Source organism: Hypanus sabinus, chromosome 15 (genome assembly GCF_030144855.1).
Source record: "Hypanus sabinus isolate sHypSab1 chromosome 15, sHypSab1.hap1, whole genome shotgun sequence".
Taxonomy (NCBI): domain Eukaryota; kingdom Metazoa; phylum Chordata; class Chondrichthyes; order Myliobatiformes; family Dasyatidae; genus Hypanus; species Hypanus sabinus.
The window spans coordinates 18,231,628-18,369,475 of NC_082720.1; the positions used below are offsets into that span (position 1 = coordinate 18,231,628).

A 137,848-nucleotide genomic window follows, 5' to 3' on the forward strand; every position below is an offset into this window, starting at 1 on the left:
TATGAAGGGCAGAATTAGTTTCTTATCTGTGTCTCTCCTGTTGGTAATTGCTCATTCATGATGCTGTTCATAACAGTACTTTGAAGGCTCACCATATTGAGTGTTTTGATTTTTGTTCAGTTTATGTTCTGACACGTGCAAAGTCAGCTTGTGGATGTATGCAAAAATGGGACCTATATTGTAAAAGGGGTGGCCTATGTATTGTACCCAATTGTGAGACTACATTTATTTTATAAATGAGGTTGTTATTTAACTTACATCAAGCCAAGCATTTTTTTAAGTCCTTCTAACTTCCACTGCCTTAAAGATCTGTAATTGTCTCCATTGAGCACGAGTCACTCAGTGGAGCTCTCAAACACAATACTGAGCTCAGTTGAACTACCAGATTCTTGACAGTAATTCAGTTCAACATCTGTGTCTAAACCCTCATAATCTTTGTAACTTGCTGGCTTGGGACTTTTAGCCGGACACATGTATTAAAAGCTGGTTGTTCAATGGTACGCCTGTTTTGTTTTATTGCGGTCTATAAACTGCAAATCACCCCAAGAGCACTGTTTATCTTATCTCTTTTGTCCTGTCTATCCTGAGTTCACTTCATTGAAGGCCGAAGGTGAATGCCGGTTATTAATGGGCGTGAAAAATAATGGTAAGTATGAAGGAAATGCCGGTTTTGACGGGGGTTGTGGAATGTGTGATTACCAGGAAAAGAAATTTCCAGGGATTTTCCATGTAGGGGCTCAGTTGTAGGGGGGGGTGAGAGGGCTGGGACGGAGGAGTGGGTGGTTAGCAAGGGTCTAGTCAATGTTACTTTAGGCATAAAGTGTGCATTAGATCTGATAGGCCAGCAGGTGGTGGGTGTTGCCGGTAATGCAGAGAGGAACAGAGTTCTGTAGTGGCTAGGAGTTGCAGTGGATTAGGGCACGGGCTTTAGGCATTTGAGAGGTAGATTAGAAGATTGGTGATAACAGTCTCGTAAGGATGGGCCAGATGCCTTCATTCTGTCCCATATGCAATTCTGGGATTCTACATTTTTCTCTCTCCCCCCACCACCCTCCAACCTCACTTGCTCTGTTTCAGACCTCCAATTTTAACCAACAGCCAAACACACTACAAGGCCACTTAAAATACGAGGCTGAAGTGGGAACTCAAATCAGCAAGGTGTCTGTTGTAGGAAGTGGGGATCTCGGTATAAGGGGTAACAATGTTACATTGTTGATGGATTCGCCCCTTTCCCACAAGTAAGCCAAGAAGTAGATGAGATAGTGAGACTGGAGATGGCAGATCATTTCACTGCTCTGTCATCAATTCTGTTGGGAGGAAGAATGGCATGGTGGTGTAATGGTTAGCACATTGATTTATAATACCAGCAACCAGAGTTCAATTCCTGATGCTGCCTGTACGTTCCTCTGAGTCACAGACCTACCGGTTGGTAGGTTAATTGGGCACTGTGATTAGGCTAGGATTAAATCAGGGTATTGTTGGACAATGGGCCTTGAAGGGCCAGAAGGGTGTACTCCACACTGGATTGATAGATAAACTTATCAATTCAGCATGAATATCTCTCTCACATAAGCACAGATACTATCGAAGAACACTACATAGGTAGGGTTGGTGAGAAATGTGCATTTAAGTTTCACTGATTACAGTGGAGTATTCAATCCACTGGTTCCCCTCTCAGAAATGTATTTAATAGAATAGACCAGGAAGCTGGTCCATGATCTTATGGCATGAGGTCTGAGATGCTGCTTGTGCATGTGATTCAGGATCTGTGGTCTGACTGAGCGTCAGGAGACATGCCCTCTGTCCTACCTGCACCACTTTGCAGGCCCCTTCTGTCTGAAGCTATCTCTTCCTGCCTTTGGCCCTGAAAATACTCTGTCTGTGAACCAGATTAAATTGGTAGCTCTGTTTTCAATGAGTTATTACTTTCTAGTCCCTGGAGACCAGGTTGAATATCTAACACCTGTCTAGTGTCCTTCAAACCAAGAAGCAGATGGGCTGGGGTTAGTGCTCAGATTCTAAAACACAATTCTTGTTTTACTCACTCCACATCCAATCATAACTAATTCATTTTTGTTTGTCAAAATCCACCAAGGTCACCACCTCCCCCTCTGCCAGAGTCACAATAAGTTCTGGTTCCTTGTTTTATATTTGCACTTTTTGCACAATCTCCTCATTGGAAACTTGTCTCCAATATTTTCAACTAGCACCTTTGAATTCAACACTTTTATTACTACAAAAAATCTACATTAATCACTTGCATGTTAAGCATTCTAATGGCACAGAATGGTAAATGTCACCTAAGATCTAATGTCTGCACACTGGAAAAACTGGAGCTAGAATTCCAAGCTAGCTGGGATTCTGGGAATGAGGTCTTGCAATGAAGTTCTCCAGCATTAAGAATTGAGAAATTTTAATCACAAGTTGCTTTGTGCAAATTGTGTTGCCGTGATCTTTAGCATTGCTTTAAAAAAAAGGCACGAAATATTATACCTTTCCATAAAGTGGGTCAGTTAATCTCCAGCATGAATTTCCAACAATAGTGGCTCTTTGCAAAGTTCATAAAGTTAATTCTGTAGGGTGTTCAGTCACAAGTGGACATATTACTCTTCAGATGCTCTGTTCCCTTCTTTAAGAAATTTCTGACCAGAGTGCACCAATAGAATGGTGTCACCATTTGTCTGATTTTAAATTAGATTACTGATAAGTATAGGCCTGGCTGCCTTTATTTAAAAAAAAACGTGAGACTCATTTTCAGCTGTGTTGATAAAACTATTCAAAATACTGCTTGAACTACGTCAAGGAATATTTCTTTTAATAGACAAAAGATGAAGGAACAATTTTTATGATGTTGGCTTCAGGAAAACTTTGTGAAATCTTGTTTGGACACTTGTCCAAAGAATTCTGTTGGGAAGCCAAGACAATTTTCCCAGCACTGCTGGTTCCATCTCAGTGTTACATTGGCTGCCCATTTTTTCCTGTCCTCTGTTAATCTATGAACAATGCTCTTTTCTGTTATTCCAGGCTGCAAAGGGGAATCAACAGCTTGAAAGAATTGGCTGAGTAATGCAATTGTATAGTTGTGGAAGTTGTTAGGCTATAATCTAGTTATAGTGAGGGACTCAGAATTAGCAGAGTACTGCTTTGGAGAAAAGTCGATCCATCCATCAAGGTGGCCATTGTTGCTTCCCAATATTAAAATAGAATGACCTGGTATTGATTGAAATGGGCATGTGACAGATGCCGCCACCTCGGTTCTGCACCAAGGCAGAGGTAGACGTCTCGTGTGTGATCGATGGCTGTTCTGTACTTGCACTGTGCCTTGAGGAATGGGATTTGTGAATCTAAATCTCATCGACATTGTAGAAAAGAAGAATGAATCTTGTTCTGGGAGAGCCATGAAGATTTCTCCAGCATGTAACTTGTCAGATTTATTAATGTCAGTTTGATTTTCTTCAGGCATCAGCACCGAATCCTACATTTTACTTTTTAATAACCAGCAACATTTTTTGCTGTAAGGTGTCACTTTGCTGTTCTGCACCAAAGTATTGAATAGTTACATATATCCCAGAAACCAGAGACAGTTTGAACCCAACTACCTGCTTTCTAATAAGCACTTCCTCTGGGCTCTCCTATTGTTCATCACTGCAGCCCCATCCAGAACAGTTCGTATTTATGTTTCCCCAAGTCTGTCATGTGTAACTCACAATAAAAGAAGTGACACCAAACCACAAAGAGATCCTTTGGGAGAGAAATTCAAATCTTATTTGAAAGGAGGTGCTGAGGAGCTTCTTAAAGGTTGGGATGATGTGCAGCAGAGAGTTTGGTGTGCTGATTGGGAGGGCGTGGCACCACAAGTGGAATTTCAGAATGTAGGATTTGGGAAGGTGAAGCATGAAGTGATTAAACTGCAAGTTGATAATTAGAAGATGACAGATAACCATGGTTCAATTTGCTGTCAGAGAATGTAGACAGTATACAGCCTGAAATTCTTACCCTTTGCAGACATCCACAAAACAGAAGGAAAAACCCTAAAGAATAAATGACAGAAAACATACAATCCCCAAAGCCCCCTCCCCCACCCCCCCACACAAGGAGCAGCAAGATCATCAATTCCACCCTTCCCCCTACCCCCCAAGCTTCAGCAAAATCATAAACCCCTCCCCGCCACTGCCCACCAGGCAAGAACTAGTTAAAGCCGCCAAAGAGACCATGATCTAGAATCTAAACATCCTCCCTCTCTCCCCTCTCCCGAGTTATAGGACTGGAGCAGGTTATAGAAGGTGGTGAGGATTACGACTATGGGAGAATTTTAAAAGTGAGGTGTTGTCAGTGCAACAAATAACTTGGGTCAGCAAGCAGAACGACGATGGGTGAACAGCCAGTGTGTGAAGTAAGACTGGGAGTGGGAGGTGAGACCCCGGCCAGGAAAGGACTTTGAATAGAAGCCCACTCCTTCCAATCAATTTAACCTTTTCTCTCCTGCTATAAAAATGTAAGGTGCAGCTTCAACTTTCTCCATACTTGGATCAAATTTTGTAGTCTTATAGCTTTGATCTTGATAATCCAATTATATTAAAATTATATATTAAAGTTATATAAAAGCTAGATACATTCAAAGATTTAATTGTGCATTTGTTTTTGACCCCATAATGAGTTTTGCTTCTACTCGTTTGATGACCAGTGGTAATAAGTATAAAGAAATGGCTTTTGAAAAGGTTCAGACGTATTTTCTCTTTTTGTTTAAATCTCAATGATCTTCCTCCAGGTTTGGCTAACTGGGTGATACGTATCTCACGTTTACCCTGTTCTCTAATCTTTTTGTTCATCCTTCACTGGTCACCATTTTGCATCTGAAAAAGTCCTCTGTGGCGTCAAAGTAAATTTGTATGTTACGTATACTACCTTGAGATTCATTTCCTACAGACATATACAGAAAAAATAGAAATACAAAAAATAGAACTTCTGAAAAACTATAGTTAAACAACAATTGTGCAAAAGAAGACAAACTGCAAATAAATAAAATACTGAGAACTTAAGTAGTAAGAGTTGTTGAAAGTGGGTCATAGAATCAGTTCAGAGTTGAGGTGAGTGAAGTTCTCCACAACGGTTCAAGAGCCTGATGGCCAAAGGATAATAACAGCTTTTGAACCTGGTGGTGTGGGACCTAAAGATTCAGTACTTCTTGTCTGATGGAGGTAGCAAGAAGAGGAGGGCATGGTCTGATGGCAGGGGTGTTTGATGATGAAAGCTGCTTTCTTCTGGCTGCACTCCATGTGAATGTACTCAGTGGTGGGGAGGGCTTAATCTGTGATGGACTAAGCAGTGTCTGTCATTTTCTGTAACCTTTTTCCATTCCTGGACATTGGTGTTTCCATACAAGGCTGTGATGCAACCTGTTAGGATACTCTGTGCTGTGCATGCATACAAGTTTGTCAAAGTTGCTGATATGCTGAACTTCTAAGAAAGAGGAAGTGCTGTCATGCCTTGATTTTATCTAGCATTGTTCCTGTGGAATACTCTAATTGATTTTTCTTTTACCCTTGGCCCTGTCAACAGATATTCCTAAAGAAGGGACTTGGCCTGAAACGCCAGCTGTTTGTTCATTTCCATGGACACTACCCGACTTGCTTGAGTTCCTCTGGTCATTTTTTTTACGTTGCTTTGGATTTACAGCATCTGCAGAATTTTTAATGAATTCCTGTCTATGATCACTAAGGTTCTTCCATGGTTCATTTTAATTTAATGATGGATGTCCATTAACCTGTGAGGAAAGCTGTGGTTCTCCAAACAGATTGAGGAAGGAATCTTCATTACAAAACTGCACTGCAGATAATCTTTACATAGTGGTTAAGCATGTTTCAGTTACACTGTAAAGCTGTAAGAGATATTGTGAAATTCCTCGACTTTCTTTTAAACAGTAAAATAAGATGCATTTTAACCTATATCTATCATAGGTTAATTGGTGCTTACAGCCAGCAGGTGGCACCAAAGGTTAACTGCAGAGGCAAGAGTACCAGGGAGTTGAAGCGGGGTTGTCCAGTTCCTCATGTTGCTCCCTGAATTCATTCAAGGGTACCCCCGTTTTATTTGACATAAAACCAATTCTACACTAGAATGGTTCAAGTGCCTGTCACCGTCTTGTGGTTTAGTACAGAAAGGTTTGGTTTTTGCCAAGTTGAGATCCTTACTGCAGTCTAGCAACTCTATGATCACTTTTATCACTTTGCACTAAAATGGAATTTTTTGTTCTAATAGTTTTTATTTCTTATAAACATTGTGTATAATTTGTATATTTTTGTGAACACTCTTGATATGATGCTATGTTTCTGTGATACTGCTGCAAGTAGGTTTTCACTGTACCTGTGCATACACAATTTGTGCCTATGACAATAAACTCACCACAGAGGACCAGGTATTCTGCCCCTGGACATTGGAAACCCTTCATAAATTTATCTGTCCGGGCTAATGAAGGCACATATTCAATTTTATCTTGCTATGAGTTTCTTTTGAAAGTATCTATCACGAATAGATAGATAGAATCTATAACGAGAGCTTTTGGCAGATTAGCTTTCATAAATCAAAGTATCGAGTACAGGAGTTGAAGTTGGATAAGACGTTCTCGAGGCCTAACTTGAAGTATAGTGTGCGGTTCAGAGCCCATTCTGTGCATAGAGGAAAGTAGTAAATAAGATTGAAAGAGAAGAGAGAAAATCTACAAACATGTTGTCAAGACTTGACCTGAATTGCAGGGAAAGGTTAAATAGGTTAGGACTTTACTCCCTCAAGCAAAGGAGGATGAGAGGGGAGGTATGATTTAAAAATTACAAAGTTATGAGGGGTAGAGATGGGGTAAATGCAAGCAGGCATTTTCCACTGAGGTTGGGTGAGACTAGAAGTAGAGGTCATGGATTAAGGGTGAAAGGGGAGATGTTTAAGGGGAACATGAGAGGGAATTTCTTCACTCGGAGGTGGTGAGAATGTGGAACAAGTTGCCAGTGGAACTGGTAGATGCAAGTTTGATTTCAACATCTAAGAACGTTTTGATAGGTACGTGGGTAGGAGGATAGTATTGGGTAGGAAAGGAATGGAGAGCTATGGGACTCAGCAGAATAATAGTTCAGCACAAACTAGATGGACCAAAGGGTCTGTTCCTGACCTGTAGTGTTTGATGACTGAGTTCCAAGTCTCACTGAACACTGAGTTCTAAGATCTACTGTTGAAAGTTTCCTGGCTGTTTACTGTTGAAAGTTTCCTGTCTCGTATGGCGATCTGAATACACAAGGAGTAGGGAACTCAGCTTAATCCATCATGGGCACATCCCTCCCCTTAATCGGTATCTTCTACCTCAAGAAGACAATAGCTATCTTCTAGGATCCCAAGCATCCAGACCAGACCGTTTTCTCACAGCTAGCATCAAGCATCAAGTATAGAAATCTGAAGTCCCAGAGCACCATGTTCAAAAGCAGCAGCTTCCCTTCAACCAGTCAGTTCCACAACCAACCAGCACAACCCTAATCAAACTTCCTCAATATAACAATGGCATTCGCATGGGCTTCAGCTATGCTGGCCTTTTTGTCAACTACATGGAACAGTCCATGTTCCAAGCCTGCACTGGTGGCATTCCCCAGCACTTTCTGCGTAACACTGGTGCTGTTTCATGCACCCATACCGAGCTCGTCAATTTCACCAACTCTGCCTCCAATTTTCCCTGCCCTCAAATTTACTTCATCCATCTCTGCCACCTCTCTACCCCTTCTCCATCTCTCTGGCTCCATCTCTGGAGACAGACTGGCTGCTGATTTTTTTTATATATAAACCTGATTTTCAGAAGCATCTTGACTATATTTCTTTCCGCTCTATCACTTGTAAAATTCTACTCCCTATTTTCTGTTCCACCATCTCTGCTGCATCTGTTCTCAGGATGTGACATTCCGTTCCAGAACATCTGAGAACATCCTTCCTTAAAGAATGGTGTTTCCCTTCCTCTACCACCAATGCTGCTCTCACCCGCATATCCTCCATGTTCCAGGTATCCCCCCCATATCCTATTTTCCAGCTGCCGTACAGGAATAGAATTCCCCTTGTTCCTACCCCACGAGCCTCCTCATCGAGCACGTCGTTCTCTGCAACTCCTGCCGCCTCAATGCTCCTACCACCAAGCACAGCTTTCAGCCCTCCTCCTCCACTCTCCGCTTTCCACAGGGGTCGCTCTGTCTGTGACTCCCTTGGCCCTGCGTCCCTCCCCGCTGTTCCCTTTCCCGGCACTTATCCCTGCAAGCAGGACAAGGGCTAATCCTGCCCCTCCACCACCATTCAACGGTCCTTCCAGGTGAGGCAACACTTCTCCTGGGAGTTTGTCGGGGTCAGCAACTGTATGCAGTGCCCCCCAGTGTGGCCCCCTCTGTACGGGTGAGACCCGATGTACACTCGGTCCAGTAGCTCTGCTCCGTCTGCCGCAACAAGCGGGATTTCCCAGTGAATACCCATCTTACTTCCGCTCCTACATCTACGACCTGGGTGATGAGTCCACCCTCAAAACGCAGAGGCAACACCTCGTATCCCGTCTGGGTATCCTCCAACCTGACATAATGAACAGTGATTTTTCTAACTTCCAGTGATTTCTCTTTCCTCTCCCTTCTTCTCTCTTTTCTATTCCCCATTCCAGCTCCTCTCTTCTCCTCACCTGCCCATCATCTCCCTCTAATGCCCCTCCTCCTTCCCTTTCTCCCATGATTCTTTATCCTCTCCCTATCAGATTCCTCCTTCTTCAGCCCTTTAACTTTTCCATCTATCTCCTCCCAGCTTCTCTTATCATTTTCCTTCCCCTACCCACCAACTTACCCATCACTTGGCTTCAGCCTGCCAGCTTGTACTCCTTCCTCTTCCGCCCCCCCCCCCCCCCCACTATCTTCTTACTCTGGCTTCTTCCCCCTTCCTTTCCAGTCCTGATGAAGGGTCGCAGACTGAACGTCTGTTGTTTATTCATTTCCAGGGACGCTGCCTGACTTGCTGAGTTCCTCCAGCGCTTTGTGTGTGTTGCCCTGAATTTCCAGCATCTGCAGAATCTCTCGTGTTTATAGCGACACTGTGATCACTCTGCAGTACAAAGGAATTTTTTGCTCTACTTGTGTTTTCTTGTAAAAATTTTCAATGATTTTGGCTTCCATTGTGAATGTTGTTTCTCTGCTGACCGTCAGAGGATCTGACATGCAGAGGGTCAGTAACTTTAAATTCCTTGGTGTCACTATCTTGGAAGACCTGTCCTGGACCCATCATAAAAATATAGACAATAGACAATAGGTGCAGAAGTAGACCATTCGGCCCTTCGAGTCTGCACTGCCATTTTGAGATCATGGCTGATCAACTACTATCAATATCCGGTTCCTGCCTTGTCCCCATATCCCTTGATTCCCCTATCCAAAAAATACCTATCTAGCTCCTTCTTGAAAGCATCCAGAGAATTGGCCTCCACTGTCTTCTGAGGCAGTGCATTCCAGACCCCCACAACACTCTGGGAGAAGAAGTTTTTCCTTAACTGTCCTAAATGACCTACCCCTTATTCTCAAACCATGCCCTCTGGTACTGGACTCTCCCAGCATCTGGAACATATTTCCTGCCTCTATCTTGTCCAATCCCTTAATAATCTTATATGTTTCAATCAGATCCCCTTTCAATCTCCTTAATTCCAACGTGTACAAGCCCAGTCTCTGTAACCTCTCTGCATAAGACAGTCCAGACATCCCAGGAATTAAACTCGTGAATCTACACTGCACATCCTCTACAGCCAGGATGTCCTTCCTTAACCCTGGAGACCAAAACTGTACACAATACTCCGGGTGTGGTCTCACCAGGGCCCTGTACAAATGCAAGAGGATTTCCTTGCTCTTGTACTCAATTTCCTTTGTAATAAAGGACAACATTTATAATTGCAAAGAAAGCATGGCAGTTCCTCTACTTCCTCAGGAGGCTGCAGAGATTCGGCATGTCATCAAAAATCTTGGCAGACTTCTATAGGCGTGTGGTGGAAAGTGTGCGGACTGGCTGCATTACAAACTGGGATAGGAACACCAACGCCTTTGAGCGGAAAATCCTACAAAAGGGAATGGATTTGGCCCAGTACATCATGGGAAAACCCTCCCAACCATTGAGCCATTCTACATGAAATATCACCGTAGGGAAGCAGTGTCATCTTTGAAGATCCTCGCCACCCAGGCCATGCTCTTTTCTCGCTGCTGCCATCAGTTAGAAAGTAGAAGAGCCTCAGCACTCACACCACCAGCTTCAAGAGCAGCTTCTACCCTTCACCCATTGGGCTCTTAAACAAATGGGATAACCACACTCCTTTAAGGACTCTTTTATCTTAACAATTCATGCTCCTTATTTATTGCTATTTACTTATATCTGCATTTGCTCAGTTTGTCCATTGATCCTGTTTACAGGTACCATTCTATAGATTTGCTAAGTACATTTGCAAAAAAAGAATGTCAGGGTTGTTTGTGCTGACATGTATGTACTGTGATAACAAATTTTACTTTGACTTTGATGTGAGTATTATGCTGCTGGAAGTAGGTTTCTCAACACGCCTGTGCATACGTGTACTTGTGTAAAAGCTGAGTTTGTCATTTAACTTGTTTTAATCTCTGAACTGATAGTCACAACATTTGTCCCAATTACAACAAAAATCAAAGCGCTGAGCTAATAGACTGGGCAGGATCATAACAGGTATAACACTCCATTCCGTCAAAAGCAGAACTTCCCGATGGTTAAGCATTATAATTCCAAATCCCATTCCCGTTCTGACATCTTGGTCCATGGCCTTCTCTGGTGCCAAAATGAGGCCACCCTCAGGGTGGAGGAGCAACACCTGAGATTCCATCTGGGTAGCCTCAAACCTGCTGGCATGAATATTGATGTCTTCTGGATAAAAAAATCTCCTCTTCTATTCCTCACTCTGGCCTTTTACCTCTTCTCACCTGCCTATCACTTCCCCTTGGGCTCCTCCTCCTCCTCCTCCCCTTTCTTGTGATGGTCTTGCTGCTCTCTGATCAGATTCCTTCTTCTCCAGACCTTCAGCTTTCCCACCCACGTGGCTCCACCTATCACCTTCGAGCTAGCCTCCTTTCCCTCCCACATTTTTATTCTGTCATCTTCCCCCTTCCTTTGCAGTCCTGAAGAAGGGTCCTGGTTCGAAACATCGAACTTTTATCCATTTTCATAGATGCCACCTGACCTGCTGAGTTCCTTTGTCGTTTTGTGTGTCTCATTGTCTGCCAACCCTAAACCTGCATGAGGTGACAATCATCAACCTGAAAGTACGTTTAGTGGGGAGTATGACCTGTATCAAAGAATGGAAGCAATGGAGGTAAGACTGGGTTCACGCTATTAACCACGGACCTCACAGTCCCCAAATTAAATAACAAAGAAATGGAGCCTATGCAAACAAGTAAGTACCATATGTACATTTCAACGTATAAGAAGCTGGCGTGAAAATGAAGAAAGAAGGAGATGTCATCACTTGGAGCAGATGAAGCAGCTCTCAGTGAATACATCAGTCAACAGGCCATATTGGTTTGGCATTGGCAGGTCTCTGCTCTTTGCTCCATTTACTAGCCCTCATTCATGTTCAGTCTTATTAAGAACTTTCTGTTGCTGCTGGGCCATCCCCCGTTTTCAAAGCAGACATCTGAACAGTGGATCTCCTGGGGGAGAAGGCTTAGTAAAAAGAGAGACAAATTTCCATGAACTTTCAGTGTGGAGAAACGAGAGCTGCATTGCCCCAGTGTGCTACAGACAATGGGATTACTGGGTGAATCTTGACCCAGGGAAGGTTGGAATTTTTAGATGGATGTTCTGTGTGTACCGGAAATGACAGTGTTAGGTGGATGTTGCCCTGCTGTAGTGCCAAGATTGGGGTTTTTAGATGGATGTTGTCTGAGGGAGGACTTCTGCATGGACATTGCATCACAGCATTTGAGATTTTATACCATACTGAATTATTGATCTTTAGATGAATGTTGTTTTGGTTCAGTCCTGAGATTGAGGATCTCTGATGGACATTATCACTGAGCTGAACTAAATTAAGGACAGATGTGAGACTGTAATTTTCAGGGGGTTATAGAAAAAGCACCTTGTATTTTGATTAGCCACTGTGGTGAACTACATATACCTGTCTGGACACGCCCCCCACTGACTGCTCCTATGGCTCCTCCCACAGACCCTGTGTAAAGGTGATTGGAGCCACAGACCCTTCCTCAGTCTCCAGGATGTTGTGTGGTGGTCAATTGCTGCTTGTGCTTTCTTCCAGCCAATAAGAGCCTATATCTCGCCTCACGTCTCAGAGAGTTATTGATGATGCATCAGCCACTTCTGGTTCCAACTTGGAATGTATAAAAGGGCAGCGTGGAGGGAGCTTTACTCCATGCTTAACCACTGCAGAGCCTGCGAGAGTAGTGTAGGAAGAGTTTTACTTTGTACTCACACTGCGCTATGGTAAGGGTTTGATTAGAACCATGGATTAGAACCATGAACTGGTCTCTACGGCTAGACCTCCTCGGAGAGCTTATACATGGGGAGGGCACAATCCAACATGGGCAAAGCTCTCCCCATCATTGAGTACATCTAGATAGAGAGCTGCATGTATCATCAAGGACCCCACAGCCGGGCCATGCCTTCTTCTCACTGCTGCCATCAGGAAGGAGGTACAGGAGCCTTAGGTCACAGACCTCCAGGTTCAGTAACAGTTATTGCCCTTCAACCACCAGGCTACTGAACCAATGTGGATAACTTCACATACCTCAACTCTGAACTGATTCCCCATGGACTCACTTTCAAAGACTCTACAACTCAGGACTCAGTATTATTTATTTGCTTGTTTGTTTATTTATTACAGTTTGTCTACATTTGTAAATTGGTTGCCTATCAATCTTTGTGTGTAGTTTTTCATTGATCCTATTGTATTGCTCTGTTCTATATTCTTGGCCGCAAGAAAATGAATCCCCAGGTAGTATATGGTGACATATGCACACTGATAGAAGAATTACTTTAAACTTTGAACTTAAAGTTGAAATATTAAAAATCTAACCTCAATTTCTAAGTCTATGAATGGACATACACACCCAACCAATAGCCAGTTCTACTCCAGAGTTGTTAATAAATGTATTATATACAGAAACCAGTGTAATTGGTAGTTAATGGAAATTCAATGAGGTCATTACTTGGTTAACTGGAATCAATGCAGCTCTGTTTGGAGCGTACTGGGGGCTTTGGGGGGAAAAATGTTGTGTTGCTTAGCAAGAGCTGCCTCTTATCGAGTATTCAGATAAATCTAATCAGCTGCATAAAGGTTCAAACAAAATAGCCAGCTCCTGTCACTGCCATGTTCTCTGACTGCCTCTGTTGAAAGTCAAACAATGAGCTATAATTGTCTATGTGCGTCCTTTGTTCAAGCACTGAGGTTTATCTGCTAGCAAGTCTGCAGCATGTTTGAGGTTTATTGAACTCCATAATCTACAAAGCCCCAGTTCAGCTGCCAAACTGCAGCTGAGTTTGTTGCTACCTGAACTAGGGCCACAGTGGATTCTTGGTTTGCCTTAATGCTGGAAGTTAAAATCAGTCAGGGTACTTGTTCTGGGATCTTGCCTCAAAAGTGAATAGTTATGACCTGGTTGACCACTGCATGTGTTTCTGGTTCCCTGAAAGGTCAGACTAATTGGGCCATGTTCTGCACGTGCTCAAGCTGTGGAGTCCATCAAAGGGAGAGACTTGGATGAATATTTTTGAGTAATGACTCTCCATGGTGTGACACCTTCTAATCCACTTGCCCAAATACCTCCAATCTTCTGTGTAGAGTTGGCAGGTTTGCCTTGTCATTGTGTGGGCTTCCTCGAGGCACGCTGGTTTCCTCCCGTATCACAGAGGGTTAGGAAGTTAATGAGCACAATAAGTTACCCCAAGTCTATGGGTGAGTGGAACAATCTGAGAGGAACTGATGGGAGTGAGGGAGAACTAACATTGGATTAGTGTAACTGGGTGGGAGATGGTCAGCACAGTTCTGATCCAGCTTCTGTGTGGTATCTCTCTACAGCACAGAAGCTGGTCCTTCCACAGACCCCACTGTTAATGGCAGCAGTCCATGTTGTAAAAACCCCTGCTCTATGAGAGACATAGGAGGCACTGCAGATGCTGGAACGTAGACAATACACGAGAGGAGTTCAGCAGGTCAGGCAGCATCTATGGATGGGAGTAAACAATCAACACATTGGGATCGAACTCCTCATTGGGACTGAAAAGGCAGGGGGAGCAGTCAGAATAAGGTGGGAAGGAGGGGAGGAAGAAGGAGGTGATAGGTGAAACTGGGAGAGGGGGAGGGTTGAAGTAAAGAGCTGGGAAGTTGGTGGGTGGAAGAGGTAAAGGGCTGGAGAAGGGGGAATCTGATAGGAGAGGACAGAAAACCATGGAAGAAATGGAATAGGGAGGAGCACCAGAGTGAGGTGATCAGCAGGTAAGAGGAGAAGGTGTGAGAGGGAAACGAGAATGGGGTAAGTAGAAGGAGAGGAGGAGATAGCAAGAATCCAATGTTCATGCCATCAGATTGGAGGCTACCCAGATGGAATATAAGGTGTTGCTCCTCCACCTGAGTGTGGCCTCATTGCGACAGTGGAAAAGGCCATGCATGGACTGTCATATCAGAATGGGAATGGGAAGTAAAATCAAAATGGGTGGCCACCGTGAAATCTGACTTTTTGTGGTGGATGGAGTGATCTCCCAATCTACGTTGAGTCTCACTGATGTGCAGGAGGCTCACACTTCTGCCCATCACCTCCCCCTGATGCTCCTCCTGCTTCCCTTTCTTCCATGGTCCTCCATCCTCTCCTATCTATTATCTGCTATCCCCTCCTCTCCTTCTACTTACCCCATTCTCGTTTCCCTCGCACACCTTCTCCTCTTACCTGCCCATCACCTCCCCCGATGCTCCTCCTGCTTCCCTTTCTTCCATGGTCCTCTGTCCTCTCCTATCATGTTCCCCCTTCTCCAGCCCTTTATCTCTTCCACCAATCAACTCCTCAGCTCTCTGCCCCACCCCTTCCCCTCTCCCAGTTTCACCTACTTTGTACTTCTTCCTCCCTTGCAGCTTGTTATTCTGACTTTATCCCCCATCCTTTCCAGTCCGGATGAAGGGTCTCAACCCAAAATATCGACAGTTCACTCCCGTCCATAGAATCAGAATCAGGTTTAATATGTTGTGAAATTCGTTAACTTTGCAGCAGCAGTACAATGCGATAGATCTAATATAGAGAAAAAAAAATAACAAGTAAATTAACTACAGTAAGTTCAAAGTTCAAGGTTCAAAGTTTCATTTATTATCAAAGCATATATCCATATGCAACTATGAAACTTGTCTTCTCCAGATAGCCACAAAACACAGTCAGGTCTTCCTGACTGGGAGACCTCAGTCAGTCCAGGTCGGGAGCAGCATCTCCAACACCATCACACTGAGCACGGGGGCCCCCCAAGGCTGTGTGCTCAGTCCACTGCTGTTCACTCTGCTGACCCACGACTGTGCTGCAACACACAGCTCGAACTACATCATCAAGTTCGCCGATGACATCACCGTGGTGGGTCTCATCAGCAAGAACGACAAGTCAGCTTGCAGAGAGGAGGTGCAGCGGCTAACGGACTGGTGCGGAGCCAACAACCTGTCTCTTAATGTGAACAAAACAAAAGAGATGGTTGTTGACTTCAGGAGGGCACGGAGCAACCACTCCCCACTGAACATCGATGGCTCCTCGGTAGAGATCATTAAGAGCACCAAATTTCTTGGTGTTCACGACGGAGAATCTCAGCTGGTCTCTCAACACCAGTTCCATAGCAAAGAAAGCCCAGCAGCGTCTCTACTTTCTGCGAAGGCTGAGGAAAGTCCATCTCCCAACCCCCATCCTCATCACATTCTACAGGGGTTGTACTGAGAGCATCCTGAGCAGCTGCATCACTGCCTGGTTCAGAAATTGCACCATCTCGGATCGCAAGACCCTGCAGCGGATAGTGAGGTCAGCTGAGAAGATCATCGGGGTCTCTATTCCTGCCATCACAAACATTTACAGTACACGCTGCATCCGCAAAGGAAACAGCATTATGAAGGACCCCACACACCCCTCATACAATCTCTTCTCCCTCCTGCCGTCTGGGAAAAGGCTCCAAAGCATTCAGGCTCTCACGACCAGACTATGTAACAGTTTCTTCCCCCAAGCTATCAGACCCCTCAATACCTAAAGCCTGGACTGACACCTTGCCCTACTGTCCTGTTTATTATTTATTGTAATGCCTGCACTGTTTTTGTGCACTTTATGCAGTCCTGTGTCGGTCTGTAGTCTAGTGTAGCTTTCTCTGTGTTGTTTTTTTATTACGTAGTTCAGTCTAGTTTTTGTACTGTGTCATGTAACACCATGGTCCTGAAAAACGTTGTGTCATTTTTACTATGCACTGTACCAGCAGTTATGGTCGAAATGACAATAAAAGTGACTTGAGTTGAACAAAGAAAGAACATGACAGTCATTCAGAGAGAAATGTTAAACCCACCCCCCCAACATACAAAAAAGCACGGCATCCCGATCATCAACAGCTAAAATACCCCTCCCCTGCACCAAAATGGAACAGGAATTTGAACTCCCCCCAAAAAACCAATCCCTCCCCCACACAAAAAAAACTGAAAGAACATTAACCCCCAAGAAAATGGATGTGCAATAAAAGAACGCAGAATATAAAAACCATAAGTCTGAAAAAGTCTACAGTCCAATCCAAAAATCCAGAGCCATGATACCATCCCCCACTATCACCACCATTCATCGAAAGAGAGGGACACCACTCGAGGCAGAGAGGCCTACCCGCCTGCCACAGCAATAGGCCACTCACAGACAGTGATCAAAAGGAAGTCAGTCAGTGCTGAAACTCCCGCTCGCCTTCCGCATGTTCCTCGACACTTTAATTGGCGATTAATAGACACTTCAAACAATGAAATGGAGTTGAACATCGTATCACACCCCTTGTCTAAGTCACATCGAGGCCATCTGAGTACAGACTTGCTTCCTGGAACTTTCTCAGAGCCAGCGAAGTACTGGATCACATAAACGATCTTCAAGTGTACATCGCAGGCTCCAACAATCTCAAAAACACATTTAAACTGAAAAACAGACGTTAAACAAGTCAAAAAGTCATTTTCATTTTCTATCTGGAAGATGTCATCTGAGGGAGTGTTCCAGGCGGGCACCATCTTTATAGTTATATATATGTGTATATCAAATAGTTAAATTAAAAATCGTGCAAAACCCAAAATAATTTTTAAAAGTGAGGTAGTGTTTATGGTTCAATGTCCATTTAGGAATTGGATGGCAGAGGGGAAGAAGCTGTTCCTGAATTGCCGAGTGTGTGCCTTCAGCCTTCTGTACCTCCTCCAGTGGGAAGGGGGCATGCCCTGGGTGATGGGTCCTTTATGATGGATGCTGCCTGGCCTACTGATCTGCTCCAGCTCTGAGATCCTTGACTGCCATTCATTCAGTTTCTAATTTAATTAGTCTCAAACAGTGAGAACAAAGAGTTGTTCTGCATCTGTCTATTTTTCATTACTTGCGGGCCACACTCGGGGATGGTTAATTCAAAGGTGATAAAAGATTCTGTTTCAATATTGTGTCAGTATTGTGGAGCGTGTGAGTAAACATTGGTAGAAAGTGTGGCAGCTGGCAGTGAGTTTTTATTTTTATAGCCATCTGTGCATCCTTGCACGTCCCGCCTTCTACAGGTCATCACCCTCAGCTAGCTTTTGACGCTCAAGGGAGTGAATGGATCAACGTTCCACATGAGAAACTGTACGATTTACAACTCATGGTAAACAAAAATGTAATCACATAGAGAAAAGTTGGAAATAAGTATCAGTTAGGAAGTGCCCACTGCGCAAGACTGTTTCAGATGCGGGTGGATTTGATGTCAGACCATAAGGTATAGGAGCGGAATCAGACCATTTGGCCCATCAAGTCTGCTCTGTCATTTCATCATGTCTGATTCATTTGCTTCTCAACCCAATCTCTTGCTTTCTCCCCGTATCCCTTTGTGCCCGAACTATTCAAGACTCTATCAACCTCTGCCTTTTATATATATACATACATACAGACATGGCCTCCACAGCTGCCTGTGGCAATGAATTCCACAGATTCACCACTCTCTGGCTGAAGAAATTCCTTCTCACCTCCGTTCAAGTTCATGTTGCTGTCTGCACGATTTGTCTTTGTTTGTGCTTGGGAGTGGTTGCTGTTTTTCTGTGATTGGGTTCTTTGTTTTGTGGCTATCTGGAGAAACTGAATCTCAGGGTTGTATACTGCATACATACTTTGATAATAAATGTACTTGAATCTTAACAAAATGGATAAATATAAGGATCATTGAAGTAAATATACATCGGTTTAGGTATAAATTAATGGCTTCAATAAATAGGCTGCCTTCCAAGGGACCCTGGAATATGGCTACAGGGGTTAAGTATTTCACCCACACTACTGATAGGCTGATGTCCACACTTATGATGTGCCAATATTATTTTGTGCCACTTCTGCACCAAGATTATTAAATCTGTTGAAATAAAGAGAAATATTCTTGAAACATTCAGCAGAAAGTAGGAAGAGAGAGAATTTTTGGGTGGAACTACGGATCCGATCAAGTACCTGTACTTGCTCTCTCCACAGGTGCTTCCCGTCTGTCTGAGTAATTGGGTCATAATCGGCACTACATCAAGGCAAATATTTTTCATTAGGGGAACTTTGGCAAACCCTCCCCTCCACCTGCAGTGTTTCATTTTGTAGCTGCTAATAGAACACAGAGAGCAGACAGAGATTCAACCAGAGGCTCATGCCACTTAATAAATATCATCTGCTGTGTTTTGTAACTTCAAAACATTAAACTAATACTGTATAAAGGAAAACACGAGAGTCGGGGAACGCGGGTCTGGCTTTGCAAGGCGTGTACGTATCACATGGTAGCGTGATGACAGATGCAATTAACGTATTTTATATATAACCCGTAATTAATTATTTAAACAAACAAGAATAGTTAATTTAGCAAAATATAAATACTAGATTACTCAGATATAACTAAAATGTTAAATACACAACATCACCAAGTCATTTCACTTCCTTGTTTGATCCGCAGTGGGGCCGAATCATTGATCCTGCGTCTCTTTCTACCTTGCTTTTCAATAGCTCAAACCAGTGACATTGTACTCCATGGGGAAACACTTTCAATCCTGAGAACGCTTTGCAAGTTTGTCACTCTTTAAGTTTCAATCTTTTGCATTATCATGGAGTAATAGAGCATGGAAACAGGCTGTTCTGCCCACCCAATTTGTGCTGGCCCTCAGTACCTATTTAGATTAATCCTCCAATCATCCCATCGTCATGCTCCCACGTACCTGCCTCCTTCCACTTGCCCCACCTCCTACACAAAGAAACGACTAATAGTAAATAATGTGCTTGGGATGTGGGAGGAAGCTTAAGTGCCCAGGAGACACCCCACGTGGCCACAGGCAGAATACTCAGACTCCATGCAGACAGTGCATGTGAATGCCAGGATGTGGTTCATCGACCTCAGGCCAGCTTTATCCCTCGGAGGATGGCAGGTAAACGGTCCTCGTTGGGACTCAATACCCCACTCTGTAACCGGTTCTTGGCCCCAGTCAGTCCAAGCTGGCAGCAATATCTCAAGCCCTGGCGACCTCCAGGGCTGAATGCTCAGCCCGCTGCCGACTCATGGCTGCACAGCCAGAACCAGCTCAAACGGCATCATCAGGTTCGCTGATGATACAACAGTGGCCGGCCTCATCACCGACGATGATGAGCCAGCATACAGCGAGGAGGTAGAGAGGCTCGTCAAATGGGGCAAGAGCAACACCTTGAGTCTCAATGTGGCCAAGATAAAAGAGGTCACTGTCGACTTCAGGAAGGCACAGGTTGACCTCTCTCTATAGCGTTAATGGCTCTGCTGTGAGAGAGTAAATGGCACAATGTTCCTTGGTGTGCACATAAACAATGATTACAGCACCGGACTGTAAGACCCTGCAGAGGACAGTAAAGACCACCAGGGTCTCCCTTCTGTATATTTGTGACAGTTACCAGGACCTTTGCAGACAAAGGACCCGGAGCATTGTTGAGGATCCCTACCACCCACCCCACAATCTCTCTGGCCCACTACCATCAGGAAAGAAGTAAAGGAGCATCACGACTGGGTAACAGCTTCTTCCCTCAGGCTGTGAGATTAATGAATACTGTGCCGTCACTAGGACAGCGAGCTGTTTGTTGTTTACTGTACTGTTTACTGTTTACCTGTGTTGCTACATTAATTTTGAATTATATTTTGTTAACCTATTTATAGTATAAGATTTTGGTTTACTGTATGTGCTGTGTGTGACTTATGTTTTGTTGGTCCACCATGGTCTGGAGGAACGTTATTTCATTTGGTTGTATATACGTACAGTCAGATGACAATAAAACTGAATTTGAAACTCCTACATAATCCTCAAGTTTTCTATTACCTATGTCCCTATTTAAGACTTTCTTAAATGCCTGTAATATTTCCGTCTGTACTGCACTCCTGAGCAGGGTGTTTCACACATCCACTGGGCTCTGGGGAAAGATATCCCGCCGAAACACTCCTCCAATCTCCTTAAAATTATGCCCCCCAGACATTTTTGCAATGGGAAAAAGTCTCTGGCAATGCCCTGCTGAGTGTAGAATGTAAAAGTGGCCCACTTTCTATTCAATGCAATTTATTTCTCCTTCCTTTGTAGCTGGCAACCTGTAATCTGATTAGCAGTTAACAACAAACAAATCCTGCAATCTGGTTCCCTTGGACACGTGCCATTCCCTGGAAACCCACCCTGTTTATGGTTCTATTCACTGCTTATTTGGTCAGCTGTCGATAGATCAATCTGTTAGTTAAAAATTACAGATGGGACAGTGGGGAGAATAAAAAAAGGGATGAATGTAGGATTAGTGTAAAAGTGATAGTGTAAATTAGTGTAATAGTGTAATAAGGACTCTGGGCTGATTGGCCTGGGTTTACATTGTGACCCTCTGTTGCTGGAATCGATGCGTTCTATGTTCTGTGGCTCACTCTAGACACACAGGATTCAGCAATCAGATCCAAGGGCTTCTTGTTTCACGGGATGGACTAGAATGATCTCTGGAAAGCCATCCCACATGTGAAGTTGCAATTCCAGCCCAAATTAGAACCACTAATGGATGTTCGACAGCTATAGCAGGGCTTGAATGCTATTACGTCCTATGCAGTGGAACCAAACAACATGGGTGACAATGGGTCACTACCAGATCAGCTCAACATCTTTCCTGTTTGCTTTGACCATCAAAACATGGGGGCACCTTCACAGACTCGCCCAGCTCCCAATGACCCTGTGATTTCAGTCTCTAAGGCCAACGTGAGAGCATCCTCCGGGAGGGACTCCCAGAAAGCATTCGGCCCAGATGGGGTACCTGGCCGAGTACGAAAGATCTGTACCGATCAACTGGCTGGGAGTGTTAACCAATATCTTTAACCCCTTTCAGCTGTCTGAGATACCCACCTGCTTAAAGCTTTGGTTGTTCTGGTGCCTAAGAAGAGTGTGGTAATCTGCCTCAATGACTACCATCCAGTAGCACTGAAATCAACTGGGATGAAGTACTTTGAGAGGTGAAACTTCTGGGCAGTGAAGATGTGTGTATCTGAATGCTCTTCATCACCTATGGCTTGGCATCCAAAGCTATCATCCCCCCAGAACTAATCAATAAGCTTCAAGACTTCAGCCTCAATACCTCCTTGTGCACCTGGATCTTTGATTTCCTCTCATGCAGACCACAGTCAGATCAGATTAGCGACAACATCCCGTCCACTATCTTCATCAGCGCAGGTACACCACAAGGCTGTCTGCATAGCCCCCTGCTCTACACGCTTTATCATTTCGACTGTGTGGCTAAGCACAGCTCCAATGCCTTATTTAAGTTTATTGATGACACCATTGTCAATGGCCAAATCAAAGGTGGTGATGAATACGAGGGAGATTGAAAATCGGCTGAGTGGTGACACAACAACAATCTCCCACTCAATGTCAGTAAGCTTCAAGGGAAGGAAACTGGATCTCCATGAGCCAGTCCTCATTGGGGTATCAGAGATGGAGGACATCAGCAACTTTCAATTCCTCAATATCATCATTCCAGAGGACCTGTCCTGGGCCCAGAATAAGTCCAAACTACAAAGAAGGCCTGGCAGCACCTCTGCCTCCTTAAAAGCTTGACAAACTTCTATAGATGTGCGATGGAAGGTATATTGACTGTACCTGGAACACAGGTAGACAGCCTGGAAGGGAAACACCAATGCCCTTGAATGGAAAATCCTACAAAAAAAGTGGTCATGGCCCAATCCATCACGGGTAAAACCCTTCCCTCCATTAAGCACATCTACATGGAGCGCTGTCACAGGAAAGCAGCATCCATCATCAAGGACCCCCACCATCCAGGCCATGCTCTCTCCCCACTGCTGCCACCAGGACTCACACCACCATGTCCGGAGGCATTTATTACCCCCCACCCATCAGGCTCTTGAAACAGAGCGGGTAGCTTCACTCAACTTCACTTGCACCATCACTGAAATGTTCCGACAACCTGTGAACTCACTTTCAAGTTACCTTCATCTCATGTTCTCGATATTTGAGTATTTAATATTATTATTATTTCTTAATTTTCTTTCTTTTTGTATTTGCACAGTTTGTTGTCTTTTGCACATTGGTTGTCTGTCTGCCCTGTTGGGTGCAGTCTTTCATTGATTCTATTGTGGTTCTATGGATTTACTGTGAATGCCTGCAATAAAATGAATTTCAGGGTTATATATTATGACATATATTAATTTGATAATAAATTTACTTTGAACTTTATGGGTCCTTCACCTTGAAAGATATTACTGAGCACTAATCTAATGTATCCCTTTCATAACGTTTTCATCGGATTCTTAAGAATGCATACTTTATAAAAGTCATTATTCATTAATATATCATGAAGCTATTGTAAATTAACAGTATTGCCACATTTATATTTTATGAAGGCATTGTACAATTGAACACATACATTACACAGAAGTTTATCAGAATTAGTGACCCCCTTTCAAGACTTTAATTTCAGCAGTCTGCTCTGTGCCTGGTTTGCCAATCACTGGATAGAAGGAGGACCTTCAGTCCTTTCAGTCTGTGCTAGCTCTCTGCAGAAGTTGTGCTGCTAGTACCATTTCTAGCTCCTTCCCTGAGGACCCTGTTGCTGTTCACATTTGTATGGTGTGACGGAGCCAACCCAACCATCCCCATCCCATCATGTGACACGTACTTGGTGTGATCTCCCCCCTCTGCGTGGAGGGAAGATCATTCATGCTACCTTTGATCCTTTTGCAAACCATCCTGATCAATGTCGTCTGGCCCTTGAACTTTCCACCAATGAGAGTAGATTTTCTCATCCCTGTCTGACACTATCAATATTTGGAGCCTCTCTAATATGTCTCCTGCAGGAGCCATGCACACATTCTCTATCTGCATTGTGTTCTATGTTGTGCATTTATTATGGTAACTAGTCACATGATTCGGGGCATGATAACATTGAAGGGAATAAGTCACATATTTGTACTTTGTATGTGGTAGTTGGTGACTGGCAGCGTCATATCTTTAGCTGACTGCTCAGCACACTTGGGCACACTTAAGTTTCATCACTTCAAGATTGCTAATAAAGGACTGAATACATACATATCCTTGATTTTTGAAGTCATCATTATTGGAGTGAAGGCAGGTCATGCAAGTATAGCAAACCCTTAGGGTCGCTGGCAGCGGCAATTGTTTTGGTTTGGTTAGGCCACGACACCTCCTTTCAACTTGCTCTGCATCATGGGGAACAACTCTAGCTCCTCAAGTCTTTTCTTGTAACATCTCATTGGCATCTGTCTATTACAAGGCTGTCACGTTATTATTAAGTGTGGTGATATGAGCTGAGTATCTTACTTCCAGCACCATAACTTCCCTGTGGATTTTAGCCATAGAGATGTGGGAGATAAATCACAGGATCAGGCCCCTTGTTCCATCAAGTCTGTGCTCCCATTTACACTAATTTCACATTCATCAATTTTTATTCCACCCACATTCCCATTACCTCTTCCCAGATTTTACGAGGGGCAATCATGGTGGCATGGTGGCATCAGTGCTGGACTTTGGGGCGAGAGGTCCCGAGTTCGAATCTGGCTGGCTCCCTTTCACACTCTCCATCTGTGCCTGGGTTGAGTGTCAAGCTAGCAACTCGACCTCGTAAAAAAAAACCTGGAGAGGGATAGGCTCTGTCAGGTTTCAGACAAGACACGCCGTACGATGAGCAATCACCAAAAAGATCATTGCCAAAAGCTTGTCATGATGGCACCCCGACGACTCCACCAGGAGTTCAGGGCGCACACACACACACATATACACACACACACACACAGAATCTACAGTTGCCAATTAATCTACTAAACCAAGGAAACAAAGGACTGCTGATGATAGGATCTGGAACAAAGTAAAACTATCTGCTGGACCAACTGCCCATTGACCATGACTTTGTGAGAAGCTGGAGGCCCAGCCGTCTGTCCTGGGGTTGGAGGCCTGACTGTGTGTGTGAGTGAGTGGGTGGGAAGCAGGAAAGGGGCTTGTTCAGCTGTTGTTTTTTGTGTGTTATGCTCTGGGTTCTTCTGCTGAGCATTGTGTGCACACCATTGTATTTATTTATTCGTTTATCTGATACAGTGTGCAGTAGGCCCATCCGGCACTTTGAGCCTCACCACCCAGCAGTCCCCCGATTTAATCTGAGCCTGATCACGGGACAACTTACCACGACCAATTGACCTTACAACTGGAATGCTTTTGGACAGTGGAAGGATGCTGGATCAGCCAGAGGATACCCTGTGTTCATTGGGAGAAGGTACAAACTCCTTACAGACAGCGCTGGGAATTGAACCTCGGTCGCCTGGATTGTAAAGTGTTGTTCCAATCCAAGTAAACAAAATGGCACGGGAATGTGTGGCAATACTCGTGGGCTGCCCCCTGCACATGCCTAAGTTGTGTTAGTTGTTAATGCAAACAAGACATTCCACTGTATGTTTCACTGTATATGTGATAAGTAAACACATCTGAACCTGAACTCAGCCTCCGTGAAGGCGAAATGATAGTTAATGTTTCAGGTTGATATCCTCCCTCAGGACAGGGTTGAAATGGGAGAAGATAAGGCAGGAGCTGCTAAATGGCAGGTGGATCCAAGTGGGGAACCTGTCTTTGAAATGTGTGAAGAAACCGCAGCACCTGTGAGAACCCACATGGTAATGGGAGAACGTGGAAACTCCACACAGACAGCAACTGAGGTTATAATTGAACCGTGGTCTCCAGTGCCATGAGGAACAGCTCTGCTGGCTGTTCTGCCAATTACAAATTTTGCACTCTTCGGCTCTCTTTCTGAAACTTCTATATAAATATATTTTAAAAATGCATTGCTCAGACACTCTTGTGTGTTAAATTTCATCTGCCATGTATATTCCCATGCCAGCATGCCAGATTTGTTTTGGTGTCACACAGCTTGGGAAAAGGCCCTTAGGCCCACTGGGTCAATGCTGGTACTCAACTATCTACTTACACTAATCTAATTGTATTCTGCTCACACTCACATCAGTTCCCCCAGACTCTCCCAGACCACTAGATGGAAATTCACAGTGGGCAATCAACCTGCCAGTCAACACGCCTTTGCATATGGAACGAAACTGGAAACCTAGAGGAAACCCACATGATCACAGTGAGAACATACGGACTCCACAAAGCTATTGCCAGAGGTCTGGATTGAACACAGGTCACTGGAACTGTGACACTCTCTTTTTGAAGAAGACTGCATGCTGGTTATTCTCCTGTCCTTGGTATCTAAGGGTGATTGGTTGGTTAAATAATCATGTTAAAAGAAATTTATGTTTTATACACCTAGTAACTCCTAGTTAAAAGCATTGCAAGATAACCTCACTGTTTTGAGTTTTGCAAAAATCTATTGAGTACTGACCAGCCTGGATAGAGTGAACATGGAGGTGATGTTTCCATTAGTAGGAGAGTCTGGAAGCTGAGGGGTACATCCTCAGAACAAAGGGATGTCCCTTTAGGACTGAGCTGAGGAGGAATTTCTTCTGGTGAGTCTGTGGAATTCTTTGTCACAAGAGGGTGGTGGAGGTCAAGCCATTGGGTGTATTTAAGTCTGAGCTTGATAAATCCTTGTTTGGTAAGGAGGGGGTTAAGAGTTACAGGGAAAATGTGGAAGAATGGGTTAAAAAATCATCCATTATTGAATGACAGAGCAGATTCAGATTTGATGGGCTGAATGGTCTGATTCTGCTTCTATGTCTTATAGTATTATTATGGACTAAATGAGAAAATATTAAGCAAATCCAAAGGTATCCGTTTACGCAATGTGATGCGACTTTGCAGTTCAATTATGATTTATTTCTTCTGCAAATAAGCATTCAAACATAAACAATGAGATAGTGATTCATTTAAATACATTTCTCATCTATTTTTAACGGTAGCTCTTACCTGAGGTTTGCTAGGCACAGGGCAGCCCCTGTTGAGTGAGCTTGTGCAATGCCAGCACAATATTAAACAGTGGAAATGATCCCAGTTGCACTTCTCATGGGATCTACATCGATACCTGACATGTAAGACCATATGCAGTTCAGCAGGACATCCTTATCTAAACAGTCCACCTTGTAAGTTGCTTGATTCTGTTTTCCAGTATTATCATGAATTTTGATTTAGTCTTAAAAATAAATAACTGCTAGCGTTCATTCGTAAAGAAGACAACATTGAAAAGCAGTCAACCCATCAACGTGCAGGAGATTGGGGCTGAGAGGGAAATGGATCAGCCATGATGAAATGGCAGAGCAACTTGATGGGCCAAATGCTCTTCTATCTTATAATCTTATAGTGTAGATGTCCTTCTTAGCTTCAATATGGACCGGTCAATGTCTCCTGTATAAGATTTGCTGTTTTCTGAACCGGCTGAACAGGGGCTAGCAGTCACAGTCCCATCAGAGGAGGTAGATGAAACACAAAGAGGAGAAACTCCTTGTTAGTAAGGAATCCCTCATTATTGTAGGGCTCCCTCGGTGTACCCCAGCTGTTAATGACAAGCAAAAGCCATGTTTGCCACTCCTTCCCAAGCTCCCGCAAAGAGGCAGGCATCACTGTCGTGGCTCTGCCAGTACTCAGCATCATTTTAATCCCTCCTTATATCAGACAAGTGAAAAAGTCACTTGCCTGACAACAAGCAACAATGGTCAAGGTACATAAAACAATCTCGAGCACCTCCACTCCATCCACCACAGGCCGGACTTTCCGGTAGACAACATTTTAATTCTGATTCCCTTCCCATTCTGACATGTGGGTCCATGGCCTCCTCCTGTGCCAAGATTAGGCCCCCCTCAGGGTGCAGGAGCAGCACCTTATATTCCATCTGATGGCATGACCATCGATTTCTCCTTCCCCCCTTCCTCAATTCCCCACTCTGACCTTTTACCTCTTCTCACCTGCCTATTAATTCCCCCTGAGTCCCCTCCTTCTCTTTCTCCTATGGTCCACACTCCTCTCCTATCAGATTCCTTCTCCAGCACTTGAACCTTTCCCACCCACCTGGCTTCACCTATCACCTTCCAGCTAAAAATGTCGACTCTCTATTCATTTTCCACAGATGCTGTCTGACCTGTAGAGTCCCTCCAGCATTTTGTGTATAAAACAATAAAGTCTATGTGTCTCAGTATTCCTGTTTGTTGAGTAACTCACCCATGTGCACATCACTGAGCAACCAGAAACCTTCACCATATTTTGCTTCTATTTCTTTGATCCCTGCCCAGCAGATGAGGTACCACAGAGTGAACTCCCTTGATTGTTGGAAGCTCTGAAGTTCGTCCACAAAGACGTTTCGGCAGTCTGGGCCATCGGGACTTGTGTAGTGTCATTTCCACATCCCCTCCCCCAGGCAGCTAGCTGGACTTCACAGGATTGGAAATACATAGGCAGCCCCTGTAATCTTGATATAACATGGGGAGCTAAAGCAATGTTGCTTGAGATGTCATCTAGAATACATAATGTGACCAGGGCACTGTCAACACATCAGGCAGCCTCTGCTACTGAACTTGGCAAACCCTCCTTCTCTATGATCTCCAGCTACCACATTCAGGTGTGAACTACATAAAGCTGTGCCCCCAATAATACTATCACTCTTTAGTGCGTCACCATGGGAATGTATGATAGTGTATTTTAGTAAAAGGAACAATAGCGCAGACTATTATCTAAACAGGGAGAAGGTTCAAACATCAGAGGTGAAGAGGGACAGGAGTCCTCATGTAAGACTCCCAGAAAGTTAATTTACAGGTTGAGTCTGTGGTAAAGAAGGCAAATGCAATATTGGCGTTTATTTCAAGGGGGATAGAATATAAAAACAAGAAGATAATGCTGAACCTTTATAAGACACGGGTCAGGCTGCACTTGGAGTACTGTCAACAGTTTTGTGCCCACACCTCGGAAGGATGTGTTGTCATCAGAGAGAGTCCAGAGGAGGTTCACAAGGATGATTCCAGGAATGAAGGGGTTAACATACGAGGAGCGTTTGGCAGCTTTGGACCTGTGCTCACTGGAATTTAGAAGAATGCGGGGGAATCTCATTGAAACCTACTAAATGTTGAAAGGACTAGATAGGGTGGATGTGGAGAGGATGCTTCCTTTGGTGGGGGTATCCAGAACTAGAGGGCACAGCCTCAAAATTGAGGGGCGAACTTTTAGAACAGAGGTACGGAGGGATTTTTTTTAGCAAGAGGGTAGTGAATCAGTGAAATGCTCTGCCACAGACTGCAGTGGAGGAAGAGTCCAGGGGTATATTTAAGGTGGAATTTGATCATTTTCTGATTGGTCAGGGCATCAAAGGATAGGACGACAAGGCATGTGTATGGGGCTGAGTGGGATTCAGTATCAGCCATGATGGAATGGCAGAGCAGACTTGATGGGGTGAATGGCCTAAATCTGCTTCTTTGTCTTATGATCTTATGTGAAAACTCGGTCATCTCTTTGTTGTGCATCCCATTGTTTTGTCTCAGAGGCAGTGATCTCCAGCTCTGAAGAAATGTGGTTGTCTTCCTGTCGGACCCCATCCTTGAACCTCTATAACTTGGTAAATTACCATGCCAGGGCCAACTTCCATATCTTCTGTGAAATCCTTGAATGTGCCATCACCTTTCAACTCCTTGCCTGACTTTCCACCAATTCCATATTTGAATCCCTCTATTCATTTTGGTGGCCCTGCCATACTACTACAACAATAGCAGAAGTACAACTGATACTCTCTGGAATCATGACCGTGATACCTGGTGACACCTGGTCAATCTAGGAGACATCTGGGGCGGCACTATAGCACTACAGTACAGGCGAGCTGGGTTCAATTCCCACCACTGCCTGTAAGGAGTTCGTGCATCCTCCCCGTGACCACATGGGTTTCCTCCGAGTGCTCAGGTTTCGTCCCAAAGCCCAAAGGTTAATTGGTCATTGTAAGTTGTCCCCTGATTAGGCTAGTTTGAAATTGAGGGATTGCTAGCCGGCTCGGCTTGACGGGCTGGAAGAACCTATTCCAAACTGTATCTCAATAGATAAATATTGAGATATTTATATAAATGTCCTTTATCCCTTCTGAATTGTAACTTTGACATGATGGATCACAGCATCGTCTTCCAACCCTCTCTGCTGTCCAGTTGCCTGGAATTTCATTACCTGGTTCGATGCTTGATAATAAAGAAATTCATTCAATCGTTTAGTGAGAAGTCCTCCATAATTCAATCCAATCCCTCATAATCAAGAATCCCTGAACTTTGCTTTCTGTCTGCTTCTCTTATGCATGCTAACCCTTGCTGATCTCATCCAAAATCATGTCCAAATAGGAGAAAACCATTCCAGAGAATTTGACGTTGGAAGTGCAGCTATGAAGAATTTAGTTGGATAGTTGGTGCACAGTTAAGCTTTCAGATCGATGTTGCTTGCAAGGCATGATGATAGATCTTGCCTGTGGGCCTTTTGACAACTCTGACAATAATGGAGCTTTCATAACTTTAGGCATCCAGAAGGAATGGTAACCATTACTCTTCCCCTAATGTGTGTGCCCAGCAGATTTACTTCTTAACCCCTTCACTCCCAGATTGTGGACACATTGGCAACTGTCATCCAACAAGAACATCCAGCTCCTGTCGTGTGCATTTTGTTGCATCATAACTAGTCGGTGTACCTCATGAACATGAAGGAAAATCTGAATGGAAAACTGGTTCCTCACCTTCCCACTTCCACCATATCTACCACTCGCCTAAGGCCTACCTACAGCTGATTCGGCCTTACCCCCCACAGTCCATACACAATCCACAGTATCTGCCTGTGTCTCATTCCCTTGTGGGATTCCTCCTAATTTGTTCATTGATTTTTGTCATAAATTCACAGAGTTTGTGAACTAAGGATAAAAAAGGGGAATAGAAACCTTCAATTTCTGATGATGCCTTTCTGTGCACAGTCAGCAATCAATGTCAGCTCTGTGCTTCAGTGTCTGTCTAGCTAACATTGTGTGCCATGCATATGTGTGTATGCGTGTCGGCCTGTACACTTGTGTGGCTCTGGACCAGCTTGTACTCAATTAGGATGTGTGTAAACAGCTCTGTGATAATGCAATGGTGCCTACGTGTCAGCATGCGTACCCTATATCCTGTGTGCATGCCATGGAATGCATTACTGTCACTGCGCCTGAAATAGGCTTTAATTAACCCAGTGGCAATACATTATGCTGGGATTAGCTAATGAACCAGTAATAGAAACCAATAATTTCTGATGATCTCAGAGCTCATAAAGACAGTCACATGAGAAAGTCAGTGTTCACTTGGTGGATTAACTGTGGAGACCTCAGTTCAGGTACATACACCACTTGTCTTATTTCTGTCCCATCCTTATAAGTGCACTGCCTGTAGTGATCAGACCCCAAAAGCCCCAACAATTAGAGTATCCAGGAGATGTGGTAATAAATACAAGCACAACAAAGTAACTTAAACCTAATTTATCTTAGAAACATAGAAAACATACAGCACAATACAGGCCCTTTGGCCCACAAAGCTGTACCGAACAGGTCCCTACCTTAGAACTACCTAGGCTTTACCTATATCCCTCTATCTTTTTAAGCTCCATGTAACCATCCAGGAGTCTATTAAAAGAGCCTATCATTTCCGCCTCCATCACCGCCACCTGCAACCCATTCCACGCACTCACCACTCTCTGTGTAAAAAACTTACCCCTGACATCTCCTCTGTACCTACTTCCAAGCACCTTAACCCTGTGCCCTCTTGTGCTAGCCATTTCAGTCCTAGAGAAAAACCTCTGACTATCCACACAATCAATGCATCTCATTATCTTGTACACCTCTATCAGGTCACCTCTTGTCATCCGTCGCTCCAAGGAGAAAAGGCCGAGTTCACTCAAGCTATTCTCATAAGGCATGCATATACTTATTATCATAAAACTGAAAGCACAAATAACCACACAAAATATTATGTAGCAAGTTACAAAGATTCCCACAAAGATTTCACGGGTAGTGATTCTTAGTCTCCACTTGATTGTTGCTGTAGTCAAGGGACTTGATTGTCACAGTTGTCAGGGGCGGGGCTTGGTGCTGTTGTTGGAGGACTTGGTTTTCATTCTTCTCAAAGCATCTCCAAATTCTTACTTGCGAAATCACCCTGGGTCCAGGCCCTAGGCACCAATTAATCACGATTCCGTGATCGAACTGGAGTCCCAAGAACCGACAGAAAGGTCTCCACAATAAATAGAGGTTTCATAAAACACATCGAGACAGAGAAGTTCTTTGATTTTTTGTTCTCATGCCACTAACCCAGTATGGTTTCTTTCATTCAAACAACTCATGTGTTCACCAACAGCCATCCTCATCTACTGGTGCCTGATGCCGGACCCAATCAACAGACACTTACAAATCAACAATCTGTTCTCATGTTATTGGTGACTAATGCCAGGCAAGAATCCAGCCGCTATCAGCAAACATCAGATGTTAACAAACTTAGTGTTCAAACACCTTACATGTTGCAAGCTCACAAAGAGTTAAAGTGTCGCTGAGAAATGTTCTGACTTTCATCCAATATATTATAAAATTTAATACACCACAAAACACTGCTCCACATCAACTTCTGCAGGAATGATAAAGTGGTAGCACCACCTCCCCCGCCCCCCCCACCATTGACAGAAGGGCCGTTAAATGTTAGAGCCAATTGCTGTTGATTTTTATGTGGGGTTTTCAGGTCCAACAATCCAAGTGACCTTTCAGTGCTGACAAGGTCTAAAGTATCGAGGGCACATTCTGATGATAAACCACGATTTTCACTCTGACTGTGTGAGGGCAGAGGGCACAGTGTGGCCAAGCCTAGTCTGAGCTTCTCCTTTAGTAGACCTGCCCAGAACCATGGTCTCTGCTCCAACCTCCTTTGTGGTGATATCGACCTGAAATGATATGATGACCACTTGTATCTCTCTGCAGATGCTGCTTCACCTGTTGAGTGTTTCCAGCACCTTCTGCTTTCGAGCCTAATATTTAGGAGGTGCCCTGTCACTGTGTGTGTACGATGAGGTAATTCCACGTGTAGGCACCATCTCAGAGAACGCTACCGTAATGCTGCAAGGGCGCCAGCTCAATTGCCTCACTCACCTCACCTCACTTCACTCCCTCAGCTCACTCACTCACCCGCTCGATCCTAACTCTGGAATCTGCAGGACGTCTGGAAGATGATAACAAGACCAGGAAGAGAAAATATGATTTTGTGAAAGGGGGATTATGATTAACTTTTGAGTATTTACTCAGCAGGTAAATAACACCTGGATTTTTAAAGGGGATTTACCATGATGCTGCACAAGTAGTTGCCACAGAGTAAGGGCAGAAGGATTTGAGAAGGGCATTATTAGAGACATATTACTGTACAGAAATTAGCAGGTAGAGTTAAAAGGGTAACTTTCATTTTATGGGTGGCTTCTAGTGGGGTACCACCAGGATCGATGTTGGGGGCTCATCTAGTTAATCAAGGCCAAATGGGAAAGTGAGCTGTGAAGTGACCCTAATACCATGCTCTGCATCTTCTGGTTCTAACCGTTTCTTCTGCTTACCTACAAGCAGCACCTTCTTCCTTGGCAAAGCAGGTGGCATATTACTTCAACTGTTCAGAAGAAAGGGAGAGAATTTTACAGAAACACATAAAATTATGAAAGGGAGAGATAAGACAGAGGTAGGAAAGTTGTTTCCACTGGTAGGTGAGACAAGAAGATTCATGGGAATCTTCACACAGCCTTAAGATTCATGGAAATAGATTCAGAATGGAGATGAGGAGAAACTATTTTTCCCAGAGAGCAGTGAATCTATGGAATTCTTTGCCAAGAGAAGCAGTAGGGACTACCTCATTAAGTATATTTTCATTTATTTTAATTGATTTATTTAGAGATACAGGGTGAAGCAGACCATTCTTGCTCAATGAACAACAGTGCCCAGCACCCCATCGATTTAACCACAGCTTAATCACAGGACAATTTGCAATGAGCAATTCACCTACCAACCATTCGTCTTTAGACTGTGGAAGAAAACTGGAGCACCCAGTGCATCAGTGGAACTGAACCTCAAACTCTGCCTTCCAGAGCTGTAATAGAGTCATGCTAACTTCTATGCTACTGCGGCATGCTATTTATGTCACCCGTACAAAGATATTTGCACAGCAGGGTAATTTAGAATTAAGAGAGTAACGTGCTGTAATGTTTCACTGCTAATGTAATGGTTTCTCTGTAGCAGCAGTGTTTGGGTTATGACTAGAGGTAACAGGGGCATTGGAACGTGGGCTAACCAATGAGAGAGATGTTGTTCTTTCTTGTGGGTCCGGGAGAGTAGGGATTTTGCTGTCTTTTGCCGAGGAGAGATGAAGAGAGAAGACATGAATGGAGAGAGATGGTAGACCATCGCTCAAAGTGGACTTGGAGCGAGGGTCTGAGGGTCGGCTATGCTTGCAGGAGGATGACGGGGAACCAGTGGACTGAACCATGAGCTCCAATATTAGACTACTTCATGAGAATGGGCCCTTTTCTTTTTTTGTTTCTTTACTAACTATATAGTCAAATTAAGAATTATAAAGCTCAATCGTTTAATTGCGTATTGCGCACGGTTTGTTATTTCGGGGCACTGATTTGTAACAGGGGAACACATCACGTAGCATCCACCCAAACAAGATTTCTTAAGTTTGACCAAGCCGAGGGCTGCCTCCCCCTAGGTTAAGCCGCTAGCCGAACCGAGAGTTACATGGGGAAAAGGTGATAGGTGTATCTGAGCCACGATCTTATTGAATGGTCCAGCAGGTTTAAAATAATTTCTGAATGCATAACATGTCGAACCTTGAAGTGGATGGGATACACCAGCAAACGTTTGCCCAGTGGCCATTTTATAGGAGGCAAGTGGGCAGTTACTGTGCCAGAGAGCCTCATATACAATTAGTAACTCAGCTCAGAGACAAGGATGTCATTAAGCTAATGATAAGGCTGGTTCAGTCTGATCTAGTGGCTGAGTGGGGATTAAATCAGTGAGAAAGGCAGAAGTTGAAGATATTGCTCTGGTCTTCCCAGTATATAACTAGAACAAGTAATAATTGGCAAATGTTGGATGTCTGACAAGCTTTTTAGCATGACAAAGCAGTTGATGGACCAAATTAAGTGATGGAGTAGTTGTGTTGGGTTTCAGAACAAAAAGCATTCTGCTTACCAGTCTGCTCTGCTGTGTGCTTTCTTTCCTTGCTTCTAGAGGGCAGCTTTGCCTCTGTCAAAATCGTCTGCTCAGATGAGGCCAATGCAGGAAAATCAATAAGCAGTGAAGAAAACATTATCTTGGCTGCCAGCGACCTGCTCCAATGTGAGGTGTTAGGGCCCACACACAGAGTATCCATCCTCTTGCATCATTCCCAGCCCGGCTCTGAGGCAGGCAGGGACTGGCCGGGGTCAGCTAAGTCGTCTCCTTGGCCAGGGGAAGCAATACTCCGCAGAATAATCTGCAATCGATGATCATGGGAGTTACAACACCACTGTATAATCATTCCTTTCAGAGAAAAGACCTATGTGCCCAGAGTAAGAACATTGCACCATTACCGTGCCCAATACGGAGTTGATTTATCACCACTGCCTCTGAAATAAAGTCCCTGTGATCTGTGTGTTGTGTGACTGCTGTAATATTATAGTGTCTGAAAATGAATTAGACTGTATATTTAAAGAGCAAACACGAGGAAATCTGCAGATGCTGGAAATTCTAACAACACACACAAAATGCTGGTGGAACACAGCAGGCCAGGCAGCATCTATAGGGAGAAGCACTGTCGACATTTCGGGCCGAGACCCTTCGTCAGGACTCACGAAGGGTCTCAGCCTGAAACGTCGACAGTGCTTCTCCCTATAGATGCTGCCTGGCCTGCTGTGTTCCACCAGCATTTTGTGTGCGTTGTTAGACTATATATAATAAACATGAAGGTTCTGAATACAATATTATGAATGCCATACTCAATATGTGTTACCCTCTGCGTGTAAGACAAGTGATGGGATCACAGGGAATATACAACATGGATTCACAATGATATACAGAGCTTTGATAAATATCTTGGTGACCTCAGGCTGCTTTCACTGTAAAGCAGGGAGACTGATTTGAAGAAAACATACTACACTATGAAAGGGGAACCACTGAATCAGCAGGTGAACTATACATTGGTACTCATCACCAGATTGTAGAATGCATTACCATTTATGACTATTTATGGGGTGGAAAGAATTAGATGCAAAAAGACCAGGAGTATGGATGTTATTCTCCCAGAGCCTGTAAGGCATTATAAACATATACCCATCCATTACCTTTACCCCTGGATACCAACGTTAAAGTGCACAAGGAACAAATAAGTACTGGAGCGGAAGAAGTGATTTAATAAGATGTGGGTGTGCCATTGGTAGGACAGTTTGAGATAGCTCCTTTACGTGTAGAAATACTGATCATATAATAGATTGCACATTGTGCAAAATGAGCCAAGATAATAGAAAGTTATTAGCATGCTTGTAATGAAAAGAGCTTGTGAGACCTTTTTAAATGAACCTATTACAATAGAAGTTGGCATGGTTTCAACATTTGTGATTTCTGCTTCCAGGCAAAGGTCCTTGCAGTGACTTTCACTGTGGCAGCTAACATGAAAACCCCCTCCCTAAGTATTCCGTAAGCTGAACACGGGATCAATGGTGAAATTCCACATCCCCTATAGTGTGCCTGTGCAGAGCTCAGATGGGAGCAACTGGAGACCTGGTAAAAGTAGCAGAAGGAAGGCACAACATCCCAAAATGCCCACCAGGCTCATAGTGATCCCGCCCTCCAGCAAAGTTCAAAAGTAAGGACACTCTACAGTAGGCACCTCCGCCTAGAAAACCAAGAGGAGATTCGACAGAGGCGTTCAAAATTATGAGGGGTATAGATAGGGTAAATGCAAGCAGGCTTTTTCCACTGAGGTTGGGTGGGACTACAACCAGAGGTCATGGGTTAAGGGTGAAAGGTGAAAAGTTTAAGGGGAACATGAGGGGCAACTTCTTCACCCAGAAGCTCATGAGAGTGTGGAATGAGCTGCCTGCACAAGTAGTGTATACAAGTTCGATTTCCGCTTTCAAGAGAAGTTTGGATAGGTACTTGGATAGGAGAGGTATGAAGGGCTATGGTCCCAATGCAGGTCATTGGGAGAAAGCAGTTTAAATGTTTCAGCATGGACTAGATGGGCTGAAAGGTCTGTTTCCATGCTGTACTTTTCTGTGACTCTAAAACACTGGAGGGGTTTCAATAATTCTACCTCCACTGTATTGGCACGATACGTGAACAATTGTCCTCTTCCAGCTCAACCTCAAATGCTTCAGTGGAAGTTGGAAGAGCCACAGTCTCACAGCTCCGGTGACCTGGGTCCGGTTTTGACCTTGGGTGCCATCTGTGTGGAGTTTACATGTTTTCCACGACTTTCCTCCCACATCCCAAAAGCATGTGGGTTAGTGGGTTCATTGCTCACTTTAACTTCCCCCTAGGTAGAATCTGGGGGGAGTTGGCAAAAGAGGGGGGAGATTAAAATGGGGTTTGCACTAAATGGGTCTATATTTCCCCCCTTATAGCAATCTATCCCCAGCATTGAGTTTCTGGTTACACTCAACTATCCCCAAAGAACAATTGACTTCTAAAATACACCTCTACATGAACTCATGTCCAGGCAAAAGAACTTCCAAGAATACAAAGATGTTCACAAAGTTTTCCCAAAAAGGTATAACAACCTCACCAACCTCTGGGCGGTGATCTGAGATTCCCACTAGTTAAACTGGGGGGGGGGGGGTGCTCTCTACCATGGTGAAGTGGACCGAGCGCACTGCGTCTCCATGAAGCATCAGGGGAGGTGTTTGCAAAGGCAACATCGATCTTGTCGCAGCCACAGAACTGGAGTGGAAAAGAACGAGACTAGCTCAGCAAGGCGGCTTGCATGGGCAAGTCAGGCCAAAAGCCCTGTCTCTGTGCTGTATCATTCATCCCGGACCCGAAGAACATGGATCAGCAGCGCCGGTTCACAATGTTGCACCGAACCAGTTGAACTGATGAGGCCTAATCCTGTCTGCCAGCTCATGGTCCATATCCCTCCAGTCTCTGGACATTCGTTTATTTATCTACAGTATTTTAACACCTCTGTGGTTTGCGTCGCCACCACCTCTCCAGGGAGCGCGCTCCAGGTGCACACCGCTCTCTCTGTAAGAAACTTGCTCCACACGTTTCCTTTCAACTTACCTCCGTCTCCTCTGAAACGCATGTCCTGTAGTAATAGAGGACAATCTTAGAGTGTTTGTATAGTGGGTCTGCATCTGAGTGTGCGGTGCAGATACGTATTGAATGTCCGCAAATTGTGTGTCTGTGTGTGTGTGTGTGTGTGTGTGTGTGTGTGTGTGTGTGTGTGTGTGTGTGTGTATGAGAGTGTGAGAGTGTGTGTGAGTGAGAGAGTGTGTGTGTGTGAGAGAGTGTGTGTGTGTGAGTGAGAGAGTGTGTGTGAGTGTGTGTGTGTGAGTGAGAGAGTGTGTGTGTATGAGAGTGTGAGAGTGTGTGAGAGTGAGAGTGTGTAAGTGTGACTGAGAGTGAGAGTGTGTGTGTGAGAGAGTGAGAGTGTGTGAGTGAGAGAGAGGATGTGTGTGTGAGTGAGAGAGAGAGAATGTGTGAGTGTGTGAGTGAGAGAGGATGTGCGTGTGAGTGAGCGAGTGAGAGAGAGACAGTGTGTGTGTGTGTGAGTGAGAGAGAGAATGTGTGAGTGTGTGTGACAGAGTGAGAGTGTGTAAGTGAGAGAGAGAGAGAGTGTGTGAGTGTGAGTGTGTGTGTGAGAGAGAGAGAGTGTGAGTGTGAGTGTGTGTGTGAGAGAGAGAGAGTGTGAGTGTGAGTGTGAGTGTGTGTGTGAGAGAGAGAGTGTGTGAGTGTGAGTATGTGTGTGAGAGAGAGAGAGTGTGTGAGTGTGAGTGTGTGTGAGAGAGAGAGAGTGTGTGAGTGTGAGTGTGTGTGTGTGAGAGAGAGAGTGTGTGAGTGTGAGTGTGTGTGTGAGAGAGAGAGAGTGTGTGAGTGTGAGTGAGTGAGAGAGAGAGTGTGTGAGTGTGAGTGTGTGTGTGAGAGAGAGAGAGTGTGAGTGTGAGTGTGTGTGTGAGAGAGAGAGAGTGTGTGTGAGTGTGTGTGTGAGAGAGAGAGAGTGTGTGAGTGTGAGTGTGTGTGTGAGAGAGAGAGAGTGTGTGAGTGTGAGTGTGTGTGTGAGAGAGAGAGTGTGTGTGTGTGTGAGAGAGAGAGTGTGTGAGTGAGAGTGTGTAAGTGAGAGAGAGAGAGAGTGTGTGAGTGTGAGTGTGTGTGTGTGAGAGAGAGAGTGTGTGAGTGTGAGTGTGTGTGTGTGAGAGAGAGAGTGTGTAAGTGAGAGAGAGAGAGTGTGTGAGTGTGAGTGTGTGTGTGTGTGAGAGAGAGAGTGTGTGAGTGTGAGTGTGTGTGTGTGAGAGAGAGAGTGTGTGAGTGTGAGTGTGTAAGTGAGAGAGAGAGAGTGTGTGAGTGTGAGTGTGTGTGTGTGAGAGAGAGAGTGTGTGAGTGTGAGTGTGTAAGTGAGAGAGAGAGAGAGTGTGTGAGTGTGAGTGTGTAAGTGAGAGAGAGAGAGTGTGTGAGTGTGAGTGACCGTGTGACCGGTTCCTCTGGGTGGAGACGCCGGCACCTGCTCTAACGCAGTCACTGGCTGAGTATCGCCGTCTCCTCGACACGTGGGTGGGTGTGATATTGTAGCAATCCAGCGGTGACCGGCGACACAAAGAGAAAGGAGGGAGAGAGTTGGGGACGCGGACAGCGACGGGCTGTTCCTGAGCACCGAGGGAGAGCACAAGATTAACAGCCCTCGGTGACCTCTGTGTGTGTGTGCATGGCGTTCGCCTCAAGATGAGAAGTTGGGAAAATATTACCAACTAGAAGGAGATGTTTTGACCCAACATCAGACGGCTGAGACCCCCCCGCGGGCTGTCTGGTGAAGTTTGAGTGCGGATGTGCCGCTCCGGCAACGGGAGGGCGAAGCCGACGCGAGTGTGAGAGCCGACAGCGAGCGGCGGCGACCGGCCAGCGCCACAATGATGGTCCCAGGGGTCTCCCTCCTGCTTGCCCTGGTCGGTGAGTACAGCACCTCCCGGTAGGGTTAGCGAACCCCCAGGATCACTGCTGTTCTGGTAGCGGAATGAATTTTATACACAACATCAAATTCGGTTTAAAACGTTTCTCTTTTAGAATTGCAAAGCTTTTGTTTCGTGCTTTTCTCTTTTTCGCTCTTAGTCCAGTTTGAGAAACAGCAGAGATCCGCGTCATAAGATCGGGAAACGATTAAACGCTCTCTTTCACAATTTCTAGACGAGTAAATCGAGGCAGACTCTCTGACACGTTCTTTTATCCCGTCGCACGGGGTCGGTATTAATAAACCGGCGGGGCACACGGGGAGATATGAAGGCAGACGAATGTGAGGGGCTCCGGCACGGTACTTGGCAGCTGCCAACGCGGAAGGTGCGGTAGATCGGGTTTGGCGTCTCCGGAATCGGAAAGAACAAGAACGGTTCTGCCGTTCGTTTACTTCACTCTTTAAGAAAGTCGGAATGAGAATCATGGTGCTTATCATATGTCGTGAAATTTGGTGTTTTGCGGCAGCAGAACAGTGCAAGATGCAAGAAGTTACAAAGGTAGATTTAAAATTAACGCAAGAGAAAAGGAGATGGTGTTCATGGGTTCATGGACAGTTCTGAAACCTGCTTCCAAAAATGCTGAGTCTGGGTCTGTGGGCTCCAATACCTCCTCCCCGACCGTAGTAACAAGAATAGGGAATATCCTTAACGATGGATGCCGCTTTCGTCAGGTGCCGCCTCTTGAAGGTGTCCTTGATGTTGGGGCGTGTTGTGCCCGTGTGGGAGCGGGCTGAGTCTACAACTCTCCGCAACCTCTATCAAACCTGTGCATTGGAGCGTCTGCCCAACCCGTCAGAACGCCCTGCGACCGGTCAAGAACGCCCTCCGACCGGTCAGCACCCTCTCCTTCCCGTCAGAACGCCCTGCGACCGGTCAGCACCCTCTCCTTCCCGTCAGAACGCCCTGCGACCGGTCAGCACCCTCTCCTTCCCGTCAGAACGCCCTGCGACCGGTCAGCACCCTCTCCTTCCCGTCAGAACGCCCTGCCAACGGTCAGCACCCTCTCCTTCCCGTCAGAACGCCCTGCGACCGGTCAGCACCCTCTCCTTCCCGTCAGAACGCCCTGCGACCGGTCAGCACCCTCTCCTTCCCGTCAGAACGCCCTGCGACCGGTCAGCACCCTCTCCTTCCCGTCAGAACGCCCTGCCAACGGTCAGCACCCTCTCCTTCCCGTCAGAACGCCCTCCGACCGGTCAGCACCCTCTCCTTCCCGTCAGAACGCCCTGCGACCGGTCAGAACCCTCTCCTTCCCGTCAGAACGCCCTGCGACCGGTCAGAACCCTCTTCTTCCCGTCAGAACGCCCTGCGACCGGTCAGCACCCTCTCCTTCCCGTCAGAACGCCCTGCGACTGGTCAGCACCCTCTCCTTCCCGTCAGAACGCCCTCCGACCGGTCAGCACCCTCTCCTTCCCGTCAGAACGCCCTCCGACCGGTCAGAATGCTCTCCTTCCCGTCAGAGCGCCCTGCGACCGGTCAGAACCCTCTTCTTCCCGTCAGAACGCCCTCCGACCGGTCAGAACCCTCTCCTTCCCGTCAGAACGCCCTGCGACCGGTCAGCACCCTCTCCTTCCCGTCAGAGCGCCCTGCGACCGGTCAGAACCCTCTTCTTCCCGTCAGAACGCCCACCGACCGGTCAGAACCCTCTCCTTCCCGTCAGAGCGCCCTGCGACCGGTCAGAACTCTCTCCTTCCCGTCAGAACGCCCTGCGACCGGTCAGCACCCTCTCCTTCCCGTCAGAACGCCCTGCCAACGGTCAGCACCCTCTCCTTCCCGTCAGAACGCCCTGCGACCGGTCAGAACCCTCTCCTTCCCATCAGAACGCCCTGCGACCGGTCAGAACCCTCTCCTTCCCGTCAGAACGCCCTGCAACCGGTCAGCACCCTCTCCTTCCCGTCAGAACGCCCTGCCAACGGTCAGAACCCTCTCCTTCCCGTCAGAACGCCCTGCCAACGGTCAGAACCCTCTCCTTCCCGTCAGAACGCCCTGCAACCGGTCAGCACCCTCTCCTTCCCGTCAGAACGCCCTGCCAACGGTCAGAACCCTCTCCTTCCCGTCAGAACGCCCTGCGACCGGTCAGCACCCTCTCCTTCCCGTCAGAACGCCCTGCGACCGGTCAGAACCCTCTCCTTCCCGTCAGAACGCCCTGCGACCGGTCAGCACCCTCTCCTTCCCGTCAGAACGCCCTGCGACCGGTCAGCACCCTCTCCTTCCCGTCAGAACGCCCTGCCAACGGTCAGAACCCTCTCCTTCCCGTCAGAACGCCCTGCGACCGGTCAGCACCCTCTCCTTCCCGTCAGAACGCCCTCCGACCGGTCAAGAACGCCCTGCGACCGGTCAGCACCCTCTCCTTCCCGTCAGAACGCCCTGCGACCGGTCAGAACCCTCTTCTTCCCGTCAGAACGCCCTGCGACCGGTCAGCACCCTCTCCTTCCCGTCAGAACGCCCTGCGACCAGTCAGAACCCTCTCCTTCCCGTCAGAACGCCCTGCGACCGGTCAGCACCCTCTCCTTCCCGTCAGAACGCCCTGCGACCAGTCAGAACTCTCTCCTTCCCGTCAGAACGCCCTGCGACCGGTCAAGAACGCCCTGCGACCAGTCAGAACCCTCTCCTTCCTGTCAGAACGCCCTGCGACCGGTCAGCACCCTCTCCTTCCCGTCAGAACGCCCTGCGACCAGTCAGAACTCTCTCCTTCCCGTCAGAACGCCCTGCGACCGGTCAGCACCCTCTCCTTCCCGTCAGAACGCCCTGCGACCAGTCAGAACCCTCTCCTTCCCGTCAGAACGCCCTGCGACCGGTCAGAACTCTCTCCTTCCCGTCAGAACGCCCTGCGACCGGTCAAGAACGCCCTGCGACCAGTCAGAACCCTCTCCTTCCTGTCAGAACGCCCTGCGACCAGTCAGAACCCTCTCCTTCCCGTCAGAACGCCCTGCGACCGGTCAGAACCCTCTCCTTCCCGTCAGAACGCCCTGCGACCGGTCAGAACCCTCTCCTTCCCGTCAGAACGCCCTCCGACCGGTCAGAACCCTCTCCTTCCCGTCAGAACGCCCTCCGACCGGTCAGCACCCTCTCCTTCCCGTCAGAACGCCCTGCGACCGGTCAGAACCCTCTCCTTCCCGTCAGAACGCCCTGCGGCCGGTCAGCACCCTCTCCTTCCCGTCAGAACGCCCTGCCAACGGTCAGAACCCTCTTCTTCCCGTCAGAACGCCCTCCGACCGGTCAGAACCCTCTCCTTCCCGTCAGAACGCCCTCCGACCGGTCAGAACCCTCTCCTTCCCGTCAGAACGCCCTGCGACCGGTCAGAACCCTCTTCTTCCCGTCAGAACGCCCTCCGACCGGTCAGCACCCTCTCCTTCCCGTCAGAACGCCCTGCGACCGGTCAGAACTCTCTCCTTCCCGTCAGAACGCCCTGCGACCGGTCAGAACTCTCTCCTTCCCGTCAGAACGCCCTGCCAACGGTCAGCACCCTCTCCTTCCCGTCAGAACGCCCTGCGGCCGGTCAGAACCCTCTTCTTCCCGTCAGAACGCCCTGCGACCGGTCAGCACCCTCTCCTTCCCGTCAGAACGCCCTGCGACCGGTCAGAATGCTCTCCTTCCCGTCAGAACGCCCTGCGACCGGTCAGAACCCTCTCCTTCCCGTCAGAACGCCCTGCCAACGGTCAGCACCCTCTCCTTCCCGTCAGAACGCCCTGCGGCCGGTCAGAACCCTCTTCTTCCCGTCAGAACGCCCTGCGACCGGTCAGCACCCTCTCCTTCCCGTCAGAACGCCCTGCGACCGGTCAGAATGCTCTCCTTCCCGTCAGAACGCCCTGCGACCGGTCAGCACCCTCTCCTTCCCGTCAGAACGCCCTGCGGCCGGTCAGAACCCTCTTCTTCCCGTCAGAACGCCCTCCGACCGGTCAGAACTCTCTCCTTCCCGTCAGAACGCCCTGCGGCCGGTCAGAACCCTCTTCTTCCCGTCAGAACGCCCTCCGACCGGTCAGCACCCTCTCCTTCCCGTCAGAACGCCCTGCGGCCGGTCAGAACTCTCTCCTTCCCGTCAGAACGCCCTGCGACCGGTCAGCACCCTCTCCTTCCCGTCAGAACGCCCTCCGACCGGTCAGAATGTCCTCCGGCTGGTCAAGAACGCCCTCTGACCCAACAGAACACTGTCCGACCCGAATGCTCTCCGGCAGGTCAGAAACTTGTAAGAGTTTTTTTTTTGTCATTACCTAGTCTCAAACTCCTAATGAAACAGAGCATCTGGCTTGCCTTCTTCATGATGGCATTAATATGTTGGGCTGAGGATAGATCCTCCCCGATGCTAACGTTCAGGAACTAGAAGTTCATTGCCTTTCGATAAGATCTGGTGTGTTTCCCAGCCCACAATCAAACCTTGCTCTCGCTGACTGAGTGCAAGATCACTCAACCAGCTGACTTATCTCACTTGCGACAGAAGGAATTACTATAGTCTGGCATTAATACCTACACTATAAACTCCGCTCCAGGATGTATGCATAATATCAATTACCGTGTTCCATTTTTTAACTCACACCTGTGTATAATAGGTGTTATGTCACCTTTTTAAAATGGCACTACCAAGGATGTGCAGCAGCTTACTGGAAAGGAATTTTATTAAAAACATTGTTAATGACACTTTTTTTGAAGTAAATTGTGGTAAACTGTCACCGCAAGCAATGAAGAGGCGAGCGAACCCGAGGGATGTGCGCTGCAAAATTGGCACCCCTGGAGTTGGAGCCACGCTGGTTGGAGTGAACGATTCCGAGGGGAAAAGACAGCACGGAGGCATTCCGATGCCCATCCAGCTGGCCCGGGTGCGAGGGCGGATTGTTGTCAGGGCCGAGCCGATATGGAGAGGTCGAGAGCAGCTTCTTCGACAGCGAATCCCTGGGTGGTGTGTTCTAGGTCCAGAGCCATTTGCCACAGCAAGCCCCGGGTTCTAATGCGAGGTACAATATGCTGTTTGGACAGTCTTAATGTTGGCCTAGATTAGTGGTCGCCAACCCGTCGATCGCAATCGGCTGGTCGATCTTTGAGACTTCCCCAGCAGATCCCAAAAAAACATGAAAAGTAAATACACACACACTGTTGAGAGATTGTTTCCGGGTTGCGGGGTTTTAGTTCCGTTCTTTCTGCCCAGTGCGCATGCGTGTAGCTCCCGTGCACTACACAGTGTACTTCAGTGGTCCCCACCCACCGGGCCGCGAGGAAACGATATGAGTCAGCTGCACCTCTCCTCATTCCCTGTCACACCCACTGTTGAACTTGAATACGCGCGAGGTCATCAGTCGCCTGAACCCACTGATACCCTCGCGCCAGGGATGACTGGCGGCCTCGGGCGGCCAGGCAGGAAATGCCATCGCTACTGGCCTGGAGCGCGGACAGATAAACCTGTTTATCTCTAAACTTGTTTACCACACCGAATGTCCGTGGGGAAGCTGGTGCTAAAGTATTCACAGACGATCTAATTCGGGCTCAGGATTCTGTAAGTAGCAGAGCAGCTACCGCGCTGTGATCTACTGAAACCAACTTTTGTCGGCCGATAGATCCTACGGGGGGCCGGGCACATCCTGTCGCATTCGTCACTCAGTTGGTCACTCTCTCCGGACTGTGACCGCCACAGCCCCAGCACGGGGCACTCTGGTCCTGACCTTGTCCTCTCACCCCACCCACGACCAGCTGCACCTGGCCAAGATGGCTGGTGGTGGGCGGGCAGAGGATGGAGCTCAGACCCGGAGGTTGTCTAATGAGGCGGTGAAGCCCTCAAAACTGCTTCAGTACCTTGAGTCCAAGCACCCTGCACTTAAAGACAAACCCTTTGAGTTTTTTGAGCGGAAAAAACGTGAGCAAGCGGGACAGAGGCTAAGTGCCGAGAGCCATGAAAACTAAGTTGTGGAATAGACTGGACATAAGGAAGCTGCTTCGAGTATCGCTGTATTCTGGTCTGTTTAACACCTCCTCCCCACTCCATTCCGCAAGAATATTGTCAATATTAAACCGGTCCGCGGTGCAAAAAGGATGGGTACCCCTGGTGTTTATATATTATTTCTACTTCCGGGTTGTGGGGCTTTACTTCCGGTCTTTTCTGCCCCAGTGCGCATGTGTGTAACTAATCGATCTGGGATCGATCTTGCCTTTCATTATGGCCGAAGTAGGGGATCTTGGGCTTCAAATGGTTGGTGACCACTAGCCTAGATAGACTGGAAGCCAGGCTGTCAGGTGAGGTTGGATTGCTCTGGGTGCTGAGCCGATTTGGAGAGTTGAGAACAGCTTCTCCAGCTACAAAACCTATTCCCAGAGCAATTCACCATGGTGGGGCCAGGTCCTAGTGTGAGGTTCAGACAATTTAAACACCAACCCAGGTAATCTGGGGGCTCCCCTATCACAGCAGAGGCTGTGGGACTGCCCCTGACTGCTGTGCTTCGTGCCTGTGAACCTTGCAGCGATTTGCCCCACTATATGTGCTTGGAAGTGGGTACAGAGGAGATGTCAGGGGTAAGTCTTTTTATGCAGAGAGTGGTGAGTGCGTGGAATGGGCTGCCGGTGGCAGTGGTGGAGGCAGAAACGATAGGGTCTTTTAAGAAACTTCTAGATGGCTACGTGGAGCTTAGGAAAATAGAAGGCTATGGGTAAAGCCTAGGTAGCTCTAAGGTAGCGACATGTTTGACACAGCTTTGTGGGCCAAAGGACCTGTATTGTGCTGTATGTTTACTATGTTTCTATTACAATGAACTGAATACTGAAGGTTTGGGCCTACTCCAGGCTGCTCTTGGGATTTGGATCTAAGGACTCAAATTGGTTCTGAATGCTGTTGTTGCTTCGACTGTTCACATGATTCGTTTTGTGTTTTGTTTTCCTCTTTCTCTGTGGGTGCGGGGGCCTTAATTTGGCTCTTCAAGGTTCCTTGCTTTGTGACTGCCTGTAAGCAAACAAATCTCAAGTTGTATAACTTATGTATTCTTTAATAATAAACGCACTTTGAATTGAATAGTACCACAGCACCAGCACAGTGATGTCTGCACACCTAAGGCAGACCTCCTTCATAATAATGTCTTGTATTGAATCATCCATACCAAATTCCTACCCAATCATATCTGTACAATATGAGGTGAAGAGGTGAAGAAGGAATGTAAGGGGAAAGCACTTGGTATGAACATTGAATTCTCCAACTTCTGGTAATTCCCTCCCTCTCCCTTCCACCATCCCACTTTCACTCTGCCTCCTCTTCCAGCTGCCTATCACCTCTCTCATGATTCTGCCTTCTTCTACTACACATAGTGCTTTCCCCTTACATTCCTTCCTCACCTTTCCTGCCTATCCCCTTCCTGCTTCCCCTCCTCCACCCCTTGATCTGATTGGTTTTCCACCCTCCCCCCCACCTTCTTTATGGGGCTCCTGCCCCCTCCTTCTTCAGTCCTGACGAAGGGTCTCGGCCCGAAACGTCGACTGCTCATTTCAATGGATGCTGCCCGACCTGCTGAGTTCATCCAGCTTTTGTACGTGTTGATTTAACCACAGCATCTGCAGTGTACTTTGTGCTTAAGATGTATCATCACAGTCCCTAATCGCTTCTGAGTAATCCCATCTGTCCTCAATACTATCCGACATTATCCCCTATATAATACCATCTGTAGACCTGGCATGAATTGTGCCAATGACCTAATGACGGCAATCAGTTAGATGCAATATGCAGGAAACCACCTGCATGCCTCACACACACATCACTAGTAGCATTTGTACAATATCTCCAGTATTAAGCTGGAGCATTTGTACATTTGCAGAACAATATTGGTGGAGTGCCAGCAGGTTCGTGCTAAATCACCAGTGCAGTCCACATGTTACAAGGATCCTGTTAGACCCAAATAATATGATTGAGGCTACTAAAGGGTTAGTTGGAGCGAATGAGCAGGCCGTTGATAAGCTGACAGATGTTTCGTTCCAATCTAAGCACCTGGCAGCAGTCTGCAAGGGTCAAACTTCAACACTGCGATGTTGTAAAGAGTTTGTGCTCTAACCTTGACTTGTGTGCAAGTAAAGCAGCAGACAGAAGGTTTTCTTTGGTTGGGCTTGTTATTTTCACTCCTAATGTGGAAGTAAAACTCGGGAGAATGGGAAAATTATATTTCTGCTTCATAGCAACAATTGTGTGTGGATTGATGTTTTATATAAAGAAATCTCTCTTGTAAGTGAAATGGTACTTGAGTTATTTGTAGGATAGAGTACGATATTTTGTAACGTGGTGTGTCCCTCTGAGTCCCCCCGTATTAGCCTTTCACTTGTTTTGATATAACAGACTGATTTCTGTCAACTTTTGTAGTCTTATCGGCCTTGTTAACAAGTGAGGAACCAAGAGAGAAGGGTCCCCAGTAAGTGAGCAGCAAACCAGCTCCCTGATGGTTGTGTAGCTTCAGCTCTGCTCCTGAAATAGATTTTCAGACTATCGTAGCACAAAATGGTGGTGCCAGATATGGCAATGTTTGACTGTAAAATACTGCAGAGAGATATTAGGCTCAACAATGCTCAGTAGAGCATTAAAGTTGTCCTCCTGAACCGCTGAAGGCTGCTATTAAACTCAAATGGGTCCACAAAGGCTTTATGAGGATGATAACGATATCGGGGGGGGGGGGGGTGGGCTTTAACCGTAAGGAAATGATGGAGCAGCTGGGACTGGAGTGTAGGAGGCTGAGATGTGACATTAGAAATTTATAACATCATGAGGGGTATTAATTTGGTGATTGGTCAGCATTTTTTCCCCAGGGTAGGGGAGTCCAAACCAGGTTTAAATTGAGAACAGGGAGATCTATAAGGGAGCTGAGGGGCACCCTTTTCACACGGAGGCTGTTGAGTATTTGGGACGAGCACCCTGAGGAGCTGGGAGAGGTAGATACAAGTATGAAGTCTAAAGGTTATTTGGATAGGAAAGTTTTAGAAGGATATGGGCCAAAGTCGAACAAATGGGCGGACTCAGGCAACTTGGCTAGCACAGATGAGTTGGGCTGAAGGGCCTGGTAGGGCACTCAAAAGCTGTACCCACTAACTAGTGGGAGTGTTTAGGGACATCTTCAACCTCTCTGCTACAGTGGGAGATTCCCACCTGCTTCAGAAGAGCAACAATTGTACCAGTGTCCAAGAAGAGTAGGGTGAGCTGACTCGATGACTACCACCCAGCTGCACTCAGAGCTACTGTGATGAACTGCTTTGAGAGGTTGGCCACGGCCAGAATCTACTTCTGCCTAATCAAGGACTTGGCCTACTGCGCAATAGGTCCCTGTCGCTGCAATAGGTCTGCAGTGGATCCAGTCTTCCTGGCTTGATAATGACAATACCTACAGAAGGCCGCTGTTTATTGAGTACAGCTCAGCGTTCAACATCATCTTCCCCTCAGTACAAATTAACAAGCTCCAATACCTGGGCCTCTGTACCTTCCTCTGCAGCCATTTACTTCTTTGGGAGACCACAGTCTGTGCGAACCAGAGCTAACAACTTCTTACTGACAAACAACATCAGTGCACCTGAAGGATGCCTGCTTAGCCCACTGCTGTACTCTCTCTACACCCAGGACTGTGTGGCTAGGCACAGCTCAAGTGTGATCTATAAACTTGCTGATGACATGACTATTGTTGGCAGAATTTCAAGTGGTGACAAGGAGGCATATAGGAGTGATAGATCAGCTGGTTGAGTGGTGTTGCAATAACAACCTTGCACTCAAAGTCAGCAAGACCAAGGAATTGATGGTGGACTCCAGGAAGGGGAAGTTGAGGGAATGCACTTCAGTCCTCATCGAGGGATCAGCAGTGCAAAGGGTGAGCCGTTTCAAATTCCTGGGTGTCAACAGTGCTGAAAATCTATCCTGGGCCCAACATATTGATGCAATTGATGCCAGTGGCAATATTTCATCAGGTGTTTGAGGAAACTTGGTCTGTCACCACAGCCTCTTGCAAATTTCTACAGATGTACAACTAACTGGTTCTATGTTAGATGTGCAACTAACCATTCTGTTTACATCACCATCTGATATGGAGGGGCCATTGCATAGGACTGAAAAAAAACTACAGAGATTTACATACTCAGCCAATACCCTCATGGGCACTAGCCTCCCCAGCATCGAGGACATCTTCAAAAGTCAATGCCTCAGAAAAACCTCATCTATCAGCCAGGACATGTCCTCTTCTCATTGCTACCATCAAGGAGGAGGTACAGAAGCCTGAAGACACACACTCAATGTTTTAGCAACAGCTTCTTTCCCACCACCATCAGATTTCTGAATGGTCAGTGAGCCCATGTACACTACATTTTTTTCTTTATTTAAAAAAATTTTTGTACTATTTATTTTATTAAAAATATACATTTCTTATTGGAATTGATAGTTAAATTTGTACGTATTGCAATGTACTGCTGTGCAAAGACAGCAAATTTCACAATGTATGCAACGATCTTAAACCTGATTGTGATTCGATTCCATGCTGTGTAACGACGAGCCCGTGGTATTGTAGGAAAGATACTGGCATGGATAGAGCATTGGCTGATTGGGTGGAGGAGGCAAAGGCAGCCTTCTCTGGTTGGCTGCCGAAGACTAGTGGTGTTCCCAAGGGGTCTGTATTGGGACCTCTTCTTTTTATGTTACATGTCAATAATTTGAATGACAGAATTGATGGCTTTGAGGCCAAGTTTGCAGATGATATGAAGATAGGCGGAGGGGCAGGTAGTTGTGAGGAAGCAGTGAGTCTGCAGGAGGACTTGGACAGGTTAGGAGAATGGGCAAAGAGGTGGCAGATGGAATATTGTGTTGGGAAGTGTGTGGCCATACATCTTGGTAGAAGGAACAAAAGTGTTGACTATTTTCTAAACAGGCAGAAAATTTAAAAAATTGAGTTGCAAAGAGTCTTGGGAGTCCTCATGCAGGATTCCCTGAAAGTTGACTTGCAAGTTGAGTCTGTAGTGAGGAAGGCAAATTCATTTTGAGAGGACTAGAATACAAAAGCAAGGATTTAATACGGCGGCTTTATAAGGCACTTGGACTATAGTGAGCAGTTTTGGGGCCCTTTTCTAAGAAAGGATATGCTGATCTTCGGGAAGGTTTGGAGGAGATATAAAGGATTCTAGGAATGAAAGGGTTATCATATGAGGAGTGGTTGATGGCTCTGGGCCTGTATTCGCTGGAATTTAGAAGAATTAACCTATCAAATGTTGAAAAGTAGATAGAGTATATATGGCGAGGATGTTTCCTATAGTGGGGGAGTCTAGGACCTGACAGCGCAGCCTCAGAATAGAGGGACGTCCATTTAAAACAGAGATGAGGAAGAACTCCTTTAGCCAGAAGATAGTAAATCAGTGGAATTCGTTACCACAGACAGCTGTGGAAGCCTGGTCATTGGGTGTACTTAAGGCAAAGGTTGATAGGTTCTTGATTAGTCAGGGCATGAGAGGTCATTGGGAGAAGGCAGGAGAATGGGATTGAGAGGGATAATGGATCAGCCATGATGGAATGGCGGAGCAGACTCAATGGGCCAAATGGCCTAACTCTGCTCCTGTCTCTTATGGTCTTGTGGTCTGCAATCCCTCAATCAGACTACTGCACTTTCAGTAGTCCATTGCGTATAAAAATTGCCTGAAGCTCCCAATTAAATTTCAGCCTATTACTGATTCTCAAGGCTTGATTATTCTGCGCATTACCCACTTGAAATCCTTGATCAGATTTCATTCTATGACTTGCTTCCCAGGTTTCCATTACACTAGTGTTTCCAGTGTTTATTTTTATTTTTATTTGGAATGTAAAATTTTGAATTGTATATATTCATCATAGCTCCCCTAAAACATTTTTACGGTATTTTGATTATTCTTTTAAAATTGCTTTCAACACGTGTCAGGTGCTGTCAAGGCCAATACTCATTGTTGATTGTCCAGAGAAGGAAGTCTTGGTCTTCCTTTGGAATTGTTGCAATATATTTGCTTACAGCTACTAGCTGGATTATTTCAAGTCATGGTGTCATACAGCATGGAAACAGGGCCTTCGGCCTAACTGGTCGATGCTAGCCAATGTTCCCATTTGTCCATATTCCTGAACCTTTTCTATCCATGCACCAGTCAATTTAGTGTATCAGGGAATAATGTGGACTTGGTGGAACTTCGAAGAAATAATGTTATGTGATCTGCAAACTTTGAGAATGGCATAGTGGTTCACAGTGCCAGGGGCCCGGGTTCAGGCCTGACCTTGGGTGCTGTTTGTGTGGAGTCTGCACACTCTCCCTGTGACTATGTGGGTTTTCTCCAGATGAAAAGATTTCTTTGCACATTCCAGAGACTTGTAGGTTGGTAAATTAATTGGCCGTTGTGGAGGCGACTGGTGGAATCTGGGAATAGCTGATGGGAATATGGGGATAATAAAAATGGAACTAATGTATACTGTTCTTTTATTATGTGCTGTGTCGTATGATGTGGGCAATCATGGTCTTTCCATGATGTGATTGTTTTTGGCAATTTTTTCTGCAGAATTGGTTTGCCACAGCCTTCTTCTGGGCAGTGTCTTTACGGGGTGGATGACCCCCAGCCATTATCAATACTCTTCAGAAATTGTCTACCTGGTGTCAGTGGTCACACAAGCAGGACTTGTGATCTGCTGTAGCTGTTCCCATGGCTTCACATGACCCTGATCAAGGGGGCTAACCAGGTGCTATACCTTGCCCAAGGGTGACCTGCAGGCTAGTGGAGGGAAGGAGTGCCTCACACCTCCTCTGGTAGGGACGTAGTCAGGATGAACTTAGTAAACTGAAGGATGTTTCCTTGATGTACTTTCTATGGCTTTGAATTCCCAATCAGGTGAATCTTTCAAACAAAGTTAGTTTTAAATTGATAGGATAGTTCATACTCAACTAAGTAAGGTTTACAAGCTTCTGGGCTATTGTAGTGTCAAATGAACTGGAGCATCATTGATCAAGAAAATGGATAGTAGCACGACAGTTCTATTAGCATAGCTGTTCTTCATTTCTCCTATGACCTGAGCTCAATCCTGACCTTGGGTATTGAGTTACCAATTTTAAAAAAGTTATTTTAAAATACAGCACAGTAACAAGTCCTTCCAGTCCTTCGAACCCCCACTGCTTAGTTACACGCATGTGACCAGTTGACCTAGTAACTCGCATATCTTTGGAAAGTGGGAACAAAACCATGCTGTCACAGGGAGAACATACAAACTCTTTATGGGCAACGGCAGAATTTAACCTGGGTCTGGAGTTTGAATGTTCCTCCCTTATCTCAAAGCTATTCGAGATGGTAGATTAACTGGTCACTGTAAATTGCACTGGTGTGTAGGTGAGTGGTTGAATCTGGTGGGAGGAGATTAGTGTTGGGTTTAGTATTGGGATTAGTATTCGGTCTGTGTAAATCGGTGTTTGATAGTGGCCATGGACTGGATGGGTAGAAGGTCTGTTTGCTTGCTGTATGACTGTGTGACACCATGACATTCTAGTACAATGGTAGATAAGTCAAGGGGGCAATAGCTGTGCACACTGGTGCGTGTCTAGTGTCATGAGCTCCAGACTTCATTCTATAACCATAGTTACAGTTTGCTGTGGAGGGGAAGTCTAGTGTCTCTAACATCGGGCTAGCAGGCTGGGTAGCTCATTCCAAAAGATGGGGCTGGGTATTTTTTGTGGCAGGGAGAACTCGGCTTAGTGATTCTGAAACAAATAAGCACACCGTTCTGAAGCAGCCTCCTGCGGTCCCTTTTAACAATCACTGGTTTGCCTGCTCAATGTCTGGGTCAACTTGATGGAATGGGAGCTGTGAAGATCACCTTTACTTGCACTGGAAGTTCATGTTTGGGTCCAATAATGGCTTTTATTTTTACATTAATTCATTGTCTGACTCCATCCCCTCTCTCCAACCTACTTCCCAATCCTTACTCGGAGTTTTTTTCAATTCCTACCTCAATTTTACTCTTGGATCCGCTGTTCAGTGAATCCCAGAAATTCTGTTGAGCTCAAGAAACAATTATAAGCAAGTCACTGTGTAAAATAACACCTCAATTCTTAGTCAGAGGAGCTTATTTCCTGTTTCAGGAAGGTACAATGGGCAGCAAAATCATCCAAGCCAACATGGCAAGCACTGGTTCAGAATGTAGAGACCCGCCCCTCCCAATTTATGTCTGAACAATAGGTCCAAAGTTGAAAGTTAAATTTATTATCAAAGTACATATGTTACCATATACAACTCTGAGGTTTATTTCCTTGAAGGCAATCACAGTAAATACAAAAGACACAATAAAATTAGTGAAAGACAACAGGACAGACAAAAACCAATGTACAATTAAAAATCAAGCTGTGTCCATACAAAAATAAATAATAATAAAAAAGTAAAAATAATCAAAAATAAATATTTAAAGACCAAAAAATTAAAGGTCATAAACACATAAAATACCGGGAAACCAAAAACAATCCAACACGTTACAGGCTCCTGCAGCAGTTTAACCCAATCTGATTAAGTACACAGGAACAATCAAATAGCAAGCATTATTCACTAAAATCTAGCTTTAAAATACAATCTCATAAAAGACACCTTACCTTACTATGAATAGAAGCCTGATCCAGTTTAGAGTCAGCCTCCTACAAATTATATTACAACCAATCCATTATTATGATAGGACAATCCATAATAGCTGTCTGCATATAATATTACAGGATAAACAAGCAAGGACAACTTACTTAATAGATGTACTGTTATCATTCCAAATGCACATGGCATATAGAAATCAATAGGTGAAAAACACCAGAAATATGCTGAATTAAAAGAGGAAATTGAAAGACGATGGAACAAGTACAGGGTGTACATTGTCCCATTAGTAATATCATCCCACAGTCACTACAGAATAGCATTCAACAGTTACAGCTATACAGCAATAACTCTGTAAATCTCCAGGAAGCCACAATGCTAAACACCACTAGCATAGTCCAGAAGTTCCTAGCAGGACTGAAGGGTTTCAGCTCGAAAAATTGACTGTACATTTTTCCATAGATGCTGCCTGGCCTGCTGAGCTCCTCCAGCATTTTGTGTGTGTTGCTCGGATTTGCAGCATCTGCAGATTTTCTCTTGTTTGTGGGGACACACCTGATCCAATTTTAGAGTCAGGGTCCTCCAAATGATATTACAACAGATCCATTGTTACTGATAGGATAATGCGTAATAACCATCCGAATGTAATATTACAGGATAAACAAGCAAGAACAACTTAAGTAGAACATAGAAATCTACAGCATGTTATAGGCCCTTCGGCCCACAATGTTGTGCTGACTATGTAACCTGCTTTAGAAACTGCCTAGCATTTCCCTACTGCATATTTTCTGAGTTCCATGTACCTATCTAGGAGGCTTTTAAAATACCCTATTGTATCTGCTTCCTCCACTGCCGCCAACAGCCCATTCCACGCATCCACCACTCTCTGTTTGAAAAACCTATCCCTGACATCCCCTCAGTACCTATTTCCAAGCACCTTAAAATTATACCCACTTGTGTTAGCCATTTCAGCCTTGGGAAAAAGCCTTTGGCTATCCGCACAAAAAATACCTCTCATCATCTTGTACACCTCTATCAGGTCACCTCTCATCCTCTGTCCTTCCAAGGAGAAAAAGACCTATTCTCATAAGACATGCTCCCCAATCCAGGCAATATCCTTGTAAATCTCCTCACCCTTTCTATGGCTTCCACATCCTTCCTGTAAGGTGACCAGAACTGAGCACAGTACTCCAAGCGGGGTCTGACCAAGATTGTATATAGCTCAAGGCTCTTGAACTCAATCCCATGGTTGATGAATGCCAACCCACCATACGCCTTCTTAACAACACTGTCAATCTGCGCAGCAGCTTTTAGTGTCCTATGGACATGGACCCCAAGATCTCTCAGATCCTCCACACTGCCAAGAGTCTTACCATTAATACTATATTCTGTCTTCAAATTTGACCTCCCTAAATGAACTACTTCACACTTACCTGAGTTGAACTCCATCTGCCACTTCTCAGCCCAGATCTGCACCCTATTGATGTCCCGCTGTAACGTCTGACAACCCTCCACACTGTCCACAACACCTCCAATTTTTCTTTCATCAGCAAACTTACGAACCCACCCTTCTACAGTTGGCCCTTCTTATCCGCGAATTCCGCATACGCGAATTCAACCAAACGCGAATGCTAAAACCTGGAAGTGCTTTTCCAGCACTTGTTGTCTGAGCATGTACAAACTTTTTTTCTTGTCACTATTCCCTAAACAATGCAGTATAACAACCATTTTACATAGCATTTACATTGTATTAGATATTATAAGTAATCTAGAGATGATTTAAAGTATACGGGAGGGTGTGCGTGGGTTATCGTGGATCGGGATCGAAAAAAATCATATGTTCTCTTACTAAGTAAGTTGGAGCAGGTACATCCAGTTTTATTTAGCATCAGTTAGTCAAACGTTTGTCTTAGTACATAGTATATAATTTACCTTTCTATGCATATAAAACACGTAAGAATGTATGTTTCAGCGCCGGGCTCCAGTTCGATCCAGTCACAGACCGCTCCTGCGTGTGCTCTCCGTCGTGCTGGGTTGATGTGGAGGATGAAAAACCCAAAACCCCAAAACCCAATAATTAAACCACTGTGTTGCTTAATAATTATAGCTTTCATCGGGGCAGGGCCTTTCTCACTTTATCCTTTAAAATTGTTCCAATCGTTGACCGACTGTAGCCTAACGCTTTTCCAATGACCGATGGCGTTTCACCTCTTTCCGATCGCTTTACCATTTCCACTTTATTTTCAATCGTGATTGTGATTATTTTTGGGAACAGAAACACTGTGGATTCAGATCTCTGACACCAGGTTCTAACATCCACAACACTGAGATAGGCTAAGTAAGGTCTTTGGTTCCGCTGGGTCCTAAGGTTCACTGCATTGAGACAGGTTGAATAAGGGAATTGAGCATCCGCAAGGGGTCCCGGAACCAATCCCTCGCAGATATGGAGAGCCGACTGTACTTCTTCATCCAGGTCTTTTATAAAAGTCGTAAAGAGGAGGGGTCCCAGAACAGATCCCTGCAGAACACCACTGGTCACCGACCCCCATGAAGAATATGAACCATCTACAACCACTCTTTGCCTTTCGTGGGCAAGCCAGTTCATGGGATCTCCTTGGCCCCCATGCCTCCTTACTTTCTGAAGGAGCCTTTCATGGGAAAACTTATCAAGTGCCTAGTGAAATCCATATACACTGCATCGACTGCTCTACATTCATTAATGTGTTTTGTTCTATCCTCAAGGAATTCAAACAGGCTCGTAAGACATGAGCTGCCCTTGACAAAGCCATGCTGACTATCCCTAATCAGATTATGTTTCTCCAAATGCTCATAAATACTGCCTCTCAGCATCATTTCCAACAACTTGCCCACCACTGAAGTCAGAGTTACTGATCTTTAATTTCCAGGATCTGTTTCCCTATCTGCTCCTTGATATCCCTGTTACTATTGGGTGGCATATAAAAAACACCCAGTAAAGTTATTGACCCCTTCCTGTTCCTAACCTCCACCCACAGAGACTCTGTAGACAATCTCTCCATGACGTCCACCTTTTCTGCAGCAATGACTTTATCTCTGATCAACAGTGCCACGCCTCCACCTCTTTTGCCTCCCTCCCTGTCGTTTTTGAAACATCTAAAACCTGACACTTGAAGTAACTATTCCTGTCCCTGAGCCATCCAAGTCTCTGTAATGGCCACCACATCATATCTCCAAGTACTGATCCACAGTTGAAGCTCATCCGCTTTGTTCACAACACTCCTTGCTTTAAAATAAACACATCTCAAATCTTCGATCTGAGCGTGTCCCTTCTCTATCACCTGCCTGTCCTCCCTCTGTCACTGTCTACAAGCTTTCTCTATTTGTGAGCCAACCTCCTCTTCCCCAGTCTCTTCAGTTCGGTTCCCATCCACAACAATTCTCGTTTAAATTCTCCCTAGTAGCCTTAGCAAACCTCCCCGCCAGGATATTGGTTTCCCTGGGATTCAAGTGTAAACCATTCTTTTTATACAGGTCACACCTGCCCCAAAAGAGATCCCAGTGATCCAGAAATCTGAATCCTGCCCCCATTGGAATCCCTCAGCCATGCATTTATCCTCCACCTCATTCTATTCCTATCAAATATGAATGCAGATGGTAGGTCAAATATGATGGCAGAATATAGCATTAATGGTAAGACTCTTGGCAGTATGGAGGATCAGAGGGATTTTGGGGTCCGAGTCCATAGGACACTCAAAGCTGCTACGCAGGTTGACTTTGTGGTAAAGAGGGCATACGGTGCATTGGCCATCAATCGTGGGATTAAGTTTAAGAGCTGAGAGGTAATGTTGCAGCTATATAGGACCCTGGTCCAACCCCACTTGGAGTACTGTGCTCAGTTCTGGTCACCTCACTACAGGAAGGATGTGGAAACCATAGAAAGGGTGCAGAGGAGATTTACAAGGATGTTGCCTGGATTGGGGAGCATACCTTATGAGAATAGGTTGAGTGAACTTGGCCTTTTCTCCTTGGAGTGAAGGAGGATGAGAGGTGACCTGATAGAGGTGTATAAGATGATGAGAGGCGTTGATCATGTGGATAGTCAGAGGCTTTTCCCCAGGGCTGAAATGGCTAGCATGAGAGGGCATAGTTTTAAGGTGCTTGGAATTGGGTACAGAGGAAATGTCGGCTAAGTTTTTTTATGCATAGGGTGGGAATGCATGGAGGTGGAAACGATAGGGTCTCTTAAGAGACTCACGGGTGGCTATATGGAGCTTAGAAAAATAGAGGGCTATGGGTAAAGCCTCGGTAGTTCTAAGGTAAGGACGTGTTCGGCACAGCTTTGTGGGCTGAAGGGCCTGTATTGTGCTGTAGGTTTTCTATGTTTCTAAGTCATCCCCACAATTGCCAAGGTCTTTTCCCCTGGTGAATACTGAAGCAAAATGCTCATTAAGTACCTCCACTGCCTCCTCCTCTGACTCCATGCACACGTTTCCACTATCGCACCCGACAGATCCTGTTCTCACACGGTTCATCCTCTTGCTCTTCACATACCTGTAGAATGCCTTGGGGTTTTCCTTAATTTTGCTGACCAAGGCCATCTCATGACCCTTCTGGCTTCCTTGATTCCATTCTTAAGCTCCTTCCTAGCAACCTTGTAATTTTCTAGGGCTCTAACAGTATCTAGTTTCTTGAACCTTTTGTAAGCTTTTCTTTTCTTCTTAGCTAGATTTTCTACATCCTTTGTACACCATGGTTCTTTAACCCTACCGTCCTTTCCCTGCCTCAATGGAACATACCTATGCAGACTCCATGCAAATGTTCCCTGAGCATTTGCCACATTTCTGCCATGCATTTCCCTGAGAACATCTGCTCCCAATTTATGTTCCCAAGTTCCTGCCTAATAGCATCATATTTCTCCCTTCTACAAATAAATGTTTTCCCAAATTGTCTGCTCCTATCCCTCTCGTGTTTTATGGTGAAGACAATAGAGCTGTGATCACTACCACCAAAATGCTCTCCCACCGAGAAATCTGACACCTGACCAGGTTCATTTCCCAATACTGGATCAAGTACTGCCTCTCCTCTAGTTGGGTTATCTACATATTGTGTCAGTAAATCTTCCCAAACACACCTAACAAACTCCACCCCATCTAAACCCCTTGTACAAAGGAGATGCCAATCAATATTAGGAAAATTAAAATCTCCCATCACAACAACCCTATTATTATTGCACTGCTCCAGAATCTGCCTCCCTATCTGCTCCTTGATATCCCTGCTAGTATTGGGGGGGGGGGTCTATAGTAGAGTTATTACCCCTTTCCTGGTTCTGACTTCTACCCATACTAACTCAGTAGACCATCCCTCTATGACTTCCTCCTTTGCTGCAGCCATGACACCATCCCTAATCAGCAATGCCACACCCCCAGCTCTTTTGCCTCCCTCTCTGTTCCTTTTGAAACATCTAAAGCCTGGTACACTCAGCAGCCATTCCTGCTCCAGAGACATCCAAGTCTCTGTAATGACCACAACGTCATAGCTCCACGTACTGATCCATGTTCTAAGCTCATCCATCTTGTTTATGATACTCCTTGCATTAAAATAGACACATCTCAAACCATCAGGCTGAGTGTATCTTTGCTCTAACATCTGCCTATCCTTCCTCCAAGCTGTCTCTCCTTGTGCTCCAACCTCCCCATCCTCTGCATCTTCACTTCGATCCCACCCCGCCCTGCAAATCTAGTTTAAACCCTCCCCAACACTATTAGCAAACCATCCCACCAGGATATTTGTTCCCCTCAGATTCAAGTGCAACCCCTCCTTTTTGTACAGGTCACACCTGCCCCTAAAGAGGTCCCAATGATCCAGAAATATGAATCCCTGCCCCCTGCTCCAATTCCTCAGCCACACATTTATCCTCCACCTCATTCTATTCCTGTACTCACTGTCACATGGCACAGGCAGCAATCCCGAGATTACTACCCTTGAGGTCCTGCTTCTCAGCTTCCTTCCTGACTCCCTGTAGTCTGCTTTCAGGACCTCCTCCCTTTTTCTACCTATGTCATTCATACCGGTATATACCGTGACCTCTGGGTGCTCATCTTCCCATTTCAGGATACCTGATAGATATAGCCATTCCAAACACACATAACTTACAGAAATCAATGAGCAAAAATCATCAGAAACAAGCCGAATTAAAAGAGGAAATTGAAAGACTATGGAACATGAACAGGGTGTACATTGTCCCAATAGTAATATCTACCACTGGTTTTATACCAACGTCACTGCACAATAGCATTAAACAATTAGGCCTACATAGCTGTGTTATGTAAATCTCCAGAAAACCACGATACTAAACTGCATTAGAATATTCCTACAGTTCCCAGCATTTGATGGCACTTGCAAACAACATGGCCAAGGATGACATCCTTTTGACAGTTCACAAAACTCACTTCTTTTCTTCTTCTTTCAAATGTGGTTCTGCTACTGTTGGAGCCTGTGATCTACGTTGTGGTAGTGTGGCCTCACGCTGATTGAGTGATCTGGTGTTCTGCTGCCTTTGAGGAGGCTCGGTGAGGTTTTGAGTGAAGTGTGCAGACTGAAGACCAAGGAGCCTGGGAGACTTACACCGACTCCATTACTTGCTGATCTCACCGGTAAAGCGGAGAGGTAGATTGAAATCAGTGAGGTCGAGAGTGGAAGGCGAGCGGGTGTTCAGTGCCATCTGCCTATGGGTGGCCAATATCATCCCCACCTCGCGCCCGCTGCTCCCAGAGGAAGGTGCTGGAGTGTGAATCGTCCATCTTTCTCTCTCCAGCTAATCCTAGAGGAAGGTGCCGGAGTCTTGGGTCCTGTGCAAGGTTTAATCGATGCAGTTTGTGGTTTGGACTCTGTGATGTGTTTCTGGTTTACAGCTGCTCCTTTTTTGTTGCTATTTTTCTGGCATTTTGATGAGGACAGACTGGCTCCAGATCTGGCAGGTGATGAAGAGCCCAGCACTAGATTGAACTGAGCTGAATAGGCCTGGACTATTTCGATAACTTAGTGGTTTGGTGTTTTATATTCTATTTTCTAGCTTTTATCGTCATTTGCATGATTTGTTCTTTTTTCACTTTGGGAGTGTGATGTTTTTCTTTGAACGGGATCCATGATTTTCTTTGTTTTGTGTTTTGTGGGAAGATGAATCTCGGAGTTGTATACTGCACACATACTTTGATAATAAAAGCATTTTGAATCACTGGATCTTTGAATCGAGAAATGAGTGTGATTAGCTATGCCCATACCTCAGGTTTTACCACCTAGAGCTGAGAAAAATTAAAAATACAACATCAATAAATAAATAAATAGATGAATAAATAACCAATACGTATAGAGAACATGACGGGGCAAGACATTGAAAATGAGTTCATATGTTGGGGGAACAGTTCAGTGATAGGACAAGTGAAGTTGAGTTAAGTTACCCTGTCTGGTTCAAAAACCTGATGGTTGAGGGGTAATAACTGGCGGTGTGGCTCCTAAGGCTCCTGTACCTTCTTCCTGATGGCTGTAATGAGAAGAGAGCATGCCCTTGGTGGTGGAAGTCCCTGATGATGGACGCTACTTTCCTGCGACAGCGCTCCGTGTACATGTGCTTAATGGTGGGGAGGGCTTTATCCGTGATGGACTGGGCCGTATCCACTACTTTTTGTAAGTTTTCCGTTGTTGTAGTGTTTTGGGTGTGAGCTGAGTGTTACTATTGATTGCGTGAGCTAAGGATCATTGATTCAAGGTGTGAAGTGAATGCAAAGATAATTTGGACTTTTTGCTCACTGCCTCTTGAGTTAGCAATGCTGTAACAATACTGCTTAAAGTGAAAAACGCAGCCTTTGTCACAATGGAATCACGTGACTGGTAATACCCCAGATCACAATAATTTGACCAACTGACCAACCACTGTAAGCTGTGGAATTTGCTGGTGAGGGTCATCGACATGTTGACCTATTTACTTTTCATTCACTCAGTCTCTGTGGTGTAACTTGCTGGAAGCTGGTAATAATGAGGAAGGGCAAAGGGACTGTCTGCAATCTCAGTGAAAGAGAAGCAGAATAGCTTTAGCTCAGAGATTGAATGACTGAGAAACAGAGGAAAGAGTGAATTAATAGGCAAATTAAAATTCAAAAGAGAAATAAAGAAAAGGACTAAAAGATTGGTTATGAGAGAGAGAGATAAAATGTTAAATATAAACTATGAAATCTAAGAACGATTCTGTCCTGAAACTTCAGCTCAACGTATCCAATTACAGTTCGATTACAGTTGTCCTCCTGTTACAAAGGCAGCAAAATGTTTAAACATAAGAATTAATTCTGTGCAATTCTAGCAATTTTTTGAAGTTATGGGGAGGCTAAAGCTGGTCTGCTACATGATTTCAGAGTCTGCATCGATCAGTAAATTCATGGTGTTTCAAAACTTGTAACATACCTTTCAATTTGCTGCTCAATTTGAACTTTAATAATGACGTGGATTACGTTTCTGCTTGCAGATTGATATTTTTGATCAATATCCACTTTACAATAACTAATAAGAAATGTGCCATCTGCAACCTATCACATTCTTAATGCAATGCTCAATTTATAACTGAGTAAGCAACAAGCAACTTACACAATGAAAGCAAATATTTAGATGCATTCCATACAATGTTTTAATGAAATTCAATATAATTCATATAATATTCATTTTCAGATTTATAATCAGTGAACATAATATTCACAATTCAGTTTATTATTCATTCATATGACCACCACTTACTGCCCATTCTCAACTGCTCTTACAGAGAGAGTTTCCCTGGGCTAATTCAAGGGGAAAGTTAAGCAACAGGCAAAATGCCAGAGAATTGCCCAGGCTGAGTAAGATGTTATATTTCCTTCCCTAAAGCTCATTAGTAGACCAGATGTCTTTACATTGCAATCCAGTAGGTTCATAGCTACCATTACACTACAGACCCTAGCTTTTTAATTCCAAAGTATATTTAATTAACTCAGCTTCAATTCATCATTTCCTGGGGGATTTGAATTTTGAATTTGGATCATCTGTCTGCCTACATTAATTGAAGTCCATTAACTTACTGCACTCAATAACCAAACCTTCTGATATACAGTCTCCACTATTTAATAGACATTGTGTACAAACTAATTCCACTGTAGAATGGAAAATAATTTGTATAGTTGTGGTGAACTACATGTGCCTGTCTGGACATGCCCCCTGCTGACTGCTCCTGTGGCTCCTCCCACAGACCCCTGTATAAAGGCGATCTGAGGCCTATGCTCTCTCTCAGTCTCCAGGACGTAATATGATGGTCACTCACTCCTGGTTCCTTCTTCCAGTCAATAAAAGACGATATCTCGCCTTACGTCTCAGAGTGAGTTATTGATGGTGCATCAATAGTATAGTATTCAATGAAATAATAATAATGAAATCACAACGTACACAAAATATAACATGCAAATATGCAAACTGTATCACATAATATCAGTGCAGAACAATATTGAATTTACTTATTGTAATATACAATGTGCTACCATTTTCAGACACCATTTGAATTTTACTTAGAGGTCTGGAAGGGCTTCTTGAAAGCCAAGGCAGTCTTACAAATAGTGAAGTCCTGATAATCCGGTGGTGAATGGGCCAAACAAGCTCCTTTTGCAGCCCCTTTCTCAGATTTACAGTCCAATATTTAAAATCCTTTAAACATTAGAAATGAAGCAAATAATCAAGCAACTTTAAACATTATTACAGATTTTAAATAGAAATTTAAATTGAAATGTAATTAATTAAAATTTTAAAGCAAACACGTTAACTACAAATAAAGTATTATCCTTAAATTAGTTCCCTTCAGCTCTCTCAAGTGACTTGGATCCAGCGTTGGATCTAATCTGGTCAGGGTCTGAGAGAAGCTCCCCGGCACAAACATTGCGTAAAACTACTGTCATTTCTCTGCAAACTCTGGGCCAATGTACTGTTTCTGTAACTATTTTGTTTGACCAGTCAGGGTTGTTAGCCCTGAACTGAACCCCTGAACCTGGAGGACCAGTCTGGCCTCTACCCTTTGACCTGTTCGGTGTGGGTGACCTTACCAACAGAAGCATAAAGCCTTGAATCCAGCCAACATAGCTCTCCAGGTCATTGAGGCACACAAGCCTCCAAACCCTTTGGCAAGGTTGTGGTCCTCTAGGAGAAATATTTACACAGCAGGTACATAAATGAAGGGTCTTTATTATAATAGTCCATTGTATTGGCAATATGATTTGCAGTTAATAAACCAATTAAAAAACTGGAGTGCATAGAATATCTTAGGAACGATTGATGAAGGACCTCTTAAGACTACAGAGAGATTTGCAATGTAAGTTACCCAAATTGATTTTACAGTAGCCTGACATTAATAATCACTCAGATGAAAATTGATCCCAAGAGTGAGTTGTTTCAGTTCATTTTCTATATTCTGTATTCACTTGTTCGTTATCAGCTGTGCTAAATGTTACAGTTATTCATAAAACATGTTTTATTCCAGGGTCGGATTTTTTTTAGTCTGTTTTGGTGTTGATATGTTAAAAGCAATTTTTCCCCGTATTCTGAGTAGTCCCACCAGTTGGAGACTATGATAAGTGAGGCACCTATGCAATTCATCACCCTGCTATGGGGATAGATGTATTCCCGTCATCCGGTACCCTCGCTATTAATTAATTATACGGTAAACATATCACTTAAATTAATTGATATTTAAAATTGCAGAAGGGCAAACTGGACAGAAAATTACAGATGGTAATGAAGGTAGTTCCAACTTTGGATATTGGAGCATAGCATAAGATAAAGAATCAGCTATTAAAATCTTCCTTGATGTTTATTTGTGTTGCCATTGAAATCAATAGCAAGCAGCTGATCTGATATTGCCAACGTGTGGTCAGAATTTCTCCTACAGTGCTTGGCCATTTGTGGTGTGAGAACACCACTCAGCTGATTAAAGTACCCACTCCTATTGTTTACTGGAATTAAGAGACCAACGCACAGTAGCACTGCTGGGAAGAGGATGTGAAAGAGGGGATTGGTTCAGAAGTGTGATAGTGATGGAAAAGAAGCTGTTCTTGAATCTGGTTGTCCAGGCTTTCAACCTCCTGTATCCTATCCTAGATGCCAGAATAGAGGAACTTGTAACCTTTGCAACTTTCCTCAAATATTTTCCCTGGAACCGGATGCAAAACAACAATTGGGTGGAACCAGATATATCAAAAAGTCCAAGAAACTGCATGCTTTTTAATTACTTTTCCAACTAGTTCAATTACTTCAGTGAAGCATGCACATCCCTTTCGTATCCACACAGAAATCTCTTATACATTGTGCACTCTACATTACATTGTGTCTTTTCGGAAGCTAGACAATCAACAATCAGCACAGTCTTTCCAAAATTTAACCTTCGTGCATCTCTGTATTAAATTTCTTCTGCTACCCATTCCAGCTGTCCACTTCTGCTTAAGGTCATTTACTCTCCTCTTCACAGTTCACAAAAAGCTGTTGAAAATTGTGCCCTTAATTCATTGTACAAGCTGTTTGTATATATTAAGAAAATGATTTGTTTTAAGTACCAATCTCTATAACACAGCCTTCCATCATTGCTCACTCTATCCTTGTTCTGAGCCAATTTCCTGGCAAAATTAACTGAGATGTATAAAGTTATGAAGAGGCTCGAGAAATTGCGTGAGAGGATCGATGTTCTGTAGAAGTGTGGACATTAACTGAAAAGAATGATGAATTCTAAGACTGGGCACCAGAAAACGGGAATGAATTGAATGGTTTTTTTGGATGGTGCAAACTTAATGAGCTGCAAAGAACTGCTTGCTTCAAAATCTGGAGCTTTCAGTGGGTGGAGGAAAGGCAGGAAAATCTCTAAGAGATCAGCTAGATTAAAAAATGGAACATGTTATTTCAATTGCATTTCCTATTATAAAGTGAGACACTGCATCACTGCTCTGAACAAATTAACCCTATCTACTTTTGTATAAATTAATCCAGACTGACTTGTAAATAAATAACCATTATCTACAAATTAATCTTAATCAACAATCTTTAGCAAATTAATCTAATTCATGACATTGCAGAATTGGTGAATAATTTAATGCAGTTAGCAATGACGAACATACTACAGGTGGCCCCGTTTTTCAAATGTTCGCTTTTCGACAGCTCGCTGTTACAGAAGACCTATATTAGTACCTGTTTTCACGAACCAAAGAGGATTTTCGGTTTTACAAAAAAAAGACGCCTACTTTATATGTGTGTTTACCCCGAGAAAGACTACCATCACCGTGAAACCTTGTACGGGCAGTTGTGTGCGCAAGCGTGTACATGTTGATTTTTTTTCTCCAAATCGATTTTGGCTTCCTGATTCTGATAAGTGAAACTACACTGTACATACAATATTTCTACTTTACATAGGCTGTGTATTTATCATATCATTCCTGCTTTTACTATATGTTCGTGTTATTTTAGGTTTTATGTGCTATTTGGTATGATTTGGTAGGTTATTTTTGGGTCTGGGAGCGCTCAAAAATTTTTCCCATTTAAATTAATGGTAATTGCTTCTTTGATTTATGACATTTCGGTTTAGGAATGGTTTCATAGGAACTCTCTACATTCGGATAGTGGGGGAAACCTGTCATCATAATTAGCATTCATAAATTAATTAATTGTGCCAGTTGTCTCTCCAGAATAAATTATCCATGGCCTTAGTTGTTAATAAATTATCTCAGGCAGCAACATAATTCCAAATTAGAATTTAAAATTGATCTGCAAAGACAGTTGGAAGAAATTTCCAATTCTCCTCTATTTCTAATTTTTCTAAAGCTTTCCACATTCTTTCCAGTTTATCTGAACACCAATTTCAAGATTTAAAAGTTCTTTCTTGTTGTGTCTGAGCATAACTGATTATTTAAAGTTTAGAATAAATTTATTACTGAAGTACGTTATGTCACCATATACTACCTTGAGATTCATTTTCTTACAGGCATTCAGAGTAGACAGAGAAATTCAATAGAATCAATGAAAAACTACACATAAAGACTGACAACCAACCAATATGCAAATACAATCAATAAACAAATAAACAACTAAGAAGATGAGTGTAGAATCCTTGAGAGTGAGAGGTTATGGAATCATTTTGGTGTTGATGTGAGTGAGGTTATCCTCACTTGTGGCTGATGGTTGAAGGGTAGTAACTGTTATAAGACCCAGCTCTAAACTCACATGACTAGACTGTATTACTGTGAGAATACTACACTCATGCAGTTAGACCACTTCATCACGGCTAATGTTGTCTCACATCCAGGTGTACACATACACACAGAGAAACATCCCCACTGGAGCAAGCAGACATGAAGGCACATAAGATGAGTTGGTCAGCACTCAGAAGATGCAAGTTAACACATCCGTTTGCTTAGACACAGATGGAAGTGCACCCCCTGCATGATGCACAGGCAAATTTTTGTTTCGCTAATGCAATGTAACAAATTTTTGGTTGATTTTATTAAAAAGCAACTTTCCCCCGCAGATCATGTCCTGGTAGATGACATCATGACACCGGTTAGCTGCCTGTCAGCTGCCATGCAATGCACCCTGGACCCCGACTGCAACAGCAGGTTCCACATGCTGAAGCGGTGCGCAGCTAACAGTGCCGTGGGCTCCCTGCAGCCGGCAGCCAGCAACGAGTGCATGAACGCTGCATTCGCTCTTCAGTCCCACCAGCTCTTCACCTGCAAGTGCAAAAGAGGAATGAAGAAGGAGAAGAACTGCCTGCGAATATTCTGGACCATGCACCAGAGCCACGTTCCAGGTACGTTGGAAGGGCCAAGTGTAGTGATCAGCGGGGATAACAAGAGAGATAAGTGGAAGAGAGAGAGAGAGAGTGGGGGGTTGGGGAATATTGTGATTAAAGTTGGAGAGATGTAAGAGTGAAATGAGAGGGAGGAAATAGTGCTTGCTTGAATTGCATGGTGGTTTGGACGAGAACTGGTCTGACGACACATGCATGGTATACAGGATCAAAAAGGCACACCATTGCATTTATACAATATCTACTAAGGAGATGAAACCCAAATGTAAGTGAGCCGTGTAGTTCAAGAGAGGGACAGATTAGGAGAATGGGCAAAGACGTGGCAGATGGAATACTGTGTTGCAAAGTGTACGGTCATGCATTTTGTTAGAAGGAACAAAATCATAGACTATTTTTAAAATGGGCAGAAAATTCAAAAACCTGAGGTGCAGAGGGGCTTGGGAGTCCTCGTGCAGAATTCCCTAAAGGTTAACTTGTAGGTTGAGTCAGTGGTGAGGAAGGCAGATGCGATGTTGCGCATCAATTTCGAGAGGACTAGAATATGAACGCAAGGTTGTAAGGCTGAGGCCTCACTTGGTGCATAGTGAGCAGTTTTGGGCTCCTTATCTAAGAAAGGATGTGTGGACATTGGAGAAGATTCCGAGGAGGTTTGCCAAGATGATTCTGGGAATGTAAGTATTGTTGTATGAGGAGCATTTGATAGCTCTGGGCCTATACTCACTGGAATTTAGATGAATTGGGGGGGGGGGGATTTCATTGAAACCTATTGAATATTGAAAGGCTTTGATAGGGAGGATGCTTTCTGTAGAGGGGGAGTCCAGAACCAGAGGACACAACCTCAGAATAAAGGGATGTCCATTTAGAATGAAGTTGAGGAGGGTTATTTTTTTAGCCAGAGGGTGGTGAATCTGTGGAATTTGTTACCACAGGTGGCTGTGGAGGCCAAGTCATCGGGTATATTGAGGCGGAGGTTGATAGGTTTTTGATTAGTCAGGGCGTGAAAGGTTATGGGGAGAATGCAGGAAAATGAGTTTGAGAGGGGGAATGGATCAGCCATGATGAAATGGAGCCGATTGGATGGACTGACTGGCCTAATTCTGATCCTATAAGACCATAAGAGATGATCTTTTATTTGTTGGGTAAAATGATTGACCTTGAAGACTTTATACTGTACAATAAATTAAAACGGGATCTGAGACTTGGGGAACCACAGATGATTTTCCTTCCCCATTACTGACTGAAGTAAAATGCACTGGGTAAGAAAAGAACTTGGCTGTAAACCAAGGCAAATGGAAAGGAGGAACTATGGGTTGGCACATTTCCAGCCAAAGGTTGGAATGTGAACAAATGCAGGTTCAGAAGAAAATGCCAAGGACCCTCAACAAGTCAGTCAGCATCTGTAGAAACAAGAGAGAATTAATGTTTCAGGATAATAACCTTTCATCAGATAACGTGAAGCATTAATGTTCCTCTCTCCAGAGCTCTTGCTGATGTTATGAGTGTCACCCAGATATTTTGGCTTAATCACAGCCAGACGTCGTTGTTTTGACGCAGGAATGAAATGCTCCTGTCCTTTGAGAGCTTTTGTGACGCTGAGTGAAATAGTTGGAGCAGTCACAGTCACTGTGCAAGCAAGCAATAGAACTGTGCTCAGGTCCAAACAATGGAATATTAGCATTAGCAATGTTCTAAACTACAACACCAGGTGTCACGCTCTGTAAGCATATTATAAGTGATCATGTGTTTTTTTTTGGAGGGGTGAGACAAACCTTGAGGGTGTTGACGGGCCAATGTGGAAAGGATGTTTTCTCTCAGAAGAACCTGGAGCTAGGTTTCACGGCTTAAAAACAGAATATCTCCCATTTAAGAGAAAGATAAGGCAATTTTATTCTCTAGGAACTCTCTTTCTCAAAGATTGGTGGAAGAAGAGTCTTTGAATATGCTAAAGCAAATGTAAATAGACCCTTGATAAGAAAGGGGTTGTAAAAGCACCTTGCTTAGGCACAGATGTGGAATTGAGATTAGAATGAGGTCAACCTCGATCATAATGAATGCAAAAGCAAGTCTGGGAGCTGAGGGGCTTACTGTGCTGCTGTCTGGCTTTCAGATTTGTACTGAAGCAGAAGATGGTAGACCTTTTTTTGAGTGAACCATGACGAGTTGAGTAACCTGCCTTGTCTTTCTTTTGCTAGATTACAATGAGTTTGACACATCACCGTATGCGTATTCAATGCCTGGTCCATCATGGAATTTGGACTATGGTAGACTTGCTTCTCTGGTTTCAGGTACTGCCATCTGTAAAGAAGTATTATATGTGTAAAATACTGGGCTGGGAAGTTGTGCATCCTTTTGAGGGGGAGACAAAGAGACTTCCGCAAAGCCTCATCAAATTTTCCGTTAATCAGATGCAGAATATTTACTGACAAAGAATATGACAATTTTCAAATAATGGATACCAACATGATTTATGTGTCAATAAACTGTGGACAATTCTTGCTTGACCAAAAGGCTATGGAATTGTATCAGACCGTAAACTGGATAATGCTGTGTCATAAAATTGATATTATTCTAAAATTAATAACACCATACTCATTTTGCCATTGATTTTTAAGTATTTTATGTATTTTCAATCCTTGATTAGACCCCACTTAATCAAATAGTAGCCCGTGACATATTTTTGACTATCCATTATTCAGTGTACAAATCCCACCCTCATTCCCCCTTCTCCAATTCCAGTCTTCAGAATTCCTAAAGGTCATTGTAGTCAGTGGTAAAACTACATTGAGACAAATAGGAAGCATTTCGGAAGCAGGTTGTGTAAAATATTGAACCTGACACCATTTTATTAATGCACAATGACCCAGTTTTATGTTGGAGCCTTTATGTAGAAATTAAGGCACCAGAGAAAGATGTTTTGGCCCAATAGAAATTTGCTATTACAGTTGAGACAAGTAACATTGTTTGAAAGCTAAGCTGGGTGATCACATGAGAAAGGAAGGAATAAAATGATAAACAGGCTTAATAAAATAGTGTCTGATGGGCTGAAAGAACCTTCTAAATGTATCATTTTTTTCCCTACGTGGCTTGGCCTGAACTACATTATTTGCTATATGGTAGAAAGTTTCTCCTGAAATCCTTCTCAGATTTATTGGTGATATTAATTATTCATTTTTTGTACTCATCTCCAAGAGGACCACAACCTTGTCTAGGGTTTTGGAGGCTTGCATGCCTCAATGACCTAGAGAGCTATGTTGGCTAGAATCAGGGCCTTGTGCTTTGACTCTTGGTAGGGTCACCCATTACAAAAAGGTAGAGGCCAGACTAAGAGTGGTCCACCAGTCCTCCCACATTCAGAGGTTCAACTCGGGGCTAAAAACTCTGAATGGTTAAAAAAAATTGTAACAGAATCAGCAATGAAGAATCCTTCTATATCTGTGGTATGGACAGACAGGGATGGAGAACCTTCATTGCTGCCCTAAACACCAGCAGTGTAACGGGCAGTAAGTGAGTAAGTTTTTGTTCTCAGTAAGATTTGAAGTATTTCTTTCATACCTGCCATATCTCTCCTCCAGAACAAACCATTCAGACTCCTTAGTGTTCCCAGTAGGTACAGGCTCTATTCCTGACTCATGTTCTCAACCTGATTTGTACCTTCTCCACCATTTTGTAACTTTTACTAAGAAAGATACCACAACTGTTTGCCAATGCAATTTGTAACAAGGTTAACTTGCTAAGCAAGAATGAAATTGATAACAAGCATTTTTGGGAACGAATTGAAGTAGTAAGTGATGCAATCCCTAAGTCCTCACCAACTTCCATAGAATTTAAAAACGAGACTAATCAGGACTAATTTACCAGAATTCACTTCACACCATTTGTAACTTATGATGTTTCAAAGATCATTGCAGCCAATGGTATTTTTGAAATATTTACCTCATGGAAATGCAGGAACTCTTAAACAAACAGATAATCAGCAATAGGGTACTACATAGGACATCAGGGAAAACTCCCCTGCCCATTTTTCGAAATCTAATCTTTGTGTCAACCTGAGAGCGCTCCACTTAAAATTTCAACGGATCGCACTTGCTCTGAATTTTGCTGCACTGTGAAGGTGTGTCAGCTGGGTTATCTGCTCAGAATTCTGCTGTAAGGTTCGAACCTATAACCCTTTTAACTCAGAGGTAAATATTTAAAATGCAGGGAGATTCACATCTTGGCTCCACGAGAACCACATGCAGCTTACTGTGTGTTTACATAGTTGAGTAAACACAGAGTGGCTGAACTAGATTTACTACGCTGCTGAATTTCATTGTTGTCGCATGCCACTGACCCAAATGGATTTCAGCTTTCTTCTTCTCTTTTTCCAGACGGGACCAAAGTTCAGCCACTGGTCAGTGTTAACCACTGCTTAGATGCTGCCAAAGCCTGCAATGTGGTTGAGGATTGTAAACAGTTCCGCACCGACTATGCCAAGAGCTGCACCAAATCTGTCTCCAAGTTTGGTTGCAACAGACATCAGTGTCACAAGAACCTCCGTCGCTTTTTTGACCACGTGCCAGACGAATACAAATACCCTGTCCTTTTTTGTCCCTGTGAGGACAGCACATGTGCCGAACGCCGGCGAAAGACCATTGTTCCTGCTTGTTCCTTTGAGGAATCAGAGAAACAGAATTGTCTGAAGCTGCAAGGCATGTGCCAGGAAGACATCATTTGCAAGTAAGAATACCGATTAAGATGAAATTACAGGATTTGCCCTTGGGGGAAGGTGATCAATACAGTAAAATAGTCAGTTTTAAATTATTACTGTTGACTCCCATTGCATAGAATTCCAGTGGACCAAACCCCCTCCTCATTATTTTCCATTGATGTGATTTCCATGGAATGAGCCCTTTTCCAGTCATTCCCAGTGCATACAATTTCAGCAGATCATACAGTTCTCCGCGATGTTGTTTTAAGGATTTCAAATCTATCAGACATTTTTCTACCAGCAATGCATAAGTAAACATGCCCGTGGATGCAAATGCACACCAACACTGTTACACCTTTCACAGGCCAAACGTGGGCAGAAACGCGGTTTTCTCAGAAGCGCACCCTGGTAAAACATAGATGAGTTGAACGGAAGGGCCTGTTTTCGTACTGTATTTCTCTATCCCTTCTGCCACACCCCCTACCCACCCACCATCTTCTCACACTTGTCTAAATGAATAGTTTATTTCTTGACCTTGCTATTGGCCAGTCAAAAACACTCATGTAACCAATTTGTTACTAAGCTGTCGTACTAACAGTAGATTATTGACCCCCTGTTGTATCACACGTTGTAGTTACGTGTGTCCCAGATATAACATCTTGCTTTTGTATTTGTGGCAGGTCCCGCCTGGTGGATTTTCAGACCAATTGCCAACCATCCAAGAAGTCTTCTAGCTACTGTTTCCGGGAAAACTATAATGCCTGCCTTCAGTCATACACTGGCCTCATCGGTAAAAAAATCCCTAATCTTTATTTAGCTGGAGTCTTTCTGTAGTTTTAAAACTGAGGAACAAATATCCTCTTGGAGCATATTTGTGTATTTAATATTTCAGTATTATTTGAGTAATATTGTAAATATATAGCTTGATTAAGCATTCTTGTTCCTTTAAATAATTTATTATGGGTAATATGTAAAAATACGTATAAGGTGCATATGTCATCACGTGATCCGTATGCGCCTAGCTTAAAGTAAAGATCAAACTTAAGACTTGCATCTCTCGGCTCTTTTGTTTTCCTTTGAAATAGTTTAATGTTTTGGAGTTGCAGAATTTAACAGTAGTGACAAGGTATTGTTAAAACAAACCTAAGACAGGCACCAACGCTGTTGAAATGTGGCAAGGAACTGTGATCAAAAAGAAACAGCGCAGCACATGCAGAGGCAGCCAACTGAAAAAAAAGCAGTTAAAGGAAGTGTTCTGGGTAATAATAATCATAAAAAAGAGCTGAAATGGCTGGCTACATCAGAATGATTGATGTGTTTGATTGCTCAGCGGGTAACTGGCTGATACAGACTGAGCTAATTGAACATTATTTTGAAGCAAATGAAATAGACAATCAGAAAGGAGTACCAATTCAGCTGAGTTCATTGGGTTTAAAGCACACAGCTTGCTGAGAAGTTTAACTGCTCCAACCAAGCCAGTCAAAATGAGCTTTGTTGATATTGTGAAAGGAATGCAGGAACATTTAGAACCAAAACTATTGCTGATTGCAAAACACTTTATATTTCATAAGCAGAATCAAAAGGAAGGGAAGTCCATTTCTGCGAATAAGGCTGAATTGAAGAAACTGAACGTTGTCAGTTCATCTCTGAGAGATCATTTAGTTTGTGGAATCTTACAAGAAAGTGTTCAAAAACAGCTCCTAACTAAAGCACAGCTTACATTTAAAAGAGCAGTTGAAATTGCTGTATCAGTGGAAACAGCAGTCAGACGCAATTGAGTTGTAGTCAGGAATGAAAGTGAGCGTGAACAAATTTGCAACATCTAAACAGAAACCGATCAGGCCAAAAACAAATTGTGTTACTGTTATGGCAAAGGCTCACATACACCAGACCAATGCAGATTAATAGGCGAAACTTGGAGAAAATGCAACAAAAGTAGGACACATACAAAGTGTATGTCGGGCAGACAAAAATAATAGGACTCTACAGAGAAAAGAAGAAGATAAAAGCCAAGTTGCAGTTTCAAAAAGAGCCCTAATCTGCATGCTGTTGATCAAAAATCTGATAATGATGAGAGAGACTCGGGACTAGGGAGCCTTGAGATTTACAATGTGAAAGCTAGCAATAGACAAGAAATATGGCTTACTCCAGAAGTGAACAGCAAATTAATTAAAATGGAATTGGACACTGGTTTGGCTGCTTCAGTTATTCCACAAAATAAGTTTGAGTGGTATTTGAAAGATATTAAACTGAAGCCTGTAGATATCCAACTAAGGACTCATACTGGAGAAAGGATAACTCCTGTGGGAATGACTTTCGTAACAGTCAAATACCTCAATCAACAAGCCACATTGAGCTTGTATAAGCAAGAGGATCAGCATTATGGGGGTGTTTTTGGCTGAGATAATTGCAACTTGATTGGAGATCCATCTACCATTTGCATGCCACAGCAGTGTTAAGGATGGCATTGGAACACTCACACATATCAAGGGCAAAATATTGTTAAATGGAAATGCCACACCTAAGTTTTGCAAAGCCCACGTAATTCCTTATACCATCCATGATAACATAACCTGTGAGTTAGAGTGCATGGAAGCTGAAGGAATTCTTTCCAAGCTTGAGTGAGGCCCATGGGCAATGTCAATGGTCCTAGTAGCCAAGAAGAATGCATCTGTCAGGATCTGTGGTGATTTTAAGGTTGCCATTAACCAAATACTGAAAGTAGATTAATATCCTCTGCCCAAGATAGAGGAAATCCTTGCAAACCTTTCTGGCAGGAAACACTTTATCAAAGTTTACTTAGCTGAGGCCTATCTACAGATGGAAATGGAAGATGAGTCCAAGGTGTTCCTCACAAAGGGCTTTATCACTATAATGGGCTTATTTCTGGAGTAGCTTCTGCACCTGCACTCTGGCAGAAAGCTACGGACCAGGTGCTGCTAGGCTGCTCAGGCAGTCAGTGTCATCTGGATGCTATCATTGTTACCGATAAAGATGAGAAGGGACATCTCCTAAACCTCAAGGCAGTGTTAAAAAGTTTAGGAGATTATGGGCTCAGAGCACAATGCAACAGGTGTGAATTCTTTAAAGCAAGCATCACTTACTGTGGTCACGCCATTGATGCACAAGATGGCTGAGAAAATTCAAGCAGTGGTGGATGACCCAAGGATGTGTCACAGTTGTGGTCCTTTTTAGACTTTGTCAATTACTCTAACAGGTTCCTGCCAAACCTGGCTACTGTGCTCTACCCCTTGAAGTCATTACTACAGATCGGGAAGAAAAGGAAATGGGCAAAGCAGTGTGAGGTGGCTTTCCAAAAGGCAAAGGAAATGGTGACGTCAGACACTGCACTCACACATTATGATCCACGTCGTCCAGTGAAGCTGGCCTGTGACACCTCGCCTTATGGCATGAGTGCAGTCATGTCACATGTTATGAGTGATGGAAATGACCCCCCCCCCCCATCACCTTTCCTTACCGTTGCACATAAAAGATATGCACAGATTGACAGAGAGGCCTTCAGTCTGGTTTGGGCTGTAAAACGTTTCAACCCATACTTGTATGGGAGAGAGTTTGCCCTCGTTAGTGATCATCAACCACTGCTGTGCTTTTTCAGTCCTCAGAAGGACCAGCAGCACAAATGCAAGAGATGAGCTTTGTTTCTTGGATGATGTAATTACAAAACTGATTTCAAGAGAAGGATTAATGAATAGTGGATTGTCCTGTTCACCCTCGGTAAAGGAAGTACTAGAAAAAATTACAAAAGAGGACACTCCTCTTGACGTGTTCTTCCTAATAGAAATTGAAAGTCTTCCTATTACAGCGGAGATGATCCAAAGGGAACCCCGGAAAGACCTCACACTGTCTCAGGTCTGCACGAACATCCAAAGTAGCTGAGTTCTCCTATTCTTCCCAGCGCCAAGATCAACTTGCCCTTGACAGGGATCGCCTTGTGTGAAGATTGAGCGATGTTGTTCCGTCCAAGCTGAGAGCTAAAGTGCTGGAGGAGCTACATGTCAGTCATCTAGCCACGCTCAAAATGAAAGCGTTGGCTCGAAGCTTTCTCTGGTGGCCTGGGCTGCATCAGCAGATCGAGCAGCTTGCCGTGCACTGTGCGGGAGGGGCCAAGAGCAGTGCGTCTCCCTCCCTGGGAATGGTCTGCATTACCCCGACAGAGGATTCATGTGGAGTTTTCTGGACCATCCATTCTTGGGAGCAGTGGGTGCAGCTACAAAGGCGTCAGAAATGTTCCCAATAACCTCCACAACAGACTCATACACTGTTGACGTGTTGGGAAGCCTCTTCTAAAGGACTGGTGTTCCAGAATACATGTGACAATGGACCACAGTTTGTGGGGAAGCATCTTCAGTCACTCCTAAAAATGAATGGAATAAGACATACCGCATTTACACCGTTCGACCCAGCTACAGTCGGCTTGGCGGAAACGTTTGACCCGAGTCTAAGTAGAGTCAGTGGAAACACTCTACTCTGACAACGAAACAGAGGCTCACCAATTTCCTCCTTGCATATCACAATGCAGCACACCCCACAACCTACAGTTCACCAGTGATGCCGTTCCTGGGCCATCCCTTGCATTCACACTTGGATCTCCTCATACCCAGTCTCAGGAGGAGTATGCAGGACAAACAGCTGAGACAAACTGAGGGCTCCTCAAACAAGGAGCTTTGATGCTGCAGTCTTTGTGAGGAACCTCAGTGGTGATCAAAAGGGAGTAATTGGCAAGATTAAGTACAGAACCAGACTTATACGGGGGAGATTGCATCCAAAAGCATTTGGAGGCAACACGTCAATCAGTTGAGGAGAGCAGAGACAATTGTTAGAGAAGAAAGCTACCACTGTCAAAATCAATTCCTGCAGTTTCAGAGTCAACTATAACCACCCAGAACCTACGATTGCATCACAGTCACGTCTCACCTGCCAAACAGAGTGATCCCCCTCATCAGGCAAATGGTTATTCCCATAAAGTAAACAGTCCTTCACTGCGATTAAACCTTTAGGCCCGAATGGAACAATTTAATATTTACTATGCTGTGCATACCTGTATAGTAGTTGCATTGTACTGTATGTACTTTATATGTGGTTGGAATGCATTCTACAAGGGGTGATTAATATGTTCATGGCCTAAGGTAGAAGGAGTCCATTTTAGAAAACCTAGCACATTTATTTTTCAACATAGTCCCCTCCTACATCTACACACTTAGTCCAGCAGTCATGGAGCATACAGATCTTGGACCTCCAGAAAGTGTCCACAGTATGGGTGGTCGATAAGTTTAGTTAAGGTAGAAGGAGATGAGTTATTTACTTCAAACTTTCTGCATAATCACTCAAAGAGTTGAACCGCACGTGCATGTAATGAGAGCTGTAAAACTCATCTCCTTCTACCTTGGGCCACAAACTTATCAATCACCCCTCATATATTTAGTTGGAGTTTATAGCCAAGCAGGGAGGTGTGTTGTGTGTTTAATATTTCAGTAGTATTTGAGTGATATTGTAATATATGTAAAAATATGTGAATTCCATATGTCATCACGCTACCACATGATACGTATGCACCTCTCTTAAAATTAAGAACAAACATCTCTCAGCTCTCTTGTTTTCCTTTGAATTAGTTTAATGTTTTGGAATTACAAAGCATAACAGTTCCTATGAGTGCGTTGACAACTTTGCAGCGCCGCTATGTCTGGAGGGAAGTGGACAAATCCTAGAACCACTTGTTCACAGGGAAGCTGAGGAAGTAGAGAAATTGCAAAACAGTTTAGGAAGTTCCCAGATATTTTTTGTGCCTACTACAGAGAATTTTGCTTTCCTCTGGGCCTATCCCCTTTCTCCATTCTGACTATACATATTGAATAGAGTCTGTTCATTTGAATAATTACGTCCTTCAACAAATGTTGCAAACAATTGGGTATTTTAGGCTGAGAACATAAATGTCCATCCATTTTGCTGACCTGCATCCTGTTAGTCACCTGACACAGCAATAATGAAGTTGTTGGTTAACAATGTCAACCTATGTTGTTGTACAACACATCTGGGAAAGATATGAATGGAAGATATTGCAGCTCCTTCAAAATATTCAAACTATGTGGATAGGGTGGTAAAGAAGGCATAGCCTTCATTGCTTAGCACTTTGAGTATTAAAGTTGGGAGGTTATTTTGCAGCTATTTAAGATGTTGGTTGGGCCATATATATAGAGTAATGTATGCAGTTTGGTTGCCGCATTACAGGAAGGATGTGAAGGCTTTGCAGAGGGCTCAGAAGAGGTTCATCAGGATATTGCTGAGAACGGATACTACAGTCTGTGCAGATTGGATATATTGTCTCCTCTTCATGTACAACCAACACTGGTGTACCTCAAAGATGCGTGTTTAGCCCAATCCTCTCCTCTCTCTACACTCATGACTGTGTGGCTAGGCACAGCTCAAACACAATCTATAAATTTGCTGTGGATGGCAGAATTTCAGATGGTGATGAGAGGGCGTGCAGGAGTGAGGTAGATCAACTGGTTGAGTGTTGTGTGGCAGCAATAATCTTGCACTCAACATCTGTAAGACCAAGGAATTGATTGTGGACTTCAGGAAGGGGAAGTTGAGGGAACACACACCAATCCTCAAGGGATCAGCAGTGGAAAGGGGGAACATGTTCAAGCTCCTGGGTGTCATCATCATTGGGGATCTATCCTGAGCCCGACATATTGGCCCCAGGATAACTGCTTAAATCAAGTCAAGTCACTTTTATTGTCATTTCGACCATAACTGCTGGTACAGTACATAGTAAAAATGAGACAACTTTTTTTCAGGACCATGGTGTTACATGACACAGTACAAAAACTAGACTGAACTACGTAAAAAAAAAACTACACTAGACTATAGACCTACCCAGGACTGCATAAAGTGCATAAAACAGTGCAGGCATTACAATAAACAGGACAATAGGGCAGTAAGGAGTCAGTCCAGGCTCTGGGTATTGAGGAGTCTGACAGCTTGGGGGAAGAAACTGTTGCATAGTCTGGTTGTGAGAGTCCGAATGCTTTGGTACCTTTTCCCAGACGGCAGGAGGGAGAAGAGTTTGTATGAGGGGTGTGTGGGTTCCTTCATAATGCTGTTTGCTTTGCGGATGCAGTGTGTAGTGTAAATGTCTGTAATGGCAGGCAAAGAGATCCCGATGATCTTCTCAGCTGACCTCACTATCCGCTGCAGGGTCTTGCGATCCGAGATGGTGCAATTTCCGAACCAGGCAGTGATGCAGCTGCTCAGGATGCTCTCAATGCATCCCCTGTAGAATGTGATGAAGATGGGGGGGGCGGGGGAGATAGACTTTCCTTCATTGGGAGTGTGAGGAGAATTGCATCTCAGTAAAGACACTCACAGATTTCTACAGATGTACTGTGGAGAGCATCCTAACTAGTTGCATCACCATCTGGTATGGAGAGGCCACTGCCCAGGATTGGGAAAAGCTGCAGAAGGTTGTAAACTCTGCCAGCTCCATCATGGGCACCTTTAAAAGGTGATGCCTCAAAAAGGAGGCATCTATCATTAAGGACCCCCGTCACTCAGGACATGCCCTCTTCTCACTGCCACCATCAAGGGGGAGGTTCAGGAGTCTCTAGACACACTCAGCGTTTCAATAACAGCTTCTTCCCCTCTGCTGTCAGATTTGTGAGTGGACAGTGAACCCATGAAAACCTCCTCACCATTTCTCTCTCTCTTTTTGCACTATTTATTGAACTTATAGAACTTGTTATTATTTATTGCATTGTACTGCTGCTGGAAACCAAGACATTTATGATGTAAGCCAGTAATATTAAACACGATTCTCTTTCTGAAGGGAAGATCGGACAGACTTGGATTGTTTTTGCTGGAGGGCTGAGGTGCAACAGGGGAGAAGAGTGTAAAATCATGAGTGGCATGGGCAAGGTAGCTTGTCAGCATCTTTCCTCGGGCTGCAAATGTCAAACACCAGAGGGCATCAATTTCAAATGAGAGGGGATATGTGAAGCACATTTTTTAACTTGGAAGGTGGCAAGTGGCTGGAACGTGATCCCATTGGGAAAGGCAGGAGCAGAAATGATAGTATTTAGACAGACACATCACCAGACAATAGTGGAGGGATGAGGACCTGATGCAAACAGATAGTATTAATTGAGATTGGTATGATGGTCAGTTCAGACATGATGGGCCAAAGACCCTGTTCCTGTACTATGTTCTATGCTTCCAGTGTCATAGTCATCAGCGATATTGACTCTGTGTGTTTTCTCAGTAAATGTGTCACAGTTTAATTAAGTTAAACTTAATTCAGTCATCTCTACTTTTATTAACAAGATGAAACAAAGTATACATTGTTTTGTTAATAATATTGTACACTCAGACCCCGCTTAACGCTGAGGATGCATTCCTTCAAGTTGCAGCACTATGCTGGGTCATTGTCACATTACGTAAATGAACGTGTGCTTGAGTTTTAAAGAAATCACACCTGAGATATATGATATGATATCTTATGTATACACAGTAATTCATGGAGTAACAAACATGCAGAGGCCTAACCTGTACATCAATGGAGCAGCAAAACATCACAGCTGCAGCGGAGGGTGACGGTTACATCTTTGAGGAGGGGCCAGGCCCAGGGTTCTCCTCTCACTTTGGCTTCTTCTTCAAGCAGGTGTTGACATTTGATGCCTTTTCTTACATTTCCTCTTAAGAAGCTGTTCTCGGTAGCAAGAAATCATGTCGAGAACACCTCCCTTTGCCTTATTTCTTTGCTCCCTGTCAGGGTTGTTATTAATGAGCTGGTCCATGATTTGAGTGATTGTGGTGACGTCAGTGCTGAGGTATTTTGTGGTGAGGTTTCTTGCTGGAGTTTCCTCATCTCCATCTGCGTCCTCAGATTCGCACAGGGTGCGTTGCTGTGCCAGTTCTCGAAGGTCTTCGTTATTAGGCTCTCAGCCTGAGAATGCAGTAACTCTTCATCATTAACACGCCGTATCACTTGCAGTTTCACATCCATGTTAGTGCTTTCCCTAGACACCTTAGAGGTGCTACCCTCGCTGGAAGTTGCAGACCATTTTTCTGACATTACGGGTTTAAAAATTGGAATAAATTGGCAACAGAGCGAGAATGTTTACAAGCGCAGGGGAGGCAGAGCACGAACTAATACGTGATTGGCTGAGAGAGGCTCAGAGCTTATGTAAAGCGCTCTCATTGGCTGTTTGAATGTTTACTGTAATGGCGGCCGCTCTTGAGAAGTTTTAAGTATTGTTTAGAATGAATTTTTGTCATTTTCAATAAAGAATTGAATAACTGCTTTGTAACGAATCAGCGCCATGCGGGGTAGCGTTATGCGGGGTCTGAGTGTATATTGATGACTCAGGTGATCAGTAACATATATCCTTTATTTTTGAGGAACAGAAGTCATTCCTGGCGGTATACCCTTTGTAGTTAAGTGTTCAACAATGTATTCTGGCTGCAGGAGTACTCAACAAGGAGGTTGAAGACTTAATGCCCAATCCATTACTCTCAGGGCAGATACATTGACTGAATCCTGTGCTTTGGATGGTACATTAGGGATCAGGAGCTCAGTCTAACGTTCTCTCACATCCCATTCTGGGATGGTGTTGCTGCACACATCATCAGTATGAAGACCAAGGAAGTTATTCTCTGTATCTCACCTGCTGTACATTCTCACATCGTTTTAATGTTACTGAAACCAGTCATAGTAAACTCAACCAGCTTCACTAGGAAGCCAACCACATCTATTTGGTCTGACGGTTTATAAAAATACACACACTTAACCCCCACACACTAACTGCTGGAGGAACTCCGCAGGTCAGGGAGCATCAATGGAAAAGAATAAACAGTCGATGTTTCAGGCCTAGACCCTTCTTCAGGACTGAGAAGGAAGGGGAAAGATGCCAGAATAAAAAGTTGGGGGGAGGGGAAGGAGGCTAGCTGGAAGGTGTTAGGTGGAGCCACGAGGGTGGAAGAGGTCAAGGACTGGAGAAGAAAATATCTGATAGGGGAGGAAAGTGGACAGTAGGAGAAAGGGAAGGAGGAGGGGGGCCCAGGGGGAAATAATAAACTGATGAGAAGAAGCAGAAGGTCTGAATGGAGAATAGAGGAAGGGAGGGGGGTGGAATTTGTTCACCGGAAGGAGAAATTGATATTCATGTCATCAGGTTGGAGGGTAACCAGATGGAATGTGAGATTCTGCTCCTCCATACTGATGGTGGCTCATCTTGGCACAAGACAAGGCCATGGATCAACACATTGGAAATAGAATGGGAATCAGAATTAAAATGTTTGGCCACTGTGAGGTCCCGCTTGTGGTGGACAGAGCGGAGGTGCTTAACCGCATGATGTGTGATTGGACTTGCATCTGCAAGAGGTCATGATAGGTTAGCCACGCAGCTGGGACATTAACAAGCCAGTTCCAGGTCATTTCATAGTTCTCATCAGAGTAAAGGAGGCCACACTGGGCGCACCAAGTGCAATAAATAACACTGATGGATTTGTGTGTGATGGTGTTGCTTCAGCTGGACGGACTGTGTATGGCCCTGAATGGAGGTGAGGAAGGATGAGGCTTGGACCAGTTGCAGGGATAGGTGCTGGAAGAGGATCAGTGGGGAGGGACGAGGGAGTCATGGAGAGCACAATCCCTGCAGAAAATGGAAAGGGTGGTGGTTTTTGATGTCCATAGAACATCCTGGATAAGTCATTGGTTCAAGTGGAAGGAAGGGGAAACAAGGAAAAACCTCTCTAAAGCAGCAAGATTTAGTGATTGGAATGAACCCCAGCTAAGGTGACTGCTTCCTGGTACAGCATAATTAACCTGGAAACAAGTGTTTCTCCTGCGAATTTCATTTCAGACCTAAGTAAAGATATAGAATTTTTGCCTGAGGATTATTGGATTTGTGAGTTTCCTGTACTTACTGCTTTATAACTTGGATATTAAGAAGATGTACTTTAGAGCGTTGTGCCTGTGATTTGTTTCCTATTAGGTACCATTCTGACACCGAACTACGTGAGCAACAGCAGCTCAGATGTCTCCATCTGGTGTACGTGTGCCAACAGTGGCAACCAGCATGAAGAGTGTGAGAACCTCCTGAGGCTTTTCACAAGCAACAACTGCCTCGGTAAACATAACCTATCTCCAGCATCTCTAGCCTGGGTGACAAAGGCTATTCAGAATTCAGAATGGTTTACCCCCCGTCTGTGAGACAAACCAGTCCCTCAGAGTTAGGGTCATTAGAAAGGCATCTCCTAAACTGAAATAGCTAGATAAATAACCTACTACCTGGGTGAATTGTTCCATGATTAAAAGTTTAGTTTTAATAGAAGTTAATAGAACTACTGCATTGTTACAATCATTTTCAGTTTCTTGTTTGAAGTGTGTTGGTGGTGGTTGTGAATCCCTCAAAGACCTCACCCAGCCCTTTGTAATCCCCAGTTTCTGGCCACTCATGCTAATATACCCTTGCATAGCAGGGTGTCACATTTTGATTGTGATCCTATGAAATATCCATTTTTACAGCATTAAATGGGAACAAGTTCTTTTCTCCAATTTTTGACCCCCTTAATGACTAGTGATTTTCTCATTGGGGAAAAGGATTCATTTGATTTTAATCATGCAATGGTGAAGGTGGCAAAACAGCTTAAGTATTTATGTACCTTTCCTTGAAGGACAGGCAATGTTACAGAAGTGTATTAGCTGAGAATAAGGAGCTCGGATGTTTGGATATTAATCTGTCTGTTGAATTACCTTCCATTGTATACTTATAAGACCATAAGACATAGGAGCAGAATGGCACTTTTGGCCCATTGAATCTGCTGTGCGTCAGACTTTACTTTCTCCCTATCAAATTTCAAGTTGAACTCAATCATATTTCAGTCACTGACTCCTGAAGGTTCCTTTACCTTAAGCTTCCCAGTCGCCTCCAGTTCATTAAATAACACCCAACCCACTATAGCTGAGCCCCTGGTAGGCTCAATGACAAACTGCTCTAAAAAGCCATCTTCTAGGCATTCAACAAATTCACTCTCTTGGATCCATTTCCAACCGGATTTTCACAATCTACCTGCATTTTAAAATCTGCAATGACTATTATAACATTGCCTTTTTGACAGTCCTTTTCTATTTCCCATTGGAGTCTGAAGTTCACATCTCATCTACTTTTTGAAGACCTGTATAGACCTATATATTAAAGGGTTCTGTTACCCTTGCAATGTTTTAACTCAACCCACAAGGATTCAACATTTTCTAATCCTATGTCACATCATTCTAATGATTTGAATCAATTCTTTACCAGCAGAGCCATGCCACCCCCTCTGCCTACCTCCCTGTTCCTTCAATACGATGTGTAACCTTGGACATTCAGCTCCCAACTACAACTATCCTTCAACCATGATTCAGCGATGTCCACAACATCATACTTGACAATCTGTAATAGTGCAACAAGATCATCCACTTTATTTCTTATACTCTGTGCATTGAGATACAACACTTTAAGTACTGTATTTGCTACCCTTTTTGATTCTGCATCCCTAATGTACTGATAATCGTCCTGCTGGCTGCTATTTCGTCCTATCATCTGCCTGCCTTCCTGACAGTCTGACTGCACGCGAGCTTTGCTTTTTTACCATCTGTCCTATCCTGAGTCCCTTCACTCTGGTTCCCACCCCCACTGCTAAATTAGTTTAAACCCTCCCTAATAGCTCTAACAAACAGTCAATGTTTCGGAGCGAACCCCTTAATCAAGTCCTGGAGAAGGGTCTCAGCATGAAACATAGACAGTTTACTCTTTTCTACAGATGCTGCCTGGCCTACTGAGTTCTTCCAGCATTTTATGTATATTACTTTGATTCCAGCTTCTGTAAATTTTCTCTTGACTGTGAATTAGATGCTGCTCTTTTCAACATAAGACACAGGAGCAAAATTAAGACATTTGGCACGAGTCCAATCCTCCATTCAGTCATGGCTGATTTATTTTCCCTTTCAACCCCATTCACCTGCCTCTCCTCATAACCTTTGATGTCCTTCTGATCAAGACCCTATCAAGCTCCACTCTTGACTTGGCCATCTGTCACATGGGCACTTATTCTACTTATTGTGAAACCAGCACTTTGAAGTGAACTCCTAACCTCATGGCGATTGCTGAGAACGCTTCAGATCATTTCAATTCAAGCTGTTTTAAAAATGCTGTGTAAGGTTCAAATGGGAGCCAGTGACTAAATTCAGTGATACTTAAAGAACAAAAAATGTACTCACTTGGTAAGGGAGCATCAGTGAAAAGATAAACAAGAGTTAACATTACTGTAACATTAACTCTTACCTTCCTCTCCCTGAATGCTGCCTGACCATTTTCCAGTGTTTTGTTTTCAGATTTTCACTATCTTAATTTTTAAAAAATTCAATCAATGCTATTTTTCTGGCCTTCTGTAGTTTGGTGGCATATTTGTCTCCAAATCTGGTATCAGATGGTAGACGGCTCAACATTCACTGTTTGAAAAGGCCAATTTCCTGCTGATTTCCAGCCTGGCGTTTGACATGGTTTGTTCTCTTCCAGAAAATTCTATCAAATGGTACAGCAGTTCTGCATTGTTTCACACACCGAATAGCGAACACTCTGCTGTAACAATTCAACAACTATCGTCCATCTTCCCTGAAAAGGTCCGGCCAAGCAGCGATGCCAGTCCATTAGTCAAATTGGTCTCAAATAAGGTAAGGCCCTTTCTGATCTTCCATTCAGGCACTTCAGGCACTTTGAAACATTGAAAGCAACTGATAATGAAGATATAAATGGTTTATCTCTGAAACCTTGGCTTGGCATTATTAGTTAATTGGATACTTTTAGGATAGAATGGACTCAATGCATTCCTATATTGTTCCATAAGCACAGTGGAGCTATGATCTCCATCGCGTCTTCATGACAACCTTAGACTCCAGTCTTATGGCAGATCTCATATTCTCATTTCTCGTATCAGCAAAGGAGACCATTGGGCCCAGTGACCAACGCCAGCCCCCAGAGCAATCTTGTTAATTTCATTACCCCATTTCTTGTACTATAGCCAATTCTCTTACACATGCCCTTCAAGACATCACAAATACCCCCAACACCCTCCTACACCAGGGACAATTTTAGTGACCAATTAACCTAACAACGTATATCTTGGGGATGTGGAAGGAAACCGGACACCTGGGGACACAGAGAGAATGTGCAGATATCGCCAGGGGTCAGGATTGAACTGGGCATCTGGAGTTTTGAGACTAGTACTACTACCGAAAATGCTTCCCATTTCTGCATGGGTAGAGCATGGATCTTCAGTTTGTCTGATCTGATTGAGTAACATTCATTTTGAGGACAACTCATAAACACACGAGATTCTACAGATGCTGAAAATCCACAGTAACGTGCACAAAGTGCTGGGGGAATTCAGCAGGTCAGGCAGCATCTTTGGAAAGGAATAAATAGTCAACGTTTTGGGCCGAGACCCTTCATTGGAGCTGGAAAGGAGGGGAAGAGGGGTTGTGGGGGTGCGAGGAGTACAAGGTGGAAGATGATAGGTGAAGCCAAGTGATGGGGGAGGGAAGATGAAGTGAGAAGCTGGGAGATGATAGGTGGAAAAGGTAAAGGACTGATGAAGAAGGAATCTGATAGGAAAGGGGAGTGGACCACAGGAGAAAGGGAGGGAGGAGCGGCTCCAGGGGGAGGTAGTAGGCAGGTGAGGAGAAGAAAAGAAGAGGAGAGCCAGAGTGGGGAATGGAAGAAGAGGGATGGGGGAGGGAAAAACTTAACATTTGTTAGAGAAAGTGATGTTCATGCCATCAGATTGGAAGCTATCAAGACAGAATATGAAGTTTTGCTCCTCCGCTCTGAGGGTGGCAGTAGAGCAAGCCGTGAACTGACATGTCTGACTGGGAGTGGCGATTGGAATAAAATCCTTCATGGACAACTCAGTTACGTTCACAATTAGAAGAGTTTGGGAAATGAATATATCCATGCTTCACCTAATTTGCTTCAAGATAGCTGTCCCTTTCTGCACCGGTGCCTTATTACTACCGACTATTTCACCCAAACAATGTGGTTTTAAAAGCTGAATCCATGTGCAAGGTGACGGCCAATGTTTTGGGTACAATCTTGCATAAGGAGGTCCAATTCTTCTACCGGTAGAAATATTTTGCACTATCGGGTGCATGTTGCTTCCATTCATTGTTAACCTTTCAGAAGATAGATTATTACCTTGTCTGACTTAGTTAAATGTGAATCCTTAGCTGACGTGACATTGTTGTATTTCATTGCACCGCACAGCGGACTGCGAGTTTGACATGTCTAAGATTGTGTCCGTTTGTCTTACCACTGCAGGGTTGTGATCGTGGTGGCAAGCTGAAGGCTTCTCAAGAAAAGTTGATGTCTGAGAAACTAAATGACTGTAATTCCAATTCAGGAGCCGACACTCAGAATCTCTCTCTAATAATATCCCATGCCATCACATTGCTCTACGTCTTCATAGCAATTGTAGAAAATGCCATTTGAAAGGAAGTAACCAAGATGTTTTATGAAGACTGGAGAGTCTGGGTTTTTTTTTATTATGCCTTGTCTCTAAATGCGTTTGCTTTTAAAACAACAACCAAATGCCTGAAACATAGCTTGGACTGAGAAAATAGTTTGTGAAGATAGCCAATCGATTTAATATTGCTAAAGTTTCAATCAGAAATGTGATTGGGCTTATTCCATACCAGTTTAATTTCCATTATAGCATAATTCACTAATGTTATAAAAGCCAAAATTTCTTTATGCAATTTCCAGCACAGCCAATATCAGTGCATAACTGAGGTTTCACTAACATTAAACGCTTAACAATTACATTTAAATCCCTTCTTTTTCTGGAAAGAATGGCTTTATGTCCAGACACCCTGTCAGTGGGAAGTTATCCATTTAAGTATTCTTTAACTGAACCACATCTTTATGGGACTGTGGATGTTCTCTAACTGATTATATATTTATTTTTCAAAAGGGAGTTAAGTGGCAGAGGGACCGTTTACTAACATTTAAATAAAAGACTGTAGAAGCTGTGCAGTACTGCAGACAACCTAGCCAGGTAAACCTTCATTTTGGAATGACACTGGATCAAAATGAGGTTTGAATCTCACATCCTGCAACTGTGAGGTGTGACCACGCTTCCTGCAGTTACTGCTCAGTGACTTGGGATCAGGAGATCCTTGCTTCCACTCTGCCTTTGTGGACTCCAATGTGCCCAACTGTGGGAAATGAGACACTTCCACAAACCGGGCAACAGGTGGCTGAAGGCATGGGTGGTGGGGTAGTTTGTGAGATGGGCTTCAGTGAACACTCAATGGACTGGAAGTTCTCAGTATAAACCCCATATATTTCTTCTCCGTTCTGAGTAGTCATGGGCAGTTCCCTGGAATGCTAATTCCCTGGAATTAGCATCATTGTTGCTTTTCTTCACAAAGTCTTTGGGCACATTATTACGGCTTTTTACAGATGTCTTATCAATGGAGTGACACCATGAAAGGTGAATCTGAAAGGACAACGGTAGAAACAAAGTATTAATTGTGCTGCAGTAGGCAGTTGGAACCATCTCTGGATTTTTAAATGAATGAGAGGATAATCGAATGAGAGAAAAGCACTGAGTACCTCTTCTTAAAAGGCAGAGCAGTTTCCACTGAAACAGGTGCGTCCTGTGGTTAAAGCGCTGGTACCCATCGACTCATTGTGATCAAAGGTGCAATGCTTTCCGTGACACGGGTCAAAGAAGAGTTTTTAAAAAGTAATCACCATTGTAAATAAGAAGACTGGTATAGTGATTTTGAGAAGTGCAAGCTCACACAGACTGCAATCACCAGATAATCTCTCTTCATGGTACCTAGTGAGGGATAGCTCCCTTCTCCTCCAATAGTGTCACAGCATAGTTACCCTGTACCAATGTTTCCCAAGTGTCACGTTGCACCTCTATCTTATACTATACATTGTTTGTAAATAAGTCTGATGCTTTAATTGTTATAATGAATGAAATTGTGGCATAATCTGCTAAGTCTTGTTTAAGGAGTAACCTTTGAAATCTATTATTAGTAATCTAACAGCACTGTCATTTTGTGTAGTAAATGTTTTTGTAATGTGACAAACGACAGCTGCTGTCATCTTCAGATGGTGTTGGAAAACGACTGTGAAAACATAGACAGCTGGACTGCATGGCTGTGGTGAGAAAATCAATTGGAAAAGAAAATTTACTGTCACATGATATATATTTTATCAGTGATAACAGATCAGATGATTGTAAAGTGCTGGTCTCATCTTTGTATTCAAAAGTCATTCATAAACTACTTGAAAATGACTGCCTTTAGTATCTGCTACTGAGGATTTTTCAGAGGATTGGAGTCCTACAATTTTCTGAGAGTTATCTGGCATCTTCTACAAGTATATTCTATCTATGTCATTGTCTATGCTTCAGTGTATGTTCTTGCTGAATATCTCAACTATACATTCAGCACTGAGCCAGGCAGTCTGAAGGATAAAATCCTTATCTCTGCTGAGCTAGTTGTCCTCATATGTGTTTTTAGAGATTTTGAGGGTTTACCTGTGACTTGTTCACGAATAAAACACAAGTCAAGCTACAGTGTGGTAATGAAGTTAGAAGATTGTTCACCTTTTACAGCAGAGTTATTGACGGTGAGGTTATTGAAATTGTCAACATGATGGGATGTAAAAACCTATCTTTAAACCATTGTCTGGAATTTCCTATCTAATATTTAACACCAGTTTCAACCATAGATCTGCTGACACTTCCAATGCTAAAGCTTATGAGCCAAATTGGAATAAGGAACAACATACAAATCACATTATACATGATGGAGTTTTTATGGAGACAATTCGTTAACAATCCAGGTGAAAATTCAAAACTCTGTGAGTTCTGTGACCTCCAAAGGCTGATTGACAAACATGGCCAAATTGTTGTTGTAGTTAAAATATGGTCAAAGTCACTTTCAGCTTTGTTCCAGGTCACTGCAACTAATCAATACCAAATCTTGTTGTTTGCTGCTCTCTGCTACATGGCTGGGGGTGGGGGACAAGTTCTATGCTCAAGAGGAAAATGCCTCATCTACTTCAGGATAAGGATTTATCATTTTTTAATTTTTCAATCTTTTTAATTGATTTTCAAATAAAGAATATACAAATACAAATTGAAAGAGGAGTTTAACAAGTAGATAATATAAAAGACATATAAACAGCAATATTAAAGACAAAAAGCATATAATATCAAACTCAAATAGGTAATATATTATGCTGTTATATATACAATGGTCAGAGAGAAATTACAACTCCTCATAGCAATCGTAAAAAAAAAGATTGAAAATTTTATTGATAGAGAAAGAAAAACCTCAGTAACTAAACTAAAACAAAAAAAGAGAAAGAAAAAAAAAAGAAAAAGAAAGATTGGGCAGTCCAAATGAGGATAAACTTAAAAAAGGATTTATCAACATTTAATATGAAAATATAGAGCAAGCAGAAGACCATAAGACAGAGCAGCTGAATTGGGCCATTCAGCCCATCAAATCTGCTCCGTCATTCCATCATGGCTGATTTATTATTTCTCTCTATTCCTTTCTCCCGCCTTATCCCCGTAACCTTTGACACCCTCACAACTTAAGAATGTGTCAAGCTCTGCCTTAAATGTACTCAATGACATGGTCTCCACAGCCACCTGTGGCAGTGAATTCCATAGATTCAGTACCCTCTGGTTAAGGAAAGTCCTCCTCATTTCCATTCTAAAAGGACATCCCTCTATTCTGAGGATCTGCGCTCTGGTCCTAGACACCCACTGTAGCAAACATCTTCCCCCATCCCCTCTATCTAGTCCTTTCAACATTCAATAGGTTTCAATGAGATCCCATCATTCTTCTAAACTCCAGGGAGTACAGGCCTGGAGCCATCAAACCCTCCTTATATGTTAACCCTTTCATTCCCAGAATCATTCGCATAGGCCTCCTCTGGGCCCTCCTCAATGCCAGCAGATCCAAGAGACTCAAAACTGTTCACAATACTGCAAGTACAATCTGACTAATAAAGCCTCAGCTAATACATCCTTGTTCTTATGCTCCAGTCCTCTCAAAATGAATGCTAACATTGCATTTGCTTCCCTTACCACTCACTCAACCTGCAAGGTAACCTTTATGCACAAGGACACCCAAATCCCTTTGCATCACTGATTTCTTAATTTTCTCTCTGTTTAGAAAATAGCCCACACTTATATTCCTCTACCAAAGTGCATGGCCATACACTTTCCTACACTATATTCCATCTGCCACTTCTTTGCCTATTCTCCCAATCTATCTAAGTCCTGCAGACTGACTGTTTCCTCAACACTACATGCTCCTCCACCTATCTTCGCAAACTTGGCCACAAAGCTATCGATTCCACCATCAAAATCATTGACATATAATGTGAAAAGACGAGATCCCAACACTGTTCCTTGCTGAACACCACTTGTCACCCGCAGCCAACCAGTAAAGGCCCCCTTTATTTTCACTCTTTGCCTCCCGCCAGTCAGCCAGTCTTCTATCCATGCTGTTATCGTTCCTGTAATACCATGCACTCTTGTTAAGCAGCCTCAGGAGCAGCACTGTGTCAAAGGGCTTCTGAAAATCTAAGCAAATAATATCCTTAACCTACCTGTTATTTCCTCAAACAATTCGAACAGATTTGTCGGACAAGATTTCCCCTTTAGAAAACTACGCTGACTTTGGCCTATTTTATCATGTTCCTCCAAGTACCCCAAATCTCATCCTTAATAACGGACTCCAACATCTTTCCAACCACTGAAGCTGGACCAAGTGGCCTATCATTTCTTCTGCCTCCCTCCTTCTTAAAGAGTGCAATGACACTTGCAACTTTTCTGTCCTCCAGAACCATTCCAGAATCTAGTCAATCTTGAAAGATCGTTACTAATGCATCCACTATCTCTTCAGCTACCCCTTTCAGAACCTTGGGGTGTAGTCCATCAGGTCCAGTGACCTATCTACCCTCAGATTTTTCAATTTCCCAAGCACCTTCTCCTTAGTATAGCAACTTCACTCACATCTTGCCACCTACACTCTCAATTTTCCGGCACACTGCTAGTATCCTCCACAGTGAAGACTGATGCAAAATACTTATTAAGTTCATCTGCCATTTCATTGCCCCCCATTACTAACTCTCCTGTGGCCCAATATCCACTCTTGCCTTATTTTACACTTTATATATCTGTAAAAGCATTTGTTATACTCTTTGATATTATTGGCTACCTTACCTTCATATTTCACCTTTTTACTCCTTACTGCTTTTTTAGTTGCCTTCTATTAGTCTTTAAAAGCTTCCCAATCCTCTAACCTCCCATTAATTTTTGCTATGTTATATGCCTTCTCGTTTGCTTTTATGATGTCTTTGACTTACTTCGTCAGTCACAGTGCCCCCACCTCCCTTTAGAATACTTCTTCATCTTTGAGATGTATCTATCCTGCATCTTCTGATTTGCCCCCAGAAACTCCAGCCATTGCTGTTCTGTCCTCTTCCAATCAACTTTGGCCAGCTCCTCTCTCATGCATCTATAATTCCTTTTACTCCACTGAAATACCTGCCTTTATCTACTCCCTCTCAAAATGCGGGGTGAATTCTATCTTCTTATAATCACTGTCTCCTAATGGTTCCTTTACCTTAAGCTTCCCAATCAAATATTGTTCATTAAACAACATCTAATCTAGATTGCCTTTCCCCCAGTGGGCTCAACCACAAGCTGCTCCAAAAAGCCATCTCAAAGACACTCTACAAATTCCTTGCCTTGCAATACAGCACAAACTTGATTTTCCCAATCTACTTGCATATGAATTTCCCCTATCACTATCATAACATTGCCCTTTGTACATGCCTTTTTTAAAATCTATTGTAATTTGTACCCCGCATCCTGGCTGTTATTCAGAAGCCTGGATGTAACTCCCACCAGGGTGTTTTTACTCTTGCAATTTCTTAACTCTACCCCAAAAGGATTAGGCCATGAGATCATAAGATATAGGAGCAGAATCAGGCCATTTGTTCCATCAAGTCTGCTCTGCCATTTCATCATGGCTGATCCAATTTTTCTCTAAGCTCCAATCTCCCGCCTTCTCCACATATCCCTTCACACCCTGACCAATCAAGAATCTATCAATCTCTACCTTAAATATATATAAAGACTTGGCCTTCACACCTTCCTAATGCAAAGAATTCATGGCTAAAGAAATTACTCCTCATGTTTGTTCTAAAAGGAGGCCCCTCTAATCTGAGGCTGTGTCCTCTGGTCTTAGACACTCCCACCATAAGACACATTCTCTCCACATCCACTCTATCAAGGCCTTTCACTATTTGATAGGTTTCAATGAGGTCACCCCTCATTCTTCTGAATTCCTGTGAATACAGGCCCGGAGCCATCAAACACTCTTCATACGACAAGCCACTCAATTCTACATCTTCTGATCCTATGTCACCTCTTTCTAAGGTTTGATTTCACTGTTTACCAACAGAGCAATGCCACCCACTCTGACTAATTGCCTGTCCTTTCGATACAATGTGTATCCTTGGATGTTAAGTTCACAATTATGGTCTTCTTTTAGCAACAACTCTGTGATGCCCACACGTTGTACCTGCTAATCTCTTAACTGTGCTACAATATCATCTGCCTTTTTCTGTGTACTGTTTCCATTCAAATATAATACCTGCAGGCCTGCTTTCCTCCTTTTTCAATTATACTTCAACTCATCCCACTGATGGCAATTTTGCTCTGTCCTTCATAGTCTCACTGCACACTGCATCTATTTGTATACCAACTGTCCCATCCTTAGCCTTACCACTCCAGTTACCATCCCTCTGCTAGGTTAGCTTAAACCCTGCTCAACAGCTCTAGAAAACCAACATGCAAGAATATCCACACCCCTCGGGGTCAGGTGTAACCCAGCCAGCAAAGGCCAGAAAGATCAGATCTGAAACCCTGCCCCTGCACCAATATCTCAGTCACACATTCGTCTGCCAACTCATCCTATTCTTACCCTCAGGGGTTCGTGGCACAGGGAGCAATCCAGAGATTACTACCTTGGAGGTCCTGCTTTTCAGCTTCCAACCAAACTCCCAATATGTACCACAACTTATGGCTGCTGGTGCTCCCCATTTAGAATGCGGAGGACCCGATCTGAGACATCCCTGACCCTGGCACCAATGAGGCAAAATACCATCCAGGTTTCTTTTTATCATCCACAGAATCTCCTATCTATTCCTCTGACCATGGGACCACCCGTTACTAGTGCACTCCTCTTCTACTCCCATCCCAGATTCTGTGCCAGAGTCCTGGTCACTGCAGCTTCTCCCTGGTAGGTCACTCCCCCCACCCCCAGCAGTATCCAAAGCGGTATACTTGTTATTGACGAGAATGGCCACAGGGGAACTCTGCACTGGCTGCCTACTCCCTTGCCCTTTCCTGACGGAAACTCGTGTGCCTGCTTCCTGCATCTTAGGGGTGACTACTTCTCTGTAGCTCCTATCTATCACCTTCTCATTTTCCCTTATGAGCTGAGGGTCATCCAGCTCCATCTCCAGTTCCTTAACATGGTTTCTAAGGAGCTGCAGCTCTATGCACTTTGTGCAGATGTAGTTATCAGAGAGACTGAAGTAGGAACTTCATTCATGACAGAGGTCTCCTAAGAAACCTCCTGCATTTAGTGTCTGAAACATTGAAGAGCTCTGGTTATTTCTTTCCACACTATCTATCTTTCCTTTTTCACCTTCCAGTAAGATGGCAGTGCGTCTGAATGCAGTGGCCTCTCAGGGGCCAACCAACGGTGCACTTTTCTTTTTAAAATGTGTTTTCTATGATTGTAAGACTATACTGGACTCCAAGAACAACAGGTCCAGCAGTCTACCACCTCAGTCATCTGTTGGTTGTACAGAGCCGCTGGCCACGGTGTCGAAGGAGCCGGTGGATGAGTCGGAGAAGGAGAAGCCAGCACTCGGTCAAGAGAAGCAGAATTGGTGGACAGGCTGGAGAAGGAGGAGCTGGCATTCAGCCAGAAAGAGAAGCTGGTAGTTGGCCGAGAGGAGGTTCGGATGAGCTGACCTGGGTGCAGACCAAGCAGCCGCCAGCTACTCGAAGGCTTCAGAGTTGGTGCACAAAAGCAGCATGCACTATGAGTGACTGTCTTGGACGTTTCCCTTGCGATCTCAGGACTTTGTTGGACATTGATAATGTGAGATACCGCAGGCCTGTTTCCCTTGTCTGGTGGTGAGGCAGCAGCGTGGCCTCGGTTGTGACGCGGAACAAAGCCTCAAGCGGGCTGCAGTGGGGAGTCTGTGCTAAGTTGGGAGCTGGCATCTCCCATCAGTGCTGCCCTCCAGTGTTCAACCGACAGAACGACAGACTGGACTGCCAGGAGTTGAACCGTCAATTTGCATGTCACTCAAGGACTTGGACTTTACATGTGTTTTCTTGTGTAACAACATGTGTTTTTTTCTCTCTCACTATTTTGAATGTATGTTATGCACCTTGGCTCACAGGAAAACTATCTCATTTGACTGTATCCATGCATAGTCTGAATGATAATTAAACTTGATTTGATTTAACTGTTCGAACAGCCTCTCCACATCCCTCTCAGTGAATCTTGGAGCATTCTTCAGATGCCATTATTTCAGTGAAAGTCCCCCTATCAGGAAAATAGAGTAGACACTTCTGGATATTATTTAGCTTAATACAGTGGACACTTAACCAATGTAATTCAGGCCTGTGATGACATCATCAAGGTATACAATGCCTTCTTTATGACTACATCAATATGTAGGGACCAGGTTAGACCCTCAGACATCTTGACACCCAGGAACTTGAAGCTGCTCACTCTCTCCACTTCTGATCCCTCTATGAGGATTGGTTCATAATGTTAATGCAGGTAAAGGTCCAGTATGATTTGTTGGTCCTTTCGAGGTTCTCTGCTTTTTGGTGCATTGACACAAAAAAAGGTGAATTCTAAGATAGGGAAGAGGTTAAAAAGCAGGACGTCAAAATGGCAACTTGAAGCTTGCTGGTGAGTACAGGAGGACTGCACCAATGAAAATGTGGCTGGGATGATGGTGCGGGAAACCGGACTTTCGATTTTCAAGGCGTCGTGAACAGTTCTGCTCGAGATAGGGCCGCACCCTTGCAGAAACGTTCTTTGCTGTTGTTCAGGAATTTCTGATGGTGACTGTGTGTAGTTTATGAGGAGTGGTGAGGGTAAATTGAGAAGGTGAGGAGAAAAGTAGGAATGTCAGGCTAAGTATTATTTATTCATTGAGATACGGTGCAGAGGAGGTCCTTCCGGCCCCTCAAACTGTGCCACCCAGCAACCCCCCAACTTAATCCAAACTTAATCACAGAACAATTTACAAAGAGCAATTGACCTACCATCCAGTAGATTTTTGGAATGTGGGTGGAATCCACAGCACCCGGAGGAAACCCACGTGGTCACAGGGAGAACGTACAAACACCTTACAGGTAGCAGCTGGAATTGAACCCAGGTGGCCAGTGCTGTAAAGCGTTGAGCTAACCACTATGCTACTAGGATGAACAGTTTGCCCACCACTGGACATAGAAATTAGGAGGAAGAGTAGGCACTTAGTTGCTTGAACCTGCTTCACCCTGTAGTAGGGTGATGGCCATTTGGAAAGAAACGGCAACTCTGCACATCCATCTACTTGCAATGCTATCTTCTGCCTATCTACCTCCACCTCCAACTCAGCTTCCACTGCAACTCAGGCTTTGAACATAATCCACTGACTCCTGGGAATCCCTAGATAGGATTGCTGAAACTGGGAGAAGGAATATTTGGAATGGCATTTTGAATCTTGCATCCACAGATTGGGAAGTGTCACTTCATAAACTACCCACGTTTCCAGAGCCTGCAGTTCACATCTATACCTCACCAATCATCTCAGTGCCTGCTAAACTGGAGTGGAACAGGTCCTCCCAGGTCAAGAGGGACAGTGCAAGAGGAGGATACAGCTTACATAGCAATCTTGCCTTCTGCTTGCCCCGTCATTGCTGCACTTTCCATAATGGCTTCAAAAGATTAGCCATCTGCTCTCAAATGTAATAGGCATAACTTAATCTAGGGGTTACTTACACTGTAAGAGCTATTGAATGCTCTTTCGCAATGAATGTGTCGTGTTTTTATTAGATGTGTTCAGAATAAAGACAGTAAACCTTGAACATTAGCTGCGTCTGTCTGCAGGTGAAGGAAGAACTTGCTGCACTGTGCAAGTCTCAGAAAGCTTTAGAAAATATGCCAGCAAGTGGGATTTAAGTTAAGACACTGAAGTCAATTAAGAAATTAGTGGATGTTCTATTGGGAAATGATACAGATTTATACACAGGAAGGATGAGTTTGAGAGAGAAGAAAATAAGCTTCATTTCAATCATGCATTTAATCTTTCCTAGCGGTCTTATAATGAAGAAATTTGTATCAGATCATATTCAGTCATGGTGTAAAGGATAGTGGTTAGTAGACTTCCCAAGCTTGGTTAAATATTCCCCTCCCTGTCTCTTTTCTTTATTTACCTCCCATCTTTATTTGCCTTGCTGCATCTTTTGTGTCATTCTACTTGGTGAAGTAAGTTACTAAGCTAGTTAAGAATTGTGCCCTGCATCATGTCAATAGACTGTGATATTGTCAGGTAATGTAATGGGTGGAAACATGTGCATGTGTTGTGGCCTGGGGAAAAGTAGCACTCAGGACAACTACTGTTTCAGGTTTTAATTCCTTTATCTGTTTTAGATGTTTTAGTGCCAGAGGAGGGTCTTAAAACAAAATGAATGACTTTACAATCAGGACCTGCCATTACAATCTCCATTTAACCTTCAATCCACACACTTGTGTCTCCGCCAATTGCGTATGCAGTATAAGAATTCAAAGAAACTCGCACAAAACTAATATGGTACTCATACGGTAGTGGCAATTCTGAAGGAACACAATACAAACAACATTAGAATCCCCCCAACCTTGTACCTTATACACAGCAGTGAAAAATGTAAGTGAATACATCTCATCTAAGATGTCTATTACTCTTTTAGTACACATGTGCTAAACTCCCGAACGGAGACTAAACATTCACATTGCGCTGTTACATGCACAATCAGTCATGATACAATAAAGTTAGACAGAAGGTACACTTTGGCACAACTTTTACACAATATTGCCTGGTAGTTAAATTACAGGAAGACTGACCTACTTGGCCAGTGATGAACTTTGCAAACCACGCTACCCAGCGCCGAGTTCTTTACTCATGAAAATGTAAAACATGTCAAATTACCCATATTCTCAAGCCGCCAACAAGCATAAATGAATTCACATGGATATTGTAAATATATGCTCACCTTTCCTCACCATGCCTAGCATCCTGGGAGGACTCAATTCCAAAGCCCCACCAGCTCCTGCAGCAGAAAACAAAATGGTCTCCCCACTATCCCGTGCGTGTGTAATGACGTCACCATCTCCACTTAACGGCACAGACAACTATTCTAGCATTACCCAGATGAATGCCTGAGTACACTCTTTAAACGATAATGAATAGTATTCGATGGTCACCTGGTTACACGTTATTCACAACCACCGAATTAAGTTGGAGTTCACTTTAAGAGGCTGGTCTGACGTGACGATGTTTTTACTGCGCTTTATATTCTGTGCTCGGCTGACAATACAGGAGTTGTTACAGTTTCCCTTAAATGTGAAATGCCTCTGCCATTTTACTTACAAAAACCTACAAAGTTGGACAAATTGAAATCCAGTGTTCATCCCATTCCTATGGGGTTTCCAACCTGCAAGCTGAGTTACAGTAACCCATGTTGTTCCAAGTGACAAGCTAAGGAGAGCTTCACTCTCAAACATACTGTACAGCAGGATACCAAATGTGCAGGATTTGCAAGACCCCCTGTGTTTTCAATGGATTCCCGTCAAGTGTCTTTTCTTATGACCTCAGGTCAAGCTTAACAACAGCAACAGCTTCCTCAAGAGTTCTTCAGTACTGAAGAGGAACTTCCATCTATTCTCTGCCAGTTATAGAGCCTAACTGAGAGAAAAATAAATTCCTGATGCATGGTTCTCACCTGGAGCAGGATCTGCTGTGCGGTAGGAAAGGAGGAGGCGATTTGAACCTTACTGTACTGAGGATGACTGAAGCATGGATACCATTGTCATTTATCATCATCATTATGCGCCTTGTTGTAATACGTAGGCAATCATGGTTGTTGATTGTTCTTGGCAAACTTTTGTGACGAGAGGCTGGGGTGAGGATGATAAAGACCCAAGTGCTGGAATATCCAAGGCTAGACTGGAGACACGTTTTCAAGACTGAGATGAGAACGGGGTTCTAAATGCTGGACGAGAATCCAAATCAGACAAAAAATTTAAACACAATCGCAGGCTGAACTAAAGTTGAGCTGCAGATTGAGCACTGAAGCCGAATTCAGGTGCTCTTTAAATATTAAAATCCTGGTGCCAAGACATAGCCGCCAGTCAGCAGAGTGGGCCTCAATCTTTAAAGGAGCTGTGCCAGCTATCAACCCTCTGGAGAACTAGAGTGTCTAAACCTCAGAAACTGTCCCGGTCAGGCGTGTACCATAACACCCATGACTTCACGTGACCCTGATCAAGGGGCTAAGCAGGTGCTACACCTAGCCCAAGGGAAACCTGCAGGCCAGCGAAGGGAAGGGGCAGATTACAGCTCCTTTAGTAGAGACGTATCTCCTCCCCGCCACCCATGTTGTCAATATTACCTTGTGATCTTTTAACAAACCCATATCAAATTGCCTCTTTTCTTCTTGTGGCAATTTTAATTCATTTAAAATAAACTGGTTATTGCCCCATTAAAAGACAGAGAGAAATTTGATAAGAGCCCACTAGACACTGCTAATCACTTAGGGTCAGGGGCATGGGCAAGAAGGAGGACAAGTACCCATCTCCCCCTCCCCCATTATTCTGCATATCAAAGATATCTACCTGAATTATCTGTATTGCATATTTGAGATTAATGTTTGCCTTCAATGGCAGTTAAATTTGAATTTCTGCACCCTCGCATAAAGCAATCTCAAGCCCTTACTGATGTAAATCTAGCTTTCCCTCTGCACCAGTTCCCTATTCCTGCTATTCCATCTGTTTCACTAACCCTGCCCAAACAGCTTACTGCATTACTCTCTCTGCTGAGATTAGTCCTGCTCCTTCACCTTATCAAGGCCAGCAACTCTTCCTAGTTGCTACATGTCGTTAACGATCGTATCACTATTGATGTTAATAAGCTGTCTCTCACTATCGGTTTCAGTAATTCATCTCAGAGAACATGCAGCATTAGTAGCTGTCACCCCACTGTTGTTACTAATCCGTCTCCCTCACCCCATCGGGGCTCGACACTAGAGTCTGTGTCAGTGATTCTTGCTCAATTGTCATTCACTCAGTTCTTTGTACCATTAGAACTAGCTCAAATACAACACAAACTCATAAAATGATATAGTGCTTGCAGTGTGTACTGTGCAGTCATTTAATTGAGGGGTTCAGCTGGTATCATAAACCATAAGTGGAAGGTATGAGCGGTTTATCAGTGTGATCTGCAACCTGAGATGACATTTCTATCAATTTTATCATATATACTGTAGACTATAATACCACAGACCGCTAATAGCAACTAATATTACTCAAAACACACTGTTGAATTAACGAAGTGTCTTATGATTGACAGAATGGACTATTAAAATGGTACTTACAACCAAAGGCAACATTTACCAAATACAATTATTGCCTACTTGAACAGCCTCCATAATTTAGGGATCTCAGAGCAAGACTCTCATCAGGACTGGATGAAGGGTCTTGGCCCGAAATGTCGACTCTTTATTGATTTCCATAAATGCTGCCTGACCTGCTGAGGTCCTCCTGCATTTTGTGTGCGTTGCTATGGATTTCCATCATCTGAAGAATATCTTGAGTTTATCTCTCTGTAAAATGGAGACGACTGTGTTCAGCAGAATTTGAAATGCCTCTCTGGGGATCAAGCAAAAACACAAGGATTCATACAGTAAGTAGATTCTGATGGAAAAGCACCCTTTGGAAAAGAACCCTGAGAATAAAATCTTTAGCTTTTTAAGGCATCCTGTCAGTAAGCTTTCACTTTAACATGAACCTCCAGGCAAACTTTTGTTACAGAGATCTTCCATTTGCTTTCTTTAGGGTAGGGGATTAGTTTATGGTTTAACATAGAACAATATAGCACAGTACAGGCCCTTCGGCCCACAATGTTATGGCAGCCCTTTAATCTACTCTAAGATCAATCCAACCATTCCCTTCCTTTTCTGGCTTTAATTGTAGAAATGATCTGACAAAACTGACCTCCATTGCAAAGTGAGAACACACTATTCCATTTCATGCACTAATGTTAAGCCATTTTCTGTCACAATTTAATGTCATTTTTTGAGGGAGTGCCTCCCCCCACCGCCTAAACCCCCAACACCACATGGCATGAATTCACAGTTGACAAAGTTTGTCACTCTCCACAAGGGTGGGTTGGGGAAAATGTTTTGTGCTTTGGATACCTAATTTATTTTGTTCTGTCTTTTCCATTCTCTCTGAAGAAAGCAACAGTTGGACCAAGTTACTGTGCTAAGCCCCACGTAATTCATGTAGATCTGTGCTGTTGTCAGGTGTGGTCACAGTATTTCCCCTTAAATTCCTCCTGAGCATAGCCATAAAAATGGTTATTTAATGCTTTTAAGAAAGAAAAGAACATTGCATGGGGGAGCATTTAATAGTAATTAGAATTGGGTTGGATGTGGGCCCAACAATGGGTTGAGAACCTATTGACTTTGGACCAGTTCAGAAGCACATTCCCAAAAGCAGTTTGAGAAGGGCAATAAATGAAATCAAAGCATGTGTGATTAAGATGGGTAATTATTGAAGCCTTTGGCTGAAAACTATGTTTTCTCTGCCACTGAGGTTTTGACCACATCTACAGGATTCCATGGCACAATTACTTGATAGCATATGTAAAGGAGAGAAATTGTGTTGGCTGTTTGATCTGAACATCTGAACAATCAGGCTCCCATCCATCTGAACAATCAGGCTCCCACCCCAATCAAGAGCGCTACCCTCTCTGCCTCAGACTAGGTCAGGGGTCGGCAACCTTTACCACTGAAAGAGCCATTTGGACCCGTTTCCCACAGAAAAGAAAACACTGGGAGCCACAAAACCCATTTGACATTTAAAATGAAATAACACTGCATACAACGTTTTTTTTTTGCCTTTATGCTATGTATAAACAAACTATAATGTGTTGCATTTATGAAATTGATGAACTCCTGCAGAGAAAACGAAATTACATTTCTGCATGCAACAAAAACATTTTGAACTCCGAAAAAAAGACGTTGGGTTGAAGGTTACTTTTAAGTAAAATACTCAACGTCTATTTGAGTCCTTCTTGTATTTATGAAAAACGCCAAACTTAAATTGTCCGCCAGCAGCAAACCAAAAATAACGTCAGCCAGCTGTCAACCTGAAAAATAAAAGGACTATTTAACTGAACAATGAAAAAATATGAATATACGTAAAATAATAGGCAATAAAAATACTTATCATACTTGGTTAATGGGATTTCTGCTCCTGGACCTCAGCGCACAGCATCTGCACAACAGGGCTGTATGACGTCACCTTCATCTTTACACAGGATCGCAAGCTGTCATCTGTGAGGCGTGCGCGATGTTTGTTTTTAATAAAGTTCATGTTGAAGAACACATGCTCACAGACATATGTGGATCCAAAGATCAACAGGACTCCAAGCGCATACTTTTTAATGTTTACATAAATGTCGGGCATAGCATTCCATGTTTCGAACACAAGTTTGTCCGGTGTAGGGAGGTTTTCAATATCACTCCATTTGTGATTCTGAGCAAGAACGGCCTTCTGACGGGCAACATCTTCAAGGTCTGCTGTCAAGTGTCTAAACTTGGACACCTATATGTCTTTGTCGGCTATGTCGGCCAGTTCCATCTCAAGATCAGGTTGACTCACACCTGCCAATGCAGTCTTATTCAGTAGGGATGGATCGATGCTTAGGGGAGTGACCGGGAAGGATAATGTGTTTTTTACCTCTCTGAACTCACAGAAGCATTTCCCAAACGATGTTTGCATTGCGATGATTGCAGAATGTAAATACTCCGAATTTATCATGTCGTGACCTTGTTTGAACTCTCTCAAATTGGGGAAGTGAGACAATGTGCCTGTCTGTAAATCTCTGGCAAGCACTGTCAACTTGCGCTTGAATGCCAAAACATCCTCCAACATGTGTAGGGCTGTACGTCCTTACCCCTGAAGAGCTGTGCTCAGCGTGTTCAGGTGCGCTGTCATGTCTACCATGAAGTGTAGATTTTCCAGCTACTTTGGCTGTTCCAGCTCAGGAAAGGTGAGCCCTTTGCTGCCCAGGAAAGTTTTCACTTCTTCCAGACATGCGACAAAGTGTTTCAGCACCTCCCCTCTGGACAGCCAGCGATAAAAACACGTTGTAGCGGTGTGCGACACGCAGTCAGTAAACTGCAGTCAAAGATAACTTTATTCGAACTAAACAGCCTTGCTTTTAAGCCTCCCTCAACCCACCCCACATGGGCACGGATGCTCCAAAAGACACGTACTCACAAACCCCCGTAGGCTATCTCCCTTAGCCTGAACGCTGGCTAATTGTGAGCCGGTTCGGATGTGCCAGGAAATGGGTCGCCACAATGTTTTATTTAGATTGTACAAGATCACCATAATCTTCAAAATTAGAATTACATTTCAAAAACTAACAAACTAACATAAAATACATTTTAATTAAATACTGACCATTTATTTTCCAAAGCCACAGGGAGCCGCAGCACAGAGATGAAAGAGTCGCATGCGGCTCCGGAGCCGTGGGTTGCCGACCCCTGGACTAGGCAAATCCAACAAATCGAACAGCCTTTAATCCCCAGTCGTCTGTCATGACTGACATTGATCCTGTTCCTCTACAAGAATATGAATAGATCAGAATTAAAGACGCTTTCTGGTAACCTGCTCTATATGTCAAGGCCAGTGAATTGGTAACCACATTCACTGTCCAGGATCAGGATACTGTCAGACAGTGCCCACCTCCTTGTTGCACCCTCACCATTAGCAACTTTCTCCCACTCCTTCCATAATAACTTGTCCCATTGAATGTCTGTTTCGTTTTTTAACCCTATCCATAGTCATGATCATCAAAGTTCAAAGTGCATTAATTTTAGAAGTATTTATACTTTATACAACCTTGAGATTTGTCACCGTGAGGTAGCCATGAAACAAAGAACCCCATTAAAAACAAAAGACCGTCAAACACCCAGTGTGTAGAGAGAGGGAAAAAGCAAATTGTGAAAACAGCATTCAGAAATGAAGTTCACAATGCCAGGCATCACTGCAGCTGATTCAGAAGGCCTCAGGCTGGCGGAGTTGTGAAAACCCCGCGGAGCAGTGAGCCAAAGCAGTCTGTCTCTCGCCTCCGGCCCCGACACCACGACCATTTCCACGATTAAAGCTTCTTAAATTAAAGCTCTTCCCCCTTACACCTGTGATTTTCAGACAACATAGGAGTTAGGGAACGCCAGCCTGCACACTCTGCTGTAGTTCTAACTTTGTTGCTCCACATCTAAGAGAGTGTGGAGAAATTTTTTCTGCCCAACTTGCCGTATGCAGTTAGTCAGATCTGTGAAAAAAAACACACAACAGAATGCAGATTGCAAAGTGCCAGCGGTAATTGGAAAGGAAAATCAAGAGGTTTAAAATGGAGCTTCCAGCTTGCTATCACTGGTTTAATCCAGCACACACACACACACACACACACACACACAAATATATATATACACACACACACACACATACACTCGCTCTCTCTGTCTCTCTCTCTCTCTCTCTCTCTCTCTCTCTCTCTCTCTCTCTCTCTCTCTCTCTCTCTCTCTCTCTCTCTCTCTCTCTCTCTCACACACTTCATCCTGCCTTCAGCATTCAGTGTTTCCTTATCACACAGATTAACTTGTTAGGAGGTGGGAAGACTGGGAAATCACAAGGGGGCACACCACTTCTACTTAGCCTGTTAAATATAGACACGATCCAGCCTTATCTTGGAGGTAGAATCAGCAGCATTCCACTAGGTGATCCAAACCAATCCACAATTGTATTAAGTTAGACCATAATGAAGGTGCTGTCCCTCAGTCTGTGACTTTTCTTTTAGCAGGGGCCAACATCATCCATCATACTAACTATGGTTAGGTTCCAATAGATCCCTAGCCTATTTAATCAATGTCATTGGGGAGAAATTGTGGTTAAGCACAGCAGTGTGGCTCCTTGCAGAGAAATATAAAAACGTTAGAACCCAGGCTCTCCTGCTGTATGTGGGTGCAGACAGAAATACTCTCCTGTACTTTGCTTTTGCTATGGTTGTAAGTATATTTGAGGTTTACACTGAAGCTTTAAACATAGGTACGGTTGGCGTCACTGTCCATTCCAATAGGAAACATCGAGTTAGTTCATGTTTAGAAGTGAAGTATGCTGACAAAATGGGATATGGAGGGCTATAGTCGATGGGAGTGGGCAGTCTAAATGGTTTTAGCATGGACTAGATGGGCTGAACTTCTCTATGACTCTGTGTCCATCATACATAGTTACCAGATTGAGTGATGAAGTACATGGCTACAATGCAGAGCTTGTCATGAGGTCATCAGCTTGCGTGACCACATTATAAACAGTAGACAGTGTTAAAACATCGAACACTGGAGAGCAAGTATTTTAACCTTCAGAACATACAGGAATTGGGAGCCAAGTCTTATTACAGACTACAAATGCACCAATTGCAGCCTTGATGCAGCACATTAAACTGCTGAGATCAGTGTAATAAATAGTCCTTAAACTGTTACACAAGCATAGTAGTGGACAAACCCAAGTGTAGAACACGGGCATGGATGCAGAGTCAGGAGGTGTTATTAAGGTAGCAAGCATGGAGCCAGTATCCAGGAGCAATGTCTGACCTAGAACTGGTAATCCTAAGAACCTTGAAACAAGATCACTCACACCAGAGTCAACTAACAAACTGGCAGCTCCTTGTTGTGATCACAGGGTTTTTATACTGCATTTGCTGATGGAAAGCAGGTGTTTGCAGTTAGTGGAATCTGGGAATGATTGGAAACTAAACGATGTGATTGAGGCCCAATTCCTGAGGTAAATAGCCAGGTGGTCAATTGCCAGAAGGGACCATGACATAAACAGCCTTATTATTAAGTAGCGACAACTATAGTGTTTGCATTTAGACCAGAGAACATTTTGTCAACTAATTCTTGAAACCTGGGAATAAGAGCTAATGAACACTAGTTTTGTGATCCCTGTAAACATCTAAGTGCCTTAACTTCACTCTGCAACATAATTGAGGTTTTGAAGAGTGTAAATGGTTGTGCAAGTTTAGCATAATGACACATTGAGGTAGACATTGAAACTTCGAGCCAAAGAGATCAAGTGATTTGAGATTCATTGGAGATGACAGGGAATCGGGTAACAGTTTACTTACATGTAATGCTATCAACATTGATGCTTTTTATACATTTCCTTACAGTTCTATCGTCCAGCTTGAACATTCTGCTCATGAATCAGAATCTATCATCCACTGGGAGAAAGGACATCCTGCTGCAGTTATATAGGGCCTTGTTGAGGCTGCACCTGGTGTATTATTTATATTTGCATTCCTTGCTTAAAATTCTTACAGTCCTTGGCATTCTGGATGTGGGAAGGATACTTTCCCTGTAGTCGAGGAGTCTAGAACCAGCAGTCAGGCTCAGAACACAGAGAATTGAGGAGATATCTCAACAGTCTTAGGGCAATGAATCTTTGACATTGCCTATACCAGAGGGCTGTGAATCCTCATTCACTGCGTTCATTCAACAACGTGATTGATGCCAGGACATGTCCTGTTCTCACTGCTACCATCTGGGTGGATGTTCAGAAGCCTGAAGGCACACACTCAATGATTCAGGAACAGCAACTTCCCCTCGATTTCTGTATGGGCATTGAACCCAGGAACACTGACTCACTACTTATTTCCATTTTTAGACTATTTATTTAGTTTAACTATTTAATATCTATACCAGGCATGGGCAAACTACGGCCCGCGGGCCATATGCGGCCCGTTAAGATTTTTAATCCGGCCCGCAGAACTTGATGAAATTATATTAATAAACCTTGTTAATGTTTTTTCCCCGCAATTCTGGCATTTTCCCAATAGATGACGCACTCTATATACATTGACCTTTGTTGAGGTGCAGCGTATTACTCCACATTTGTGCTTTACTCTTTGTTCGGCTCGACCTATTTGTGTGAACAGTCGTTCAGCGTCATGAACATCAACAAGGCCAGCCACAGATCCAAGTTAACTGACCAACACTTCAGATCCATCCTGAGAATCGCCACAACAAAACTAAATCCAGACTTTGATGTGCTGGCTAAAAAGGGAGATCAACAACACTGTTCCCACTGAAATTAAAAATAAGTTTCTTCATTGTGTTATGTAAAAAATGCATTTGAAAATATTTTTTTCAATAAGCCTTACATGTTACATGTCATTTCTGTTAAGTGATGGACATGAGTAGTGCGCAGTTGCACGTACGTTCTCAAAATAAAAAATGCGCTCCAGATCAAATAACGCGCTCCGCATACTGGCGCGCTGTCACTGTTCTGTCTTTGTGCTGGTCATTGTTGAGTTTTGGCACAGGGGACAATTGAATAAGAAGGAGCAGGACAAGTAGACCTGCATCTCCTACCGTTTTTGAAATAAAGACAGTCAGGAGGAGAGTGATTATGATAATATCTTGAAGGATAACAGTATTTTCAGTGCTTTAAAGTAATAACTGTTACTATTAAAAAAAGCTGTAATTTATTCGTTTAATTTTCAGTTTTAAAAGTCATTTCAATAAATAGCTAGATACCATGGGACTTCAAAGACAGATATTTTGTTGTAATGCATTTGTTCATTTTCAATTGAAATTAAAGCACATGTTTTCTACATATCCCATGATATTTTATTTTCTCTTATGAGGTGTATTACCAAAACACTCCGTCCATCTGTTCCTGGTCCGGCCCCCCTGTCAAATTTTAGAACCCTTTGTGGCCCACAAGTCAAAAAGTTTGCCCACCCCTGATCAATACACTTACTGTAATTCACAGGGTTTTTTTTTCTCTATTGTTATGGATTGCATTGTATTGCTGCTGCAAAGTTAATGAATTTCAGGGCATGTGCCGGTGATAATAAACCTGATTCTGATTCTGAATCCGATTCTGTTCAATTTCTGGATATCAAAGCAATCACAGCATATAAGGATAGTCAAGGGAAATTGTGCTGAGGCAGAACACCAGCCAGGATGTTATTGAATGGTGGAGCAGCACTTAATGGCCAGATGGCCTACTCCTGCTCTTACTTCTCATGCTTTGTAGTGCTGTCCACTAATGCATATTGCCACTCATGCACTGTGCTTCAAATTAAAATTTTTATCTTTGGTTTAAGATCCTTGAATATTCTCACTCAGTCCTATATTAATAGTTTACTTCTAAACTTCTTAGAGCTCTGCACTCCTCCATCTCAGCCCACTTCTCTTCCCTTTTCATAATCCTCCTGTCAACATTTAACGTTCTTGCTGCACATGGATATTATCTTGCTGCTTATGTCTGTTGCAAATTTGCTGAACACTAAATCACATTACATTCCTCTAAACAAAACGAGTGACTATATTTCAAATTTCTCCAGTGAGCCTGCCTGTCTTGAGGTAAACAATGGTTCTTTGTCTTGACAACTTCTGGACTGCATGGAGAAACGTGGTGAAATGGAATGCCTGGGTGTGAAAGGCCTTTGTTGGGACAACTTTCCAGTTTGATGCTCCTTTGCTTCCTGGTGGTACCCACGATGCGGAGAAGATGTAATGTGCCCACGTCCTGGGTTATGTGGTTACGGCCATAACAAGATGTTTAGTGTTAATTTTTAACTAGTATTATTGAGGCATCCTCCTGAGATATAAAACTGTCCAGGCTCAGGAAGCCTATAGTTAATTTAAATGTGATTGCATTATGATCAGATAAAACAGCTGTTAAACTAAGGCTCCTGCCATCTGACCTGATTAATGATCACATTCAGATGACGGGCAAAAGATGATATAGAATTCAATCACCACTTTATTAGGTAGCTCGTACCTGAAAAAGTGGCTACTGAGTGTATAGTGTATGTTAATGGCCTCTGCTGCTGTAGTCCATCCACTTCAAGGGGTTGAGACGCTGTCGCTTTCCTGTCACCTTGAGCCAGTCTGGCCATTCCCCTCCGATCTCTGTCACTAAAGCATTTTTGGCCACTGAACTATTGCCCACTGAATTTTTTTTTTTGTTTTTTGCACCACTCTCTGTTAATTCTAGAGACAGTTGTGCTTGAAAATCCCAGGAGATCAGCAGTTTCCGAGATACTCAAACCCATTCTGTCTGGCATCGACAATCATTCCACGGTCAAAGTCATTTAGATCACATTTCTTCCCCGTTCTGATGTTTGGTCTGAACGAGTGAACCTCCTGGCCGTGTCTGCATGCTGTTGTGCCTTGAGTTGCTGCCATTTGATTGGCTGATCAGATATTTGCACAAACGAGCAGGCAGACAGGCATACCTAAAAAAGTGCCCCCCAAGTGTAAATATTAGAAGGCAGTAAGGGTAGGGAGGAGTGACAGAGCTGAAGGCAGTAAGGGTAGGGAGGAGTGACAGAGATGAAGGCAGTAAGGGTAGGGAGGAGTGACAGAGCTGAAGGCAGAGAGTCCACTCCTCAGCTTTGAGCTAAGAAGGATTTCTTCCCAAGCCTTCTTTTTGTGACAGATAAGATGTTCCTCTGCAACTCGTTTGTATGGTTCCTTAGTCTGTATGAACTGTACTCGTGGTTGGAAATCCTTCCTACAATTACAAACTCTGTTAGAATTATTCCTTAAAATAAATGTGTTCCGTTTAAAATACAACAAAATAAAATAATAAATGTTTTGTTAGCTGTGAGAATCTGCTCCTTGTTTGGGAAGGGGTCTCATCACTTAAAATGGTAATTATTGACAGTAAACCCTTTCAGAAAAGAGACTAGAGTAATTAAGTAAATCAATCTTTGAACTATAGGTTGATGCAGTGTAATCTCCCTAAACTGAAGGCACTCACAGACACTGATAAATATTAGAATTAAGGTCTTGGCTTACACTTAGGACTCTAGAATAGGGGACACTAAATATCATCATGTCATACACTATGATCAAAGTATTATGTGTGGATGGTATAATCACAGAGATATATTTCCATAAGCTCCCACCAAATATGTGGAGAAGGGGATGTCGTAGATAGTGTGTAGGTGGAGGAGTGTATTGTGGATTTAATACTTAAGTAATATTTAAAATATATTGTTTGATTAAGCATTCTTGTTCATTTAAATACTTCATTATGGGTTACATGTAAAAGCACATGTAACATGATCACATGATCATGCATACATCATCACGGCATGTCATATATCCTCACCTCGCTTAAAGTAAAAACAAAGTTTATATGCATCTCTTGGCTCCCCTGTTTCCCTTTCAATTGATTTTATGTTCTGAGGTTACAAAACATAATGTAGCAATGAGCTACCTACTTGTTGAGGGGCAGCAAGATGATTAAAAAATCACTACAAGATATTTGAGTTTAAAAAAGCAGTCTAACACTTGTCTCTTCAGAAGGGGGAGAGAGAAAACATTGAGTTTAAAAAAAGCAGAGAACAGAATAATTCACGGGTTCATAAACAGTGATTACTGGGTGATAATATTCATTAATATAAGAAAGCTGAAATTGCTTGCTGCATCAAAAGATAGATGTACTCAACAGATAATTGGCTTGCATATGCAGAGCTAATTGATCAGTAGTTAGAAGCAAATTGAATAGCTAATGAGAAACAAAAAGCAGTTTTGCTGAATGCATTGGGGTTAAAGGCATACAGATTGATTCGAAATTTAACTGCTTCAACCAAACCAGCTGAAATGAACTTTGCTGATATTGTGATAGTAATATAAGCACATTTAGAACTGAAATGTGCTGCCGACAAAAAAGCCTTGCAGAGGGTGGTTAGGGGAGCAGAGAATGTTATTGTGGTCTCCCTATCTTCTGTCCAAGACCCCTTTCAGAGTCGATGCCTCCAGAAGACACGGTACATCATTAAAGACCTCTCACACCCTCTCCATGAACTGTTTGTTCTTCTGCCATTGGGTAAACATTACAGGAGCATCAAAACTAAAACCACAAGGCTACTAAACAGCTTCCTCCCACAGGCAGTCAGACTGCTAAATAGCTGCTCTACCTGACTCTGTTTTGGACACTTTTAACTTTCACTGGACACTTATAAATTGTTTTTAAATGACATGTGGCTGTTGTGTTTTGTTATGTTTATTATTTAGTGTTGCATTTGTTATGTTATGATTGCGCTGCTCCTGGGAAATGCTGTCTCATTCTGCTCTGGAATAACTCCCCCCCCCCACCTCTTTTACCGCCCTTCCAAACCCTCAAACCTCTCTGGCTCTCCAGCAAAAATAACATTTGTCTCTCAGCACTAACTTGCTATCAACCTTTTTGACTCTCCTTATAGGCCTTGATTAAAAACTACTTGTTAACATTCCGGTGAAGAGACCTGAGACATTTATACTCTGGCAATGATCAATAGGGGTGGCAGGGGTTCTGGAGGATTGGAGGTTTGCAGATGTTGTTCCCTTATTCAAGAAAGGGAGTAGAGAAAACCCAGGAAATTATAGACCAGTGAGTCTTACTTCAGTGGTTGGTAAGTTGATGGAGATGATTCTAAAAGGCAGGATTGATGAACATTTGGAGAGGTATAATATGATTAGGAATAGTCAGCATGGCTTTGTGAAAGGCAGGTTGTGCCTTACAAGCCTGATTGAATTTTTTGAGGATGTGACTAAACATATTGATGAAGTAGAGCAGTAGATGCAATGTATATGGATTTCAGCAAAGCATTTGATAAGGTACCCCATCCAAGGCTTATTGAGAAAGTAAGAAGACATGGGATCCAAGGGGACATTGCTTTGTGGATCCATAACTGGCTTGCCCACAGAAGGCAAAGATTGGTTGTAGACAGGTCATATTCTGCATGGAGGTCAGTGACAAGTGGTGTGCCTCAGGGATCTGTTCTGGGACCCCTTCTCTTCGTGATTTTTATAAATGACCTGGATGAGGAAGTGGAGGGATGGGTTAGTAAGTTTGCTGATGACACAAAAGTTGGGTGTTTTTGGATAGTGTGGAGGGCTGTCAGAGGTTACACCAGGACATCGATAGGATACAAAACATGGCTGAGAGGTGACAGATGGAGTTCAACACAGATAAGTGTGAACTGGTTCATTTTGGTAGGTTAGATATGTTGGCAGAATATATTATTAATGGTAAGTCTCTTAGCAATGTGGAGGATCAAAGGGCTCTTGGGGTTCAAACCATAGGACACTAAAAGCTGCTGTGCAGGTTAACTGTGTGATTAAGAAGGCATATGGTGCATTGGCCTTCATTAACCATGGGATTGAACTTAAGAACCGAGAGATAATGCTACAGCTGTATAGGACCCTGGTCAGACCATCACTTGGAGTACTGTGCTCAGTTCTGGTCACCTCATTACAGGAAGGATGTGGAACTATAAAGAGGGTGCAAAGGAGATTTACAAGGATGTTGCCTGGATTGGGGAGCATGCCTTAGGTCGAGTGAACATGGCCTTTTCTTCTTGGAGTGATGGAGGATGAGAGGTGACCTGATGGAGGTGTATAAGATGATGAGAGGTATTGATCGTGTGGATAGTCAGAGGCTTATTCCCAGGGCTGAAATGGCTAACAAGCGAGGGCATAGTCTTAAAGTGCTTGGAAGTAAGTACAGAGGAGAGGTCAGGGTAGGTTTTTTAAGCAGAGAGTGGTCAGTCCGTGGAATGGGCTGCCAGAAACAGTGGTGGAGGCAGATACAATTGGGTCTTTTAAGTGACTCCTGGATAGGTACATGGAGCTTAGAAAAATAGAGGGCTATGGGTAACCCTAGGTAATTTCTAAAGTAAGTACATGTTTGGCACAGCATCGTGGGCTGAAGGGCCTGAATTGTGTTGTAGATTTTCTATGTTTCTACATTTCTAAATGAAAATTGTAGTAGTAGGTCCACTCAGTATAAAGTTGTGATTTATTTGCAGAACTAAAATAAATTAATCCTCTGAATAATCTAAAAATTGATGCCTGCCAAGGACTAGAGGAGAGAGATCTCCAGAATCCAGGATATCCAGCATCCTATTCTGCAGTACAATTTTCATTCCAATGTACTTTCTTCACATAACGATGTGAAAGTGATCAGATCATCTGTTCCTAAATGATTTTGGGTGAGGTATAGACTGGCCAAGACACAAGGGAGAACATCTCATAACATATTTCAAAATAATGATCAGGGAGTTTATTATTTACCTGGGAGAGTATGAGGATTTTGTGTTAGCATCTCAACTGGAAGAGGACACTTAAACTTGCACTAGTGTTAGGCTGGATGTTCAGTTCTTGGAGTAATGGCTGAGTTGAATTATTCTCTGATCTTGGCAATTTCCATGCAAACATTTTGTCTCCATACGAGGAGACATCATCAATATGCTGTTGTTTGTAGTGCGTCCTCTGAATGCTTGGCCTTTATTCAGCTGATTGGACACTATTTCAGAAACTCAGTTGTGATGTGGGGAAGAAATCTCATTGCCGTGTGGCAAATTTCATGCCCTGTGATCAGGAATTTTGCCCATATTGGCTCAAAAATAGGGTTGAGGTCTACGTGTTTGTTTGCAGAATTGTTTGTGGAAAACCAAGCTTCCAGGAATTTTCTTGCATGCTGAGTATTTGCTTGCACCATGACTTTCATTGATGCCCAGTCGAGCTTGTGCCCCTCTCAAGTTTCATGAATAGAGATGAGTGAGAGTCGGTCATGCTACTTTACAGACAGTCGATGTTCGTGAATCCTTGTGGATAGTTTTCTCCCAGTTTGGCTGATGTAATATTTGCTGCAGTCCCTGCACTGGGTTTTAGACCACATTGGTCTTATCTAATTGCTCTTAGCTAATTACTCCGAGTAATCTTCAAACTTCAAAGTGACAGTCAAGAACTGCAGACTTTAAACCCGAATGGAAGCCTGCAGAAGTATAAAGAATGAGAAGAAACCCAATTAGGGCAGTAGTTATTAAACTTTCCAAACCCAAACCCAGTGTCTTCTGTTTGAAGGAACCTATCTTGGAATAATGATTTTTGTGGAGATGAATTCTGAGGAAAGAAGATTTAGAGGGCAAAGTAAAACCCAGAGATGCTCATCTGATTTAAGCATTATTTGGGTAACAGTTTGAACAGATGGGAGATTGTTATCCATGAAAACATGGGCAGATTAACTGGTGGAGATGCATAGTATAAATGTTGTGGCTGTTTGCTTAGTTTTGAAGGACCAAGGAAAATTTATGAAGCATTTGCTTTTAAGATTTAATAGCAAGTGCTCTTTGAGCACTTGTGAAGAGAACGATGTCAATGAGTGGGATGTCCATTTCAATCTGTGTTCACTTTTAACTCTGCTGATCAGAATTTTTTTTTACATCATCAAAGAGAAATAGTCTCTTTAGGAGAATTTTGTGGCAAACACCAGGAGTTGGATTGAAACTGCACTGTTCATTAAATAGTGAACCTTCGTAGCTCACAAACAGACATTCCTTTTCTCAGTTTATCATGACCGAGGTCACAATAAAAAAAAAGGCACATAGCATATTGAACCATTTGGCTCTTATCCAAAGTTTATAAATAATCCCCCATTCTGAACTGTTTCATACAGAATTGCGACTGCTTTTCAAATACTTCGATTGCCTTGGTGTTTCTCAGCATTTCCCATGGCATCTCCTCAATCCATCGAGGACTGAGACATTCCACCGGGGCTCTCTGTGCTCTCTGTCCATGTGCTTGTTTGTTAAGAGCCTATCAGGAAACCTCTCCAATTATCCTGTGATGACACGTGAATGTTGACAGATAACTACACTGGCTTATTCAAATGCACTACAAAATTTGTATGTTCAAGTCAAGTCAAGTCAAGGCACTTTTATTGTCATTTCGACCATAACTGCTGGTACAGTGCATAGTAAAAATGAGACAACGTTTTTTCAGAACCATGGTGTTATATGACATATTACAAAAACTAGACTGAACTACATAAAAAAAACTACACTAGGCTACAACCCTACCCGGGCAGGCATTACAATAAATGATAAACAGGACAATAGGGCAGTAAGGTGTCAGTCCAGGCTCTGGGTATTGAGGAGTCTGATAGCTTGGGGGAAGAAACTGTTACATAGTCTGGTCGTGAGAGCCCAAATGCTTTAGAGCCTTTTCCCAGATGGCAGGAGGGGGAAGAGATTGTATGAAGGGTGCGTGGGTTCCTTCATAATGCTGTTTCCTTTGCGGATGCAGCGTGTAGTGTAAATGACTGTAATGGCGGGAAGAGAAACTCTGACGATTTTCTCAGCTGACCTCACTATCCGCTGCAGGGTCTTGTGATCCGAGATGGTACAATTTCTGAACCAGGCAGTGATGCAGCTGCTCAGGATGCTCTCAATACATCCCCTGTAGAATGTGATGAGGATGGGGGGTGGGAGATGGACTTTCCTCAGCCTTCGCAGAAAGTAGAGACTCTGCTGGGCTTTCTTTGCTATGGAGCTGGTGTTGAGGGACCAGTTGAGATTCTCTGTCAGGTGTACACCAAGAAATTTGGTGCTCTTAATGAACTTTACCGAGGAGCCGTCAATGTTCATTAGGGAGTGGTTGCTGCGGTCCCTCCTGAAGTTAACAACCATCTCTTTTGTTTTGTTCACATTCAGAGACAGGTTGTTGGCTCTGCTCCAGTCTGTTAGCTGCTGCACCTCCTCTCTGTAAGCTGACTCGTCATTCTTGCTGATGAGACCCACCACGGTCGTGTCATCAGCTAACTTGATGATGTGGTTCGAGCTGTTATGGAGTTTGATTCAAAATAAGGAAGATCATAATTTGGTCAAGATTCCTAATGCTTGGCCAGAATAGTAAGTGCAGAGTATATGTGCACAAAGGTGAATTTCTAGGCTTCTTGTAAGGAGGATAGCACCAGGTTAGAAAGTCCCTACTGTCTTGTCACCAATAAGATTTTGATTCAAATTAGACCAAACTCTCACTGTGTTAAGCGGCATTGTATTGAAAACTGGTAAATATTCCAATCTTGAGCTCTCAGAGAGAAGCTCGGTCTGAAGACAGCCCCCGTTGAAGAACTGTGCTGAAGTATTAAAGGCCTATTTCTGAGACACATCAACCTCCCACGATACCTTTTGACTAACTTTGCTGAGTTTATTCATGTTGATTGAGTTTCGACAGTCAAACAAACACTGAGAGAATGGATGCTGAATTAACCCATTCATATCCCAGTCTGCTGGTTGTCCTTGAGAAGGTGGTAGTGAGCTGCCTACTCGAACTGCTGCAGACTGTGAGTGAAATGTATGTAGTTTGGTGATGTATTTCATTACACGAGCCCATCATCTTTACATGAGCTTGCTGCGTGCATTGCTTGATTTTTGCTCTCACTTGATGGTAATAGAGGTGCAGTGAGGGTTATGCTCTCCCAGTCCATTGCTGATGGCCCAAACTGCTTTATAAATGGCCAGTGGTGAGCAGTTTCACCTATTGTTGATCAAGCTCATTTTGTGGGCCACTAGTTCCACAATGTCAACGTGAAAGCAAGACTTCAGCAAACTCCACAGGGGCTAGACAGTGGGTATAGCAGTCGCAGGCTGATCAGTGCAGAGTACAGTAAGATTTCCCTTGTACACAAACTCATATCCGGCACAAGCTCATCCTAGAAGCCAATGTTATGTTTTGTAATTTGAAAATATTCAACTAATTCAAAAAATACATGGGAGGCCAAAGAATGCTGGTGTAACTTTGTCTTTAAGCGAGATGCATACTTACCAACTGGTAATGTGATGATGTATGCAATGAATGTAATTAAACAAACAAAATTGCTTAATCTATATATATATATATATATATACTGTACACACACATGCATACACACACATACACAAGATTACTGAAATATTAAATACACACAGCTATGACTTTCTGGATTCGAGCAGCATGGTCAGTGCCTCCACCAAGCACTCTGAGGGATGTTTGCTGAAGTCCCATGTTTCTCCTGAGTGGTCAGTATGGAAAGATACTGGTTTATCCACTGAACCATGTTGGGTCTTGCCTGGATTCTCCAGTTTTCTCCTGCATCTCGAAAAGGTGCTGGTTGGTACCTGTTTTAGTTCTTGTAAGTTGCCCCAAGTTTGTAAATGGGTGGCAGAAAGCTCATCTAGGAGTTAATGGGCACATACAAGGCACTAGGCTAAGTTCAAAGTAAGTTTATTATCAAAGTACACATATGTCGCCATGTACAACCCTGAGATTCATTTTCTTGCAGTTGGGGTGATGTGTAGCATGGATAGAGGATTGGTTAACCATAGAAAGCAGAGAGTTGGGATACATGGGTGTTTCTCTGGTTGGCAATCAGTGGTGAGTGGTTTGCCACAGGGGTGGTGCTGGGCCCACAACTGTTCATGATCTACTGTACATTAACAGAGAGGGGACCGAGTGTAGTGTATCTAAGCTTGCTGCTGATACTAAAGTGAGTGAAAAGCAAATTGTGCAGAGGATATGGAGAGTCTGCAGAGAGATATTGACGGGTTAAGTGAGTGGGCAGGGGTCTGGCAAATGAAGTACGATGTTGGTTATTGCAAGGTCATCCACTTTTGAAAGCAAAATGGAAGATCAGATTATTATTTAAATGGTAAAAGGCTGCAGCATGGTGCTGTGCAGAGGGAATTGGGAGTGCTTGTGCATGAAACACAAAAGGTTGCATTCCAGGTTTTGCAGGCTATCAAGAAGGCCTTCATTGCTAGAGGGATTGAAGTTAAGTGCAGGAAGGTTATACTGTAACTATACAGGGTACTATTGGGGCCACATCTGGAGTACTGCGTGCAGTTCTGGTCTCCTGAACATTCAGCCTGATTTCAATCTCCTTTCTATATACTGATTCACCCAATGACAGTTATAGAGTCATAGAAAAATACAGTACAGAAACAGGCCCTTCAACCCATCTAGCCTGTGCTATACTATTTAAACTGCCTACTCCCATTGACCTGCACAGGGATCATAGACCTCCATTCCCCTACCATCCATATACCTATCCAAACTTCTCTTAAGGGTTGAAATTGAGCTTGCATGCACCGCTTGCACTGGAAGTTCATTTCTCACACTCATGGCCCTCCGAGTGAAGAAGTTTCCCCTCATGGTTCCCTTAAACTTTTCACCTTTCACCCTTAATTCATGCTGTAGCCCACCCAACCTCAGTGGAAAAAGCCTGCTTGCTTTTACCCTGCCTAAACCCCTCATAATTTTGTATACCTCAACAGAGTTGTGTCATTGGCAAATTTAACTAACATTGGATCTGTGCTCAGCCTCACAGTTATAAAGTGAATAGAGCAGGGGGCTAAGTACACAGCCTTGTGACGCACCTGTGCTGTCTTCAAGCTTATTGATTAGTTTTGAGGGGACAATATCATTGAATGCCAAGTTGTAGTCAATGAAGAGCACCCTGACGTGTACATCTTTGCTGATCAGATGTTCCAGGGTTGAGTCAAGAGGCAATTAAATGGCATCTGCTGTTGACCTGTTACGACGGTAGGCAAATTAGAGCAGATTCATGTTGCTTCTCAGGCAGGAGTTGGTATGTTTCATCACCAACCTCTCAAAGCACTTCATCACCGTGGATGTAAGTGCTACTGGACGATAGTCATTGAGGCAGGTTACCATGTTCTTCTTAGGCACCGGTATAGTTGAAGCTGCTTGTAGCAGGTGGGTATCTCAGACTGCTGAAGAGAGAGGTTAAAGATATCGGTGAACTGTCCAGCCAGTTGATCAGCAAAGTACTTGGCCAGGTAACGCACATGAGCCGGATGCTCTCCGTAGGTTCACCGTCATGAAGGATGTTCTCGCATCAGCTTCAGGGACTGAAATCACGGGGCCATTGAGGTCTGGAGGAGTTTGTGAACATGCCTCCATATTTTGACAGTCAAAGCGAGTGTAAACGGCATTCAGCTCAACTGGGAGTGAAGCTTTTGTTTTAATCATTGTCGCTTAGTTTCCCTTGTAGGAGGAGATAGCATTCAGGCTCTGCCACGGCTGTGGAGCATGCCTCAGGATTCAAGTTTTGTCCACAATTGCCACTTAGCCTGTCCGATGACTTTCTGGAGATCATACCTGGACCTCTTGTAACTTCTTCATCGCCAGCTACATGCCTGTGATCGGGCCCTCAGCAGGTTGAGAATCACATGGTTCATCCAGGATTTCTGGTCATGGAAGACTGAACAATATTGTGGGGACACACTCACTTACGGTTGTAGAGTTCATGAAGGTGCCTCCATACATTGATGGTCAAAGCAGGCATAAAAGGCATTGAGTCTTTTTGGGAGTAAAGACTTGCTGTAACCTATGTAACTTGGGTTCACTTTGTAGGGGGTGATCACAACATGCAAGTTCCCCTTCAGGTTCCCCTAAGTATTTCACCTTTCGCCCTTTACCTATGACCTCCAGTTCTAGACTCACCCAGCCTCAGTGGAAAATACCTGTTTGCATTTACTGTATTATTATATGCCACTCATAATTCTGTCCACATCCATCAAAACTCCCCTCATTCTCCAATGCAACACACACAGAATGCTGGAGGAAGTCAGCTAGTTAAGGAGTATCTATGGAGAGGAATAAACAGGTGATGTTTCAGGCTGAGACCCTTCATCAGGACTGGAAAGGACGGGGAAGAAGTCAGAATAAGAAGGGGGACGAGGGGAAGGAGTGCAAGCTCGCGGGTGACAGGTAAAACCAGATGAGGGGGAAGGTGGGTGGCTGGGGGGAGAGGGAATGAAGTGAGAAGCTAGGCTGTGGTAGGGTGAAGAAATAAAGGGCTGAGGAAGAAAGAGTCTGATAGGAGAGGCCAGTGGACCATGGGAGAAAGTGGAGGAGAAGGGGCACCAGAGGGCAGGTGAGGAGAAAAGAAGGGGTAAGAGGGGAGCCAGAATGGGGAAAATAAAAAGAGAGACTGGGGAGGGGAGAAAGTATTGGATGTTAGAGAAATAGATCTTCACGCTACCCAAGCGAAATATAAGGGCTGCTCCTCCAACACGAGTGTGGTCTCATTCTGGCAGTAGAAGAGGCCATGAATCAACCTGTCGGAACGGGAGTGGGAAATCAAATTGAAATGGGTGGCCACCAGTAAATCTCACCTGTTGTGGTGGATGGAGCAAAGGTGTTTGATGAAGTGGTGCCACCATAGTCGACGAGGCCACACCGCGTGCACTGGAAATAGCAGATGCCCCAACACACTTGCAAGTGACGAGTCGCTTAACCAGCAAGGACTGTCAGCGGCTCTGAAGGGTGGTGAGGAAAGAGGTGTAGGGGCAGGTGTAACACTTGCCCTGCTTGCGGGGTTAAGGGCCAGGTGGGAGATCAACATGAGCTGCATGTGTTTAGTTGCCCACGTAGAGATCAATTCCTGTGGAAGGTGGAGGGAAAGTTGTGTTCAGTTGTCCTCCCTCCTTATTCTGTTCTTTTCCCATTCACTTCCAGTCCTGATGGAAGGGTCTCAGCCAGAAACTTCAGCTGTCTACTCCTCTCCACAGATGCTGCCTGACCTGCTGAGCCTGTCCAGTATTTTGTGTGTGTTGCTCTGGATTTCCAACATCTGCGGAATCTCTTGTGTTTCTCATTCTCCTATACGCCAGGGAATGATGACCTAGCCTATTCAACCATTCCCTAAAAATCAGGCCCTCAAGTCCTGACAGCATCCTTGCATATTTTCTCTGGACTTTTTTTCAATTTTACTGATTTCTTTCCTGTAGCTAGGTGACAAGAACTGCACACAATACTTCAAATCTGGCCTCACCATTGCCTTATACAACTTTAAGACAACACCCAAACTCCTGTACTCAGTACTCTGACTTATGAAGGCAATGTGCCAAAAGCCCTCTTTACAACTCTACCTGTCTGACACCACTTTCAAAGAATTGTGGATCTGTATTCCCAGATCCCTCTGCCCTACCGTTCACTGTGTAGGTCCTGCCCTGCTTTGCCCTCACAAAGTGCAGCAACTCAAACTTGTCTATATTAAACTCCATCTGCCGTTTACTAACCTATCTTTCCAGATCCCACTGCGAGCTTTGATAGGCTTCCTCACTGTCCACTATGCCCCCAATCTTGGTGTCATCTGCAAATTTGCTGATCCAGTTTGCCACATTACCATCCAAATCATTAATATAGATGACGAACCCAGTACTGATCCCTACAGGCCTCCAGCTACTACCAGAGAGGCAACCATCTGCTACCACTCTCTGCCTTCTCCTGTTAAGCCAATGTCGAATCCAATTTACTACTTCATCATGAACGCAAGCAACTGAAACTTCTGGACTAGCCTCCCATACTGGACCATGTCAAAAGCCTTGCCGAAGTCCATGCAGAGAACATCCACAGCCTTTCCTTCATCTTTCTTGGTAATAGAAACATAGAAAACATACAGCACAATACAGGCCCTTTGGCCCACAAAACTGTGCTAAAAATGTCCCTACCTTAGAGCTACCAAGGCTTTACCCATGGCCCTCTAATTTTCTAAGCTCCATGCAGCCATCCAGGAGTCTCTTAAAAGACCCTATCGTAATCTCCTTGAAAAACTCTATAAGGTTAGGTAGACATGTCATTTGGTCCCTAATAAGAGATCTAGTATTGCACTTTCTCTGGCTGGGACCTCTATACATTGATTAAGGAAAGTTCCTTGAATACATTTGACAAACTTTATTCCATCTGGTCCTTTTACGGTATGGGAGTCCTAGTTACTATGTGGCAAGTTAAACTCCCTAATGTCACAACTTATTTTTCTTGCAACTGTCTGTTACCTCTCTACAAATTTGTTCCTCTAAATCCTGCTGACTATTGGGAGGTCTATAATATAATCCTATTAACATCCCTTCCTTATGCCATAGGTCCACCCCAAAACGTAGCTTCAATAGATGGACCCTCCAGTCTGACTGTGATAGGCACACAGAGAAGGGGAGAGTGGAAATAGCAACAAAAGTTGGGAGGTGTTAGGTGGAGGTAACATAGGCTTGCAGATGATGGAGTAAATTTGCTTACATAAATGAAGTTTGTTAGGATCACGTATCAGGTATCTGAGTCATAGTACTGACAATCTCATAACTATGCGATAAAATTTAATGAATGCACAACAACAATATCTCTGCAGCACTCTGACGCAAGCAGCAAGCTCTCTAGATCTCTGAAGCAGTTATTTAATTGCCATATTAATCTGATTTAATTGAGGTGATCTTTAGTAGGCAATTGGACCCCCCCCCCCCCACCTTGGCGCTGGTATGTCTTCCAGTTGTAACAAATCACTCCATAAGTCATGATAGATGCAACAACTTACCCCAAACTGAAGTGTCAAAACACAGAAGCTGACAAAATAAATGGTGACTTCCTACGGCAGCTGGGAAGTCTGGCTTTGATCGCAAGGTAAATTGTTTCCCTTTTGGTGGACAGCCCTGGCTGTGGTGACCGGTGGAATTCCGACATAGAACAATACAGCGCAGGAACAGGCCATTCAGCCCACAATGTTGTTCCAAACTAACTAGAAAGTAAATCAAAAACACCCACACACAAACCCCCCCCCACCTACACCATGTCTATATCCCTCCATCTTCCTTGCATCCATGTGCCTATCCAAATGTCTCTTAAGAGCCTCTAATGTATTTGCATCTACCACCATACCAGGCAGTACATTCTAGGCATCCACCACTCTCTGAGTAAAATTCTTATCCCTCATATCCCCCCTAAACCTACCCCCTCTCACCTTCAATGTATGCTCTCTGGTCTTAGACATTTCAACCCTGGGAAACAGCTACTGTCTGTCCACTCTATCTGTGCCCCTCATAATCTTATAAGCCCCAATCAGATCTCCCCTCAGCCTCTGTCGCTCCAGAGGTAACAACCCTACTTTATCCAGCCTCTCATGATTGCACATACCCTCTAAACCAGGCAGCATCCTGGTAAACCTATTCTGCACCCTCTCCAAAGCCTCAACATCCTTCCTACGGTGGGGCAACCAGAACTGTACATAATACTCCAGACGTGGCCTATGCAGAGTTTTATAAAGTTACAACATAACTTCTTGACTTTTGAACTCAATGCCTTGACTAATAAAAGCAAATTTTCCGTAAGCTTTTTTAACCACACTATTGACCTGTGTAGCCACTTTCAAGGACTATGAACTGGGACCCCAAGATCTCTCTGCTCAGCAACACTATTACAGGTCTTGCCCTTAACAGTGCAGTGTCTTCTTGCATTTGCCTACCAAGGTGCAAAACTTCACATTTATCTGGGTTAAACTCCATCTGCCATTTCTCAGCCCATATCTGCAAATGATCTATAATGTGCTGTATTCTTTGCCAGTCTTCTACACTATCCACAATTCCACTAATCTTGGTATCATCTGCAAACTTACTAACCCACCCATCTACATTTTCATCCAGGTCATTTATATACAAACAGCAGAGGTCCAAACACAGATCCCTGTGGAACACCACTAATTATAGACCTCCAGCTTGATTAAGTCCCTTCAGCCACTACCCTCTATCTTCCAAACAGCCCATTTGCTGTTGACTCCATGCATCTTAAACTTCTGGATTAGTCTCTCATAAGGGACTTTGTCAAATGCCTCGCTCAAATCCATGTCACAACACCCTTACTCTGTGCAATTGATCTTTAAACACCCTCCACACGCCTGAAGCAAACATGCCAGAGAAAAGGTGTTTCCAATTAACGTTTCTTACTTCCTGGCTAATGCACTCATAATTTGCCCTACTCCAATTTAAAACTCTCCCACAAGGACTATACCTATTCTTATCTATGTTATCCTGAAATTCTTTGGGAGAGTTCTGCAGGACTGTTGCTCTTGAGAATCTAGCCAGTAATAAAAATCCTTGTCAGCTATTAAACACACCAATATACAATATCCTTACAAAGGCCCTTGTGTTCACCAAAAGCTTGAAAAAGCAAGAGTCCTAATGTTTTGCCATTTTGTGTAAAACATTATGCTAACCTGACTTTGTATGGTGCCATGGTAGAAGTTTCCAAACCAGGCTATCCTCTGCCTGCCAATCCTGCAGATCCTATTCACCAAAGAAATTGATAACATTGTGCCCCTCAATGGAAGGATCCATGACTTTGGTAAATGGCCATGAGGAAAGCCATTGCTGACACAGTTAATAGAATTGTTTTCTCACACCTAGATTCAATCCGGACCTTGGGTGCTATCATAGTTGATTTTGTTTGTACTCCCTGGGACCATGTGACATGTGGATCTCATCTCAGTGCTGCATTTTCCTCCCACATCCCAAAGATGTGCAGTTGGTAGGTCAACTGGTCACTGTAAAATTCCCCTTGTGCGTAAAGAAGTAGTTGAATTTGGCAGGAGTTAATGAGAATGTGGAGAGAATAAAAAATGGGGTTAATGTAAAATTGGTGTAAATAGGTGTTCGTGGACATAATAGGCCAAAGGGTTTGTCTCCATGTTAATATCTTGCATTTAACTAACACCTTTTAACAAATATAAGCATGTACTTCTGTCCTGTTTGCCCAAGATAGAACCATTTACACTTAACCTCCTGGCAGAATAAATTAATTTCCTATCTGTTCTCATTTGTGTTGAGGAATTATCAGAAAATATTTTAACTTTTTCAATTTTTATAATATGTTTATAATTTATAAAACAAAAAAGTGTAGTGGATTTAGGTAGTCTCACTATAGCTAAAACTATCTAGACAAGCACTTGAATTGTTAAGGTATAATTGGGATCAATAGGACTAGTATAGTTAAGTACAAGGGTTAGCATGCATATGATGGGCTGATTGGTCTGCGTCTGTTTTGTATGACTATAACTATAAAAAGCAGAGGTATTATTTGGATAAATAGGACTAGTATAGATAAGTGCAAGGGTTAGCATGAATATGATGAGTGATGGGTCTGCTTCTGATTTGTATGACTCTATAACTCTAAAAAAAGCAGCGATTTGGAATAAAGTATTGATGTGGATAAAAAGAATCTACTGCTGACATATGGATGATCCCTGCCTGAAAATGTTTGACAAGCATTTTAACAATAATTTACTCTGAACCTTGGCAGTTCATGTAGTGTTATCAGATTAATTAGACAGACAAACTTTGGCTTTGTGGAAGGTGTAGCATTTAAGGATAGTTATCTTGGAGAAGGCAGCGAGAATTCCAAAGGTCCTTGGTAGCTGGAGGACAGTTAGTCAAACTCACTGTTGAATTGATGTCAAAGCCTTCACCTTGTCATTTACATTTCTCCATAGCACTGTCTTTCCACTCCTATATCTGCTTATGTCTCATTTCTGTGCACTGTGTAGTTGAGTTGTCTCTGAGGTAGAAGGTTGGGTGGTTGTCTGATGCACCATCTGAGACGTGAAGGCGAGATATCGGCTTTTATTGACTTGAAGAAGGAACAAGCAGTGAGTGACCACCATACTACATCCTGGAGACTGAGAGGCTGGGCTCAGGCCTCAATCGCCTTTATACAGGGGCCTGTGGGAGGAGCCACAGGAGCAGTCAGCAGGGGGCGTGTCCAGACAGGTATATGTAGTTCACCACAACTCATCAGCCATTGCCTCTGCAAAATACCTGTGACCATATACCGTAAACTGTTCAGAGGGATGTGAAATACTGGTGTTGCAGATGAAGTGTCACGGGCCTGTTCTGTGCAGGAGCAGCTCTCTGCATTTACATTGATTATAAATGTCCGTTAGACCACAGTTTGAATTACAATAATATATCAAAATACCAGGTGATCTTGTTGCTGATGCCAAACCGCTACCATCCTTCATTGTTAAGGAAAGAGATTCTGATAGCTTTGCACAGTATAAAAACATTATCATTAGTCAGTAATACTATAGAAATGTCTAATGCATACTGAGCCTGTTTATTAGGCAGAAATCGGTCTCATACCTTGTCCCCTGACCTTCGGTGAATATTTCTTCAAAATATGATGTCATCAACCTAATGAAATCTCAGTGACCTACCTCTTGTGGTGGGAAAAAACCATGGGTGCATTTTTAAACATCTCCTCAAACTAATAAATAATACTCCCATTGGGAGAGATTTAGCTGCTGAGCTGGAGTGGGGGGGGGGCACTACATGAAGAGTGTTTATTCGTTTTTCAGATTAATCAAGAACTCATAAATAACCCAGTGGGTCTCACATCAAGAGATTGTGCTATTTCAGAGAGCTTTATAATGAGGGCCTGCTGTACTTAAATAATAAGATGACCTACATCAGCGTTCAACGGTCAGGCGGAGACTGAATATCACTGAAATCAAAGACTGTGCAAGCTACAGGGGCCCTGAGAAGATGTGTATTTATACTTTAATATAATAAGTCAGGAGAGAGGGAGACAGAGAAATGGAAAGAAAGAGGTTAATTATCTGTGTGGATGGAGGCTTCGGGTTTTCCTCCGGTTGTAGATTTCAGCTCATGAAAACCATGCATATACTTCTACCTCTAATAAGTCGCTGAGGCTTCATTGGGTTAAAATGAACCAAGCTTTGCATTTCAGTTAACACAATGATTCATTCATGGGATGTGAATCTTGCTGGCAACACCAGTGTTTGTTGTCTAACCCTTATTGCTCTTGAGCAGAGGTGGGACTGGACAATGTCGAGGTCAACTAGCTAAGTGTGGAGACAGTGAACTAATTAGGTTTTTTTAATCATAATTGAGCAGCTTTGGAGTACCTGTTTCTATTCTGTTTTATTCCTTCCTCCCCACCCCCCCATGCTAGCACTGCAGGAGCCCTGGGGTGCCATCTGCAACCTTTGACGCCACTCGATCAGGTGGCGTCTTCATTGTTGCTGGTGACTGCAATCGTGCCAACTTAAAAACAGCTCTGCCGAAGTTCCACCAGCATGTTAACTTCACAACCAGAAGAGAAAATATCTTAGACCTGGTTTATGCCAACATTTGTGGAGCCTACAAGGCCATGCCCCACCCTCACCATGGATACTCAGACCACGTACATATCCATTGTGCATGCAGACCACGGGTTAAGTGAGACAAACCAGTTCACAGGGAGTCCGGCACCTGGTCAGAAGGTGCCACCTCAGCTCTGCAGAACTGTGTCAAAAGGGAGGTGGCTCCCTACGATGGTCACGTCAACGCTGATGAGTACGTGGGATCGGCGACTCGCTGCATGGGGAAGTGCACTGAGAACATCGCAGTGACTAAATGCTACACAGTCATGGCAAACCAGAAACTATGGCTGACTGCAGAGATTCGTGCACTGCTTCGGGTTCGGGGCACGGCCCTGGAGCTGTGGGCTCGTCACACATGTATAACAATCTGAAAGGTGACTGTTTCTGGTTTTGATTTTAGATTACTTTTACCACTACAGGACTGTTTACTGTTTACTTGTGCTTCTCTTCACTACATCCATATTGAATTATATGTTACTAACTCCTATATAATATTTTGGTTTATAATGCTGTGTGTGATATTTGTTGTGTACATACTGCGGAGGAACATTGTTTTGTTTGGTTGTATATACAGTGCCCATAAAAGTATTCGCCTCTCTTGGAAGTTTTCATGTTCCATTTTTTTACATTGATTCCCATGTAATTTGGCTTTTTTGACACTGATCAACAGAAAAAGACTCTTTTGTGTCGAAGTGAAAACAGATCTCTACAAAGTGATCTAAATTAATTACACATGTAAAACGCTAAATAATTGATTCCACCTTTAGCAGCAATTAGAGCCTTGTGGATAGGTCTCTGTCAGCTTTGCACACCCGGACACTACAACTTTTCCCAATTCTTTTTTATAAAACTGCTCAAGCTCTGTCAAATTGCATGGCGATTGCGTGAACAGCCCTTTTCAAGTCTAGCCACAAATTTGCAATTGGATTGAGAATTGGACTCTGACTTGGCCACTCCAGGTTGTTAAGCCGTTCCTGTGTAGCTTTAGCTCCATGCTTGGGGTCATTGTCTTTCTGGAAAACAAATCTTCTCCCAAACCTGATGCAGTTCTATTACAGACGGCATCAGGTTTTCCTCCAGGATTTCCCTGTATTTTGCTGTATTCATTTTACCCTCTACCTTCACAAACCTTCCAGGGCCTGCTGCAGTGAAGCATCCCCACAGCATGATGCAGCCACCACCATGCTTCACGGTAGGGGTGGTGTGTTTTTGACGATGTACAGTGTTTTTACGCCAAACAGAGCATTTTGTCTGATGGCCAAAATGCTCAATTTTGGTTTCATCAGACCATTGAACTTCCTTCCAGCTGACTTTAGAATCTCCCACATGCGTTCTTGCAAACTCTAGCCAAGATTTCATGAGAGTTTGTTTTATCCAACAGAGGCTTTTTCTTTGCCACTCTCCCATAAAGCTGTGACTGGTGAAACACCCGGGAAACAGCTGTATGTGCAGTCTCTCCCATCTCAGCCACTGAAGCTTATAACTCTTCCAGAGTTGTCTTAGGTCTCTTGGTGGCCATCCTCACGAGCCCCTTCTCACATGGTCAATCAGTTTTTGGGGATGGCCTGCTCTACATTGTGTGATTTACAGCTGTGCCATATTCTTTCCACTTATTGATGATTGACTTCTCTGTACTCCAAGGGACATTCAAGCGACTTAGAAATGTTCTTGGGTCCATCTCCTGACGATCTTTTCAATAACTTTTCTGTGGAGTTGCTTGGAGTGTTCTTTTGTCTTCATTGTGCAGTTTTCTTACCAGGATACTGACTCACCAGCAGTTGGACCTTCCAGATACAGGTGTATTTTACCACAATCAATTGAAACACCTTGACTGCATATGTCTCCAAAACCAGACCTCCATTTAACTAATTATGTGACTTCAAAAATCAATTGGTTGCACCAGTGATGATTTGGTGTGTCATATTAAAGGGGGGGGGGGGGGTGAATACTTAAGCAATCAATTATTTTATGTTTTATATTTGTAATTAATTTAGATCACTTTGTAGGGATCTGTTTTCACTTTAACATGTAAGAGTCTTTTTCTGTTGATCAGTTTCAAAAAAGCCAAATTAGATCCACTGTGATTCAATGCTGCAAAACAATAAAACATGAAAACTTCCAAGGGAGGTGAATACTTTTTTATAGGCACTGTATATATAGTCAGATGACATTGAATTTGAACTATCTAAGAGACTCTTAAATGCTCCAATGATTCTGCCTGCACCACCGCCCTCAGCAATACGTCCAATGCACTTACCACTCTACGTAAAATACCGATCTCTGACACCCCTGCCCACTATACTTTCCTCCAATCATCTTACACATGCTCCTTCATATTCACCAGATCTGTCCTGGGAAAAAGTCTCAGGCTGTCTGCTCTATCTATGCCTCTTATCTTGTACACTTCTATCAGGTCACTTCTAATCCTCCTTTTCTCCAAAGAGAGAAGCATAGATCATTTAACATATCCTCATAAGGCATACACTCAAATCTAGGAAGTATCCTAGTAAATGTCCTCAGCGCCATCTCTAAAGCTTCCACATCCTTCCTAAAATGAGGTGACCAGAATTGAACACGTGTGTAGTCTAACCAGAGTTATATAGAGCTTGAACTCAATCCACCAATAATGAAGGGCAATGCACTATGTGCACTTTAAAAGATCTATGGACTGTTCCTCCGTACGTCTAAGACTCCTGCCGCTAACCCTGTACTCCGCCTTCACGTTTGAATCACTTCACACTGCTCTACCTTCATCAATTCATTTTGTTACTTTCTGGAAGAATTCAGTTAGGCTCATGAGGCGCTATCTGCCCCCACAAAGCCGGGCTGATCAGATTATGCTCCTCCATATGCTTGTAAATCATCTCTCAATCCTCTCCGATATTTTTTCCACCACTGGCGTAAGATTTCAGTTCTCAGGGTTATCCCTATCACATTTCGTGAACAAATTAATACCATTTGCCAGCCTTAAGTCTTCTGGTACCATTCCTGAGGCCAGTAAGGATGCAAAGATTATTGCCAGAGACACAATCATTTCCATTGCTTCCCCTTGCCGCCTGTGATGTATCCCATCGGACCCCGGGGGATCTATCCCAATGCTTTTCAAAAGTTCCAGCACATCCACTTTCTTAACACCGACATGTTCCAACATATTAGCCCGTTCTACACTGTGTTCATATTTGTCAATGTCCCTTTCACTGGTGATTACCAAAGCAATATATTCACTGAGAACATCTCCTACCTTTTCCAACTCTAGGCCCGTTTTCTCTTTTATTCTTGATCAGTCCTACCCTCACTCTAGTCAACTTCCTATTTTTCACATACGTATAGAATGCCTTGGAGTTTTCCTTAATTCTACTCACCAAGGCTATTGCATGTTCCCCGCCCCCCCCCCCCAACTCTTCTAAATCCCTTCTTCAAATGCTTTTTCCTTCCTCTTAACTAGATGTTCCACAACACTTGGTTTCTTCACCCTACCATCCTTTTCCTATCCAGACCTTATGCTCCCTAAACAACCTCCACAGTTCCATTTTTAATTTCCCTGAGTATATCTGTTCTCAATTTACACTCTCAAGTTCCTGTCTATTGCTATCATGATTTTTTCTCCCACAACTAAATACTTACCCACACCAGCTGTTCCTCACCCTGTGCAAGGCTGCGGAAAAGAGCAAGACATTGTGTTCACTGCCTGAGAAATGCTTACCCACCTGTCGTTGGCCAGATTTACTGCCTAGTATGGCCCCTCCTCCACTTGACTTGTCTATATATTCTGTCAAGAATCCTTTCAGGGCATACCTACTCTGTTCCCCTAAACATTAACTCTAAGGAGGTGACCACCGGTTTAGGGAAGTTAAAATTACCCATGTTAGTTTTGCACCTTTCCAAAATCTGCCTCCTGATCTGCTCCTCTGTTGTTATTGGAGAGTCTATAGAATACTGACATAGAGTGATTGCTTCCTTACAGTTTCTGACTACTACTCAGTGGACTGTCCCTCCACAACATCCTCCCTGTCTGCAGCTGTGATACTATTCCTGATTTTCAGTGCCACTCCCCCACCTTCATACCTCTTTCCCTGTCCTTTTCGAAACATCTACACCCCAGAACATCCAGCAGCCGTTCTGGCCCTGTGACAGCCAAGATTCTGTAATGGCCGCGCTATCGTTGTTCCGTGTGCAGCTTCTTTTCTTCCCCTTTGGTCTTGACTGTGTTACTGATCAGCCTTTGGTGAGTTTGATTAAAGGAGGAATATTTGCTTGGGCACTAGGAGAGAAATGTTCCCATGGCAACTGGTGAAGCAGAACCAACTGTGTAACACTGCATCGATAGTTCACTGCACAGCCAGCCTAATTGATGAGTTCCCATACCACAGCTCACCGAGTGAATATCAGTAGAGTTAATTAGTAATGGCGAGACAGCTGGAAGCAACGAGCTCACTTGATGGTGAAGTAAAGCTGAAATAACATACAGTTGATGGTTATTGACTGCGTCATTGCTTATTGCTGGGGTTGGGTAATGTCACTAAGTAACTTTCCACTCATAATGCCAAGAGAGTTTAAACATTTCCAAAGATCAACATAGATGGAAAAGGGCAACTAAAGTACGTTAATGATAATCTGTTATGAATTTTTTTTCTTGAAATAGAACATCGCAGCTACAAATAGAACTGGCCGTATATATAAGAAAGGAAATTGGGCAAAACTTGATTATTTGAAGGATACTGGAGTTTTAAATTATGTTATCCAGTCAGTTATTGAAATGGACAGGGAACAGAGACAATGACTTGCTTTCAGAGAAAGAAAGGATATGAGTTGTGACTGGGCAGTTTGGTGAAAGTTGAAGAAAATGCAAGAATGTGGTCTATGAAAGTACTGACGTGAACTATGCCTAACAATTCTTGTGAAGCTAAGGGAATTCTTGGCAAGAAATCGGGAATGTTTTGAAGAATTTGAGAGGATACGGCCAATGATTGTTTTTGATTAATTAAAAGTTTACATTAGAAAGCTTCAACAGTGTGACCTTGTATTTCATAATGTATTTCTGATCGGTGAGGCTTTCTGCCAAATATGGAACAATCAGATAATGATGACAGGGGATGGAATTATAATTCGTGTCAACGTTGGCCCAAGACCCTGTGAGTATTTTGGCCCCATATATTGAATTTTAGGGGTCTATTAGGAGCTGATGCAACAGAGTTGAAACGCTGCCATTATTCCACCAGCAGATATGTAGATCACAGCTTTCGGTATTAGACATGACTAAAAGGTCAGGTACAAAATGTTTAATTTCTGTGTTATGTATTTGGAGATTTATTTTTAGGGTCACTCAGAACATTCACTGAAGACTTCCTATTATGATAGGTACTTACGACCCCAAAATGAGTTCTGTGTTAAGGCCACACATACTATTATTACTTTGCAGGAATCATGGATGGCCTTTTTCACCGGTGTGGCCTTTATCTGGATGATATGGTTTCAGAGTTCATCATAGCCTTTGTCAAAAAGCTGAATTCCAGTAGAGATAACTGCCCTTGACATGGAGGCACCTTTTGATTGAGTGCGGTATCAAGAAGCTTGTAAAACTGATGTCAATGAACATATAGGGGGAAATAGTTGGAGCCATTTTTCCTGAAAGGGAAGGTGTTTGCGACTGCTAAAGGTCAATCATTCTAATCCCACAACATTACTATAGGAGCTCCACAAGACTGTGTCCTAGGCCTATCATCCTCAAGTATTTTATCAATGGCTTTCCTACAATCATAGGTCAGAAGTAGAAATATGCACTGATGGTTGAACAATCTTCAATTCCACCCTCAATTTCAAAACAAATGAAGAAGCCAATTACTACATGAAGCAATCTTTAGAGACCATTTAGGCATTGGCTGATAAGTGACAAGTAACAGTCTCACCACAGAAGTACTGGAACTGTTAGGCAAAGACCATCCTAGAGAGAGTCTATTCACATACAATGACATTCAATAATATTACTTCAAACAAGAGAAAATCTGCAGATGTTGGAAATCCAAACATCACACAAAAATGCTGGAGGAACTCAGCAGGCCAGGCAACATCAATGGAAAAGAGTATTGGGTGTCTTGTTGCTTGCTCCTCCAGGTTGACCTTTCAAGATTTCAGCATTTCTTGTTGTCCTCAGTTTCTGTCTATTCAAAGTCAAATGGTGCAATAAAGGCCAGAGATACCATACACTTTCATGTCCCAATATATCCCAGATGGCACAGAGTCTTGCCATCTTCAGGAGTTTTCTGATAACTCTGCCATAGTTGGATGTATCAGCAAGGGAGATGAGGCTGAGTACAGGGCTACGGTGGGAAACTTTGTCACATGGTGTGAGCAGAATCATCTGCAGCTTAATGTGAAAAAGACTAAGGAGCTGTTGGTGGACCTGAGGAGGGCTAAGGCACCAGTGACCCCTGTTTCCATCCAAGGGGTCAGTGTGGGCATTGTGGAGGATTACAAATACCTGGGGATACAAATTGACAATAAACCGGACTGGTCAAAGAACACTGAGGCTGTCTACAAGAAGAGTCAGAGCCGTCTCTACTTACTGAGGAGACTGAGGTACTTTAACATCTGCCGGACAATGCTAAGGATGGTCTATGAGTCTGTGGTGGCCAGTGCTATCATGTTTGTTGTTGTGTGCTGGGGCAGCAGGCTGAGGGTAGCAGACACCAACAGAATCAACAAACTCTTTCGTAAGGCCAGTGATCTTGTGGGGGTGGAACTGGACTCTCTGATGGTGGTGTCTGAAAAGAGGATGCTGTCCAAGTTGCATGCCATCTTGGACAATGTCTCCCATCCACTCCATAATGTACTGGTTAGGCACAGGAGTACATTCAGCCAGAGGCTCATTCCACCGAGATGTAACACTGAACATCATAGGAAGTCATTCCTACCTGTGGCCATCAAACTTTACAACTCCTCCCTCGGAGTGTCAGACACCCTGAGCCAATAGGCTGGTCCTGGACTTATTTCCACTTGGCATGATTAACGTGTTATTATTTAATTATTTATGGTTTTATATTGCTATATTTCTACACTATTCTTGGTTGGTGCGACTGTAACGAAACCCAATTTCCCTTGGGATCAATAAAGTATGTCTGTCTGTTTTTCTGCCTCCTGTAGGTTATTGCTTTCAATGACAATTTCCAGCTGCATTTAAACTTAAGGGGCCAACATCTTGTGACAGATCACTCCTCCTGAACAGTGAATCATTTTTTTTGGTTTGTGGCCCACTTGGAGAGCTTCACTATGGCTTTGTGGAAATTTCACCATTGTCTCAGCCACTCCACTAATTTCATGAAGTTGCTGCATTTGTTATTAATTCTCCATTAAACATACCACAGTCAATAGTTCAGTAGCTACCAGATCTAATGATTATTGGTTTCTAATCAATCTCTCTTGACAAAAGTTCAAAGTAAAATTTATTATCAGAGTACATACTGTACATCATACAACCCTGAGATTCTTTTCCCTGTGGGCATACTCAGCAAATCTATAGAACTGTAACTAGAAACAGGGTCAATGAACAACAAACTGTGCAAATGCAGATGTAAATAAATAGCAATAAATGACAAGAGTATGAAATAACAAGATAAAGAGTCCTTAGTGTGATATTACTGACTGTGGGAACACCAGAAATAGAATTGTTCAAGAGCCTGATGGTTGAGGGGTTCTAACTGCTTGTGAAGCTGACAGTGCCAATCCTGAGGCACTTGTACCTTCTACCTGATGGCAGCAGAGAGCAAAGAGTATGGCCTGGGTGGTGAGGATTTTGGATAATGGATATTGGGTTTCCATGGCAATGTTTCATGTAGATGTGCTCAATGGTTGGGAAGGCTTTATCCATGATGTTCTGGGTCGAATCCATTACTTTTTGTAGGATTTTCTGCTCAAAAGTATGGAAGTTCCCTTACCAGGCTGTAATGCAGCCAGCCAGTACACTTCCCACCGCACAGCTATAGATGTTTGCCAAAGTTTTTGATGACATGCTGAATCTCCACAGACTCCGAGGAAATAGAGGCACCGTCATGCTTTCTTTGCAATTATAGTTATGTGATGGGTCCAGGACGGGTATAGTGCTCTGATACTGTGACACCCAGGAATGTAAGGTTACTGACCTCCAATCCTCCAATGAATACTGGCTCATGGACCTCTGGTTTCCCTCTCCTGAAGTCTACAATCAGTTCCTTGGCCTTATTGACATTGAGTGAGAGTTTGGTGTTATTACACCATTTAGCCAAGTTTTTAATCTCCCTCCTGTATGCTCCTCCTGTATCTCCCTCCTGTATGCCCACAAAGGTGGTGTCCCATATCAGCAATCTTGTATACGGTGTTGGAGCCACACAGTCATTGATGTGTAGAACAGGGGGCAAAGCACACATCCCTGCGGTGCTCCTGTGCTGATGGAGATTGTGGAGGAGATGCTTTAGCCAATCTGAACTGACTGGGGTCTACAAGTGAGGAAATCCGGGGTCCAATTGCACAATGTGGTATTGAGGCCCAGGTCTTGGCGTTTACTGATTAGCTTTGAAGAATGATGGTATTGAATGCTGAGCTGTAATCAATAAAGAGCTTCCTGATGTGTGCATCTTTGCTGTCCAGCTGTTCCAGGGTTGAGTGAAGAGCCAATAAGATGGCATCTGCTGTAGACCTGGTGCTTTTGTAGCAAACTGGAGCGGATCCAAATCGTCACTCTGACAGGAGCTGATATGTTTCAGAACATGTCATCACTGTGGATATACATGCCTCTGGGTGACAGTCGGTGAGACAGGTTATCACGCTCTTCTTGGGCACCGGTATGATTGAAGCCTGCTCAAAGCAAGTGGTTACCACACACTGCCGGAGGGAGAGTTGAAGGTATCCGTGATTACAGAAGTCAGATGCTCAGCACAGTACTCAGTTAAGTACTCTGTCTTTCCAGATCCTGGCTTTGGATTCATTCTCTTGAAGGCAGCCTGCACATCATCTTCAGAAACTGAGACTACTTATACTTGTGCATACAGGCTACGGCACAGGCTGGAGCCGTAGCCGTAATTTTCACTTCTGTGTCACTCTACACTGTAGTGAGCATGCGTTGGTGTGCGCCAAAACGCTAGTTGGCGGTGGGGTTTCTATGCCACTGTGTTGAGTTTCTTCGTGAGAGACATGGACGAGGAAATGTATTTCAAATACTTTTGCATGTCGGCTGGTAGATTTGACGATTTGGTTCACCTATTTTGTATCGGTGTACGCACAGCCTACAGACATGGCGGAGAAGAAGCAACCAGAAATGTGATGCTGCCACGTGGACCAATCACAGTTGTGGTCTGTGTCGCCATGACGCTTGAGTAACTTTTCTGGAGAGGTGCACGTCACCCTACTGCGTAGGGTACAGAGTAGGTTCAGCGTAGGGTACGCAACACCTATGGCGTAGATGTGTCGCACAAATATACAAACTTTGTAAATCAGCCTTAAAGAGTGATCAGGAGAAATGAGCAGCAAATTTGTTCTTCCCTGGTAGTCAAAGTGAGCATAGAAGGCATTGTTGCTTATCTGGAAGTGAAGCTCTGCTGTCCC

General features: G+C 43.6%; 1 protein-coding gene across 1 annotated transcript; it reads left to right on the forward strand.

Annotated features, from left to right (window-relative positions):
- The first annotated feature begins 39,486 nt into the window (after window positions 1-39,486).
- LOC132405333 (GDNF family receptor alpha-4-like) lies at window positions 39,487-96,649 on the forward strand. The gene is made up of 8 exons (XM_059990051.1): window positions 39,487-39,875; window positions 68,025-68,306; window positions 70,499-70,591; window positions 72,674-73,022; window positions 73,674-73,783; window positions 84,006-84,140; window positions 86,571-86,725; window positions 88,368-96,649. Exons 1-8 carry the CDS (start codon window positions 39,836-39,838, stop codon window positions 88,536-88,538), a joined length of 1,335 nt encoding a protein of 444 aa, XP_059846034.1. The 5' UTR covers window positions 39,487-39,835; the 3' UTR covers window positions 88,539-96,649.
- Window positions 96,650-137,848: the final 41,199 nt, after the last annotated feature.

Bases quoted from the DNA above. Each gene is read 5' to 3' on its own strand.
- LOC132405333 (XM_059990051.1), top strand. From the start codon at position 39,836: ATGATGGTCCCAGGGGTCTCCCTCCTGCTTGCCCTGGTCG. The intron at 73,784-84,005 runs GTAAAAAAATCC...GTTTCCTATTAG, and splicing joins GTCATACACTGGCCTCATCG to GTACCATTCTGACACCGAAC. The intron at 86,726-88,367 runs GTAAGGCCCTTT...TTACCACTGCAG, and splicing joins TCAAATTGGTCTCAAATAAG to GGTTGTGATCGTGGTGGCAA.